This window comes from Rousettus aegyptiacus, unplaced genomic scaffold (genome assembly GCF_014176215.1).
Source record: "Rousettus aegyptiacus isolate mRouAeg1 unplaced genomic scaffold, mRouAeg1.p scaffold_m13_p_13, whole genome shotgun sequence".
NCBI lineage: Eukaryota > Metazoa > Chordata > Mammalia > Chiroptera > Pteropodidae > Rousettus > Rousettus aegyptiacus.
The window spans coordinates 39,909,327-40,035,616 of NW_023416288.1; the positions used below are offsets into that span (position 1 = coordinate 39,909,327).

At 44.7% G+C, this 126,290-nt stretch overlaps 1 protein-coding gene and 1 pseudogene across 2 annotated transcripts; both read left to right on the forward strand.

The window, feature by feature from the left end:
• Window positions 1-13,229: 13,229 nt before the first annotated feature.
• Window positions 13,230-110,129, forward strand: NPSR1 (neuropeptide S receptor 1). 2 transcript variants are annotated; one of them, XM_036230468.1, is made up of 9 exons: window positions 13,230-13,514; window positions 31,358-31,490; window positions 77,882-77,985; window positions 87,370-87,463; window positions 91,119-91,320; window positions 97,626-97,705; window positions 106,077-106,163; window positions 108,980-109,160; window positions 109,999-110,129. In XM_036230468.1, the coding sequence occupies exons 1-9, from the start codon at window positions 13,374-13,376 to the stop codon at window positions 110,087-110,089; spliced, it is 1,113 nt and encodes a 370-aa protein (XP_036086361.1). In that variant the 5' UTR covers window positions 13,230-13,373; the 3' UTR covers window positions 110,090-110,129. The 2 variants fall into 2 exon arrangements, with proteins under 2 accessions (XP_036086361.1, XP_036086362.1); XM_036230469.1 differs by lacking the exons at window positions 77,882-77,985; window positions 87,370-87,463 and having other exon boundaries at window positions 109,999-110,089.
• Window positions 110,130-117,406: 7,277 nt separating this feature from the next.
• On the forward strand, window positions 117,407-117,522 carry LOC118611246 (annotated as a pseudogene).
• The last annotated feature ends 8,768 nt before the right edge of the window (window positions 117,523-126,290 follow it).

Here is a 126,290-nt window from a genome sequence, read left to right on the forward strand (position 1 = left end):
AATGTTTGGACTCTTATCCCTCGACCTGTGAATATGTTACATACATGGTAAAATGGATTTTGCAAGTCTGGTTACGGTTATGGACCTTAACATAGGGAGATTACCCTGCATTACCCAGGTGGGCCTGTCTACTCACATGAGGCCTTAAAAGCAGAGAGAATTCTCCAGCTGGAGTCAGAAGATCATGGCGGAAGGGGAAGTAGAGATTTAAAGCCTGAGAGAGACTTAAAATGCCATTGCTGAAAGAGCCACATGGGAAATGGGAGAAGGGACTCAGGTAGCCTCTGGGAGTGAAGATCTGCCCCCAACTGCCAGTCGGTAAGGAAATGGTGACCTCAGTCCCACCGCCCCAAGGAAGCGAATTCGCCCAGCAGCCTGAGTGAGCTCAGATGCCAATTCATATCCAGAGACACCAGACAGAAACACAACTCCCCAGCTCGAGTCTTGAGAGACTCAGAGGTGAGGGCCCCGCTGAGCCACTCTGCACGATGGGGCAGTCCAGGCAGCCAGTTTTGAGGAGAAGTCAAACGCACGAGCCACCTTAGCATGGGGACTGGTGGGTCTGGGCACCTGTTCCAGTGTGCTCCCAGTGCCAGAGTAGGGAACAGTGACAGATAACTTCCATCCGCACCTGCACATGAGGGAAAGAGCCCAGGCAGGGAGGTGCTGTGTCACCTGGAAACGCTTCCCACTGGAACACCTTCCTGCACCTCGGAGGCAACACGACCTCTTGCCTCACAATCAAACATCACGAGCATTGCCTTCCCCCGCTGTCTGGGACAACATGTTTGAATAGGAACCTAAAACTCCCTCACCAAATCCGTGCTGGCCCTTAACACAGAAACGAAACAGATATAATATCTCTCCAGAAGAATGAGTAAATAGAGGAAAAAGCTGCAAATCAATGAAAACGGTCAATAGTTCCAGACAAAGAGGCCATTTTGAGAAATCAGAATAAAGGCTTTCACATTAAAGAGTAAGTTAAGGAAAAGTATATGTTAACAATTTCTGTTCATATTTTCAAAGATTCAAGAGAAATCGATATCTATAAGAAGTTAAAAATCTGGGATAAGAAATAATTATCTTCAAACGATCAACGTAATTTAGATGAAAATATAATAGAGACTATGGAAATGTATATTTTTAAACACTGAAATCAGTTAATTATATAAAAAACGTAAGAAATTTTCTCAGAGCTACGGAAAAAAGAATCGGGATGAATTGGTGAACATACTCGAGGCGGATATAATCTTTAGGACCAGGATATTTTACTCACCTGTAATAGGAATTGGAGAAGGAACACATAAAAGAGAACTAAAGAAATAATTTTTAAAATAATAGAAAAAAATTTCCTGAGATGTAGAGAGGCTTTGACTTTCAGCTGAAAAAGCTGCTGAGTACTTGGCATGGTGGCTCTGGAGACACTTTAGCCAAATGTAACTGAAATTCTGTTTGCAAAGGAGCCTGGGAAACGGGGCTTGCGAGATCACTTCCAGAGGTAAGGTAGTATAAGGGCAGGGAATAGGGTTTAGGGCAAAGGGACAAACTGGCACAATAATCGTGTACTATTTATTTCCTAAATAAAAGCGTAATTGAATATGAGCAAATCTCTTATGGCAATTCATCATATAAACAGATCAAAAAACATGTAACAATAACAAAAGATATGGAAATGGTCCTCGAAAAATAGCAATAAAAGGATCAAAACAACCATACTTGAGTTGAATACTAAAGACCGCTCTATGGAGATCAAGAATGGTAAAAGATATTTCGCTCTAGTTAAATTATTAAGTATTGTTCTGGGTATTTTGGCCAATGCAATAAGATCTTTGACTCTACTGAAAAGCAAGAAAAGGGGAAAAAAATCGAGAGCAATATAAATTAGAAAAGAGGAGACAAATTATCATTGTTTTAACATGTATCATGTTATACCTGTAAAACTTACAATAACCCAACTAAATAATTCTTAGAACTGATAAATGAATTTGGTAAAATTTGTAATTAAAAAGCACTGTACAGAATACTAGCAATAAGTAAATAAAATCCAATTTACACAGTACCTAAATGTATTAAATACCAAATAGGTAATTTAACAGAAACATAATGCAAAATACTCTAGGCGACCTTTCTGAAATACGTGATGAGAAAACATGACTATATGGCAGAAACAAGCCGTCCTGGGGTTGAAAGTCCCCATTTGCTAAAAACTTGATGTTTGCGGACCCTCCCCCCCCCCCCCCACGCCCTGCTCCAAGTCATATGCTGAAGCCTTAACCCCACATGGCTACATTTGGAGCCCTAACTTCATAGCATTAGTGTCCTTCTAAGAAGAGACACCAGAAAGTATTAGAATATGGATCTATAATGGATAATTCTGATGCCAACCTGAAATAGAAAAATGAGAACCTTTTATTTCTCCATCAATAACGAGTTATCCTTCCTCTAGGCTTGTCTCAGCCACTCGCAGTAAGGAGACAGTGATCACACCAGTTATTTTTACAGAAATAATTTAACACAAACTAAAGTTAATTAGATACTGCAGAATGGAAAATGCAAATAAGGGACACTGAGCTGTGACGGAGGCTGTAACCGCGAGAAGCAGCCGCTCTCCCTAGGGTGGGAGGCCGAAGAGAAGGAACTGGGGTGATTAAAATCCACACACTCGAGGAGGGCTCCCAAGGAGCTCGGATGGAGGCCTCCGAAGAGAGGACAATGCCTGACCAGTACTAGGGTGACACTTTGGGGGCTTGCAGGAGGCGCCTGTGATGCTGGCACTTAGGCCTCTGAGCAGAGGGTCTTGGAGGCCAGCGCTACTGTCCCTAAGGGGACACCATCAGGCTGGACATAACAACCAAGAGCAAGGAAATCAGGGAAGGGCAACATGTCCGCCAGGGCTCTGTCCTCATACCGTTCGCACAGGAACTTCTATGCCAGACAAAGCTGGGTCTGAATGCTGACTTTCCACTCACCACGTACACAAATTATTCAGTCTCGGTGGTCAACGGTTTCTTTCTACTATGTACCCCATAGAGTTATTATCAGGGTAAAAATAGTGTGTGAAAAGCCTTAGCAGTGTATCTGCTCTAAATAAAAAATTCACGGTTACCGCATGAGCACGTGTGTTTTTATATTTAAATATGTTTTGTGTGGTTCTCTGATTTCAGAGTCCCCCAAGTACGGGTCGCCTCCAATATCAATAGTATATCCAAATTATTTCAACAAAACAATACAGCCAACCTGCAGAGGAGGAAGCCTCGTTTTGTTTTAGACTTTTGTAACAATCAGTTTTCGGCCTTGGAGCACTCAGTAACTAAACTTGATAAGCCAATATTACCAGTATTTTGACATAAGGCAAAAAGTTCCTGAGAACAAGCCTCTCAACATTTATTTCTTAACCATCAATTATCAATTAGAATCCTGTCTTTAAATATGATGATAAAGAAAAGAAAGACTTCCCTCCAGTAGGTCAGGATGGCATCATACCATTTTAATGCTCGAAGAGCTCCAATGGTTACCTTTTTCTATAGAATTGAGTTAAGTAAGATTCCTTAGCCTGTAACTCAGAATCCTCCAAAATCTACCAACAGTTTAGTTTTAAGTCTCATCTTTCTCTACTTACAGCCGTAAGTCTCTACTTTTCTTCTAATATAATTTTCAAGTTCTTATCTTTGTAGTTTCCTCTAGTTCTCACTGCATCCATGTTCCTTCTCTGTGTTATCCCTATAATTCTCCAACATACATATGCAACAGGCGGCACTTCTGTGAGTCGCCCCTAACTTCCTCCGACTTCGAGGGGTCCCCCTTCTCAATTCCGGGAGCACTCCGAGTGCTCCAATGATCTGGTGTCAATTCTCACATAGATCGAGCACCTGTGATGTGTTGACAGGGGGTAATAAATCCATTTTACAATCAAATTAGATACAAATTGACCTGGAAAATATTGTGTCTGGACAAAACATGCATGTTATATTTCTCGAAAGACAATTACCATATTTAACTTTTCGATTGCATCAAAAATTCCATTGCCTACCAGTTAAACATTTTGCGACGAGATGGCTGGAGCAGAGTGGGAGAAAATGTATGCGAGCAGCTGTTCTCATTTTTCACATGGGAAACTCAGTAAATAATGTCTCGTTACCTGCGTCAACACATTAACAAACTTAGATTTAGTCAAATTATTTAAAGATACAACAATACATATTGTTAGAAAAAATACTTGCGTATCTTTCATATTACAGAAGAAAAAAGTTCAAGGAAATCTTTAAACAGAGAGCATAAAGAAAAATCTAAAGATAACCTAAAAACTAAAGAAAATATTTAAAATATTTGTAAAAAGCAAAAACGGAGGTAAGAATCAGGAAGTACATACAATGACTGATCATAAAATGTTTAATAGTAAATATAAATAGTTAAACCATTGTCTCATTAAAAGAAAGATCTTTAAAATTGAACAATAAATATAATCTACCTACCTAGAGCCAATGACTAAGAAAGAAAAAAGGTGAGAAAAAGATATACAAAGGATATTAATGGAAAAGAATAAAGACATATATGTCAGAGACTGATATCTGTCAATTCCAACATCCCTGCTTCAATGACTTACTTTAAAAAACCCTCATTTATGGGACATGGCAATATTCCCAACTTCCCTTGAAAACCGCAGAGGTCATATAACCAATGAAATGGTGATGGAAGGTGAGGGCTCTCGGAAAGGTTTTTTAAAAAGAGCCGAGCGCCCTTTGTACTTCCCCCGCTTCCAGTGGCCGGAATGCAAACACGGTACATCTTACAACCATTTGCTGACCTTAAGGGTGAAAGCCACTCACCAAAGATGCCAGAGCAGCAAGACACAGGAGCCAGGGTCACTGAGGACACCATGTATTGAACAAAAATAGCAGCATTTGGAAATGACTCACAAATACTTCTTTTGTCCAAGAAGACATCAAAATACACAACATGTATTATAGGACACGACGAAAATAAGAATAATAAGTATCAGAATCTAGATGACATTGCTAAAAGCATAATAGGAGGGAAATTCATTGCCTTAAACATGAAAATGAAAGTAAATGGCAAGTATTTCATTCAAAAGTTCAGTTGAGCAACAGCAAAATTAAGACAGAAAAACTAGATAAAGAAGCAGCAGCAGGAACAGTACCTCAAGAACATCTTCTGAGAAGATTATCAGACAAGTACTCAAAGACGATTGTTTAGCGCATGGCCTTTGAAAAATCAGACATAAATTTAGATCTCAATTAACATGGGGGCGACTGAATAAAATTGTGGCAACGTCACACATTAGCATTACAGAAAAGCACTAGAAATAACCATTACGTTTATCGATACAAAAGCCTACAATACGTGAATTTAGAAAGCAGAATGCAAAGGCAAGCGTAGAGGATGACCTCACCTGGGGACCGAGGGTACATTAACAGTAAATGTGACCTGTGCCGTTGCTAGTTCAGGTATTTAGAATAGGCAAGTATTACTATTAACATTACAAAAATGCAACCCTAAAAGCATGGACTGCTAAATCATATTTCTCCCTGTGTCCTCTTTAAAATGAAATATTGCAATCCATTTCTTGAGCAAATACCTCTCTTAAATCACTAACATGTGTAACCTCTTGTACCTATTAGAGCAAGCAATTACCAGGTATAATACTGCATTTATCTTTTTCTCCAGGATCCCAAGGATTTCTGCCCGCCTTCAAAGCAATTTTCTCTCAGAGGCTACTATTATTTCATACTAATGATTTAAAGCCCTCAGCACCACATCAAAATGCAAGGCAAAACTGGAAGGAAAAAAAAAAAAACACGGAAAGTTAACCAGCGTGAGGAGTCAATGATGGTTTCTGATTCCGTTTCTTTACTTGAAAAGCTCACCTTTACACCTTTAAAATGGGGGAACTTGCACCCTCTTGGAATTAATATTCTGGGAATTAAATGTTGTGACATCGATCAAGCCCCCAGCACGGTGATTAGGTGGAATTTCCCCCACATCCTTTCCTACTCCTACCTACTCCTAAAACTGCTCTCCCCCTCCACATTTATGCAGATTCTGAAAGAGGCTCTTAGAAACCACCCAAGTGCAGCAGGTGGGATACCTCTTCCCTAAGTAACAGGTGCAGTATCATGACCTTGGCAAGCTTAGGCTGCCGCTTATTCCTTGGAGAGGAAATTCCTGGGAGTAGAGTACCTCTTAGCACCTTAAAGTTAGAAGCTAGTTGCTGCAGGCAGTGGCAAATCCCGGCATCGGGGAAACAAAATCCGCCAGAGGAACTCAGTTTCCTCTGTCCTGAGCCCACACTTATTCACCGTTCTCTATGCTGGTAGAAAAAGAAAGGTCATATGCTTCACTTGAAGTAATCAAAAACACCGAAACCTACATTAGAACCTCAAAACTGTGATCTTTGCTTCCTCTGATCTCAGAATATTAATTCTCTTGACTGCCCACTTGGAGGTTAATCACTCTGCCTATATCACCTTCCTTCGGCTATTGTGTTAATTTCCTCGCCTGTCATTTTAACCCGGAGCGTTTCTGCCCTCTCCCACCGAACAATGAGCTCCCCACCAGCACCCGACATTGCATATTCCTTATACTACAATTGCTTAAATAGATTTTTTATGACCAATACCACTTTTCAATTCAGTACAACACGAGTCTTTGCACAGTTTAGAGGTGTCACAAATAGCTTGAGACTTCGGCAAGAAGAGACTTTGAAAGGATTGTTGCAAGAGGAGGAAAGGCCCCATTGCAGTGGGGAGAATGTTCCCACCAGGATCTCTGCCAGCATCTCCAGGGTTAGGCAGAAAGGGGGTTATGAGGCTGGACAAAAGCAGGTGTGGGGAAGAGGGACAGTCGGATCCTGGAGGGGAGAATGTTTGCCCGAGCGGCTGGCCTATTCCGGTGAAGACTGTAAACTGGCTCAAGCTGAGGGGACCAAAGTTCCGCCTGGGAGAATGATGGCATCTTATCCAAAGTGGGTTAAACTGATGTTTTGTTCTTATCGATCAGTGGGGACTATAGAGTTTAGCTAAACATTTATGAGGCAGAGAAAGGGAATTGGAGGGTCTGTGTCTGGTCTTGTAGGTGTGGACGACCCGCAAGGGGGCAGCCGTGAGTTGGATCTGAGTCAAATGGAGAACTATGGTTTCTGGAGCACAAAGAAATGGTTAACTTACCAGTTTTTCAGGACCACAGGGCTGAGGAATAAAGTTCAACATTGTTGGAAGATACAAAAAAAAGGGCGGGGGTGGGGGTTCGCAATTTCTGTGCTTCAGGAATGGGAGACTAAAGAACCCAGAAGAGTTTAGACATGTAAAAACAAGTAGTCATAATTATAAGGAGAAAGAAAAACGAAGACATTCACATCAGTAAAGAAGCATTAAATCATTTAATTCTCCAACACCCTCAAAGTGCAGGCACTATTACCATCCCGGTTAACAGGAAAGAGAGGTTTGGGGGTGTCCATGGACTCATAGAAAGAAGGTCACAGAGCCAACCTCAGGTCCACACTGACAGCCCAGGTCACAACTAGTACATGAACATTTCAAATATTAAATGGGTTCTGAGGAGAGCAGCAAATACCTTGGAGTTCTAGAACTCTCCATTTCACTTACATGGGACTAACGAGAAACCTTTGCACCTTCAGACTGCGATGAGGCAGAATGGCAATCCCCATTGAGATGGACCCCGATAGCCATTAAAAATATGTATACGAGAAATGAGTTTAAATATTGTGCCTACAAATTTTATCCCAAAGCTGATAGACTTTCCCCTTTTTGCATTACAGAAAGGCAATATATTTGTTCAAGGATATAAATATTGCAGCCAGGGCTCCCTTAATAAATGTTTGACACAGGAAGTGAGGGAGAATTCACGGAACCTGGAGCATCTTTCTTCCGAACCTCTCCATTATTCTGTTTGCTGAAGTCCAAATTCCTATCCCAGGGGCAAAACTTCCCATTCTAGGAAGGTTAAGACTTGGAAAATGAATGCCCCTTCCGGATAACTCCAAGGGGCAGGTGGCTGACATGAGACTGACTTCGAGCAAAGGTTTTCAGAGCAAAGATGAAGAAAGGGAGCCAGTAACCTGGGGGAGGCGACCTTCACCTAGAAAGGAGAGGCTGAGGGTAGAGGGCAAAGAATACAGAAAGGCCTCAAAATGAAACCAGGAAAATCCTGCTTCTTCATAATGATCAAAATATGTCAAGACAATATTTCGAAATAAAAGCGTGTATTCCCTTCTTTGAAATACTTATAAAACTCCATTAATTATAGGACAAGGGTGTCCCCTTTCCCCTGTCAAGCCTGAAGAGCTGGCTGGGCACTGGTCACTGCTATGGAGGAGAAGGGCCGTTGGGGGATGGGTCCTTCGTGAGCCACGGGCAGAAGGCCCCGGGGGAGCCAAGTCAGCTTCTAGCTGTCTTTCCATTGACCTCTGGTAATAGCCCACAGTCAGCCATGGCCGACAAGTTACCATGGATTTCTATCAGGTATAATGCTTGTCGGCGCCTGGGATTTTGGGAAACTCCCCATCTTTAACCCCCTCTGGCAATGAGAGGCCAGCTGGAAGCAGACTCAGCCTGATTCCGTGTGGTCCCTGATCCCAGCTACAGAGGGCATTTGTTTCAGCTGAGGCTTTAGAGTCTCCATCAGTGTGAGAACACTGCCCACATCTCCATGGCTACTAGAGATCGAAGAGCGACCAGGTAGTAAGGGAGGCTCACGGGCTGCCCCTGGCTGAACTGAGGAGCCTTTAACCCAGCTAAACACTTAGCTGGTATATCAGGAAGGGGCCGAAGCGTCCGAGCAGAGGAGCACTGGGCATGGCACAGGGACACAGGTGGAAACAAAGAAAAAAGGGGAAACTCCCAGACATCACCTCTTTCCAAAGCCCCACAGCCCGAGTGGGCCCCAGAAGCAGGAAGAGCACACGCTGCCTCATTAAGGACCTTCGTCGCAGTTGGCATGAATGTCTCTTTTGATATCTCCAGGCCTCAGTAAAGTCCAGGATCCCTTGCTCTCAGGTACAAGAACTAACCTGAAGGACCCACCTCCCCGAGTTCAAGAAAGCAGCATGAGCTCTAACAACCAAAAAAATGTAACAGGCGGAGTTGGACTTGTAATCCATACTCTCTTCCTTACCTGGGGATTCTTCTTTCAGACTCTAGTTGAATAGTCCTAGAAAGGCGATCCAATTGCTTGTCTGAGTGTCCCCAGAGGAGGTCAACTATGACTTTCTGTTGCAGAGGAAGAGAGAAGAAACCCTGGTGGTCTATAAATGGAGAAACGGAAAAGATCCCTCCCACTCTGCTGAGACTACGGGTGCCCGGTGACTCAAACTGGGTCTTGACAAAGTAGAGCCCAGGACAGATGCTGGGGTCACTGTGAGTCCCAGCAGTGCCAGAAGCAGCCCTCAGGGCCAGGCAAGGAGGACGGTGACCCCAGAATGATGGCTGCAGGCAGAAATCGCAAACTGGGAATGGGGAACTAGAGATCGCTGTTATCCTAGGACACAGTTTCTCTTCCTTGGAGGCACATTAGAATCACCTGGGGGACCATCAAAAAAAAAATCCCAGTGCCCAGGATGTGCTTCAGAACAATCGAATCAGAAGCTTTGGGGGTGACCCCCAAACTTTAATATTTTTGAAAGCACCCCAGGTTGATTCAGGGTGCACCTGGGGTTGAGAACCCATCCTGGCGGACGGTGAGCATGTAACACAGAGGGCTTTCAGACAGCCCCAAGTCCCTATAGGGAACTTAGAGTTTCGAGACCTTGAATAAAAAGGACATAACAAACGTGAAACAGGAGCAGAAGAGCAAAATCTAAACAAATACTAGTAAATTTAAGCCCATTCCAGTCACTATCCCTCTAAGGGTTTCTTACCTTTTACTTTATATACATAAAATCGGACAGCATGGATTCTTTTGTGCCTAACTCCACTATAATTCAAAATTGATGACTGTGAGATTTATGCATGTTGTTACCTGTAATGGTAGGTCGTTCTCTTTCATTAGTGTATGTTTTCCATTGTCTGAATATACCATGATTTCTTTATCTACTTTACTGTCGATGAGCGCTTAGGTAGCTGTCAGTTAGGGGCAATTACAAACCGAAGCACTCTATTTATCTTTACATTTTTTGGTTAACATAAGTACTCATTTGCGTTGGGTATTTTCTTAGCAGTGAATCTGATGGGTCATGGAATATACATATGTTCAGCTTTAGACAATACTGCCAAGAAAGTTCCCAAGGCGTGTGAACCGTACACCACAGCGGTGTGTTATAGTTCTATATCCCACACATTCTAACCGATACGCAGTATTTCCCATCTTTAGGATTTAAGCCTTCCTAGTGGGTGTCCCATGGTTTCACTCTAAGTCCTGTACTCTATTAATGCCCCCTCTGACTTTTGTGGAATCTTTAGGGACAAATTCAGGGGAGGAGCTAGAAACCATGTATTGGGGTTTTCCAGAGACAACATAACTAATAAGATGGATAGATGGATGGATGGATGGATGGATGGATGGATGGATGGATGGATGGATGAATGGATAGGTGGATAGGTGAGCTAGACAGACAGACAGACAGACAGACAGATAGACAGACAGATAAACAGGCAGATAGATAGATAGATGATAGATAGATAATTTATTATAAGAAAATGGTTCATGTGATCACAGAGGCTGAGAAATCTCAGCAAGCTAGAGAACCAGTAAAAGTGATGTATAGTTCTAATCCAAAAGCTGTCAGGCTTGAGACCCAGGAAGAGTTGATATTTTAGTTCAAGTTCAAAGGCCTGAAAAGACCAATATTCCAGCTCAAAGCAATCAGGCAGGAGGAGTTTCCTGTATTTGTGGGAAGATCAGGCTTTTTGATGCAGGCTTTCAACTGATGGGCTGACGGCCACCCACACTGGGGAGTCAATCTGCTTTACTCAGTCCAATTCAAAAGTTCGTCTCTTCCAAAGACATCTTCACGGACACACAGAGAATAATGTTTGACCAAATGTCTGGGCACTTTGCTGCCCAGTCAAATTGATAACATAAAATTTATCATCAAACCATGTTAGTTTGCCAACTTGTCTGGCACTATTTCTTTTAATTGCTGTATAGTATTCCACTGTAAATATATACGTACGTATATACATATATATATACACACACACACGCATAGTTATACATTACATAAATGAAAAACATGTATTATTTTGTTTAATATTATCTTTGAGTTTTATCCATGATGTTATATTTTCCTCAGATTACTCTTTCTCGTGGATGTATACTATTTTATTGTGTGACGACATGGAAATTTATTTATCCCATCTACTATTGATGGGCGTGTGGGTAGTTTCTTGTTTGCAGCTTCTCATTGATTTCTGTCACCATGAATATTTGACGTACTTCTGATTTGTTTCTAAACAATGTTGCAAAGGCGTCTTTCCGTAGTTCTCCTTGTACATAAATGTTTCTCTTGGGCAGCCTCGGTTCGAGAAATGACCCATCTAGACCATGAGTGGAGAGAAAGTGACACATCTAGAAAGATCTCTCTTCACCTCTTTCCTGTCCGTGGCGTCCACAATTTTCTCTCTCCGCCCTCACCACACTATGTCCATGTCCACCTGCTCCAGCATTTTCTCCTGGATTTTGTGTTATAAATTCGTATTGAAGTAAAACAGACCCATAAAAAAGTGCATATATTTTTAAGGGCGTGGTGCAATGCATTTTCCTAAATTGAACACAGACAAGTAACCCAGATAAAGAGATAGAAAATTAGCAGCATCAGGAAATGAAATTATGCGTTCTGGGACAGGTAATTTCATCTTTACTAGATCCTCCCAAATCGCTCTTCGGAGTGACCATTTCAACAAACTCACATATCAGAAGTGAAAAAGTACACTCACTCTTCCCTGTCAACCCTTGGGATAAGCACAACCTGGTTTTCACTACACTGATAGGTAGAAATTCTCTCCTGTTGTTTTAAGTTGCTTTCCCTTAATTCCCAATACGGTCGAGTATCTTTTCACGATCACGTGCCAGTCGGAATGTTTTTTGCTCGTTTGGGGCGCCCTCTTGTTCTGACCCTTTCTCGGAGAGCCCACGGCTTACACGTTTTTCTGTGCAAATCCCTCCTATTTGCTGCTCCATCATTACAGACCTGGTAGCGTCTCATCTCTAGCTCACTGTACGCTTCCCAGGCTGCAAGGACTATGCTCGAGCTTCCCCAGGAAACTGCACGGGCGGCAGTCTTTTATGATCGTCACGAAACCTCCGAGGCCAGGTGTCATTACCCAGCAGCTGTGCGTGCTAGGCCCACAGAGCATTTTCAGTGAAAGCAACCGGTACTGGGCTTGGTTTCAACGCAAGCAGCTCGGATCCTGTCGTTTTGCACCTGGCCTGCTGCCCCTCACTCACGCTAGCTTCATGCCTCGATCGGCGTTTGGGATTCGGTGCCAATCAGTGTGCGTTACAGCGTAAGTGCCGCTGTCCAGGCATTTCTGAAGACGGGTCATCACCTCGTTTCCACCGCCAGCTGTGGGATCTTGGACGAGTCACTCCGCCTCTCAGCAACCATCTTTTCTGCCGTATGAGAACACACAGACACACCCCCTGCCTACTCCACACAGTGATTACGGATATCAGATGAAAGAACATTGAGCCGTTAAGAGCAATTTACCAGGCACCATTCCCAGTCGTCGCAAGGGACCGTGGCCTATTGACAGACACAGACCCCAGAGGACTTTTCAGAGGACTGCCCTGTGCAAACCCGGGGTTAGAACCATGAGTGTGAAATGCAACTGTGCTATTTGCCCACGCTTACTGAAATACTTTGCACTCTACTAAGTAAACAGTTGGATGAGGGTTCTAACTCAGAAGGCGACCTGAGCTGAAACAAATGCATAATTATGACTGGATTTCTGAAGTGCAAACATGACTTGAATTAATCAACCTGCTGATTAGTCCAAATTCCTCTGTCATTGAAACTGGAGGGGAGGGGAGGTAGGAGGGGTCCACTCTGGAAGTTAGAGAAAGCTCAATTGGGCAGGGAAGGCTGTCCGGGGAGCCCCGTGGGTGACTGCAGTGGGGCTCTGACCTGCCCCGGGGGTGAGGCCGGGGCCCTGGGCGGGACTGTGGGGTGATGAGGCTGTTCCAGCTCCTGGATCATAGCTGCTGAGGAGAGAGCAGCACGTGGATTCTCCCTGTCGTCAGGCAGAGCTCTTCAGCGAGGTGGGCTTGGGAGGGCTCGCGCCTCTGCTCAGCCGAGCTCCAGCCGGAAGCCTTGGGAGGCAGAGGAGGTGCAGCTGCTGCCCGGCTCTCTGTCCTGGCTGTGGGCGCAGGGACAGGCCAGGCTCGGCCCCTCCTGAGCCATGCCGGCCAACCTCACAGAGGGCTTCCCCCCTTCCAACGGGACTGTGCAGACTCTGGATTCTCCCACAGCCATCTGCTTCCCCACAACTTTCCCGGAAGTGGAGGAAGAAAAATGGGGCTCCTTCTATTACTCCTTGAAGGTGAGTGTCCTGCCTTCCATCCTGAACACTAATTTTAGATAATGAGACAGGCGGATTTTAAGAGGCCAGTTAAAGTATGATAGCCGATACCGTAAATGGGTGAAGTTTATATTTTTTAATATAAAGAATTTTTTAAAAAACCAAACCGATAAGCTAAAGCACCTAGTTTTTCATACCATGCAAAGACCTCTGTTGTAGTTTCTTATAAATACAGGTCTTTTCCTTCTTTTCCTGCTGCTGTTGAAAACATGTAATTTATGCGTTACATTCATGAGTGGATCCTTCTTAAAAATTTTTCCTCCTGTCCTAGGGTGAAAGCACATTTAATTAATCCTACAGTCGTGAGTGAAATGTCTGCATCTCGAAGGGTTATTGCTGTGTGTTTTTTGCTAGGAACAGCAGAGTTGTGGCAAGCTCACATTCCCTAGGTCAGTGCCTGATGCCAGGAGAGATAAAGCACCAAGAAAGCAAGGAAGGACCACGCTTTCCTTGTTGATCCTTTGCTTTGAATATCAGTGAGAAATGGATTCTTAAACTGTGGTGCACGGTGCCACTATTTGCAACAAGTTGACTCCTAGAATGAATAAAGGAATCAGAGTTTGGTGAGTTTTTACCTTGAAGGTTTGCGAGGGCCACAGTGAGGCGAGGACCCTCGTTGAGCTGTGGCTGTTCCCTCTTCTGCAACAAGAGATGGTCGGGAACAAACCCGACATCTGGTAAACAACGGGTCCCTGCTTCTTGTGTGAGAATGCTTGGGACGGCAGGTTATTTCACATGCTGCCTTGTGGTGAATTCGGTCATTGTGATAATTCCCAGGTCTCAGACTGGTTCTTTATACCAAAAAGAAAAAACATTTCAAGAAAAATTCTAGCAATTTTTTTTAACCATCTTGGCGTTTTGAAAATAATTTGGCTTTTTACCCAAAAAGGTATCATTACTATAATATCCACCTCTCTACACACACTCTGCTTCCGTGCAAACACTCGGAATAAAACTTTCATCAGGGAGCTGTTCCTAGAGCCAGCCTCAAGCTCCTCAGGGACCAAGACACTCTACAACACAGCAGAGCCCCAGGGAGTCACTTGGGCTGGCTGCAGGGGACCCGGTCTCTCGGGTCCACCTCCTGCAGTGTGAGCACCTGCAGCCCAGATGCCCCGCCCCCCAACAGGAAATAGACGATGAAATTGGAGTTTGTTGCCATTTGCCATTGACTCAATAATCCCTTCTACCAAATCAGCCAGGGACTCTGCCTCAGAGAAACAGGCTTCGCGCACCCAGGAGGCACAGGGCTCCTGCCAGTGACTCTATCTCTGCGGCCTCTTTGATATTTATAGAACGTGACAGCAAACAGAACGAAGAGAGACTGGCCGTTTGAAAAGGGGTAATCATCAGCAGTAAGGCAGTTGTTCCGAGAGACCCAGGCGATAATTACTCCCAGCTGAAACCTCATGTGCCAGTTTTTGAATACAGCGCCTGAGAGGATGTTTTGAATATGTGGACCAAAAAAAAAAAAGTTCTGCTCGTTCCCTACTAGTGTTTGTACTCCGTCCTAGCAACATCGTCGCGAGGCAGGAAAGGGAATCACATCGCTTTTATCGCATTCCTATCGATTATGTTTGCCATCCAACAGCTGGCCCACTGGACGCCGAGAGAAGCTGAGAGGGGTTATATCTGGCCAGGAGCTTAGAATGTTCCGTTTCATTGTCTGAGAGACGCGAGCATTGACCGAAAACAGCGATCTTCAGTTACACTGCAGTCGGTGGGGGCGTTGGTGGGCACCTGACTTGGTGTAACTTTTTTCCCGCGGCCCCCTTCGAGCACAAGTGGTTTTGATGTGCTGCTGATACGGAAACAGCTCTTAAACACAAACAAACAAAAAAACCTGTTCACCGCGATGCTTTTATCCCATTTATTTCTCAGTAGGAAGGTCAGAATTGAGCTTCTTTACTATTTTCCAAGCATGCCCTTTAAAGCCCCGTGGCCTTTACCAAGAACAGTAAAAATATCATAAAAAGCAAAATGGTAACCGCAGTAAAAGCAACAGAGCTTTTAGCCACACATTCATTGGCCGCGGGCTTTCTCAGCGACAGGGATCTTTCTAAATGACTTCTGCGAAGTATCTCAGCTCATTCTCACAGCCCACGCTGTACCCTTCCACCTGGACTTGACTTCCATCTTCATCTGTGTTTGTCTAGAGTCTATTGCCTCTTTAAGACTCCTCTTGGACTGCTTCCTCCAGGAAGCCCTCCTGTGTCATCCTTCCTCCGAGCTGCAGGGTGGTCGTGGAATGCACCGCTCTCCTTGTCATGTAATCCAGCTCTGTCTTCAACCGTGATTTCCACACGTGTCAGGTCAATGGGTAACAGTCGTTCAGCTCCTTGTATGCAAGCGACGCCTGACGTTGTTTCAGGCTCTCTCCAGAAACCAGCAGCGCCCTGGACATACTCAACAAACGTTTCCTGCAGAAATGAGGCGTGGTGTTCTGTGCCTGTCAGTCGCCTCCATCCTGTCAGACGGGGCCACAGGAAGCCCCCTTTTCTCAGGGATGGAGGTGGGGGTCTTCCTTTCTCCTCCGCATGTCAGCCCCTGCCTTGCCCAGTCGCTACCGGCCATACTTGCCCAGGTCGTTCTCTGCAGGTGCGTTCATCCTGTTCTTAACTCATTCCTAAGCTGGGGTGACCGAGGTAAGTTATAGATTCCAGCGGGTGGGGCCTGGAACAAGTTGCGGCACTGTGGACTGGTACCACACACCTGGCTTAGCCCCGGGCAGCCTGCGGCCACCGCGTGGCAGCCTTACCGAGTCTCAGCCTCGGTCTCCATGCCGGGGCTGCCACCTTAGCTTCCCACTCTCCTCCGAACCCCAAAGCTCTCTTGGCCGATGAGACGATATCCCTGTCCAGATCTTACTGACTTTTCCTTCGTAGACTTAGAGCCTTTCTTCCTTCCCATCTCCATCCCCCAGGTGTTGCCCTGCTCCCCACTGCTCTAATGCACTCTGCCATTTTAAGCATGACCTTGGATAACAGCAAGGGACCGGGAATGAATTCATCACCTTCTTCCTCTATCACGAACCCCATGTGACTCACGCTGTGTGGTCCCGGGTTCAAGGTCCTCAGTTCAGCCCCTAACTTACTTCACAGGTTCTAATCTCAAGGTCCTGTCTAGCTTACCCCCTCAAGTCCTAAGCCCCAGCATTAAGGCATGATATGGCTGCGAGAATCTACCAGAAGCTTTCACGGAGGGCGGGATCTGGCTCACCGGAAAGGGGGGTGGGGGGCACCCTCATGTAAAGCTGTCCAAGTGGAAGACAAGGATGAAACAGTAGCCTCTGCAGAACAGCCTTTAACCCGGCCCGTGAATTCACTAGCAATGTTTCCTAACCTCCCATTTCTTAATGGTGAGGAAATTCATTTCAAGTAACTGGAAAGGAAACCTGTCTCAATTAGTAAATGGCCTAAATTATAAATGATGCAAATGAACTTCGTTTTATTTCTCTTAGGCGAGGGGAGAACCGTGAACCAAGACTGCTAAATATGACCTCATGACTATCTTGTATCGAATCTCCTTTATTGGGCAGTTACAAATGATATGCAATTAGTTAACTATTGTTTATGTGTAAATGGCAGCCTCTAAGTGCCCGAGGGTGACTGGACACAGATTGTTCCCCTCCTTTGCTCATTCTCACTGCCTGCCGTCTTACTGCTAATTTTCCTAACACACTCATCCTCCATTAATGCAACAAAAGCGAATTCCAGTTCAACCCAAGTCTCAATTATCTCACACTAGGCTTCAAGCAAGTCCTCAGCTTAAGCAGCTTAAGTTTACTGGACTTGTTTTCATTATATTTAGGTTGACAGTTTATTTGTAAGAACTCATCTCCCTACGGAGGGCCAGCATTTTCCGCTTCAGTGACTGCCACTCCGACTCCTCTCTGCCTGCTCGCCTGCCTCCCCAAACTCTCGTCTGGTGCCATCCTACCCCGTTGGGACTCGCTTGTCTCCCTTCCTGCCTTGGTTCCCAGCACGATGTCAGCCCTGCCTGTCCCCAACCTTTTAGTGTCTCTTTAGTGCAAGTCATAACGAGGGGTCTCGTGTTTACATCATGGACTTTTCGGTCTTCTGCTAATTAATTCTACCCCCCGTGTTCATTTTGAGTTTCTACAAGTTGAATGTGCAGCTGTTCATAAGAGATTACTACTAATTTTGTTCAGTGAAATGATTATTATAGGTCTCCTATTTACTGCCTGTTTCTGCTACACAGAACTGGCACTCCTCCTTCGAGTCCCCTGCCCTAGGTGAACTCGACCATGTCCAATTTCACTCTGCATCTTTGAGAAAGGCGCAGGTGTTGCTGGTTGGCTCCATGAGGACACCGTGCAGCTCCCACGCTGGGTAGACGTGAAAAGGAAAACATCATCTGAATTTCTCTTTGTATAAGTCATGCATCTTGTGGCAGGAAACACGATCTTAGTTAATCCAGAGTGAACTCAGGCATGACAGAGTTTTTCCAGCCCATGGAGGGTTTTCCCGTTCTGTGACTCAGGAAGGCATCGAAGCTCTAAGGGACGTGCTTCCGTAGTGTGCTCGCAGGCGCGGTAGGGGTGAGGGAGGGCGCCCGCCGAGGGAGGGGTGTGGGCAGGTGGCGGCAGCTGAGGCAGAGAGCCCGGTCTGACCTTCAGAATGGCCGTCCCGGGGCCAGAACCCTGCCGAGATTCCCATTCAGCCCAGGTCAGGACTGCGCTGCCTTCTACAACAGCATCCCTTTGTCACATTTTCTTCAGGGACACAAATGCTCACGGCTCCCTCTTTCCCGCTCCCAATCCTGGCTAAATCCCTATGTCCTCACCAGGAATGAGAAATTTCACTTCTTTACTCCCAGCTCTGGGCAGCAGAAGCAAAGTGGCCTTGTCTCTGGTCCTTTTCCTACTCATGGGGCCATCATAACTGTAGAGCTCCCGCCCCGTGATAGCTGGAGAAATTCCCAGAAGTTACCACTCCCTGGTTCCCATACAGGAAGTACCCTTCTAACCCTGGGTGCCCCGACTTAGCAGGTGTGGTCTCAGCCTCTCTCTTCTAGTGCTCACCTGTGCAGGCGGCAGTACAATATGTGCTCACCGGTCTCTAGCTCTCCGCACATCCTGTACCACTGCTGCGCCCTCTAACACGCCTGCATCTCTTAGCCTCCTTCCTCTGTCATGGGGAGCTGAGCCTACGCCAGGCTCTCCGCTCTGGACGCTCAGGAAACACATCTTCTCGCAGGGGAAAACGCCACTTCTCTTCATGCTGCTATGAGACCCTCCGTGAGGCATCTTGAAAGCCTGATGCTGACTTCTTCCCCTTTGTCTGCATTGATAAAGACTTCGCCCTGATGACAGACAGAGCTAAGCCCTCTGGCTGCCTGGCTGGGGCGGTTTTATCAAAGAAGAGGGAAAGAGCCCATCCATTAATGCTTCAAAATGTCATCCTGACATCCTTGAAGTAATTTCCTGTCGATGTCGTGGGTAAGAATGTTTCGAGCCATGAACTCAAGTGGACGAGAAACGTAATTTTATGTTTTGGCAATTGAACGTAGCTTCTCTCTGGACTTCTTGGTCTACCCGCTTGGAGAAAATGCAGCCTGGTCATTCCAGCTAAACTCAGGTTCTCAGCTCTTCATCCCTTCAGTGAGGCGCTAGCTCTAACGCCAGGCTGCTGGGGGCCGGTCCCGGAGCCACCGCTGACCACCTATGTGGCCTGGGCAGTTGCTTCTGCCTGTGCCTTGGTTTGTTCATTCAACAAATGATGCTGATGACTGAATGTCTTTCGGAGGTGGTCGTGAAAAGTTAAGTGACCGAACGCTTGTGAACCCCTTAGGAATGGGGAGTGGTCTGGGGTACAGAGTTCCACGAGTGTGAGCTATTATATCTCCAGGAATAGGTTGTTTCACTCTTTTCTCAAAGCTACTCGCTGAGAGGTGACGAGCTGCTGCGGACTCCACGAGAGCCCACTGCAGGCGGAAATGCCCCGGGAAGGCTTCGATGTACGTTAGGTCCTCAACACGGGTGGCAAATTGAGCTGTTTCTCTCTTTCAACTAGACCATGAAAAATGCAGAATAAGATGTTTAGAGAAGGTTCCATGTCTCATTTTGTCATCCTGGTATGATGTCTCATTTTTATCTAGACAAGCTTAATGGCCCACTCCATAAATGGAAATTATGCCCTAACCAGAGGGAGGAAGGAAGGAAGGAAGGAAGGAAGGAAGGAAGGAAGGAAGGAAGGAAGGAAGAAGGAAGGATGGAAGGAAGGGAAAAAAGGAACTTTTAAAATATGATCTTTTTGCTGATTTTAGTCAGGATAGGTTAGGCTCTGCAACAGGAAAAACTAACCCTGAGCCTCAATGTTTTAACGAATCGAAGATTTATTTTTTGTCACGTCATAAATGTAAGCAGGTCACTTGTTCTGGAACAAGTGGTTTCCAAGGGAGATGGCAAACCTTCTCGTATCTGCTTTGACCTGAAACGATGCAGGGCTTGGACTCCAATCCCACTGGCAAGAACGAGTTAGCCGATGGGTGTGGGAAACGCGGCCTCACTGAACGCCTTTGTGGGGGAATGCGGTGCACTGCTCTGAGCCCCGGCTGGACTGTCACCTCCTGCAGGCTAAAAGCCAAGCCCTTTGGCCCGGGCTCCTGGCCTTTCAAGTCTGACCGACTACCCTGCCCGCTCCCCGCCTCACACACTGCACCTCACTGCATTGAGTGTCTCACTATATTCTAAGGAAGTGCGATTCTGGTTACCTTTGGCAGAAACGGCTTTCCCACGCTGTTCCGTTCTGACATCGCATCTCAGCTCAATTTCCCGTCTTCTGCAAAGCCTTCAGGTTCCCTGTCACTTTCCTGAATCCCAAGGCACTTCAAATCTCTGAGCAACGTGCTCCATCTCTTGACCTGCATGATCCATCTCCACCTACACACACAGACACAAACACATACGCACAGACCCACCTGTGCACATGAACATAGAGCACACGTACGCACAGATACACACACGCACTGGATGCCAGTTCGTTAGGGGCAGCTCTAGACCCCACTGCTCCTAGTACAGTGTCTGATGCATAGTCGATTAAAGATCGGTAGATATTTTGTTAAACAAAAGAGCGCATCGAGAAGCGTTCTGTTTATTGCTGAAGTCTCCATAAATTCATGTAAACAGTTTAGACAGGATGGAACCTTACTCCTTGTTCTACAAGCCCCTGGGTTTGGGCTTTAAGGACAGCATGGCTTGGGGGAATGCCTGACGCCTCAGCAAGCCACATGGGAGGGGGCGCGCGTGGACTGATCTGGGACCAAAAGCAAACAGCATCCAAGGTCATCCTCTTCCCCTTCCCATGCCACCAGCTCTGGTTCCGCACGTGAGGCTTGGAGACCGTCACCTCTGAGCCCCAAGCCACCAGACATGTACTGGGGAAGGCACGTGCTAACACTCACACCCCGGATCTTCATTTATGCGTTTGGATGCCTGATTGTAGAAGCTCACTCCCACAGATTGGCGAGGTGCCCAGTGCAGAGGGCACCACCCATGGGCCACAGGGTCATCTTCAATGTGGTTAATGGATCCAGGACATCAATCAGGCAGTCACGCGTGACTCCTGTCTGCTGCCCCTGGACACATCAGGCAGAAACTGTTCCTCTCCCATGAACGGGGAGACCACAGATGCTTGCTCTGTACTGGGTACCAGGAGAGGGAGCCAGAGAGGACCTGTCACTGCCCTAAGGGGCTGGTACACAAACACGTTAAGTCTAACGAGTATTCTTACAATGATTTCAGCCTGCCAAACTCTTTTTTTTTTTTTAAGTATTGAATCCCCTCCCTGAGATCTTTTAAAATTATAGTTGACATACAAGATTGGATTAATTTAATTGTATAAAATAGTGATTCAACATGTATGTACCTTACAAAGTGATCACCACGATGTCTTGCAGCCACCTGTCACCATGCGTAGTTACTACGATATTAATGACTATATTGTCTAAGCTGTACGATAATCCCATGAGTTATCGTATAATGGGAAGTTCGCCCTTCTCGACGCCCTTCCCCTTTTCCACTCAGGCTCCTACCTCCTCCCCTCTGGCGACCGAAGGTTTGTTGCTTCTGTATCACCCGCATAGCTAGAAAAACAGTAAAATTATCAGACTGATTTTTGGATGAGTGAGGGCTTTCTAAGACTAAAAATAAAATCCAAAGGGAAAAAAAAAAACCTGAGCAAATTATTTGCGATGAAATAATACCAAGTATAATAATGCCAAGTATAACATGATTAAAATCTTTAACATATAGAGCTCAGAAAAAAAACATGTTTTATATAAATAAAAATACATATATTTCTAATAGAAAAAATGAGCAAAGGAAATTTAAAAATTTGGATTAAACTTGGAGTCAAAGGAACATATAGAAATGTTTGCCACAGTCTGAACAATACAAACTTAACAATGAAATAACACGAGACATATGAAATTGGTAAATATTAAAGAAAAATGTTACCTGAAGCATGTGACAATTCTGCAAAACTATTCGTGAAAGAGTAAATCAGGACAACTCACCCAACTTTTCCAGAGAGCAATCCGGTGATAATGCAGCAAGCTTTAGCAGTGCTTTTGGACTTCGACTTACTAATTCTACTTGCAGGATTGAACCGGAAGTATACTAAAGAAATATTCAAAGAAACAGGCACGGTCTCACGTGTTTGTTAGGTTGTTTTATTCAGTACCACCTGACAATCGAAGAGTAAAACTGTGACATAACCATGGGATGAACTATTAAGGAATATTATGTACCTATAATAATTGTTGCTCCTTGTTCAATGCTAAAAGTTTTGTTAAAGCACAATAAACTGTATACATGATATATTCCAAGTTTTATGCAATACGTAGATATATACCTAGAAAATATGGAAGAAAATATACCCAAATGAGAAAGTGAGAAATTCTGTCTGGAAGATGGGTTTTTATCTTTGTACACTTTTTACATTTCACTAAATTTTGACAGTGAGCACATATTACTGTTATTATTAGAAACAACAAAATAATCATGTAAAATGCACCACGCTGACTCTCGAATATAATGTGCCCATCATATTTCCATAAGAGCAAATGAAAGGACCAATTTCCTCGGCAGGAAACCTTAAGGGAGTTGCTTAAAGGCATCAGAAAGCAGGGGCCTTTGTGACAGCTGAGTTTGACAAATGGGGGGAGGGGAAGTTCCAGATAATGCACTGTTCCCCGAAGACCACATGTGCAAGGATCTCTGTTGCTGCCGGCGTCTCTGCAGCAAAGAACTGTGTGGGAGAGGAGTGTGATCTTTAAATAACTAAGGTGACACGCTTTCAGAGCCACCGCAGACTTCAAGGACTCAGCGGGGGTGATGTGGTGGATGGGTCTCCCATTTCATTTCACGCTCTCCTCTCTCTTACCAGCTTCCTTCCAATTTTTCTCCCACTCCCAGTTGAGATCTGGAGAGTGATTTCTGAATTAGGCTTGCAGCCTATGAATTATCTATTCCTTTGAAAATCCATTTTCCAATCTTGTGTCATTTTTCTATTATCATCCTGATGGGCTGAATCGCAAAGCATGCTTAGACTTCCATGTCAAGTGGGGGAAGAGTAGGAAGGTGGATTCGACAGAGGAAGGTGTCAGGCGGGAGGATCAACCTGGCCCAGGGCATTGGCCCCTGCTCAGGTAATCAGGCCCAAGGTGATGTGGCCAACCCCACCCAAATCAAAGGAGGGATGCTGGGAGCCAGGCAGGCAGGTGTATCTGTAGACTTCGGATAGACTCCCATAGAGTGACTGATGAGAGATGCAGGAACTAGAGTCCCATCCTGGGTAGGGGAAGCTAGCAGGATTCATCCAGCTTGCAGGGGACCTGGAAATGCAGGCAAGGGAACAATGGGACAAATGCAAACCAAGATAGATGACCAACTACATGAACTGGGTGCACACAAACTCTGCCGACCAACCACTCCATTTAGAAGCACGGATTATGAACAATTAAGAATAGTAATTCCAGGCATTCTGCCTGCAATCCTCATTCTCGGCCCCTCTCGTGCCCTTTTCCCTGCCTTTTCTCCTCTCCCAGATGTTCAGCTCCCACCCCGGCCTCACATCTGCTTCTGCTCTTCTGTTTGCCAGCTCCCCTGGGTTTCTTTTAGCACCTGTTTTGAGCCTCCTGGATGGACTGGAAACTATAGATTGAAAGTCTCAGCATCAGAGCTGAGCCGAGCTCAGCAGAAGGTCACACAGTCACTTTATTCTGTGTGTTAGCACCGCCACAACAACAACAAAACAAACAAACAAATTATCGCAGGCTGATTTTTTAATTATGTGGATCATCGGGAAGAAGAGTTTCTTGATATTTTTACTACATAGTAATGACTTTGGTTCCTATGGCCTTGTAGAAATTTGGACCTAATTTATCCAAACGTTAGTTTTCTATATTTCAAGGGTCTGAGAACTCAAAGAGCAATTTAGATATTAATCTCAGTTCTTGGTAGACAGCAGACGATGCTTCATTTATTTGTTCAACAAATATTAATTACTACCTGGACTCGGAGCCTGGTGGGTTTTCAGAAGAATTCCAACATCTTTGGTCTGGTCTGTTATTAGCATTCTGATGGAGTCCTAGAATTAAATTGCCTTGAAGCTTCCAGTACATCCAGGTCATTATTAACCTGGAGGTCCCCTTAGGATCCAAGAATGAATCACAAGAAGAGAGTCACGTTAGAATGAATGTGGGACACTGGCGTTTCTGCTTCTGGTGAAATCTGAAGATTCACTGGTAACCAGAAAGCCGAATCAGGCAGCTGAGCAGATGGAGTCCCACCAATGTACTCTGACTGAAATGAGAAAAAATAGGCAATGAGAAATTAACATCACTAATTAAACATGAACTAGACCCAAGGCAGGAATGCTGAAAGACTCCAGATGAAAGAGAAATGTAGTTATTTAATATGAAAATAGGAAATAAATGTTAGGCAGTGAATTACTTTCCAGTTCAGCCCCAGTATGAAGGCACTAAAGCTGTTTTATTGTCACGTGTGATGATGGTTTTGAGAAGCAGGGCAAAGTCCTGTCAGGCAGTGAAAGCAACTGGAGAAAATTCTAGACAGGGACAAAATCTCTTGGTAGCAAGTTCTCCGAACTCAGGACAAAGACCCAGGGTGGACCTTGCCCCATTTTTGAAATAGTTGGTCCAACTTTTCTTTATAAGCCTCTCTGTGCTCTGGGCCCACACCTAATGTTCATGGATGTCCCCTGTTTGTCCCCACTCACCTGAGAGTTTTCACACTCTGCTTTCATCTATACTTTCACCAGGGACCCTGTTTCTTTGCTTGGCTACTTTCACTCATTTCCTCAAACTCAATTTACATGTTAATTTCTCCAGGATGTACCTTTCGAGCAACTGTGGCCAGCCTCTCCTCAAGTTCTGCTACATAGCCTTCTTTGAGATTCCACAACGTCTCTATTACAAGAGGTCACACTGAAAATTTTTGTTTACATGTATGCCTTCACCATCAGACTATGAGTTCCTGTCTTAGTCTTCCTTATATCCCCATGGTATTTTGAAATTTGCTACTAGATTCTCAGTAAATGTTTGTCGAACTTGATTATACAGAATGCAAACCAGGATAATCGTGTTCACAGCAGTATGATTTCAAGGACAGTCTCCTACTTCTGGCCTGAGTATCATTTCTACGCCAAAATATATATCCCAAGGATCTCCCTCAAGGTAAATGCCTTTTCCCCCTAATACGCTATATGACAGTCCACAGTACTGGGAATCACCTTGGCCCACAGCCTTGCTGTCGATCTCGACAGACCCAGGAGGGACAGTATCTCTCCATCACATTCATGGTCTCTGCTTGTCACCCGGGAGGCTCGCTGTCAGTTTGTCCCACCAGCCTCCAGACAGAGACTGCAACCTCCTCCCCTGTCCTGGAAACCTATAATAATAGGAAAAGCTTTACAAAAATATAAAACAAATGAACATTCATACTTATACGTGGCTTTATATTATTGTTTTAGTTTTGTAATAGTAATTAATCAAAAAGTCTTATACATTTTTTATAACGGAATATGAGAAATAAGGACTATCCTGAGTAATTCAAAAAAGAATTCCCATAGCTCTAGGTAAAACAGTTAGAAAAGGTGACTGCAGATGGATCGTTGTGATGACAATAATTCAGTTGTATTTACCAGGGTGTCTCCCAGCTGCATTCCTAGAAGGGTGGTGAAAATGTAGATTTTCAAAAGGCTCATCATCAAAAGAGGGGTTTGTGTGGAGGAAGCCGAGATGGACCCTCCAGAGCAAACCCCGACCCACCGACATGCCTCCGGGTGACCGTTACTGGGGTGACCGTTACTGGTCATTAGCACCTGGCCGTGCTTCTGAAGCAGTAGTTGGGCCGAGACACCTGGGGAAGTTGGGACCAACCTCTGAATGAGAGGTTCCCAACTGTGCAGACGTGGTGACCGCTCAGGGGTCTCCAGAGCCTCTGACCGTATCTCATCCCCTGAGTCTAATTGAGGAACCCAGAGCTTTGCAGCCCGTCCCTACCTGTCTCGCTTTACATTGTGGGCTCCCGGTGCCGCGCTGTGATTCACCTTCGAAGCAATCAGACTTTTTCAGACTTCTGCTTTTGATGCTTCTCACCCGCCCACACAAACTAATGAGGCTCCAAGCGGTCTCAGAGCCTGGGGACTGTGAGGGGTAGGTGACACCCAGGTCTCGGTGACAGGAGAGGAGACTCTCTTTGCTCGCTGAGAGCTAGGGCTGAAATATAACCTGAGACTTCATTTCCTCTCTTGGGAGGGAGGATATGTTTGCCTGTTCCTGTGTTTGAGATATTCATCTTCACCATCGCAAGAAATAACAATAACCCTAAAATGAGCCATGGAAACGTCAGGGGTACAGAAATCTCTGTGATCTCCGGGCCAGACGGTGCAGCTGCATCTTCGGCGACATTTATGATTACTGTTGCGTGAAAGCCACACACTGCCCCAGTGTTCATCCATCCAATCGCATGTTAAGCATTGACCTTATGCCCAGTCCTGGAGGGGGAGAAGTGGCCATAAACCGATCCAGCTCTAGAAACCCAGCTTCAGACGTTTTGGGTCAGGACGAAAAATGAAGATCTGCTTCCCACTTGAAAATTGAAAGTAAATGTGGCAACTTCACCACCTCTGGCTCCAAATTAGAAGAGAAAACCATGACAGTAATCAGAGCATGAACCTTCCAGTCAAGCAAAGCTGTGCTCAGTACCCAGCTGCACCACTTCTGGGCAGTAACTTCTCTGACCTCCATTTCTTCCCTGGAAGATAGAGGACAGTGACATTCGATCGGCCAAGTTGTGATGATGAAGCAAGCAGAAGAAAAGTGTCTCAAATGATGCTCAGCACATCGCCATCACCTACAATACAGTACGAACAGTAAGTCGGGGGCTGGGTTAGTGTGAGTCGCTCAGATCACGTGAGTTCCCCTTCGCTCTACAAGTGTTAATGATCCTTTAGGCTTTTTTTATTCCGGTTTCTAGGACTGAACTGGAAAATCGGCTCATCGCTCCTTGGGGTTGGATAAATCACGTCCTCCTCTCCACGCAAGTCTGCCATCCAGTTTCATCTAGAGTCACCCCAGGAAATGTCCTGCGTTGCCTGAGATAATTCTCACTCCAAATAACCTTTTCCGTGATACTTATATGTGCCCTGGCACTTGTCGACAACTATATATCCATCTAACAGATATTTAGCACTTTCTACGAGGAGGACGGAATGCCAGCCAGGAGTGGCGACCCTGACCTAACGCCTGCCCACACGGCCATCCCGGGAATCACGTCCCCTGCAGTCAAGTCCCAGGCCTCAGCCCGGTGGCAGCACCGGCATCATCCGGGGAACACTGCAGTGCCACAATCCGCCCCTCGAAATCCCAGATCGGAATTTTCTAATCTGAACATTGCTAATGCCACTTCCTGGTCTCAACAACTTGAGGTTGAAAACCAATTAGCCATGAGCCTGCAACCATGTAACAGAGTTGAAAAGACTCTATAGATAGAGTCTTTAGTCATTGAGAATTTGCAAATTTCATGTCTTCTACTCAGTATTGAGCAGTTGGCTGCAATTTTGCCTCACATGACCACTAGGGGGCATTTAATCCCCGACTATATTCTGCAAACAATCTGAAAACGGTGTTGGGGTACCATCAGGATCTGGGTGGAGGGGGTGCAGGGGCAGTGCCTGTCTGGCACCTCCCAAAGCCTGCGAGGTAAGGTGAAAATAGGATAAACGGGGTGTATTCAAGCATCGTTCTTAAAAGGTTGTGGATTATTTATAAATCATTTCTCAAACCTTTAGGCAGTCCATGAAACTAAGGAAGGCGATAAAACCAATTTTTATTGCGTGTAATACCACGCTTCAGGCACTAAACTAGACATCTCCATTGTCATCATGATGTCTATTCATCACGAGTATCCTGAGGCAGATTTTATTTTTATCATCACTTTATAAATGGGAAAATAGGCTGGGAGAGGTTATCACTTACCAGTGCGATCGCACATCGAGCAGGCAGCAAAGAGTCTGATCCCGGGCCAGGCGGCTGTCCTAGTTCCTACCTGCCCACGTTTACGCTCACCGGAGTGTCGGGCTCACGTGCCTCCGAGCTGTTTGCCCAGTTCCCATCGCCATCACCCCCTGAGTCCTCACCTTGCTCTAAGATTCGTGCGTGTTTGCGTGGCGGTGCAGGTGTGGGTAAGAACGCTATGAATTCAAAATGCAGGTAAACGTTTTCATCCCCGGTGACCCCCACTTGACGAAATGGGATTTAAACGTGCACTCTGCATGTTTTATTCTCCCTTGTCGTGTCAATGTCTTTACTCTGAAGGCCATTAATTGACGTTGAATGAATTGATAAGCAAATAAATAAACCTAGGTTTTAGGAAGACTCCAGAAAAAAACAGTGGTGGCAGGAGGTGGGGGGGTGGGGACTTCCTCCATCTGGAAATTTCTGAAACCTATGAGGTAAGATGAGGTGGTCTTCCAACAGAAAACTCCAAAGCGAGGAGACAGGGCCGATTCCACAGGACTTGCTCAGCCTGCCCCGCGGGCACCATCCAGATGATGGAGATCTGGCTTCCTGATCTGGCAAAGAGACCTCGCAAACATGCTAACTTTTCCCTTCTTCTTCCCCTGATGCTGAAAGACTTCAACAGAGGTCGATTGGGTACCGGACAAGTATGAAGATGAGCCACTCCCCACCACCGCCCGGGCTGAGAAAATTCGCTGGACATGATACCGTGTTCTGTAATTAGAAAAAAATAAATTAATCGAAAGCGTTGAGATACTTCTCCTATGAAACAGAGGCACCGAAAGACACAGGAGAAAACCTCAGGAAATCCCTCATTCGCACGTTCAGCGGGGCTCGAAAGGACTTTGCCCTCCCACGCCCGCCGCATTCCCGGTCCCCTCATCTTTTCCCGAACTGTAAATACCCCCAGGACGCCGCCGTCTTCCCCGACGGCGCACGGCACAGGGACCGCGGTGGGGGCAGAGAGGCTGCGCCCCCTCCCTGGCCCTCGGCTTTGTCCCCTATCGGCACCATGGTGCCAGTGAGACCTCTACTAGCAGGGACGCCAAGGGCCACCTCATTTCTTACACTGGTCCCCGGGTTGCTCCTGGGTTTTAAAAGGTAGGTCATCCGAGTTCCAACCACTTATTTATATCCCGCCACATACACACCAGCTACCGAATGGCACGTCAAAAGCCTGCCCTGCCGTATCCGCGCCAGCCAGCACGGGCGCCCGTCTTTCTCAAAGGAGGGAATTCTCTGACGAAAACTCATCCCTTCGCTCCACGCCGAAGAGCGCTTTTCATGACAGTTAGCTTGCCCTCCTGATGCTTTCTCAATGCCGCCCACATCTAGCCTCCTAGAGAAATGAATCATCTGGAAGACAGTCATCCCGTGGGTCAGAAAAGGCCTAGAGAAAAGGCACATGGCCTGGCACTGAGCAAAGACTGCCCTCCAAATGGGAGGTGACGTGAGCAGGCTGGGGACGAGGTCTCTGCCACCTTTCAAAGTAGGAGAGGTCATTGACCTTGTGGTCGCACCCCTGTCCGGTGGTGCACCCACCCTGCCCCTGGCACCTCGCAACGCCCAGCCTCCCCGACTCCCAGCATGCTGCCGGCCAAGGCCAGGACCTCAGCAATCCACCTGGAAATCTGAAATGGAGAACTTAATAACAGCGCAACAAAGTACAGGACTCGTGGAGATGTCCGCTCCAGCCTGGACTTCTGGATGAGAAAAGGGCTGGAGGGGCAATTTCAAGACCTTCCCCCAGCTCTGGATCCTGGCAGAGCCGGCTACGCTTGAGAACTGGGGCCTAGGGGACCCGAGCTGACTCAGCGCGCACATGGGCCCCCTCGCCTCCCCCGGTCTTTATACTTCCCTGCGTCTTCAGTAAATTTAATGCATTTCTTTTCATCGATATATTTTACTCCATCGTATGAAAGTATCATCTCTTAATCAGCCATTCCTTCCTCCAACAGACTGAAAAAGCAAGTTGCACAATATGTAGAGCACAGTAAAAATTGAACTGATATCCTCACACAAAAAATACTATTTACTTGCTATGGGGCTGTGTGTGTGTGTGTGTGTGTGTGTGTGTGCATTCACATTTTAAAGAATTTGTTCACATGATTCTTGTGGCCGGCGAGTCTGAAATCCATAAAGGGAGCAGCAGGAAACAGGGAAGATTTCTATGTTCCTGGAGGAATTCTTGAGCAAGAATTCCATATTCTTTGAGACGCCTCAGCTTGGACGAGGCCCACCCATGCAATGGAAGGGAACCCGCTCTATTTAAAGTCAGGTGGTTGTAGATGTTAATCACATCCACAAAATGCCCTCACAGTAACATCTCACACAGGTGTGCGACAAACCGGGCACTACATCCTAGCCAGGCTGACGCAGAGCACGTCGCTGTCACGGGAGAATTTTTCCAGGTCCTCCTCCTCCTCCCCTCCAAGCAGGAGAAGCACTTCGGACTTTTCAGACTGGGTCTTAGCCTCGTGCGGTCTCGCCCGGGTGCTGCCCAATTCTGAAGGAATCGTAGAAAACGACGTGGCGTTTTTAAATGGGTAGCTTGTCCCACTTTTTTTTCTTTTTTTGTTTTCATTTTTACTAACTATATCTTATTCAGCGGAACGCTACCATTGTAAAATTCTATCAAAGGAAAAAGATTAAGATAACCCATAATCGCGCTACCCTAAAATAACCACTATTAACATTTTAGTATACTTCAGTCTTTTTCCTACAAGTATAATTTTAGAGTTGTCATCATATCCAATATATAATTTTATCATGTTTTTCTACCTATCATTATAAGCATTTTCAATGTTATTACATAATCTTTATGGCTGTCATTGTTAATAGCTACAAAATAGTTCACTGAATTGAAGTATTTTATTTACCTAACTCTCCTGTTATCTTTAAACTATTTCCAATTTCTTCGTACAGCAAGCACGCCATCTTTGCAATGATAGCGTTCTTTTTCACACCTTGAATTCTTTCACGTAGACTTAAAATTGCTTGGCCAAAGAATAGATATTCTTTTGGTCTCTTGACATATATTTCCAAAGAGAATTTTTTTTTTTTTAAGTTGCATCAAAATCCACTATCAGTGTCAATAAGGACCACGTGTCTTTGGTCTCTGGAGAGGAAAGCTGCGCCAGGCGGGGATATGGGACGGGAGAGCGACCTCCTGGCACTGAAGCCTGAGCCTCGATTCTGTGAGGTACAGCGGTTTTGTGTTGCTTTGTTTCCCACAGACCGAGCAGTTGATAACTCTGTGGGTCCTCTTCGTTGTCACCATTGTCGGAAACGCCATCGTGCTGTTCTCCACGTGGAGGAGGAAGAGGAAGTCGAGAATGACCTTCTTTGTGACTCAGCTGGCCGTCACAGGTGAGAAACCGTGCAGGAGGGGGAGGAATGAGCTGTGTGTAAAATTCCTCTGGCTCCTCACGTTCAATTACTTTACCCCTGGAAAAAGTAGACGATCAGTCCAAACGGCATCAGCGGAATTGCAAGCCATTTCTACAGGGATGTAAAACCCATATTTGAAAGTTTCTTCCATCAAATTTAACACATTTAAATACCCATAAGATTCCATTACAAAAATAACTCACTATACAGCAGACCTGAAAATACTAATCGGTGCCACCAAAGGGTTCTAGAGGGTTCCACTCTCCCTATACACCAGCTTCCATCGCTGACTAAGGTGATATTACCGTACAGTAGCATTTTATGAGCTTATAGAATAGATCCCAGAAAATGGACCAGAAATGTCTCTATTTAATAGCAAATGTGAAGTCTCCAGTACCTTGCCACTTTCGGTTTGTGGGCATTGCTCTTGAAATGTAAGTGACACGTGGGACCACCGCTGGGCACGCTATAAGGACGTGAGATAGCGACCGGGATCGGGATACTTAAACGTGGATTTGGGGAACGGCTAGTATAGTCAGAGTGTGAGCACATCACACCTAGCGGGGCATGGTGACACATTCTCATGTCAAACAATGATCTATGAAAGACAGACCCCCGGAGAGACGGGTCAAGTTCAGACTGGTAGGGCTCGCGTTCAAAAGCAAAACACAATCAAGGAGGGAGCCAGAGAACGGAGCGGGCAGGTGCGATTCCCAGAGGGTCTAGCCTGAGACAGGCTTGGAGTCCTGGGCTCTGGAAACACGCTATCTGTCATATGAGTTTAATTTGAATCAGACTGTAAAGCAAATGCAAAAAAAAAAAAAAAAATTTAAGCGTTAAGTGCTAACAAGGAGCAATGGTAGATGACTGTCAGAAAGTTGTTGGGTGCATTTCGACCTTGTCAGGTTGTACTTTGTTTCAGTAAGAGCATCGAAGAGTGCTTGAGAATTTAGTCTTGAGCCACAATTATATAAAAAAAAATACAACACTGTAACATACAAGGGAATCTTGGCCATGCATTGTTGATAACCTGAAATTTTCCACCCTTCTGTCTAACCAAGAGTAGCAACCACATCTGTTTGAGCGGGCTCCAGTGACCAGGGTGTAAAACAGGGCACTACTAAGAAATACAGAGATGATAAGAGGACCCCGAGTCACAAAGGAGAGACTCGTGATGGGAGAAAACTCCGTCAATCTTTCTTACAAACAGGAGCCCATTGTCCATTCCTGTGATTGTGGGAGTAAAGGGTAATTAGGAATATCCAACAAACACTGAGATGCAGATTCCCCAATGAGGATGCAGTAACTTCCTTTCATTATATCTCTTCATTTACCATATTATGACCAACACTCCACAGCGTCACTTGTGCTTTGAGAGTGTAAGAATTTAGAGACGGCAAGAATATCAGCTTGGAATTTAAAGAGCTGTCAGAATTAAACAATAAATGAATAAATGGAATTTCGCCATCTATTGTCAAAGAGAAAAGTTGTGTGTTCTATTCAAATCCGTAATCTGCTGCATTAACCTAGACTTAATTTCTCATGAATATTCTAAATAGTCTGTTTAATTGTTATTTCCCTCTTGGAAAAACCCAAATGGGTCAGATCAAGAGTATTTCAAGTGAGGAATTATTGGAGAGATAAGCTTTGCCAAGGGTCTAAAATCGAACTAACTTCTTATTTAAGATAAAATATTTCCTCCATTTCCATTTCCCTGTGATTTCAGATCTTTCAGTAGAGAATACATATCTGAGTCTTGAGTAAGTCTATGAAGTTTACTCGGGTATCTGTAAAGGAAACTATTCTTTGAGATTTACACAAATTTGATCTGAGTTTCCTATCCCATGCCATGGTCCTCCCCAAAACGTCTTCAGGTTTCTGGACAAATATTCTTCCTCATGATTTCTGGTTCTTAATGCCACCGAACTTGAGCGCTCTCTCTCTCTCTCTCTCTCTCTCTCTCTCATGGGCATCTCATCTTCCCTAGTTGGTTTTGTTTGTTTGTTTGTTTATTCTAGGCTGACTCTAACAAGGCACTCAGCTTCCTTTTTTTTTTCTTTAAAATCATCCACAGAACCATGACTTTTTATGTCTAAAAGACTCTACCAAATGTTTCAAGCAACAAACGTAGATTGTGTCATAGAAAAGCAAATACCTTAAAATCAAATATTATATATTATATATTTTCAAAATTTTTAGCTCCACCAAAAACTTCTCCATTTACCTTGCTCCAGCCTTGTGTCTTATCTTCACTTTTCTACTTTTTGCTCCTCTTTCAACGTCTACGTTATGACAAGTTTTGTCTTAGAATTTGCTTTGGGAGAAACACAAACGAAGACAGGCCTCTGGTGCTAGCAGTGTTCTATTTATGGACCCTGATCAGAGTTACATGGGTAATTTGCCAAAGTACATACTTATGATTTGGGCATTTTATGTCGTTTATTTCAATACAAACTTTATTTACGAAACACGTCACCTCCATATAGAGGAGGGGTTGTAATCTCAAATGCCTTTAGGCGAGCAGGTATCCAAGCGTGTGAAAGAGCCTGGCAAAGAGACAAGTAAAAATGCGGCCAGAATAGAGGAGGGTCACACCTTAAAGGCATTCAAACTCAATCTTTGTCACAGGCTGTGCTGATCAAACAAACTACAGGTGCAGGCCAGATTTGGCCTAAAGGCCACTGGTTTACAACTGTCAATATATGAAAAATTTTCAATAAATTTGATAATCTTGTACCATTATAAAATTATATCTCGCCCCTAAACTCCGAATCCCACCTTCAATAGGTGAGTGCAGCATTTTGAGTTGGGTTTGGAGAGAGGCAGGGCAGAGAGGTAGAGAGAGCTTCACACTGACAAAAGTTTAGAAAAATCACACGTCTGACACTTTCAAAATTCGTTTTCTTTAAAGAAGTTGCTATGTTAGGGCTGTTCCAGTTTCTTTTATTATATATGTGGTTTAAAATGAACAATATATGTGTCAGGAACAATAGTGATGAGAATTAACACATAAAGGAAATATTCTAGTGATATCGAGTCCAACCCATATAGCCCGAAGTCTTCATGATTTTCGAACGACGGCTTAGATTAAGGGAGAACGGCAAAATAAGCATATTATCACTAAACTTCCTCTGTCAGAGGACCGTATATTGGGCTTCTCTATGTGATGGGGGGAAACAACTGACAAGACACTGGTCCTATAAGGGTGACGCTAAAACAGGCTGTGGCTTCAACTCGGCACGGCAGAGTTGTTGTCACATAATGGTGTGGTTAGTATTACCGCGATGCCAATACATTTGCCTAAATATGACTGTAATTTTACAGGTCTTTTTCTCTCAGCATCAAGTAGGAGGTGTCTTAGTCTGCTTAGTCTGAAATCCCGGACACTGGGCAGCTTAGACAACAGGAATTTGTTTGCTCAGGGTCTGGAGGCTGGAAGTATGTGATCAGGGTGCCCTCAGGGTGGGCTCCAGTGTAGCTCTCAGGCTGGCCTGAGAGAGACGACCTTTTTGTTATGTCCTGGCATTCCTAGAACTCTCGCTCATTCATTTTTTACTTGCATTTCATTTGTCATCTCTAACTGAAGGAAAAGCTGTTTGTTTGTCTGTCTGTCTGTTTGTTTGTTTGTTTTTAACTTGGACTCACTGGCCAGAATAAAATGAGTTTTCTTGTCCTAAGGAACAATGAGAGGAAACAGGTAAGTATTGATCTCTGGCATAACGTGTCCTCCATGTTTTTACTTCCATCAAGAAAGAAGTTTAGACAATGAAGCTCTGTTTACATCCTTCCCCCCTCGAACTTTCGGTTATTATCAGCAAGTCTACGATGAATAGTCTCATAATTAAATCTTGTATTATTATTTAGGTTATACAAATGAACTTACTGCATCAAAAAAGGCCACTTTTATGGCTTTTAAATCGTCCAATGTTCTTTTGGGTAATCCAGGACTAAATGATGATGGGAAATGTTATGAGAAAAATGTTCTAGAAGCCATCAACAGAGATCCACACTGAGACTTGTTTTCAAACCTCCATGAAAACAAAAGCCTTATTGGCTTATGATAGTTATAAAATCATAACCATTTATTTCCTCGAGGGCAGGAATTCTCTCTGTTCATCCATTATGATGCTTACGCACATACTCAAGTATCATTTGCATAGTCTAAAAAGGAGCGTTTTCTTCCACTGTGGCCAGTGTATCAGAGAAGAATCCAAAACTAATCTGTCTTTCTTTACCCTACATCAATTATGGCAACACTCACGTACTCGTGAAGGCAGAAATCATACCACTTATCAGAACTTCTGAATGGAGGAACTGTTTCAATTTTGCACCTCTTCTAACTTACTTTCCTCTTCTCCACATCTCCGACCCATTCAAAAAAAAATCTCAACCAATTCTTCTCTGTATCCATTAGGAATTTTAGCTCTTGAGAATGGAAGGAAACCGAAAGATCTTCAAGCTGCTATTTGCGCACATTCTGTAATTTTTAGCACTTCGATTCTAACAATTTCCTGGATGAATTTAATGACTGTTTATATTTTATGAGCTAAAGTGCCAATTAAAATTTATTAGTCATTTATCATCTTCAAGAATGGCTTATCAGTTTTAGTCAAATGCAATAAAGAAAGAGAGTTAATGACAGTAACTCCCCTTGAGTGTTCAACAAAGACAAGTAGAAAACATATTTTTTTGGCACATATTCAGATAACTTTTCGCTTCTGAAAGGGCAAAATCTTCTCATATTAGTAAAAGAGAATAGCTTTTCTGGAGACTCTTTTATTAATGAACTAAGGAATTCTCCACCCTCAAAACATTCCTGTTGATAGATTGCCTGAAAACAGAAAATTGAGAGGTTTAGCAAGAGAGACGAAACCACGTGAGCACTGAGGTGTCCACGGCCATACGTGGATTTCAATACCACTTTCCCACACTGGTTTCATTCACCTTCTCTCCCCTAGATTTTTGAATTACATACTTACCTCTTTTCTTTATCTTAATTTTGATCGTTTTTAAATTTTTACACTTTATATTTTTTCACATTTATTGAGATAAAATGGACAAGCTTCAGGTGTCCAAAGCGATAAGTGTGTCTCCTGCTAAATGATTACCACAATGTAAGTCAGTATCCATCCCCCCACATGAGTTATGATTTACGTATGTGTGTTAATGAATTTTATAAACTTCTCTCTGGGCAACTTTCAAATATACAATACAATGTTCTTTACTCTAGTCACCGCGTTATGTATTATATCCCCAGAACTTATTCATCTCATAACTAGAAGTGTGTAGGCTGCGAACACCCCACTCTCTGGCACCACCAATTTGTTCTCTGTTTCTATGACATCAAATTTTTTTATTAGAATCCACATACAAGTGAAACCGTACAGTACGTCTTCCTCTGTCTGACCTACTTCCCTTCGTATATTGCACTCAAGATTTATCTATGTTGAATCTTCTTTCTATGACTGAATAATATTCCAGATTTTCTATATCCATTCATCCATTGATGGACGCTTAGGTTGTTTTCATGTCTTGGTTGTGGTATACAGTGTTGCCGTGAACATAAAGATGCAAATATCTCTTAAAGATGGAGATTTCATTTCCTTCAGTAGAATTGCTGGGTTATATGGTAGTTTTATTTTTAACTTTCTGATGGACTTTTATACTGTTTTCCATAGTGACTGCACCAATTTACACTGCCAACAACAATGTGTAAGACTTCCTCCTTCCTCCATATCCTTATAGATATTTATCATCTTGTCTTTTTGTTACTAGTCATTCGAACACATGTGAGCTGATAGCTCTTTGTGGTTTCGACGTGCATTTTCCTGATGATTAGTGATGTTGTACACCTTTTCATGTACCTGTAGGTCATCCAAATATTGCCTTTGGGAAAATTGTATTCGATTACAGTACACATAAGTTAAATAGATTATTTTCTGGCTATTGAGTTGTATACATTTTTATGTATTTTGCTATTAATCCCTTATCAAATAGATGGTTTGCAAATATTTTCTCCCATCCTGTAGTTTGCCTTTTTATTTTGTTGATCTTTTTTTTTTTGCTCTGCAGAAACTTTTAAGTTCGATATAGTCTCATTGGTTGAATTTCTTTTGGTTGCTTGTGCTTTGGGTGCCATGCCCATAAAATCATTACCAAGACCAACGTTAAAGAGATTTTCCACTACGTGTTCTTCTAGGAGTTTTATGGTTTCAGGTTTACATTTGTCTTTAATCTATTTGGAGCTAATTTTTGTGAGTATTGTAAGATAGGGGTCCAGTTTAATTCTTTTGCATGTGAATACTCAGTTCTCCCAGTACCATTTATTGAAGAGACTCTTCTTTCTCCATGGAGTGTTCTTGGCTATCTTGCCAAATGTTAGGGAAGCTGTCCATGATTAGCCAAGTCCTGGCTAGTTGGAGTCAATTCCTCTGGGTTATCAGTTGGCTTTCTAGGCTGGTTGCTGAAGGCTGTGGATCCGAGTTCTATTTTCACGTGTAGTCTGGCCATTACCCAGACGTGTATTCAGTCTCTCAAGGTATTCTTTGTACCTATCTTTTAAAATTTGTCCTTATTAATTATGGTCCTCGTATTTTCTCAGCTTTCATATATTTCTTGCCTATCTGATAAGCATGGGTAACTAAAAGCACTGTTAAGAACTTCCACACTTTCATTTTCTAATATTTTTGAACCAATATTCATTTTATTAATTTTAATATTTTATTATTTGGTTCTGCAAGGCTCCTGACTAGTATATTTTCAACATAGGTTTGTGTGGCTTGTATGCACATGTGCGTGCACACACACATACACACACACACACAGACCACACACAATCCTTTTAGTGTGATTTATTGACTTCGCTTTAAATTTTATTTATGTGATGTTAATATTAAGTTCATCCATTTTCTTTTTATTGCATTTGTTTGCCAAGTGCTGGACAAAGTATCTTAATAAAATCATATTTTAAAAATATATTTGTCATTTGTCTTCTGCTTGTGACTATGATTGCAATATTTACCAAGTATTTCTGTGTTCGAATGTTTCCGTTCTCACCAACAGTTGGCTTTCCCATCCTTGGTTCTATCTGTCTATTTTGATATAGATCTCAATTTTCTGGAGTACTTCAAACAGGTTTTTCCCTTTCAGGGTTGGTACCCAGATAGGAGTTTCAAGCACCTGGCATTAATGAAAAAGTCTTTGTCATATGCCCACAACAATGAAAATTTAAAGGTATAGAAATCTTGAATTCACAACTTAAATCTCATGGATGCTGCTGCACTGACTCCGAGCATTTCATATTACAAAGGCGGAGTCTTAAGTCAGCCTGAGACTTTCTTTATGAGTTATCAAATTTTGTCTTTTCTTCTAGATTTTTTTCATCGAGAATTATATTTTTACCTGGCTATTTCTATTTACTGGTCTGTGAGATCAATTGTGTTATTTGCCGAGGACGCTCTTTTGGTCTGCAGATTAAAGTGGTTTATTAGCTCATTTTATTTATATGTGATTATTATCTTCTATTTATTCTTATCTTAAGTTCTGGACCACTAACTAGTCATACATCTGTAACTATGGTCTTTCTCTATCATCATTTAAATATCTTGGTCCTATAGCTTGGTTCTTCCATTTGGAAGAATTATCTAAGCTTTTTCTAATCATCAATTTGATTTTGATTCCATTATCAGCAGTGTTAACTCTACATTTTATTGTTTCTAAAGTATCTTAAAAGTTATTTTTCCTACAATTATATCAAAACTTTTATTTTTTCATATTACCTTTTACCTTTTTAGTTCTGTCAACACCTCAGTATTTTCCTTTTCACAACTGTCTAATGCCTTATTATCTCATCTTTCACCTTTTATTCCATAAAATGTAAAAAGAATACAAAACACACTGCTTAAAATTTAAGTATGTTTCCTGTACTAAAGCTTTTTATGTGTATATTTTTAAGTGTATATTCTTTTTCTGACATTTCTGTGCTCTTTTTTACTTATTTAACGCTATGAAATCTCTCTACCATATGACTCTCTCATTCCGCCGAAGACTGTCTAATTGGCTAACATCTGAATTAATGTGACTGTTCTGACAGTGGCTGTACAATACCACCATTGTCCCCTACTCTGAGAAGAAATGGTACATGTTCACCAAAGAAAAGTTCATTGTTCTCGAGCAGGAAAGAAGGTATTGTCCTATCACTAAGAGAATAATTCAACTAATAAGAATGAACTATTCTCCCAGGAAAGCTTTTTCTTTTTTTAGAGAAATTGGGTTTCATTTTATTCTCTGGCTTTGCTTCGTGACCTGGGAAAGGCACTGACTTTCACTGTCGCTTGCTGCCTCGCTGGGCTTCCCAGGTCACCAAACAATGATTCCTTACCCGGCTTATTCCTTCTTTCCTTCCTTTAGTCATTCAACAGATATTATTGAGCACTACGGTAATGAGGCATGGTTCTCGTTACTAAGAGCACAGTCGTGTATTTGGTTGTAAGTTAGAGTTCAAACAATGAAACAATAAAGGAGACAATTTTGCTGTTGTCAACAAAGTTCAGGGGCAGAATAAGCCTGGGGCTTGACTTGCTTTGGTGATACAGAAGCACCGCCAAGGGCCCTGTCTCTGGCATGGCAGAAGGCATCCCCTGAAGCCTCGTCCTGCATCCTGGTCACAGGATGCTGTACTCGTTTGCTGGGGCTGCCATAACAAATAAGCTCTTTATGACTGGATGGCTTACAGGGCAGAAACTTATTCTGCACAGTGCTGGAGGCTGGAAGTTCAAGGTGAAATGTTGGCAAGTTTGGTTTCTTCTGAGGCCTCGCTCCTTGGCTTGTAATGGCCATCTTCGCCCTTTGTACTCCTATGATCTTTCCTCTGTGTATGTGAATGTCTGTGTCCTAATCTCTTCTTAGAAGGACACTAGTTATGTAGATTAGGTCTCACCCCATTCCACCTTATTTACTTTTTTAAAGGCCCTGTCTCTAAATACTATCACATTCTCAGGTGATAGGACTTTGGGAGTTAGAACTTCAACAAATAAATTTGGGTCAGGGGGACACAATTCAACCCATAACAGATGCCTACTAATGACTCCTGGGGAACTCTCTTGTCCTCATGCACAGGGAAAGACTGTGACTTCCGGAAGTTTTCTTAGAAGCGTAGAAAGGCATGCTTCCCAGCAGTGCTTGGCAAACCTTGACATGTACCTCACTGACCTGACTTGAGCTATGTGCTCAAAGGTGAACTCATCAGTGTGAACAAGATACACAGTTACACTGATGAGCTTAGACGGAAGCCAAATGCCCCACTCCGAGGGATTCGGCTTGCCCACAGCACAAGGGCTGAGCTGCTGGGATGGATACTTCGGTTAAAAGCTGGGGTGTTTACCCAAAGGTGCTTAGGTCTCCTGTAGTAGCTTTCTAGGCATTCAGGTGCTTTTCAATTTTTTGAAGCTTTGGTAGGGAAGCCAAAGCTTTCCTGAGCTGGCTTAAATCTCTAATTTCCTGCATCCGAAGCCCTTCCTACTTAGAGTACCCAGAAAGACTACTTTCTGACCAAACCCAGCAAGTTCAGTAGGTTTGTGGGAGAAGGTCTATTCCTAGTTCTTTTGGTCCTCTCCTCAAGATCCTCAGACTAATTACACAAACTGGCCTCCCATCAGAGAGAGGAGAGAAAGCAGAGGAATGAAGGGGACAAATCTAGTCTGTGAATCTCCTGTTTCTAGACTCCACTATTGGTGACTAAAGTGCCTTTGGTGCTTCCTACACTAAAGTGTCAAAGGCCACAGATAATCAGAACTTTTAGCCAATAAGATAAAGACCTTTCTATTTGGCCTGATACTAGATGGTCGAGATGCTCTCCTTGGTCTGTGAACTAATTCAATGGAAAAATACTAATTTGGGGTGTGCTGCACACAAGGCCCTCTGCGAGGCCCGGCAGGGAAGTGAAAGTAATGGGAAACAGTCTTTTGCTGGGGGCTCCCCAACAGCAGGGAGAAATCAAAGTTGTTCATTGAAATAACATTAGACAGAGGAAAACGTTGTGAGGAAAAAATTATAAAAGGAAGAGCTAAGAGGGTTTCAAAAACAGCATGATCATATTCTCATGAGAGAAATCAAGAAGGCAATTCCAGAGGAGATGGATTTTCAATAACAGGGAAGTCTCCCACAGAGGCAGACAGGGTGCCATCCTGGCCTAGAAAACAGGCTGCTGAGAGAGAAAAGGCATTTTCAGGGTGGCAAACACTTGCTTGGCTCACAAACGGGGACCCCATGAAGGAGCCTGGTTTATAAATATGAGACTAGAGGCACCTTATGAAGTCCAAGGCTACTGATTCTCGACTATCTGGAGATAAGAATCAATTGTAAGAGCAACTGAAATTTGGAAACAATAATAATAATAAATAAAAGACGGTCATGTCCAGGCACCACACCGAAGATCCTGATTTAGGTCTAGGGTCAGACGAAGACATCGGCTAGTTTTCCAAAATCCCCCAGATGAGCTGAATGTGTAGCCAGGGTTGAGCAACACTAAGGCAGGGCCCACGAAATGCCCAGCCCAGAGCCCGCTAAGAAATGCTAGCTCTGTCTGCTGTGGTTGTTTGGGAGATTGAGACTTGGGTCCAGGCTTCTTGGAATGTCCCTTCCTTTGTCCTACATCTGCGCAGAAACAGTGGGTAAGACAATACACACAGCACCCCGCTCAGCAGGGGCCGCCCCTTCCACTCATGAGGGGCTTCGCGAGAGCACCGAAGCCCTGTCGTACCCTGACCAATGACATCAGCATCTCTGGGACGGGCCGCAGGCGTCAGTATTTTCCCTGTTAATTTTTCCACAGAAATCCACCACATGATCTTATCTTTATTTCCCCATTATAAGTGATTTACAGGTCTCTGTGCCATTCCAATTTTTATAGTATGCCTTGTATTATAGCTACTTATTTATATTATCTCTCCCGCGGTACTGCGACCCACCAGAGAGCAAGGATTATGCTTCGTTTCATTTCGTTTCGATATCTTCCCTGTCCCTTGGCACTCAGCACCCAGCAGAGTTCTCCCATCTAGCGTATAATTAATAAATATTAATTTAATAAATCGTCTGAGGTCGCAGATGCCCGTCTGAAACTCTAACTTCTCCAATCCACTTTTTCACTTATATTCCTTGCCGTGTTTTCTTTTGTTGTTGTTGTGTTTTTATGTTCTTCCTTTACGTGGTGATCTTTTCAAAATTCCAATCCCATACCGAAGCCGAGTGGTGGCTATGATAGTGTATACACAATGACGTAATCGACATGCATGTTGATTACAGTGTTGGATCCGTTTTTTCGTGTGTGAGAAGGCATCCACAATCCATAAAGGTCCCAGTGATTCGGAAGTGCAGCCGAGGGTAAGAATAACTGTCCCGGGGGAAGGTCGAAGCCGGACTGAGGCGCCTCTGAGGACCAGGAGTTGGGGTACAGTAAAGTAGGGCACTGGGCCATCACTGGCCTCTTTAAGTGGAGGCGCGATTTAAAGCAGAGATGTGTAAAAGCAGTGTGTGGATCTAAGGAGCAGACTTAATTACTTCTGAGAGAGTCTTTTATTCATTTCTCAAAAGACTTAATCATCTTAGTTCTTTTTCCAGTTTCCTTCCTTCCCTAATTATTTTTTTCCTCCATTGGCTTGCCCTGATAACCTTATATTCATTTTAGTATCTGTCAAAGGGTCACATTTCAGTGTATTAATTCTCTTGCTGAATATTACAGCTTGAGTCCCCATCTGCTAGTTTTATTAAAATTTAAGTGGGGGGAAAAAAAAAAGCCTCCTCTACATTTCCTAGGAGATGCACACCAGCAGCCCGGGCCCGTTAGCTGCTGCCTTCACGGAGACGGATGACGAGTGGGCAGGCTCTTAAGGACGCAGCACTCTGGCTATTGTTAAAAAGAAACACAGACTGGGCAGGGAGGTGCCTGCATGGTCACTAGCTGCCCAGCCTAGTCCCCACAGCAACAGAACTCAAATCGTCAGCTCCATCTTAGTGGAACAATAGAAGACAACTGGGAATTGAATCTTCTGGGGCTTAAACGCATTCTTTTTCTGAATGAGTTTATGTCTTTTAAAAGAGTTAGCATTTCCATGGTTTTGCTAGCGGAGTCTCACGATGTAGGGAGCAAATACCCAAAAATATTCTAGAGAGAAACCAGGAAATTCCATTAAAACGTCAGATGGAGCCGCCTCTGGAATTCTTCCTTTGTATCTTAACCTTACCTCCACTCCAAATTAGAACTTCTAGAACAATATATATTTAAAATAATAATAATTAACGATGAGACCTCTGGCTGCCAGAAATCAAGAGTAAACGCTTAGGCAGGAAGACGGCGGGAGCAGGGGCCCTGCAGAACAAACAGGGGATTAAGCACAATATTTAAGGGCCTGTTTTCACTTCATGGTAGGGAGGACCAGGCTTCAGGACTAGAGCACAGAACTCTCTCCCCAGATAAAGACTGGAACTGGGGAGAAGCAAGCCATCTCTCTGGGCCTGGTCCTAAGTCCCTCCAGACACAGGGACCTGAAGAAGCAGGATCGCAAACTCACTGCGCACCACGTGCCAGGCGCCATGTCCACTGGACCGCTCCAGGGAATATTATTCACGTAAACAAGTGTCCCTTGTCTTGGTCATCGATTGCTATGTAACAATCCCAAATGCTAGTGGCTTAAAACATCAGCTGATGTCCCCTCATGTTTCTGAGGGTTAGAAAATCAATCAAGTACGATGAGACAGCTCATCATCGCTCTATGATGTCTGGGATTCAGCTGGGAATGGCTTGAATGTCACGGCTGGCACACTGATGCTGGCCGACTGCTGGGAGCTTGGCAAGGGCTTTCGGGCAGATTCCTCAGTCCCTCCTCACAGGGGGCCCACCAGAGCATCCTTGCAGGGTGTCAGCTGGGGTTCAAAAGCACCAGGTAGAAGCTGAAAGCACTCCTGTGTCCCAGGTTTAAAAGTTATGAAGAGTCACTTCTGCCATTTCCATTGGTGACGCGTGAGTTGCAGCCCAGAGAAAATTCAAGAGGAGAAGACCACACGAGGATGTGAATAACGTGGAACAGGGCTCGCGGGGGAAGAGGGCATTTTTGGAGACTAGTGGCCACTTGCCGTAATTGGACAGCATGCCACTACGTGGCTGTGGTTGTAGAAATCCCAGTATGAAAGACAAACAGAAACACGGGTTCGGAATGTGACAGCACAAAGGTGCCCGTAAGATGCAACCGTAAAACTGCCCCAGAGAAGGACCGCCATCTGTTTGAATGCCGATAAGACTCCCTCGGCACTCCCAAAGATGGCAGATCCCCTCAAATCAACTCAGAGAGAAGGTAGGTATCCACTTCGCAGAGCTGGGACGTGAGCGCCAAGGCTGACCAAGTTGGGGTCCCTGGTCTTGCCCAGCCAAGACCCCTTCAGCTACCCGTGACCAGCCTCAGAAGGGAGGCAGAGCTGGGTCAGGGCCGGAAGTGGACGTGTGCTGTCTGGCGACTTCAGCTACGCGTCAAGGAGTGCCACAGAGACCAGGAGCCAGGTGAATAAAGATCTGCTCTCGTTTTGAAGGACCACAGGCATGTCCATGAGAAATTGTACTAGGATCACAAACCCCCCATCTCGGCCCAGCATCAGTGATCTCTGAAACGAAGCCCCAGGGTCCGCTATTCACGGTGGAGATATGTGTGCCCAGATTAGCACAAATGACAAGTCCTATTGTGCTCCCAGTGTCTGGAGGAAGATTAATTGGGGACACCCGAGGTGAGGAAGAGAGCAAGAGAAGCCCGTCAGCCAGAGTGGACGTTTGTCCTTGCTGCCGAGTCCCCTCGGCTGATTGATGCTTCAGAATGGAGCAGAGATGTGATGGCCTCGCAATTGGGCTGCTTGAAAGGCAGTGAAGAAAGAATACCTAATTTAGTAAAATCAAAAAGCTCAAGCATAGAGAGGCAATGCTGTCCTAAGCCAGCATTGCACTTTGAATAAGTAAATGGGAATGTGACTCCAGAAGGTCCTTCTCGCAAAGAAATCCTCTTTTGACAGCCAATCGGGCCCCAGTGGATTATGAAGGAGCCCACACACTGAGACGTCCAAGAGTCAGAAAACTCTCAGAGCTCCGGTGCCTTTCCCAGGGAACTGTCAGTCAGCCTTACAGAACATTCTGTGTGGCCTTATCTTACATCTGTGGCAGAAGTAATGCCATATGTCCACTATTTTCCATTCCCTAGTCTTCCTTTCTGGACGGGGTCATGTAATTCGTTCCCGCCAATGAAATGTGAGAAGTAATTCACTTCCAGGATGAAGCCCTGGGAACCCCGGAGGCAGTCCCGGTCGAGGTAGAATTTGGTGCAGAGTTTCTTCTACTCCTGCTCTGAATCGGCCAGGCCCTCGAATGAGACATAATCCCAAAGGCACAGCAGGACCATCGGGGTCTCACCTTAGGAAAAGACTACTTTCAACTCCTGGGATTGCAGAGTGGATAATGTTAATCCGAGGACGCTCTTCGGCAGTGATCAAGCAGTGGCCAGTGCGCATGCCCAGCAGGTGTGGGTGTGGCCTCTGGAACCCAAAGCGTTTTATTTTCACTGGGACACGTCCTGCATAGGACATTTCGAGCACCATCAAGCATGTCCAATGCGTGCCCTTCCATTCACTTAAAGGATTTTCTAGGATCCTCTGGCCCTAGAAAAGTACCACTGTGGCCTTTTAGAGGAGTGAGCACAGGGATTAACCCGGTAGGTGAGTCCTCTGTCTTAACAAAGTACCAGTAGACACCAGGTGACACAGTTCTAATTTGAACGCTGGTTTGTTTGACCTCAAAGCTCATGCGTTTCCCAAGCCTGCTGGCTTGGTAAGGAGGCACCTAAGGTCAGCAGGAAACAGAGAGGATGGAGTTTGTTCTGAGGGTTTATCCAGAGCCCACGGCATGTTGTAACTATGCCAGGCGTGTGTGAGCTCAGGACCTCATAACTGCAAAGGGGGGTCTACGCAGTGAGCGGCTGGTTATCCAAGGGCTGGAGTTGGTGGTAAATGCCCTGAGGGCGCATGTGCCAAGCATGCAAACACCCCCTGCCCTCCCTGCTCCTCTCAGGAGAGGCAAGGGGAGACATTTTTTTCTGCTCTCACTTAGACGCACGACGATGGCTGGCATAATTCGCTGCAAAAGGGGGTTTTGCTCTTATGATGTCGTTGGGAGGGGAATCAGATGGCTAGCATGCCGGATCGTGTAGAGCTTTCGGAGCAGCAGGTGACCCAGAAAAGATCTGCCCTAAGAAAAAAATGATAGCACGTTGTCCCTGGATAATGATGACAGTCTGTGCACTGCAGAAGTTTCAGAAATGCTGTGTGAAACGAGCAAGAGGTTTTTCATACAGCTGGCACTTCGCGAAATAAACGCGTATTGCACACCTGATTCTCTAATGAGAATTTAAGATGTGTTCTCACGCTGCTGCCAACGTGTGTTCCTGAGTCACAGACTGTTTCCATTCTCTCATGCTAGAAATCTAGATGGGCCTCTGGTTCAGGACTGTGCCTGGCTCCCGGCCCTCAATGCAACCTGTTCCATTTTCTCACTTTAAAAATATGGAGGAAAAAAAATTAAAACTCTCGTTACTACCGAAAACCACCACTGATAGACAATCCAATGTCAGAATCGGAGAGGAATCGACCCTGCTTAGAAGGCGAATGGAGTTACACTGAGAAACGGGTCAAGGAGCCCTCGACGCCACACCTGGATTAGTTCCACGAGGCACAGATTGTCAACGAATACAAGACTGAGGTACTAGCTGTGGCCTGATCTGGTCCACTGGACAAGGAGGAGCTCGTCTTGGAGGCCACCGGGCAATGAGGCAGACAGAGGGGCACTCCTTACACCATGAACTACTTTCTGGAGCGGAATACAAGTCCCAAGGGAAAATGGGCAGGATTCAGAAGCAGGCTCAGGATGTAACGCGATGTGTAGTCCCCTAAGTAGAGAGCTGGCTGTGTGAGTTGAGAAAAGGCTTCTGGTAGTACGGGCGTGTGTGGTGTGAGTGTATGTACTTAACTACAATAATTAAGTGTCGTAAGGAATCAGGCAATTGAAGAAGAGAAAAGGCCTTCTTTGGATAAAGACCCGTCAGAAACTTGGAGCAGGCCTGGAGCTGTTTGTATATTAATCTGGCCTTCCAGTGTAATAAAGAGCATTTATTTTTGGTTCACAACATGCTGAACAGAGAACAGGCATAAGAGTAATCCGTTTGCCATATCTACTTCTAATCGTCAAATCCGAAAAGGAAATCTGGTTACTTTTTGGGGAAAAAAAAAAAGCCATCAAATAATTTGGAACTACAGAAGCATACTTTATACCAAGAAAAAAGGGAAACGGTATTTGGAAGGCTCCAAAGAAAAGGATATCTCTGAAAAAAAAATGTACCACAATGACCAGAAAAATACATTTCAAGAAAACGTTTTGGTGTCATCCAAAGATGTAAGAAGGCGTAAATAGGAACAGTGTCATGAGCGAAAAGACAGGGCAAGTAAAGGGACAGGAGGACACAAAGGGAGCGGTTGTGGGAAAGGAGAACAAAAACGAACAAACAAACAAAACAAAACAAAACAAGACGTGAAAAAAAACCGCTGAGGCGACAAACAACCAAAGAATAGTCCAATCCGTAATCAGCTCCTGGAAGGAACAGATCTGAGAGGCCAGGGAAGAACGGGGAGTCAAAATATAATAAGGGGAGACGGGAGTGGAAGACGGCAGAGTGTGCCCGGAAGAGAAGCTAGAATAAATAGAAGAAAAGCAGAATCGACCCTATAACAAAAGGAATCTTTCCTGAGCTTAAAAAAAAGAGGGACAGTGAGGCTTGTGTAGCGGATCCCGAGGGCTCACCACTTTGAGGCACGATGATTGAAAAGGTAACATGCCGCCTCCATCCTCCACTCACACCTTAACACGGCGTTTTTATTCATCCACTCAACGCACATTTGTTTGATGTGCTAGGCACTGCGATGACAAAGGTTAAGGCAAAAGTCCCCCAAAGTTTTAGGTAGAACAAAACTGCTTACTTATAACACCCACAGGGATGTTAGATTTCTTTGCAAACCCAAGTATCAGAACATTGTGCGAAGGCATCCGCAGTCTTAAGGGGATAGTTTGGGGCCCCGGGATTTTATAGGCTGCAAGTAACCTTTTGTGTGTGAAGGTAACAAAATGACATATGACATTAATATTGAATGTTTAAAAATATGCTTAAATATATTCTATAATCCATGGAGAGCTGGAGCAGAACTAAAGGGCTAAGGCTGAAGAGGACATGGTATGGAAGTCCTTGAATAATTACAAATAAAAAGTTAAAATACAGATGAGCCTGTAGAATTGGTACATGTGGGTATAAACTGAAAAAATAGACCGAATATTATACTAGAGAAAGAGCATACACAAATGTACATGCCTTTAACTCAACAATAGTAGTAGTAGAAAAATATCCTAAGGAATTATTTAAGGATGGATGTAATGGTGTCTAAACAAGGCTGTAATTTATAATGTTAGTTATAAAGTGAAAAAAATTAAAAAGAATAAAAGAGTGGTGGTGGTATTGGTTATATACAGTAATTTATACCTATAATGAAATATAATAGAACAATGTAGATAAAATCCTTTTATAGGGTAATAAGCTGTGATATGTTACCATGTAAAAAAGACAAGATAATATCCAATACTTACAGTATAATTTTACTCTGGGAATTTATATATATATATATATATATATATATATGCGCGCATACAAATAGAAAATAAAGTCTATGAATCTTTACAGTTAAGTCTTAATAGTCGTTATAGGTGGGTGGTAAGATGTTGCATGCTTCTTCTTTTCTGTTGTGTATGCTGGTTTGTTTTTTTGACTCATCTGGACTTACAAGTTTTTCTGCAAGTTACATGTAAGAGACTTAAACAAGACTGTGACATAATTAGATTTTTGAGGGTAGAGACAGGACTGCAGGGTCAGTATGAGAGACAATTGAAGCAAATCAGGGGAGGGACGATGGCAGCCAGAAGCTGGCCAGTGGCAGTGGGAATGGACGAAAGTGGACGTGTGATTCCAACGGCAAGGCACTGACGAGGCTGGAGATCTATCTGTTGGGTGTGTTATTGAGGCTGCAGGTAATTACTGCATTTTAAACTATGAGGAAGAGTCGGTCAGGCAAAGAGGAGAATTGGCAACGTTCGCCAGAAGTGTGCGTGTCACGGTCTTAGTAGCCTTTCCCAGCCAAGCTGCAAATACGGTCACCCAATTTCAATCATTATTTTCAATGGGAGAGTACAATACCATTCCCTCTGAAACCTCTGAGCATGTTAAGTCAGAGCAAGTCCATTCATCCTGGCTGCAGCAGCCCCCAGACAACACAGCCAAAGGCTGCTGTGCAAAAAGGGGTTATTCTCTGCTGAGCGCCTCATTTAGTCTTGAACAGAGAACTCCTGGGGATCCTGGGTCAGCCAAGCGCAGCACAGTTACTATTTCTGGGAAATTTTTATTCGACCCCAATGACTTACAATGGCAAAGCAATATCCCATTGCCCAGTAATAATCATTGTGACCTTCATTTGGAATGAAGTATTCTTTCCCCAAGGACCTGCTCCAAAATACCATCCAGCAGACTGAGCTCCTGTCAGAACATGGAGATTCATCATGCTGACAGGTTCTCCCCGAGGATTCCAAGCACCCGAGGATTTGAACAAAGCATCCTTTTATGTGAAGGATGAAGGGGCATATATTTCTCAATGGTGCAGAATAAGGTGGTCTGTAATTATCTATTTTTAGCAGACATTTGAAGTAGGAATAAGTCATTGGGATTGCTATTTTAAATTTTCATTGAAGTTCTTTATCAAAAGACTTCTTTTTCATTTCATCTATTTAACAGTTCCTACCAGTGATAGTTTATAGCAACAATAATGATAATCATGATAAAATAATACGAATGTTTGTTAGTTTACCAGAGTTTATTATGAACATATCTCATTTTATCTTTACAACAACCATATAAAGAACATAATCCAATTTCTACAGATGGCAGAGAAAAAACTTATCCATTTGGTTGAACTAAAACCTATCTACCTCTCACACTGAGGAGTTAGGCTTTTATTTTAAAGAATATGCTATTATCCAGAAAGAACCAATGTACTTTCACTTTGACCTTTGTCCTCAAAGTCATCCAAACCTGAATTACCAGTTGATTTCTCCAAGAGTGTGATTGGTTGGCTTTCTTTTCATTACCTCCTATATCTAGATCTGGAACAATGAAATGCCCAGCATAAAGGAAAACCTCTAAACAGTACAGCCATATTGCCACAGAAACAGATTCAGAAAAACAAACCTGAAAACTCTAGAGGAAGAAAGGATATAACATAAGCTTTTTTTCAACATTTTGGCAGCCTTTGTTCATAGTTCGGTTCTACCAAACTTCCTGACATCTCTTCTCTCCTCCCATGATCTAGAAGGTTTCTGTCTTCTGATAAAGTAGAACATGTTTGTGGGGATGAGGTATGTTCAGAAAGGGAGAGAAAGCAGACAGCCTGACTCAATAGGTCTGGAGTGGGACCCAGGAAGCTGGATATTTTTAACCACCCCTCAGTTATTCTTATGCAGGTGGTTTTGGAACAATGTTTTGAGACTCTCTGGAGCAGAGTGTCTGGTGGAGGTATTCCCAGAGTGGTTAGGAACATGGAGTAGTGGAGTCTAGGGTCAAATGCCATCCCTACATCTCACCGATTGGGTGACTGGAGCAAGTCAATTAACTATCTAAATTTCAATTTTCCCATTTATTAAATGAGGATGATAATATATGAAAATTAATGAGAATGTGTATATGCAAAGTGCTTAACACAGTATCTAAATTACAGTAGGTAATCAATAAGTGGGAGTCATTATTAATATAATTATTATTATATTGTATTGTATGAAAAAAACAATACAGACAGTGCTATAGTATGCAGCAAAGCTGTCATTTCATTCAACAGAAAAAATTGAACACGGATCCCCAAATGTCTGTTGCCCATGGGGTTAGATGAAAGAAAAGTCCAACAGTAATAACAAGTGTTACCAAGCTACCCAAATGGATGAGCCATTTAAATTTCACTTTAAAAATTAACAAAAAGAGAAGGGATCTCTAAAAACTTTCTCAGCATAAAGAACAGAGCCCTCAGAACAGTAGACTCCTGAGTGCCACAATGTGACTACAGATATGATTTTCATAACCATTCCTGAAATCACTCATATTCCAAAAAGAGAAAATACTTACAAGACTAAAAACTTAGAAATTAAGACACTAACACCAAAAAAGGACATTAAAATATCATGCCATAATAACACTTTTGGAGAGTTTATTATTTCCCATCAATTGCACCAAATCCTAATACGAGATTAGCTCATTCTATTCTGATGGCTACCCCAGGATAAGTACTGGTTTTACCTCTATCTGTGATTGAGGCTACTGAGGACAGAGAGATTAAGTAATTTAGCCAGGCTGTGTACCTTGTAGACAGTGGAACCAGATTATACCCAGGTTAACAGATCCTAGAGCCTGCGCTGATAATCAGAACCCTCACACAGAGCTGCTGCCCATGTATTTAAGAGCACAATCAGCTCCCAAGAATGTGGGCAAAACTCAGAGGAAAGGCTGTTTTCTGTATTTTACCAGCTAATTATTATCATTAGCTTGTTAATAGAAAGGAAGTGCATCAAGAGAATGAGAAGACAAACTACAGACTAGAAGAAAATATTTACAAAAGACACATCTGGTAAAGGACTGTTAATCAAAATATACAAAGAACTCTTTAACACTCAACAGTAAGAACACAACTCAACTTAAGAAAATGGGCAAAAGACCTTAACAGACATCTCACCAAAAAAAATACACAAATGACAAATAAGCACATGCAAAGATGCCCCATAGCATATGTTATCAGTGAAATTCAAATTAAAACAATGGTAACCACACATCTATTAGAATAGCCAAAATCCAGAACACCGATCACACCAAATGTTGACAAGGATGTGGAGCAACAGGAACTCTCGCCCATCATTGGTGGGCATGCGAAATGGTACAGCCACTTTCGACGGTTTGGTGGTTTCTTACAAAACTAAACATACTCTTACTACATAATCCAGCAATCAAACTCCTTGGTATTCACCGGACGGAATTGAAAATTCATGTCAACACAACAACCCGCACATGAATTTTTATAACAGCCTTATTCATAACTGCCAAAACTTGGAAGCAACCAAGATATCCTTCAGCAGGTGAATGGATAAATAAAGTGTGATACATCCGTGGGAGAGGAAAAACAATTTTTCTTTTACCACTCTGAAAAAGCAAATCAACACCGGTGAGATGCGTGCGCGCAGCTCCACGCCATTCTGTCACGCGCGTGGATTCCTGTGAGCACCACCGCACGTCTTGCTCGAGTGCTACGATGCTCAGTAACACTATTAAGTGACTCGGTCAGTGAACAAATAAGCAAATGGCTGAATAGGTGACAATGGATGACGTAAATGTGCAGCACACAGTTCTCCTTGAGTATAAGCTCGGTCGCTCTCACGAATCATTTATATTTTCATAAAGCCTTGACATGAGAGTTGTTGATAGGTGCGTGGATTGAGAGCACCCCAATATACCATTAAAGGACCCTGCCTACCATTTCAGGTTGGCTAACTGAGCCTACCTGAGTTTAATTGCCCTCCCCAAAAACATTTTGATTGAAATAATATAACATAAATGTAGGGGGAAAGATTTAAATAAAGTTTAATATAAATTTATGAAGATTTGAATACAAATATTAAACATTTAATATATATTTGTTACTAACATTAGGAAAGAATGCTATCCATGTGGTGATAGATAGATAGATAGATAGATAGATAGATAGATAGATAATAGATAGATAGATAGATAGATAGATAGATAGATAGATAGATAGATGATAGAAGGAAGGAAGGAAGGAAGGAAGGAAGGAAGGAAGGAAGGAAGGAAGGAAGGAAGGAAGGAAGGAAGGCTTTCTTACCTGATTCATGGCAGGTGAGATGAAAAGCCGGCACTTGGGAAGAAAAGCAAAAACTCGCCTTTGTAGTCAGTGGGAGGGATTCACATTAAGACTCCATTCTCAGTCCCAGAACTCAGAAAGCAACAGCTGGAAATAAAAGATTCTGAGTATCAGTTCTGGAAGAAATGCACCAGACCCAGGGGCAGAGCCTCGGATCACTGTGGTGTCCTCCAGTCTATACTGGGCTGAAGGAGGCATGCTGGAGGCGAGCTGGGCTCGGGGCGTGGGAGTGGGGTGCATGCTGGCAGAGACAGTTCTTAGGGGGGTGGGGATACTAAATAGAGAGATGCAGCAAGGCCTCAACCCTCCCCTCTACTCCCAAAGTGCCGAAGTTCCAGGTGGAGCTAGTGTTCTTGCCTTAGTCTCTGAAAATAACTGGACTCTGACCTGGCCAAGTGGGGTGGAGGTGTCCAAAGCCCTGGCACCTATGCTCAGCAAGAACCATCGCCATGTCCTCCCTCAGAGGTTCAGCTCCGAGTAAAACCCCTCCAAGCTCATCCTCTCCCAGGGAGCTTCGCCAGCCCCCAGGGTCCAGCTATGCAAAACTCCCGCCCTGCCTGAGGGCTGTGGCAGTGTCTGATCCCTGGAGACTGCTTGACCTTACACTTGAGGGTAATAAAGGAAGAGCAGACCACCTTGACTGGCCGCTCTTTGCCTCTTCGTGTCCTGAAATTTTCATCTCCTTGTGAATAAAAGAATCAAAGTATATTCAATCCCAGTGAAGGGTTGTAGCCCTGAATTTTGCAATACTTAAACATCTTGAAAAGATAGGCCAACTTCTGATAGAAAAATCAATGAGCGCAAAGATTTTGTAGTTCAAAAGATACTCTTTAAGGAATGTAAGTGCAATCCAACAAGAAAACAACATAATAAGTGATATATTAAAAAAAAAAAAACAGTGAGAGAAATTATCAGTTTGCAAAGAATGTGACTAAGAAGAAAAAATAAGATCGTTTGGAAAACCCATTGGGCCTAATAAGAGATTTAATTAAAGTAGCTGATTATAAAACCAATAAATGCAAAAAGTAATTAGCTTTTCTGCATACTAGTCATAACTTATTAAAAAAATATAAAACCTAAAGATCAAATTTTCAATAGCAACCAAAACACAAAATGCATATAAATATACTTTAAAATAAATGTAGTGATTAATATGTAGAAGAATTACAGAGGTTAACTGAGCGACATTTTTAAATTTAACAATTGCAAATCCATTCAATGTTTCTGGTCAGAATAAACATATTTATAATTGTTTGCTATATACACATCACCAAATTACAACTATTACCCATTGTGGTCTTCACCATATCGTAAAGATTCCAATTATCTCCAAATCAAAATTTTGATTTTACGTGACTTAGATGAAGACTCCAGCTGGATTTTTAGTTTTAAAACTAGCAGATATTATTTTAAAGCACATCTGGAAACATGGACGCTTGATATTTTCCAAGAAATTTGCAAAAAAGGAAAACAGTGAGTGTAATACAGCTGCTCGTCTTAAAACAAGGCTATGTTGCCTTAGGATTTAAAAGGAACAGAATGAAAGTCCAGAAACAAATCAAATATACATAAGACTTTAGGATATAAGAAACGGGGTTTGAAAGGAGTAGGGCAGGAAAAGGTGGTTGAATCAACGGCGCCAGGCCATGTGGTCCAGCAGACTGAGGTCCCCCGCGCTTGCACACGCTTAGCTCGGAGCTGCCTGCAGCTCCCCCTACCTGCTCTTCCCTCTACCTGAACGCTCTCCCCCTAAGCCGTGTCTGCTCTCTGTTCAATGTCCCCCTCCTCAGCGAAGTCTTCCTTGGCCTTCCTAACTAAAATAGCACCCTGTAGAGGATTTGAGGGGTTTCAGGGCTGATCATCGCGAACAGGTAAGACACAGAAAAAAGAAATGCAGTGCACCGGTGAACCTTATTTGTTAATGTTTAATGTTGCCACAAACAAAATACATGCACATAAAAGTAACGATGAGCACCAGGTTTGCCTATCGCAAGAATAACGTGGGTTTTGAGGCATTGGTGGCACATCAGGCCATTTTTAATTAGATGAAATCTGAAATGGTACAAACAAAATGTTAGGAAGTATTTATCTCTGGGTCATATTCTGCTTTTTGGCACTTTCTAATTTTTTACCAATATATATTCCTTACGTAATAAAAAAGTAACTATACGTAAAAATATAGAGAGAATTATGGTAAACCTCTCATTCCTAGGGTGAGCCAATTCTATAAAATAACGCTCCGGTACTGAGAACTGCCCAGGTATGTCACCTGCTTCTTTGTATAAGGGCCAGGGGCTGAGGGTTGACACTGTACAGATGGAGCTCAAAGTCCCAGCAGAGGTTTTCCAGATGGCCCAAGCAGAAAGAGATTGGGGTATGGTAGTGTCATAACAAAAACAAATGACACTTCGAATTCTTATTTTCCAGAATTGACAATGGACACGAAAAGTTTATCATGTAACTGGGCTCAGGCTGACGTTCACCTCGCTGGTTATGGGTAAAAGACAGAGAGTTCTTGAAGAAATTTGCAAAGCAAAGGGCAGTATAAAGAGCCCTTTTCTCTAATCTCTCACCTCCGGGAGGGCTGGGACAGGTTCCCTGGTTGCTCACCTTTCTTATTTATTAAGGAATAGGACAAGTTTACCAGGGGTAGGGGGGAAGGAAGTGGTAATGGCAAGAAAAGGACTTGGCAGTGTGGTTTACATATCAGTTGTTCACAGCCGTTGTTTAGGAAAGCCGGCTGTCACGTCAGCTTGAAACCAAAGGGAAGTGGAGCTCAGGTCCAGCTCCGCCTTCTGATATGGAAAAAACCATCGTCCCCACTGGCTCATCATCCAGGCAACTCCGCGAGGATTCCCAGGGTCGTTTTGGGATTCTTCCGTTTATCCATCACAGAATCCCAGGGCAGCTTGGAGACTCTTCTGGTATCTATACTAGAGGTGCATGACGTTTTAGTAATTCTAATTTTACCGAGGCCGGAGCTGACGCATCCACGCTTTCAGGGTAATGTGCAGTGTGTGTCACTCAGCTAGCGAGTGAGGCCAGTGGGCCGCCCAGCCGCCACATTTCTGCTGGACTTCTTCTTGTGTGTTTATTGGCGCGTACACATGCACACTGTTACCGTAAGGTGGTGATTTTGTGAAAAGCAGGCACAGAAAGGGAGCTGACTGCCAATGCTAGCAGTGGCTGTAAGAAGGAGAGATTGGTGGTTCTCGGAGAGAAAAGAGAAGTTCTGGATAAAGATGGCAGAGAAGAGAGATATTAACTCATCCAACTGTTCAAGTTTAAATGATAACAAGTCCAGCATTTGGAAAGCAATGGAGGCAATTCATGAATCTGTTTTAATGACGGCCTGAACCAACTCAAAAACTGCTTGTCTGGTAAGGATAAAATGAATGATTGGTGCGGTGGTGGTTAGCTTGGAGTGTCGGCAGGTGTTGGACTCCACAGGAACCCAAGCCCAGCAAAAGTACCCTTGAGACTTTGATGTCATGTGTTGAAAAATAAAAGTGAGTTGGAAATTTTAGGAAATAATTCTTTCTTTGCAGAATGTAGATTACAACCTAGATGGAGAAGGATGGTTGAGATACTGTCATCAAAAGAAAAAAAAAATACACTTGTAGGGTAAGCAAAAACAATAGGCGACCAGGAGGACTTCAGTGAGTCTCTGGGTTTCTGTTTCCTTGAGTCTCACCAGCGTAGTGTGAACCCAGGAATGATCCATGGACTACTGTGCTCCCTCCCCCATCCCCAAGCACAGCCACACATGGGGGCAGAGAGGGCCCCCATGAGGTGGCCCTGCAGGTTTACCCTGGAGGTAAAAGCTAAAGTACAGGCCAACTACTGCCGTTTGTAACAGGGCTCGCCCTCCTGTTTCTTATCCCACAGCTCTGTTCCTCCCTCCGATTTTCTGGTGTTAATGAATAACTAAATGAATGAATAAACCAATGAATAAATGAAAATATATTTGGGTCCGACACATATGTTCTCCACAGTTCCCATGCCAGCCTTCCTTCTTTTCTCAGAAATATAAATTGAGTGATTATCGGAATATAAGAGCTGAAAAAAGTGACAGCTCTTGAGTCAGGATCCAGAGAAAACAAAACACGCTTGTGAAAAGTAATGCTTAATGAGCTGATTTTCAAAAGCAGAAGACGGAGCTTTAAAAATATTCATTTCTTTGAAATAGTAGTTAAGGTTTTAATAACCTACCCTGAGGAAGTCATCTAAAACTGCTGATAAAGCTTTTTGCCAAGTGATTTTCATCACAGGGCTATTTATAACAGCAGAAAATTGTAAACAACTTAAATGCACAACTTCGAAAAAGCAGTTAAATAGCATATGCTACATCCCCTCAAAGAACATAATATTCCATTAAAATAACGTTAATAATAAATTTGTAATAATATTTTTTAAGTCTCATAAAATCAATGAAAAGCAAAATAGAAAATTATATGTGTACAAGAACTCCAGCTACATAAAGAAAAGTAAAGCTTTTCATAGAACAAGAATGTAAATAACTTGGTTTTGGTGCTGATAAAAACAAGCAATCCTCCTTCTCTCCCAATTTTCTACTTTTCTCTGGTTTCCATATTTTTGGTAAGCGTAACTGTTGTTCAGCTCTCAGTCATCTTGATTAACCGGTCAGCAGAACCTGACACAGTTGATTCTTCCCTCCTCGCTGAAAAACTTTCCAAACTCCCCTTCTAGAACACCATCCATTCCACACCACTGGTTCCTCCTGCCTCATTTTCTTTCCCTGATTTTCATCTTCTCCTTGACCGCTTAGCGTCTGGTATCCCAGAACTTGGTCCATAGTTCTTTACCCTTCTCTGGCCACGCCCACTTCCATGGTGATCTTGTCTGGCTACGTGACCTTACATATCACTTATGTGCTGATAATTCTCCCATTTGTATCTCCAGACTAGACCTCGCTCCTGAACTCTAGACTTGACTTAGCACCCCTACTAGACACCACCACACAGAGATATCTCAAACAATTCATGTCTGAAACTTAATTCCTGGTCCTCTCCCCTCAAATCTACTTTACTTGGACCCTTTCCCGTCTCTTTCAGTCCAGATTTGGTCAAGAAATCAGAGTTACTCTAATTATTTCAGGAGTAAAGGGAGAAAATAGAGATAATCCTGTTTTTCCCCCAATCAAGTTCAAGGATTTGTATGAGAACGGGGCCACAAAGATCACAAATCATGCTCTGACTTCCTGTTCTTCTGCCCTTCACTAGCTATGTGACCTTGGGCAAATTCATTTAACCACACTGTCTTCATTTCCTCATCCATAAAATAAAATGAATACGGGATCCGTGCTTAACACAGAAATAAAGCCTGAGAGGAACTTTAAAACTAAGCATTCTGTACAGATAATATTTTCATCTGATTTATTTAAGACCGATCTAGTACATACTGCAAGGCAGATACTGGTCTAAAGATTTAACTAATATTAACTCTTTAACACTCATGAGCTAGGTGATTCCTTATCTTAAAGATGAGGAAACTGAGGCACAGTTAATTTGAATGACTTGCACAAGGTCACACAGCTAGTAAGTACGAGAGTTGGAAGCAACCTAGACAGTTGGCTCCAGAGTCTGTTTATTTATTTTTATTTTTCATTTTTCAAATACAGCTCACATTCGATATTTTATTCATTTCAGAGGTAGAGCATAGGAGTTAGACATTGATATAACCTATTAAGTGATCACCTCCAATAAGTCTGGAAACCATCTAACACCATACACAGTTACAACGATATTACTGATTATATTCCTCGTGCTGGACTTCACATCCCCACGACTATTTGGTAACTGTCAATGTGTCCTTCTTAATCCTTTCCCCCTTTTCACCCAACCCCCAAAACCCTCTCCTATCTGGCAACTACCAGTTTGTTCTCCAGAGTCTGTTTAAATCACCGTGTCATGCCTGACGAATACTATGCCCACTCGCCGATACCCCGCATCCTTCCTCAAATAACATAATTCCTTAGAATCCTCATTTCCCAGCTAAGACAGGCATTTACCAGCCATCTCGTCCCTCCATCCATCCAGAATGTGTCTGCTCTTAGAAGGCTGACGCCTGGGCAGAACTTTTCATACCACCCCTTCTCCTACTTCTGCATCCAGAGAGTAACTGTCCAGCTCCCTGTGCAATGCCAGTCTACCTAATCATGCCCGTGATCATTTTCTTTTCACTTTAGAAAACCTCGTTTTTCAATACCTCCTTTCTTTAGAATCTGTAAATCCTCTCTCTCCCCCTGTGTGTGTGCGTGTGCGTGTGTCTGTGTGTGTGTCTGTGTGTGTTTACCGGTGCTTATCCATCAACCTAGAAGTGTGTGGAAGCCGTCATATTCTAGGGGAACAAAATATTCCCTTAACCACAAGTACCCCTCGAACTTCCACTTCAGGCTCTTTCTTCCCATCCAAACTTCTCAGAAGAATCCAGCCCACTCTGTCTTCGGGGCCCGCTCGCTCCTCCGTGCATGAAGGATGTGAACGAGCCTTTCTCTAGTTGCACGATGCCACGGCCATTTCCCAGCCCTCATCCGCCTCAGGCCATCACTTCCTCCTCCGTGAACCGCTCGACCTTGGTTTCGTGGTCTCCGCAGCCCTTCTTGCTCTCCTCACTCCTCTCTGCCTCTGTCTTTGCCCCCTCCTTCCCACCTGCCTCTGCACCGTCCGTGCGTTCGGGTCGCCCTAGAGCTTCCCATTGCCTCCTACTCTCTCAGGGAGAGTCGCACGCTTTGTCTCTAACCTGCGAGGTGACGAAACGCTCCCCTCCATCTCTGCTCGCCTGCCTTCCGTCTCCTCCTCCTCCCGTCCAATCCAGCTAACACATGATTGGAACGTACCATTTCCTACTGTAAACCCTCCAACACTCTAACTGCTTCTAAGTCGCCTGCCTTTATCTCTGCCGTTCCCCCTGCTTGAAATTTCCTGTCCTGACCCTCCCCAAACAAAACCTACTCGTCCTTTATGCTACAACCCAAAGGTCATTTTTCAATTTGTTTCCTGTTGAGAGCTCTTTTGTCTGCAATTAAATTTTTGACATCCAGCGGAGTAGGAGTTCACACTAGCAATTAATTTCAGTTTTAGAGGATGAAGAATATCATTTTTCTTGTACAACTACAAACAGAAGTGTAATGAATGCTTAGATTCCAGGATCCCTTAACGGGGTGACAGGTAGGACGTGAGGAGGGGCTGGAGGAAAGGAATCTGGGTACCGCTACCTCTCCGCTTTCTTTCAAACGAAGCTCATCATGGCTCCAGGCCTGGTTCCTGCCTGTTTCTGCTCAGCACAGCTCTCAGCCAGAGAGCATAACTGATGTGCCCACAGCCTGGGCTTTTGCCAGCTCATGGAGCAAGGCCCTCTAATTCAGAGAAAAAGGAATTGGGCCTCTGCCAGCTACGTACCTTTTATGCTTTCATATGGGCCTGTCAGAACCTGATTTCAGTCTGACAAATCAGGAAAAATAAAACTGTCAGTATCCAGGCGTGCTCTTTGCTGAGACTGTTAGCTTGGTAATGGAAGAGAATATCGCGGCTCTAAGCATCTGCATAATATCTATTGATCAAGCCTCCTGGCAGTGTGGGAGGACTGTTTGGGTCTCGCCTTGCAGCCTCTTCACACCGAGGCTGGGCCACAGTCACTAACACGGCTCCAGAAGGAGGCAGGAGGTCTCCCGTGGGACCAAATAAGAGGTGGCCTCAGGCTGGGCGACAGTGTGAGACTGGGTGTTGGGGCAGCCGGGTTTTAGTCGCAGCTCTGCCACCACCTTGCTGAGTGACCTTGGGCAAGCTGCCAGCCCATCCAGTTCCGCTTTGCCTTCTACACTGCCCGGAATCCCGCTATTACAGAGCCTCTCCTGGGCCAAGGCTTGATGCTCTCATTAAAATGAAAACGCTGTTGAGAGAATAAGTGGCTTTAGCCATTAGCCCTAAAGAATTGGGACTAATTTGCAGTCAGTTAAATTTGTTTACAGCCTGGAGCTCTTGGGTTCTGGAGGACTGCAGGAGAGGCGGGAGCAGCGGGGAGAGGGCAACCCGGCTGTCGGGAACCCTCTGCCTGGGCGTCGGGTGGGCGATGCAAGACATTATTATAGAATCGTGGTCATGAGCTTGGGTCACAGCATCCGTCTTCCCACAGTGCCTGAATCCCTGACAGATGGACAGAGGACCTTTGCATAATCGCCTCTAGGATGGATAATCAGGATAATTGCCTCCTCCTAAGGGAAGCCACCTGGAAGAGCCAAGACCTTACTGAGGGAAGACCCTGAGCCCAGTCCCATATTAGTCTCAAATCTAATACTTCTCCCAGGTGACGGCCCTTAAGGAAATGTATGACAGGCACATGTCGAGGTCAAGAGTGTGACCTTGAATCTTCTCTTCTTCCAGTTAAATATATCCTATCTTTTCTCGGCCACACGTGCAACCCCAACAGAGTTGAGCCCTCTTGTGGCCAGTCTCAGCCTGATATTATGCCCTAAATGAACATCCAACTTTTTCATTAGCCTTAATGAAATTTCTCATAAGCGATGGCATTTATCAGTGGTGATAAACTGCATGGAACACAGCAAATGTCTTAGAAATTCCTCTCTATCCATCCATTTACCTCTCCCAAAATCTCCAACAGCTGCTCAGAATCTCTTCAGTCTGTCTCCTAGGCTCTCTTCACCAAAATTTTCTTCCTAAACCTTTCAAGGAAAGAGGGAGGGGATAGAGAGAAAATTGAAAAGAAAGGAAGGAAAGCTTACAAGACGGAGAGCCTATTGTGTTCCAAACACTTAAATGACATTTGACTTTTACAAAGTAAGTATATTACCTCAATTTTATAAGGTACTATACTCAAGATGTTCAAGGAACTTGCCGAAGGTCACAGAGCAATCGAATGGCAAACAATGGATTCAGATCGTAACTATGTCACAGGCTCAATTACACTCAAAATAATTTGTGTCAGAGTACATTTGATGGCTGCCAGATAAGAGGTGGTTTTGGGGGGTTGGATGAAAACGGGGAAGGGATTAAGAGGTACAAACTGGTAGTAACAAAATAGTCCTGGAGATGTAAAATACAGCATAGGGGATACATCAATAATATTTTAGCAACTATGTATGGTATCAGTTAGGTTTATGGGGTGATCACTGCATGAGTTATATAAATGTCTAATCGCTATGTTATGCACTTGAAACTAATATAATATTGTATGACAACTATAATTGAAAAATAAAAAGTTATTAAAAATAAAACTTCGTATCCTCCTAAGAGCCTGAGCCAAGCCCTGAAGCCCTAGAGATACAGTGTTGAATAGGGCAGAAAAGGTGCTAATCACGGGTTGGCCTTAATTATAAGAACTTCTTCAATTTCATCTCCTTAGAAGGTTTCTTTTCTAATTAGATTCTGATGGGAAGTTCATATTCTAAAAACGAAGATCTGTTGAATATTTAAAATTCAGGCCCTTGGTTAAATCTTTTAAGAAGACTCTTAATCATTTGTTTTTATCTGATCCTAGTAGCCATAATTGTACTAGGTCTTTGGGGGTGTGGGGGGCTAGAGAAGCCTATGTTATGACTCTCATCCACAAGTCTCTCCCAGTCCAGATGGAAAGGCTAGTCAAGGACATATTAAACGACAAGTGACAACGTATGCTCCCTAGTTCCTTGCCTTTGCACGGACTCCCTTCTCCGTCCTCCTCTCGCTCTGGTCTGCCTCGCAAAGCCCTGCTTACTCTTCAAGACACACAGCTCGAGGGCACCGCTGCGAAGCCTGCCCTGTCCTCTTGGCTCCTGGTCTCACAGATTTGATCGGTCACCCCGTCACTTGCACGGATATTGTGCAATCCTGTGTTTAATTATTTAACATGAAAGTCTCTGACACTAGAGCGTGAGCAAGATGAGGACAAAAAAATGGAGTTTTCTTCCTTGTGTTACAAGCACATGACATAATAAGGCAGTGAAAATACTCCGTATGCTCCAGTAACGGTGGCTACATCGTATCATGCATTTGTCCACACCCGGAGGACGTAAACCACCAAAAGTGAACCAGAACGCAAAGTGTGTAGGTTCATCGGTCGTAACAAATGTGCCCCTCTGGCGGGGGTTGTGGGTAATGGGAGAGGCCGGGCATGTGTGGGGGAGGGGGAGGGTGGGAACTCACCCTACTTCTGCTTGATTTTGCTGTGACCTAAAACCACTCTAAAAAAAATAAATAAATATTTTATGAAATAAAACAAAAACTGGCTCTCAGGAAAGGAGAAGATACTTGCAAAACACCCCTGTGGACATGTTCTTCCCGCACTCAGTGGCTACCCCTGGGTATTCGGGTTTTTTGGTGACAGTAGCTGCTTCTAGAAGGGGACCGAGTGAGTGGGACTCGGGAGGAGGGGGAGGGTGGCTTCCTCAGTTTCAAATTTGAAATGAAAACGTGACGTCTAACCTTGCACACACCCACGCTCCAAGTACCAGCCGACGAATGTTCACAACCTCAACATACCTCTGTCACCAGCACCCACCTCGAGGAACAGGGCATACGGCCAGCTGTCCCCATGCCACCTTCAGCAGCCTCTAGCCATCACCCCTCACTTCCACTTCGGGCAACGCCCGGGGAAAAATGAGCTCCACCCGATTTTAGACTTTAGCTGGAATCTGAGGGTCTGTATGCTTTTCACGCCTGGCTTCTTTTACACAGCATCCCGATCGAGAGACAGGTTGACGTGGTCGCACGTAGTCGTAGGTCGCTCACTCTCCTCACGGCACGGTGTCCCAGTGCACGAATATTCCACAGGTGACTTCTCCATCCTGCTCACGCGCGGTGTTTGGGCACTTTCAGTCTAGAGCCTCGACGAGTCGCGCCACCTCGAACATTCCAGGACACATTGTTTTGTGACACATTTACTTTTATTACTTGTATTACTTGAAATTTGTGCTGCATGCTTGTAGCACTTTAAAAAAAAAAAAACTGTTTAAAAACACTTTCCAAGGCCTTTTAACTAGAATCCAAGATTTAGCTCCTTCCCCGCTGACAAGTAGGCAGAAATAATTGCGAACACTCGGTGAATGCTCACTCAGCCGACTCTTCACAAAACAAACAAAAACGCCTTTATGTATATTTTCTCACCTAATCCCACAAATGACTCAAGCTATAGATACTCTCGCGACTCTTATTTTAGATCTTGAAAACTGAGACCGGGAGAGGTTGAATAACTCGCCGAAGTCATGGAGTAGGCGCCTGACTCAGGCACTCGTGCGTTCGACCTCCAGGAACACAGCGTCCATTCGACGGGGCGGGCGTCCGGGGAGCCTGGCCGACGTGGGGAGGAGAAGCGGGAGCTACAGCAGCTCAAACTGCCAGCCCAGCCCGGCCCCCCCCCCGCAGCTGGGATTGCCCCCCTGGTCCCCTTCATGTCCTAGTTAGTCAAATCCCTTTGAACATGCAAGAGAGCAAGCTTGGATTTTTGTTCAGATGAAAGAAAGGAATCTGTTTCCGTCTGGTACCTTCAAACTCCCCAGGAAGCCAGAAGGGAGCACTTGAAGGCAATCCACATGCAAGTCACTAATTCCTTGAGAATGCCAGAAGTCACAAGCCATCCGGACCCACCCGGCCTTGGGGACTAAGATCAGGCTCTAAGGTCTAGAGCAGGAGTCAGTCGGCCAGGTTTTTCTGTAAAGGGCCAGCATTTAAACATTTTAGGCTTTTCAGTCCATGTGGCCCCTGTCTCAGCCACCCGACGCTGCCATTGTCACAGGAGAGCAGCCGCGGACAAAGTGTGAATGCGTGGGCGTGGCCGGGTTCCAATTAAACTTTATTCATGAATCCTAAAATTTTAATTTCATAGAATTTTCAAAATATTTTTCTTCTTTTGATTTTTTTTTTTCAGTCGTTAGAACATTTTAAAAACGATTCTTCATTTGAAAACTGTACCAAAGAAGCAGTGGAGTCCGGAGGCCTGGGTCGGAGTCTGGGCTCTCCTGTTTCTTACTTCCGTGGCTTTCGGCACTTACATTCCCCTGGCTTCATTTCTGTCTGGGGGCACCGAGCAGAGCGGGTGCCTGCCTTCAGGGCCTCCTGTGTGGCTGACACTGGGAAATGTGCTTATACGCTTTACTTCATTTGATCCTCTTAATCACATCGAGATGCAGAAATTGTATTATTGCCTTTCTTTGGGCAGTTATGGTGACGACGTACATAATTGTGCTTGCCGTGGCCTTCACTGTGTGAAGTCGACCATTGTCGCCTGCAGAAGCTTCTATGTTGGTTCAATAATAGTGTTCCTACTTCTAAGATGCCGTATTTTGTTTTGGAGTTTCTTTTCTTTTTTTTTTTTTTGGTACCTATAGTTGTACTTAGAGTGAATCGTTTCCTCTAGTTAGAATTATTCCTAGTCAATTAGAATTACATACAAGTCCACTTTGCACTCCAAAGTTCACCGAAAGGAAAGCTGAACACACACTCTGAGCGGTCGCTAATTCTATGTATGCGCGCAGTAGAGAGTTCGGCTCAGACTACATGCATGCAAAACCCTGCATGAGATAAGAGAATATATGTTAAACGACGCCTGGACCAAAGAAGGCATCAGCCGATGTCTGTCCCCATCGTCCTTAGCAACAAGGATTAGGCTCAGAGAGCTATTTCTTGGGAAAGGTGAGCGTCGTCTGGAAAGATGAGACCAAGGCCTTATAAGGCAGCTGAAACATGCAAGCCCTTTCCGAGGAAGGCACGCGGAGCGCCCTGTGTCCGAGCCTCGAGCCTCGGCTCCGAAGCCCGGCAGGCTCTCTTGTTCTCGGGCCGATTGACCCCTCAGCTTCTGCCTGAATCAGTCACCCACTGGGCTCGGCGTTGCTTCCTCTCCCTCTGTATCCTAGTGACCCGCCCTTGGCCGGTTCCCTCCTGCTCGCTCTGGTTCTGCTCCCCTCCCCTGCCTGCTTGCTTCTCCTACCTTCCCTGTTTCCTCTGAGCTTTGGCTCCATCTCCCACTCAACACAGACAACGCGCTGCTGGCCTACTATGTGATGTGGCAGCTCGGCATCTTCTTAATCACTCTGATTTTAGACATTTCAGCTTGCTTTCTAAAAAGACCTATTTCATTGCTCAGAGGCCCTTGCGAGGCAGGATGGGAGAGTGGTGAAGAGAGCCTGGACTCTGGACTTTGCCTGATTTTGAATTCTGGCACCTCTACACACTAACAGTTGAGCCAGTTACCTTGTCCGTGACTCAGTTTCTTCATCTGTAAAATGAGGGTTACAACAGCATCTATTTCACAGGATTGTGGTAAAGATTAAATTAGTTCTTATAGATAAGCACCATGTGTTAGCTGTTGTGATTGCTTGTTTGCTTTTTAATAGCATCTATATTTCTGGGACCTAGATTGCCCCAACATCAGGCAGTATGTGGTATCTCCTGGGCCTTAAGGAACAAGGATCAGCCCGACTGCAAATCTTTTTCTGAGCAAATAATTTACACACACATTGCACAGGAGTGCACCGAGAAGGACCACCCTGTTCCGAATGAGAAGAAACTTAGCAAACAATCATAAAACTCAAGCCCGAATATAACAGTAACCTTTGCCCAGCACGTTGCCCACATTTGCCAGGCTTCCCAGCTTCTGGGCCTGCAGGCTCTATCCCTGCGGGCTGAGCAACCAGAGTGTGTGTGCTCCCCACCAGGACACGTTGCATTGTTCATTTCTCTTTGGATATAATTTCAGGATTATTGAAAATCTTCAAGAAGATTACAAAGTATCCACATATACCCTACACTCACAGTTCTCAAATGTTAACATTTTTCACATTTACTTTCTATCTATCTATATCAATTTGTCTATCCATTCACTCATCCATCCATTCATCCACCTGTGTAAATATGTACTACTATGTAACCTACACACCTGCTTTAAATTTCGCCAATTGTCCCAAGAACATTTTTCGCAGTAAAAGATAACCCTGGATCATCTATTGTATTCAGCTGTCAAGTGTCTTTATTTAGACCAGTTCCTCAGTCTTTCTTTGCGTTTTATGACATCGATAAAAATAGCACAGGTTAGTTAAAGAGCACCGGTGTTTGAGGATGTCCCTCAGTTTGGATTTGTGTGATGTTTCCTCCTGATTAGATTTATGTCATGCACTTTCCAGATGCAGACCACAGAGATGACGCTGTGTTCCTCTTGACATATAATCTCAGAAGGCACAGCATAGCTTTTTGTCTTATTCCTGGCGATATTATTGTCAGATTTCTCCAGTGTAAAAATACTACTTTCCCCTTTGCAATTAACAAGTATTTTAAAATTGTGTAACTTATCCTGTTATGCCTCAAATGTTCACTTAACAACTCTTAAGTCCAGGGTAGCTTCTCGCCTGAATCAATCGTGAAGGTTTCAAACAATGATTTTTTTCTAATTCAATCATTGCTTCACATTTATTAGCTGGCTTTCTACAGCAAGGAAGAGCTAGCTTTCTCTTCCCCCATTTAGTTACTTATATCAGTATGAGACCATGGATTCTTATTTTATTCAACGGATTACAATTTGTTAGTCTCATTATTTATTTTGATGCTGAGATTGCCAATTTAGTTATGGAGAGCCCTACGATGTGGCTCTTGTTCTTTTGGAAATGTTTCTCAACATTCTTTGGGGGCTTCTTTACTGCCTGGAACAACCAGATGTTCCAGGCTCATCTTGTGCTTTTCAAGGCCTGGACTCAACCATCTCTAAGGAGCCGCAGAGACCAGGACACTTTCAAGTGAAAGGGCCAGAGGCATAATCTCGACAAGGTGTAAACTAGAACTGTTTCAATAAGAACGCAAGATTATATTCTAAATCTAACCCCAAATGTCCTCATGTACTTCAGTGATCCTCAGCTGGAGTCGGTCCTGGGGCATTTGGAGTTATCACCCGGTCAGACTTCACGCTGGGTTGCCGGGCTGCCGAATTCCCTGCAATGCACAGGGCAGTCTAGGCGACCAACGATTGCCTCACAAACAGCATCCCTGCCAACAAATAGTGGTCCAGTCCCTGAACCATTCATCACAACTGGTCTTTCTCATGCTCTGTCCTTTCGAGCATTGTCTTCTTCTATTTACCTTGTCAGTGGATCAGTTTATTTAACCACCACTATATACTTAGTGGATGTCGAACATGTTAAATTAACTAGCCTCCATTACAGCAAATAGAATAGCCAGTCTTTAGCATAGCTCTAGTTTAAACAAAGCCTCGACCTCTTATTTACCCATCTGTCTTTTTTCTGGAAAGCTATCTTCCAGCGAATTGACTAGGAGCTCAGGACTTGTGGTGAGACTCACACGCTCTCTCCCAGTGCGTGCGGCTCTGCCCAGTCGTTCCACACTTCTCATTGCACCAGCACCAAGGAGATGCACGAGGGGTCACGTGCATGTTCCTGAGAACTTTGCACACGTCACCTCATTTAACCTTCACGATAGTCCTATAAAGCAGGTACTCTAACCATTAGGTTTTTACAAAGAACTTGACATTCAGTGTGGTCAGCAGCACACCCAAGATTACACAGTTATCATGTGGCAGAGCCAGCATTGAAAACACCGTAGTCAGACTCCAGGACCCATGCTTCGTCCACTGCCTGTACGTGTAAGAGCACACCTCTCAAAATAAAAAATACAAAATAGGAAGGTCATAGAATATGTTAACTTATAACTACAGAAACAAACAAACAAAAAAGGCTTTGAGGTACTACAGAGTTACTGCAGCTGAGCATATTTCATTCTGTCTTTCCTAATGGCCAAAACTGAGAGCAAACTCATCAAACATGATTCATTCTAGCCTTGAGAAAAACACACAAGCCAAAATGGTTCCTGATCAGGAACACTGATTCTGTGGAGGTTTATATACAGAACTTTAATCATATATCAATAAAATACCCTCGACAACACCCCTACAATGATTGAATCAGAGAGCATCTTAGGCTTCGATAGGAGCCAAAATCATGACGCCTAAGCACGGGCCTGTAGGCTGCAGGACAGATGAGCTCGGAGCACAGCAATCCTTATCCATAGTAGTTTCTAGATCCTGGGAGCTTTCACAGTGGCTTTAGTTCTGAACAAATAGGACTTTCGCTAGGATCTTAGATTAGTCAAAGAGGCAGCTGTTAAAACCATCCATAGACAGTGAATGATCTTGCATTCCCTTCTGCCTTACCTCCTGACAAACAGTTGGGTTTTTTTTGGGGCGGGGGGGCAAGTCAAAACGGAATTAACTATGCACAGGTTTGAAGGGAAGTAACACCTATGAAAAGAAAAGGGAAGAAGCAGGAGAGGAAGACTCACCAGAGCATAACGACAACCCAACGGGCTCTGCCGGCTCATGAAAGGGTTCTCAGGTAGGGTAGATCCTTCTCCCTGTACCGCGCTCAGACACGGGCAGAGCCTGCCCTCATCATTGCATGATCTCGCTGAGAAAGCTGAGGCAAGCCCCGAGGACTCTCACGGCCGAGGGATGCCAGTGAACCACGCTCCTCACGGCTGCTCAGTGAGTTTTTCTTGCATAGGTATCTGAGCAGCGTATCTCCCTGTCTCTGCCTCACCCCTCTAAGTGCCTGGTTACCACAGGGGAAGATGAGAACCAAATATTTCTTGTTACCACTTCCATCTTAACATGCTGCAACTTAGGACAACTCAGCTATCCTTGAGCAAGAACTGCAAAAAAAAAAAGAAAAATGTATATATATATATTCATATATATGAATATATATATATATTCAGAGAATTCATCTCTTGTATAACAGTGAATGAGGCTCTCGCCCCCTCCATTTGGATTTCTAACCATCCCAGACCACTGACGTCAAGGCCTCTTACCAGAAAAACAAAATCCCGTTAAAGGAGGAAACAAGTTGTCCATGTCTTGTGTTGACACCCAGAGGACGCTTCGAGCCACGTGTCATGCAATGTTGGGTGTGTGCCACCACGCCGCAAGGAACTAAAAATGGAGTGCGGAGAAGAAACAGTAATAACTCAATGGCTGATTTTCCCTCATTTCGAGGAAGCGTTTGCCCCGGCCGAGCCTGTTGTTTGCACCCATGAGTGTAAAGGACTTTACCACGCAGCGATGACCAGCAAGCGGCCCGGGCCAGCCGGTTGGCTTCATGCCATGAGATTCTTGGTGTTTGCACACAACAAATGGATGCAAAGAGCGAAGGCTGTAGGAGGGACTTGGGCCTCTTTAATGAGACACATGAGTTTTATTCATTTGGTGGACCAGTGGAGGAGAGGCGCAAATGGCATTTATGACTTGTTAAGACTAATTGAAAATCTCAGAAACAAAACTTTCCGTGAAGAGACTGCTCTAATGAGAATGGATGTGATGATTATTTACCTAATTGAGCAGTAATGACTGAGGCATCAGCTACTTCTCCAGGATTAATAAAGGGCTGAAGCAATGACGGCTTGGGCCATTAAGCTCAGCCAGTACTGAGTCCTGGCGAAGGGCACGGTGCCAAGATTATATAAAATGAGACTCGAACTTAGAGACGTAAGAACTTAGTTTTTGGAGAAACAATTTTAATTGGCACTTAAGGACCTGCCATTAGGTTGAGCAATGCAATTTCTATCATTAAACAAACATTCGCAAAAGTTCTTCAAATCTTATTCCATTTAGAGTGTTCTCGAGCATATGGTGTTAAAAGAAGAAAAGTGGGGGAGAGAGGGGCCCTTAGCAATATCCAAAACAGTTTCCTGTGCAACTGTAAGTAAACGGGCTAGTAGCACCTCCCTCGCTTTCAAAACAAAACAAACACTGGAGACATTGAGCTGAGCCGGAAGCACTGTGCACCCTGGGGAGTCGAAGGTGCTATCCACAGCGCCCTCCCCGCAAAAGCGGAGCGCTTCTCGTCCTTACGCTACCCTCGGAGCTAAAAGAATCCTAACGTTATCCGAAATGTCAGAGTCACCATACAAATTGTGCTTGTATTCAACAGCCCCCTTTCCACTTGCCGGGAAGAAGTTCCTCAGCTTGCGAAGCGTTCATTATCCCCGTAGCTCTGCTCTGCACGGCAAGGGGGTGGGGGGGGGGGGTTCAAACATCAGCTGAGAGCACGTGGGAACTAAGAAATGGCACTTCAACTTGTTCTCATGCAGGGTGGATCCTACACTAGGGCTTTGCATTTTCAGGCAGTTCACAAATCTGTTCAACAGGCCAACATTTCCCAACATTTCCTCCTTTAGCTAGTGAGCGCTGAGTGTCTCACAAGACACCAGGAAAAGGGATGAGACCATCAACATGACTAAGGCAAGGCTAGGTCACTGCCAATCAGGAGCTCACAGCCTAGCGGAGGCCTTGGGCTCCAGAAAGCTCTTTTAGAAATCTGCTTGGGAACCGAAGTGCCCAACTGCGCTCCTCCTTCCCACATCCTGATTCCGTAATCATCATCTCAGTCTCTGCTGAAGAAGGTGACCACGTGGCTCAGTCTGCTCTGTGAAGCCACCTCTGCGGCAGCCAGCCGAGCAAGCCACAGCAGCAATAATGTCGCCATTCACTTAATGAAAAGTTCAATGAATGCTCTTACTAATGTCATAACACAACGGATATTAGGGTCCGGAGACATGAAGGTGAATAAAAAACAATCTCTATCCTCCCATGCTAATAGCGGAAGTAGAGAGAAAATAGAATGGGTTGGTGTGTGCAAGGAGAAAATAGAATGGGTTGGTGTGTGCAAGGTACTTTGACAGTACAGTAGAGAGACCTAGAGGAGGGAATCAGGCAAACTCAGTGGTCAGAAAAGGCTCCACAAAAGAAATAACCTTGAACTAAACCAGAAGAGTTGGGAGACATCCTTCCTGAAGAGGTGCATACAAAACCTCCCAAGTCAAGGGAACGGCATAAAGGAAGGGGCTGGTGGAGCAAACAGCCGGGGGCGGCCCAGCAGCAGCAAGGGGCTCCCAGTAGAAGCTCTCTCAGCTCTCTCTTCTGAAGTGCTTCCCTGGATGAACCCACACTCCACTCTATCTGCAAAACACCCTGACCAGGGATGCCCATGGCTAGCAGAATAGTCCCTGGTGAGCCCACCCTTCCTGCTCCCACCCCCTGGGTTCTAGGAATCAGAGGTATTTGTTCCCAAACCAGTTTATGCCAGGTCTGATCATTATTCGAATCATGTAATTAACAAACAACATTGAACAGTTTTTGCTTCCATAAAAAATAAGTTCAATACTTTGGAAGACTCGAGTTTTTTTTCCTCCCTGAGTCACTAAAAGAAGATCAATAGAGTTGAGCTCAGGGAGCGCAGCTATAAAAGAATGAAGAGGGTTATAAAAATTCCTACGATAAGATTCTGCCTCGAATTGCTTTGCCGATATCTCAAGTTCTCACTCCAATTTAAAGAAACCAAAACTGGAAATTAAAAAATAAAATGTAATATTGGAGTATTTTAGGCCCCCTAAAAGGATGATGTATAAAATCAAAGAAAAGGCTTGGTCCCGCCTGAAAGAAATGACAACTAAATGTACATTAATGTTTTATATTCTGATGTTTGAATGGGAGTTCGTGTGCTTCTTTTCTTTATCCAATGTTTTGATTGACTGACCAGCCGCCAGTATTAATGTGCTAGTTGAAAGGGTTTCTCTTATAGTATGATTTTTGGGATAGGATCAGAAAAGAGCAGACTGAAGAGGGAGGCAGGAGGGCTCTCACAGTCATGATGTTGCATTTGGAGTTTATCCTGCAGACCAGGAGTTGGCAAACTATAGCCCATAGGCCAAGTCCAGCCTGAAGCCCACTTTTATAAATAAAGTTTTATTGGGACACAGCTATGCCCATTCAGCTACAGGATTGTCTATGACTGCTTCCTGGAATGGCATAGTTGGGAAATTGCTACAGAGATACAGGAAGGTTTGGGCCATGCCTGCAGAAAAGGCATGAAATTTTGCCCCCTGCCCAGTCGCTTCTCTCAGCAGAAAACCTTAGGCCACTGAAGGACCAGATACCATTGCCCTGGAGCAGAGGGAAAGGCACCAAAACAAATAAAAATCTCTCAACTCTGGAGGATGAAGGTATAAAATGACTGGCTCAGGATACTACACCAATTCTATGAGCAGTCTCCTGCCACTAAGGGGAGGGCATGAAACTCTCTCCCACGCAAGACCTACCACAGACACAAGGCAAGAGTCTGATTGCCACAGTGGGGAGGAATTGGAACATGGAGAATGCTCACCCCACCCCCCAGACCCCAGCACACAGGTGTATGTAAGACCGAGGCTGAGCCTGAACCAAAGAGACCCTACAACCACCAGCTAAGTAATGTTTGAGCACCAAGCAACAGCAGCGTTACAGAAATACAAATGCAACTGAAAGCTGAGAGCAGAGCATTAAAACCCTCCAGCACCCCAGCTCCCATCCTAATAGAGTGTCCGAGGAAGAACTGAAGCCCGTAGGGGCTGAGGACGACCATAGCAACGACGACACCCAAGCTCAGCTAAGTTCCTGAGTGGAACGAGTCAACTCGAACTCTAGCAGCCTGAGAGAGGTGTGCCCAGGTCCAGCATAAGTGCTAGTAACCTCACTCTCTTATGGCCTTTGCCACACGATGTCTGCCATTCAATCAACACGTATCTCACACCCACACGTGCATGTGCGCGTGCGCACACACACACACACACACACACACACACACACCATTGTCAAGAGCCAAAGCAACTGAAAGAACCAGACAGATGATTCGGTTGTTGGAACGTGAGATAGAAACTTTAAAGTAATTATTATAAATGAGAAAAGACTTAAAAAAACACTTCATGAGAGAGAAACGTGGATCCAGATAAGTACGTGTCGGACATCGTTAGTCATTAGGGAAATGCGAATTAAAGTCATGGTGAGAGGCCACTACGCTCCCAGGAGAATGGCTAAAAGGAAGCATACTGACAATACAGTAGACCCCCCTTATCCACAGTTTCCCTTCCCATAGTTTTAGTTACCTGTGGTCAAATAAAAAGTTCCAGAAATAAACAAGTCATGCATTTTAAATTGCACACCATTCTGAGCAGCAGAATGACATCTCGTGTCATCCCGCCTGGGACGTGAATCGTCCCTTAGTCCAGTGTCTCCAAACTCTATGATGCCCTTTAGTCACTTACAGAATCAGTCATCAGATTGACTGTCACAGCCCCATGGTGCTTGTGTTTAACCTTTATCTTACTCGATAATGACCCCAAAGCCATTCACATAACTGTCATTGCAGTATATTGTTATAATTGTTCTATTTGATTATGAGTTCCTACTGTTATTTTATTACTGTGCCTAATTTATAAATTAAACTTTATCGCAGGTGTGTGTGCATTGGGAAAACATAGTACATATAGGGTTTGGTACTATCTGTAGTTTTAGGCATCCACTGGGGGTCTTCGAACATATCCCCTGCAGACGGGGGCACTACTCTACCAAATGCTGGCAAGGCCGAAGAACCACTCTCTCTCTCTCATATTTTTTTGTAGGAATGCATACACAGCAGCTCTGGAAAACGGTTGGGTAGTTTCCTATGAAGTTAAGCACATACTTACCCTGTGGCCCAACAACCTCACTCCTAGGTATCTATCTTTTGGAAATAAAACTTATGTTTACACAAAATCCTACACATGAATATTCATATCAGCTTGATTTAGAATAGCCAAAAACTGAAAACAACCCAAATATAATGAGCTTATCTTCGTGTGTCCTCGGGTAGCACCAGCATCCACAGGGACACCCAAGCCAGGACCCCAGAACACGTGGTGGACTTGCTCTACCTCACGTTCAAAATATCTAATCCTTAGTCACCAATTCCTCCTCGTTTTACCTTAGAAAGTATATCTCAAATCTGCATCCTTCTCTATATTCTTATTCCTATTTGACATACACTAAGTACTAATTATCTCTTTCTTGAATGTCTGCGTAGTTTCCTAACAAGTATAATGGTAGTTGCCATATTGGAGCTATCAGATTGATCCCCCTGCAACAGTAACTAAAGAAATCTATTGAAAACATGTGTTTGGATACATAAAAATTCAATAGCTCTCACAGTATAGAGGAAAAATGCAAGCTCCTTTAATTGGCACATGAGACCCTAAAAGGTCTGGATTCTTGTCTCTCCAGCCCCTGTTCTTGCCAATTCCAGCTCCTAGTTTAGGCTTCGGCCACAAGGAACTGATGTTGTTTCATGAACACAAGCGATGTCATTTCTCATCTCACTTTTTCTCACCTCCGTAACTTTGTGCTGTCTTCTGTGCCTAGAATCAATGTCCTTCACACCCTTTTCCCCTGACCTATCCTTACTGACCTTTTAGGGTATCCTTTCATTCATCACTTCTCCCCACTCCACCCATATACTTGCTCCAGCTAAAAACCCACACTCACATTTATAAGAAATTGCATCAAGGGAATAATAAAGACTGTTGTAAGCCTATTTTGGCTTCTCTGAATATTACAGTTTCCTAGGATCTTTCACTGAATAAATTTTAAGAAGCAGGAATAATAACATAAAAGTGATTAAGCCTTTAAAGTGTACCCTTTGTTCCCAAGGTCCTATTAATTACTATTTAGGAAAGCCTTATTTGCAAGGTGCTCAATTACTTAGGCAACTGAATAGCTCTTTACTGATCAGATAGAGCAGCATTTGCTTAATAGCAGATAACGAATGCTGTGGTACAGTTTTATTTAGAGTCTGCTGCCAGATATGGACTTATTTAAGGTTGAGCTCCAGAAAAAAAAAAAAAGAGGTTTTAGTGGAGTCTAAATAATTTTTCATAGCCACTTAGAGCGAGAGAAATATAAGTTTAGGGTTTTTTGCCCACTATTTTTAAATTAAGGAATAAGTAAACCCAAAAAGAAATTAGGGAAAATGGTAGAGTAGGTAAATGCTGTGTTTGCCTCCTCTCACAACCACAATGAAATTACAACTAAACTACAGAACAATCTCAAAGATGACTGAGAATCCCTTGAAGTCTAGCTCAACAGAAGTCTTATAACTACAGACATACAGAAGAAGCCACCTTGAGACTATTAGGAGGGGCAGAGATGTAGATTGGGTTGGACTCACACCTACGTGTGGCAGTTAAAAATCAGGAGGGATATCTCTCCTGCAGAGGTCCCTCCAGAGAAGCAAGGAGTCCCAGCTGCAGTCCAGGCTTCCTGGCCCAGGGTTCCAGTGCTGAGGAAAGGTTTCCACAACTTCTGACTGTGAAAACCAGCAGAGATTATGAGAAGAAGGGCAGCTGGAGTCCCAGGCATTCTCTTAAAGGGCCACACATGGACTTACTTGCTGATGGATGGATGCACTCGCTCTGAGCTTCAGCTCTAGGTCAGCAACTTGAAAGGTACCAGGGACGTACAGCGAGGAACTGAATTGTCTGGCTTCAGGGCAATGGCTGGAAGGGCAGCTTTCTTTTAGACAAAAGTGCTGGCAAAATCAATTGTTGCTTTATTGAGCCCTCCTCTGCTGGGCATGCAGATGCAGGCGGCTGCCATGTCTGAATCTCCAACAACCTAGCTTGCCCCACCCTCATGGTTTCCTGAGGCTCCGCCCCACCCAACTTGTGGGCATACTAAGCTGCTTCACTTCCGGTGGCTTTTCCATACAAATGGCCTGTATTGGCTCATGCTGCAGACTTTCCTAAAATCTCTCAAAGGTTCACAAAACCCAAACAAGCAGCGTCTGGCCTCAGCATGTTCCATACCTCTACTTGCGTAGCCCCAAGTCGGACACTATTGGCAGGAAATCTCACTTTGCAGTTTAGCCTCTCCAGGCACCCTCAAGTCCGGCACAGGTGGTGGCCATCCGTAGATTGCTTGGTAGCTCTTGCTAGGTTGCCCCAAGCAAGGCACAGGCTGTAGCTGTACTTGCCCTATGGTGGGGCCCCTCCCAGGAGGCCCTGGGGCTCACACACCCAGTGGGCAGCTTCAGACCAAGCCGGAGCACCACCTGGGGCCTCATCCTAGAACAACATATCCTAACGGAAAACTGAACAGGCCTTTTATTGATCCTTACACAGTCTTTGTTTTAGTACAGGTCTAATCTCAACCCCCCTTTAAAACTCCTCTTCTGTGACTTACAAGGTCAACTCTATGATTAGTACTATTCCCTTTCAGACATTACCAAAATTGTTACTAAATGGCTACCTCTAAGTAGTAGCAAGCTCCAATTATAAAAGTCAAGGAATCCCTATCTTGCCTTAATGTTCCTCAGAAGCCTCCTGATAAATCAGAAAGACAGAAAAAAAAACAACTCCAAGGATTTCATTTCTACTGTGACCCGGCTGCAAATTTGAAAGAGACTGAAATTAAATTGTGTGTTTTGTTAGACTCTTTCACAGGGCTGGTTAACATCTTGACAGATATCATTTGGCGATTCACCGGAGACTTCCTGGCACCTGATCTGGTTTGCCGAGTGGTCCGCTACTTGCAGGTAGGTAGCACCTTCCACGTGTGATGAGACAAACTGACATCAAAATTAGCTCTTGCATTCTTCATAAGGAAAAAATATAAAACCCTGCAATGATGTCCAACACAGTGCTCACTTCCTCCTAGTTAAAAGGACAAGCAAAATTTGTGAGATTTTTAAATGTATTTCTTTTGCTAAAAGCTTATGTGGAGAAAGCATAAATAAGCAATAATAAAAACATAAGCATTCAGATTTCAAGCATTAAGTAAAATTTCTGGGTCAGTGTTAAGGCTTTTGATATAGTCTGGCTGTCTCAGTCCATTCAGGCTGTTAAAACAAAAATACTACAGAGCGGGGGCTTATAAACAACACAGTTCTGGAGGCTAGAAGTCCAAGATCAGGGTGCGAACAAGGCCAGTGAGAACCTTCCTTCAGGTGCAGACTTCTCACTTTACCCTCAAGAGGCAGAGGCACCCTGGGGCCTCTTTTATAAGCCACTGATCCCCTTCATGAGGTCTCTGCCCTCATGACCTAATCACCTCTCAAAGGCCCCGCCACCTAATGCCAGGACTTGGGCTTCAGCATTTGTGGGGACACCAGCTTTCAGACCACATGTTGCACTAGCTAAGCGATCTCCAGGAAACATTTCAATTTCTTCTTGTATTTTCTCCCTTCACGTGAACCGAATGCTGGCTACTGTTGTTTTGGAAAAAACTTTAGCAGTTTGTTAGAAAATGGGTATTATCTCTAGTTGTTTTAACTTGCATCTCTTATAGATTGGACTTTTTAAAGTATCTATTGCCATTTGAATTTCTTCTTCTCTAAATTGCCTATTCTTTTTCATTTCTTTTATAACCGGCATACTTATTTTCTCAGTTATTGCTAATATCTATTTTTTAGATTAAAGACATTTATATTTTGCCTGTCAAATGTGCTTCACTGTAAAAAAGTATAATTGTAAAAAAATACATATTCAGTGTAAAATATCACGTATGTACCATATGCATATATTGTGTTATTAATAATATCGTATGTGTACATAACAGATATTAAGGTGCTTCAACTCAGTATGGAAAGAATGGACTATTTCATAACTGGTATTAAGATGGATGTCTTCTATTTCTAAGTCCTTAAAATTATTTTCCATTAATATATTGCACTTCTGATGCCAGCACTTCAGGTCTAAATTATTGTAGCTTTAGAGAAATATAATGCATTTCTACAGAAGCTTATTTTGCCGAATTCCTTTTTATAGTAGGATTTTAAAAAAATCTTTGCATCTATATTCATAAGCGAGATTATAATTTTCACTAGTTCTATTATTTTCAGGCCTTGGTAATAGAGTTATTTTCCATCTTCAGAAAATGACAGAGAATAGTTACAATTAAAAATCTTCTTTTGTGCTCTGTGCATAATCTTGAAACTGTACCAGATGTGACAGAGCCCTTAATCCTATCTGGAGCTGATATTTTGTCAGGTGAATATTTAAATATTTTTAAAAATATTTTAATTTCTTCTTGAGGCTTTTAACTTCCTTGTAGGTAAATGTTTTCAATTGTTTACTGTATCAATTGCAAAAACAAAAAACAAAAACAAATTACGCCAGCACTTAGTGGCTTAAAACGATAAACAGTTATTATCTCCGCTTGTATTAGTCAAGAATTCAGGGACAGCTTGGCTTGGCAGATCTTGCTAAAGGCTCATCATAAGGTTCATCAGATGGTGACTGGGACAATAGGCATTGGAAGGTTTGGCCAGGAATACACAATTTGCTTTGAAGAAGGCCGACTCACGTAGCCCGCAAGTGAGTGCTAACGTTAGGTAGAATATTCACTTCTTCTTCAGATGGGCCTCTCCACAAATATTCCTCAGTGTCTTCACTATACAGCAACCGACTTTCCCAAGAATAAGTTACCCACCCCTGTAGAAGTGGCGACATGTTTTATGAACTAGTCTCAGGACGCGTACACCAGCACATCCACATTATTCTGTTGGCCGCACGGGTCGGCCCCTATTCGATACGGAGAAAAAAGAGCCACAAGGGAAGGGAAACGAGAAGGCAGGATCATCGGGAGCATTCAGAGGCTGGTTGCCATACTTACTTTTGCATTTTTCAAAAACACATTATAACCTGATTTTGCTAATTGTTAACTTAAAAACGTCTCTTCGATCCAGAATTATTCATGTCGGTAATACTCCTTCCAACAGTACTTACAATGAATATCCAGATAATACTATACATAAAATATATTTTGGTGACAGAGCAAAAATGACAGAATAAGAAACTGATCATTTTTTCCTCCGTGAAGGCAACAAGAAAACTGTTAAAAAATTGTCGGCATCAGATTTTTAACCACTCTGGAAATTAATGAAAGGTTTTTAATAATCCGGGGAGCATTCATTCAAAAAAAAAAAATAGCTGCGTTTCAGTAAGAAAAATGGTATTTGTGGTGTTTTAACTTGCACCAGGCTCATCTCCAGTCTCCAGATTTGTGATGGTCTTGCAAATTAACAGCTCATATTTATAATGAAAACAAGTCATCTGGCAGCCACTCAAGAGAGCAGAAGAGGGCCAGAGCTCTTTAGAAAGCCTCATTCCTAGGAAATTGTCATTGTTCGATGTGTCTGGCGGTTCTCTAGAAGACCCCACTTGCAAGGCTGCATTTTTATTTGGTTCAGAACTCAGCCACAGGGAAAAGCTTTTTTCCTGAAGGCATTTGTCGAAAACAATTACAGGTGATTGATTAACTTCACACAGGCCTAAGGTATTGGATAACAGTTGGAGAAAACAGTAGACTAACCTGAAGCTTAAAAACCAGCTGGGTAATGAGGTGTTCACAGGGGTTTGAACATCTCTGACTAGTCTCAGCATCCTGAGAATCTGGCAGACCAAGGGCATGCTCAGGACTGCCTTGGTGCTCAGGCAAAAACAAAGAAGGCCCTGAGCACTCGCCTTTGGCTGACCTTGAAGCTCAGGAGGCAAAGCAGAGTCAGTCCTCAGTTGCCTAGCTGAGTGTCAAAACCATGCCCCATCGTTCACACAGAGCCCCTCTGCAGGGACCGGAAGATGTATTGGTTCCAGGCGTATGTTCAGTAGTTGTGACAAATGTACCACTCCTATGTGGGAATTGGATGTCCAGAGAGGCTGTGCTATGTGAGGGGTGTGGGCCAACGTGAAAACTCTGTACTTTCCTTCCATTCGGTTGTGCTGTGAAATTAAAACTTCTCCTAAAAATAATGTCTATTAAAAAATGGAATAAAGGATCCAAGAACTGCGGGTCAATTATAAAACACGTAAATAAAATCAGTTCATGTAATCCATCACATCAAAAATGTCAAGAAGAAAATTTATATGATCATATCAGTAGAAACAGAAAAGCATTTAACAAAATTCAACGCCTATTTATGATTTAAAAAAAAAAAAAAAGCAAACTACACATAGTGGGAAACTTCCTCAACTTAATAAAGAACATCTACAACAAACCTACAGAGAACCTCATACGTAATGGTGAGCAACCACAAGCTTTCCTCCAGAGACTGGGAATGAGGAAAGATGTCCCCTCTCATCACTCCAGCATTGCCCTGGAAGGTCCAACAAGTTCAACAAGACAAGAAAAGGAAATCAAAGGTATACAGATTGAAAAAGAGAAAATAAAAATAATTTTGTTTACAGATGACAAGGTTGCCTATGTAAACAATACAAAAGAATAACAAAACAAAACAAAAAAACCTATAGAACTATTACGTGAGAATAGCAAGGTTGCAGAATATAAGGTTAGTATATAAAAATCAATTGTTCTTCAAACACCAGCAATGAACAATTTGAATTTAAAATTAAAAATACAATACTATTTATGTTAGCACCAAAAATATGAACTGCTAAGGCACAAACCTAACCAGATATGTGCAAGATAAATATTTAAAAAGCTATAAAATTCTGATGAAAGAAATTAAAGAATATCTAAATAAATGGATAGATATTCCATATTCATAGATAGGAAGGCTCATTGTTGTTAAGATGTCAATTCTGCCCAGTGTGATTTCTAAATTTAATGTAATCTCAATCAAAATCCTGCAAAGTTATTTTATACAGAAAACTAAAGTTCACACAAACAGGCTAGACACAGAAAAGCCAATGCAATGTTGAAGAGGTAGAACGAGGTTGAAAGACTGACACTATCTAATTTCAAGACTTACTATAAAGCTACAATCATCAAGACGGTATGAAATTGGTGAAAGAATCGACAAACAAACCAATGGAACAGAATAGGAAGCCAAGAAACAGATGCACAAGAACAGAGTCAACTGATGTTTGACAGAGGAATAAAGGCGATTCAATGGAGAAAGGATAGAACAGTCTGTTCGAGAAATGCTGCTGGAGTCATTGGACAGATGCGTGCAAGAAGGAGGAGGGGAGAGGAGGAGGAGGAGGAAAAGGAGATTCCAACCACTGACCTATACGTTTCACAAAAGTAAACTCAGTGTAGGTCATAGACCTGAAATGTGCAATACTATACAGTCACTGGAAGATGACATAGGAGAATATCTAAGGGAGTTTGGGTTTCCCAATGGCTTTTTAGCTACAACATCAAACACAATCTATGAAAGAGAACATTGAAAAGTTGGATTTTATGAAAATTTTAAACTTCTTCTCTGTGAAAGACACCATGAGAGAATGGAAGGACAAGGCATAGGATAAGAAAACAAAAGTTTGCAAAACACATTATTGACAAAGGAGTTGTATCCAAAATATACAACAAACTCTTAAGGTTCAACAGTAAGAAAATGAACAACCCATTTAAAAATGAGCAAAATATCTGAACAGACACTTTGCTAAAGAAGGTATACAGATGACAAATGAGCATACGGAAAGAAGCTCAACATTATATGGCATCAGGGAATTGCACATTAAACCAAGATACCACCTACTAGAATAGCCCCCAAAAAACAAAAAACAAAAAACAAAAACAATAACAACAACAAAAAAAAAACCAAAAATGATGATATGAAATGCTAGTGGGAATGTGTAGCAACAAAAATTCTGATTCTTTGTGGGAATTCAAATGGTACAGCCATTTTGGAAGACAGTTTGTCAGTTTCTTTTAAAATTAAACCCACTCTCACCATAAGATCTAGCAATCATGCTTCTAGGTATTTACTCAATTGAGTTGACAACGTACGTTCACACAAAAGCCTACATGAGAATCTTTATAGCAGTTTTATTCATAATTGCCCAAATCTGGAAGCAAGATGTTCCTCAAAAGCCAAATGGATAAATAAACTTCGGCACATTAATATGGTAAAATATTATTCAGCACCAAAACAAAATGAGCTATCAAGTAACAAAAAGACATAAACCATGGTATATCCATATAATGGAATATTATTCAGCAATAAAAAAATGAGCTATCGAGACATGAAAAGTCAAGGCGGAATCTGAAATGCACATTGCTAAGTGAAAAAAGCCAATCTGAAAAGGCAACATACGGTGTGATTATGATTATGTGAGATTCTGGAAAAGGCAAAACTGTGGAGACAGTAAAAAACGATCAGAGGTTGCCAGGGATTTAGAGGGATCGAATAAGTAAGGCATGAGGCACTTTTAGGGCAGTGACACTTCCCTGTATAATACTGTAATGGCGAGTAGATGACATTATGCATTTGTCAAACCCCATAGAACTGTACGACACAGAGTGAACTTTAATATAAACCACAGACTTTATATTAATGTATTGATATGGCTCCATCAAGTTTAACAAATGGACCACACTAGCGTGAGACATTAATAGTAAGGGAAAGTGTGTGTGTGTGTGTGTGGGGTGAGGGGCAGCGTTAGTATGGGAACTGTCTTGCGCTACCTGCTCAGTATTTTCCGTAAATCTAAAATTGTTCTAAAAATGAAGTTCATTAAATTTTTTTAAGTCCGCCCAGGACTTGTCCTTTAAAGGAATCCAAACTGGCACTTTTTAAAAATAAAATATCTCCCTTTCCTCCATGTAAGTCTCACTTCTCTGCAGAATTTTCTTTGGCTCCATTATTCCTAGGTCATTTTTGTCAGAACTGCAGGGCGGGGTAGTGAGAACTCAGACATATGTCCTCGGGCTCCCATCTGCTCTCCGAATGGTGCCCCATGTGTTGTTGATGTGTAGAATTTTCATTGTTGACATTTACGAATTGACTATAATTGTACTTCGATTTCCTTCTTGACTCAAGTTAATTATAAGGGTGTTTAAATTTCCAAGTGGTATTAAAAACAACTCATGATACTAATTTCAGTTTTTATTGCTTGTTGTTTTAAATATACGAATTGCAAAAGTTCCAGTTTTGGGAATCTACCGAGGGTTTTTCTTTCCCTTGGTAGTTTAGTTTATAACCAATTTCTGAAATATTACCTGGATATTTTACAATAATGTATATTATTCATAAAATTTGTTTAATTTTTCTATGTATGTATTACTGTGTTTTTCCTCTGTACAGCTGAACATTTTAGTAGTATATATTTAGTGTTCTATTATTTGTTTCATATAAGTTTATTAATATTCGCTTACCATTATGTATTGTATCACTTATAAATATAAATAATTCTTTATCCCACGTAGTGCTATTTGTTCTGAATTTAATTATTCTGACGGTGCAATTGTAATGAATGCCTTCTTTTGGTTTTCAGTTGCTTGATACACCTTTAGCCATTTTTCTATCACTCTATTTTTACACTTTGATAATCATTTCATCATATAGATTTCTCTTCTAAACAGTCAAATTTGAGAAACGTTTTGTAAATAGTCTTTGTTTTAGTAAAGGAGCTTAAGTCATTTGTATTTGTGGTGACAAATAGTGCTTAGTCAATATTTGTTTCAGTCACCTCATTCTAATATTTCTGCGTCAAATTTTTTCCTCGTTACTTGTTTTTTCTTATTTGATTGTTAATTATGGTAGTTTGAAAAATAGCCCCCAAAGACATTCAAATCCTAATCTCTGAAACTTATGTATATTACCTTATATGGAAAAAAATAAAAAGACTTTGCAGATGCAGTTAACATAAGGATCTTGAAATAAAGAGATTATGCTGTCCAAATACAATCATATGTATCCTTATAAGGGGAGGCAGAGTGAGATTTGATGTAGAGACAGAAGAGGCATTGTAACCACAGACACAGAGATGGGATTGGTGTGGCCGCAGATCAAGGAATGCTGGCAGCCACCTGAAGCTGTTAAGGTCAAGGTCCTGACTGTCCTTTAGAGTCTCTGGAGGAAGAGTGCTCCTGCTAACACCTTGACTTTAACCTGTGTAACTGATTTTGGACTTCTGGTCTCCGGGACTGTGAGAGAATATGTTTATGTTGGTTTAGCCACAAAGTTTGTGATGATGTCTTACAAGTAGGCATAGAAAATTAATATTGTTTCTCCAATTTTATTCCACTCTATTATAGCTTATCTTTAATCTTAAATTTTATATGTCTCTGTCAAAGTAAAAAATATATATATGTAAAATGTCTACATAAAAATTTAACATGATTTCTTTCCTTCTACCCTCTCCTCTCACTCAACGCCCCAGATTTTTTCCCGAGATGTTTCCTAACTATATTTATACTTATTTTGGAAACATTTTGTATTTTTCTGACTAACTGCTTACCATAGCTGCTATTATTCAATCATATTCCCTCTTCTTGAGTTCTTAACTTTGAAACAATTCTCAAACAGCAGAAATATTTTCTCCAGGAAAATTTTTCATGAAGACTATGTGATGTTATGTTTTCTTCCTTCTTACATATCTAAGAAAATTATTCTGTGCCGAGGCATGGTAATGATATTCACGAAATTCTTGGATCATAATTTTTCTTTCAAAACTCTGAACATGTTTTTATACTGTTTTCTGGCATTTATTTTTGTGGAGAAAAGCGTGACAATTTGAGATTCATTTCTTTTACGCAAACTTTAATATATATATTTTTTACCCTGCCTAGATGTTTAAAGACTCCTGAAATTACTCTTCTTGGCTGTATCTCAAAACGGATCTCTTTCCATTAACATTGCTCGCTCCTCTAGGCACTCTTTACTGGGACCGTCTTCCTACCCCGGATTTTGGAGCTCTGTCAGCCCCCTCACTCAATATAGCCACAGGTGGCCAAGATTCTTATGACATTCCACCCCCACAGGGTGCACCCTTGGGAGCTCTCTTGCCCGTCCTTCTCTGTTACCATCTCCTCAGCTGAATTCATGGTTAACACGTGGAAAACCCAGTTTTCTCTCTGGGGACAGTTGTCTGATTTGGGGGTTAAATTTGGCCGTTGTTTTTCTTTCTGTCGGTATATCGCCTTTTTAGCAAGAGGAAAATGTCTCCTGATATTGTTCATGGGGCCTTCGGGGTTCTCGGTCAGTCCTCAGATCCCTCTTCCTGCAGCAACTTTCTCAACATTAGTTCTGGGATACATTTGTGATGGTGTTACAGAAACAAAAATAACAAAGAACAACGTCAAAAAAAAAACTACGGATTCAGACAAAGGTCATTCCCAAAGTCATGTTATCTCCATTTCATTTTAGAAGAAATTCAGATACTCGCCCTTAGACTTCAGACTTCACATTTCTCTTCTACACGCTCTAGATTGACCCAAAGTTTATGAAGCACAGAGATAGCTAGACTCAGGAGAAATGAGGCTCAAAGTTAGCAGAAAGTTTTCCACCTTGATCACCCTTTCAAAGATATTTCATCTAATTACATTTTGAGTATGCTCTTCACATAAGAGATATTAACCTCTTATATCCTAATTTCCTTCCCTGCAAAGCATGCAAATAACACTACACTCAGGATAATTAAAGGGCATGGGTGAGGTTAATGAAAGAAAGAGCGGGAAGGAATTGGAGGAGACCTGAGGCTGACCCTAGAGAACAGCTCCGCTGGCGAGGTGGACGAGAAAGGGGTGGGCCGACAGCTCGGATGATGATAAATGATTCAGACCAGCTCCCTGAAACCAAAACCTTTTTAGCATCATCTCTCAACATCTCTCACTGATAAAAGGCAAACGAACATTTGTTTCTAATTACTCTGGAATGTCAACTGTGGCAGGGAAAATTAGTTTAGCTTTAAAAGTCAATCACAAACAAATGTACCATGCAAATGTCAAAAGAGGGACGGACTGATTCTGCAATGTGGAGTCTCCAAGACACCCAGGGAATGAGTGAGCAGAGGAGAGCTGGAAGCCTTCTCAACTGTCACCACTTGCCATGCAAATTCCAGCACCAAGAACAGCAATCTGCTTCCTGGAGCAGGAAGTGTCCCTAACTCAACCCTCAGCCCTCCCCTTGATTCAGTGCCCAGGTTTCTAAAACAGCACAAAACACTCGTCTCTCCGTGATATGCCTTCCCTACCCTCTGCGAAGTCACACCTCTTCTCTCACTTCCATCTCCAGGTCGTGCTGCTCTACGCCTCTACCTACGTCTTGGTGTCCCTCAGCATCGACAGATACCATGCCATCGTCTATCCCATGAATTTCCTGCAAGGAGGTGAGCTGGCTCAACCGGGTGCTGTTTCATAAGGGATCATCCTTCGTGGCGGGTGGGATTGATTTCATTGTTATACTCTTAACAATGGTTCTCTTCTTCCCCTTTCTTCTCTTCTTCTTCCTCCTTCTCTCCTTCATGGATTGTCCCAAAAAATGTAGACAAGAAAGTTTGGGTTCCTGGGAAAATGCTGATGGTTCCTTGGATGGCCAGGAGCCCCTGACTACTGGGGAAGGTGGACTGCTGACCATTCATTCACCTCGAGGCTAATGCCTCCAGATTTTACTTCACGGCAGTGTTGACACACATACCTGTCCTAAGAAATGAACGCTCCGACCTCTGCTTGTTCCTTTTTCAGGAATGAGCACCTTGCCCTCTTTACTCCCGAACCATAGTAATAATTGGAAAGATGTTCTTAACTGTCAATCATACCAGAAACAAGGAAAGCCTTCCTCCATCCAGAGATAGTGAGGGGTTCCTGAAAGAAAGAAGCAGAAAGGTCAGAGGAAAGGCTGCAACCACACAGCAGATGATGCTGCAGCCTGGAGGGACAAGTGTTGAGAGCGCTTCCTGAATGGGTCATGCAAATGCCCAGGGCATGGAGGAGGGTTAATCACAGCATGGCTCCCTGCCCACTACACTCCCCTCTCCCCAAGGGATGGAAGGCTCTGCCTCCAGCGAGTGGGGGTGCTAGGTTAGAGGTGGCATCCTGGGAAGCAATGTGTCCTGGAGATACGGTGGGGACCTCATCTATTACTCTGCCCACTCTCCTCCAGGACCCTGGAAAGCAAGTAAGAACCCAGCGTATAGTGACCCGTCCTACTCTTCCAAACAGGCTTTGCAAACTGATAAAATGAAGAATTTGATGTGAAATCTTGACGACAAAGGTGTAATCAAATATCATAACAAACATGACAAAGCCAAACTGTGAGGAGAACCTCAGGACACTTGCTGGAGGCTCAGGGTTTGGGATCCAGAGCCAAGAAGCAGACGTGGTCAGTTACCCATCTCACCATATTTATTAGGTGAAAAAAAACATCAACTGTTTAGTTTCAGGGGAAATACGGCAAGTTCTAGGAGACATTTTGCAATAATCTGAACAGCGCCCTAAATTACAGGAAAAGCAGCAGTGAAGATTAGAATGTTCTCTTAAAGATGTGAAGCAATTTATTTCCTCACTACAAAATTAATAGAGGTCCCATGCAGGGCACTTGGAAAATAATCGTTTCCAAGCGCTTCGGGGAAAGATGCAAGCTCGGAAACAGACATCAGCCATTTCCCTTCCTCCGCCCGATCCCAAGTGACATCTTGGAGGAAACCTACAAGTAATAGGGGGCGACCTGCAGCTGGGATGGGAGCCAAGGAAAGAAGCCAGAAACTTCAGGGCGTTCCCAGCCATGGGGAGCAGACTTGACAGGGATGCCAAGCCACCGAGGAGAGCTGCGTGGCCTTATGCAGCACGCGACAAAGGTCCTCATAGTTAGAGGATGAGACAATAATAGGTGAGAGCTGGGCATGCGAGGGGCCAGGGAACCCTGCGCTGGCTTCACCACGATGCTACACTCACTGGACCTAAGGGCAGCTGCGAGGGGCAGAGGCAGGGGTGTAGGCACTGAGCTGCGAGGGGCAGAGGCAGGGGTGTAGGCACTGAGCTGAGAGAAGCGGGGAGAAGAGACTCCCCATGGAGCACACGGCCTTTCCGTGCGGAATGGGGCAGGTGGAAGCCGGCAGGACCCGCACATGGCCGAGCGGGCACAAGGCAAGGGCACCCGACGGCGGAAGGAGAGGGGGCGGGGAGGCTGCATTGTACTCATCTTTTTATGGCTTTTTACTAAAGTGGTGGTTTCCTTAGCCAGCAGCTCCAGAGACGTGGATGACTTAAAGGCTCTTTAGGAAAAATAAATATGAAAATAATTAGAAAAATACCTACTAATAATGAAGAGAGATATGCAGTGCTAGATATAAAAAATATGATACTTTGATAACTAGAACAATATGACGGTGGAAATGAGGATATGCTACGTAAAGCATATGGAATATCAGATCAGTAAGAAAAGACCGAATTAGTCAACACATGGTGTTGGAATAGCTGTCTAACCATTTCTTTTGAAGCATTAGATCACCACCTGCCATAGCTAATTACAAAGTAAATTCTAGCTGGATTGAAAACCAAAAATCTTACACATGAAAGGTTATGGTTTATGGGTAAAACTTCTATAATTATGGTTTATGGGCAAAACACCAAAAGCACCAACGATAAGGAAAATATCATTTTTAATGTATCAAAATTTTTCATGTTATACAAATAATACACATTGGAAACATACTTAAAAAGCAAAACGATGAATAAAAATATGTGTATACAACAGGCAAAGGGGTGGTAGCCTCGTAAAGAACATTGGCAAAGAAATGAGAACCTACCGATTTAAAAAGTAGACAAAGAACATGAAGAAAAATGTTAAGAGACGAGGAACACAACTGAAACAGAAGATGTATAGAAACGCTCCTGTGACTACTAACTGAAGAACTTCGAGACTAAATATTTGGATAGGAAATCTTACAGACTAGGTAAAAATATTAAGAGAAAGAACCGTCTCAGTGTTGAGAAAGTATAAGGAAATGGGAACTTCTGTATATACTTCCGGTGGGAGCTGTAACTGGTAGACTTATGAGGAAAAATTTGGCAGTTTTTGCCGAAGTCCTCTGTTTCTAAGATTTCATTCTAAGGAAATCATTAGAACAGTGCAGAGAGATACCTGTAAATTATTTATAATAAAAATAATCAGAAATTATTTAAATACTTAATAATAAGCTATGGATAAAATTGGAGTTTGGTGTAACCATAGAAAAATGTTATTTTATCAGGGCTTTTCAGACTGCACTGGCCCCCGAGGGCTCATTCCGTGGAACTGGGATCAGGACAGGGCTGGAAGGTTCCGACTGTCACCCAGCTTCAACCCAAACGACCTGGGCTTCCTGCTCCGAGCTTGAGATAAAATTATATTTCAAGAAAAGCTCTTATTGACTGAACATATCTGAATGCCACCTGGGTAGACACAGACTTCCTGACAGGAAAAGATGGTCATAATATGTTTTCAGAGGAAAAAAAAATAGATTATAAAGCAGCATATGTGTTATGACCTCATTTTTATGTATGTAACCCATATATTATGTATGACTACATCATCAAAATTTAAACTGGCCATTTCCGGGTGATGTCCCTATGGTAAATGGAAGGACGCCAGACAGGCCGAAGGCTCCAGGCCTGCCTTGGAGGCTCGGCAAGGTGACCAGACACGCATTGGCACAGCAAAGTATCAAATGCATGTGGAACAACTGAGCTCTCCAGGACTGTCCGAATGGGTGCATTCATTTCCAAGCTGGGTGGGTAAATCGGGAAAGGAGGAGGGAAGTAGAAAGTAGGGAGCCCAGACCTCACGCCAAGTATTGTGCCAGCTTCCGTGCAAGCATCTCTCTTTAATCCTTGCGTCGGCCCTGGATGCAGGTCCTACAATCCCCATTTTACAGACGAGAAAACTGAGGCTCTGAGAGGCCCAGAGTTCCCATCACACGGTGATGCTTTTCTACCTTAGACTCCAAGTATGTGCCCAAGGAATGTTTCCAGATGCCCAGTCCTGTCTCTCTTTTCTCTGAGCAGAAAAGCAAGCCAAGATCCTCACCGTGGCCGCCTGGAGCCTCTCCTTCCTGTTCTCCATCCCCACCCTGATCATATTTGGGAAGAGGAAACTCTCTAACGGCGAAGTGCAGTGCTGGGCCCTGTGGCCTGACGACTCCTACTGGACTCCGTACATGACCATCGTGGCCTTCCTGGTGTACTTCATCCCGCTGGCCATCATCAGGTAAGAGGCCAGCAGGCCGGACTCGTGCAGAGGCTTTCCTGCTCGCCTCCCCGAAAGCTCACTCATTGTTCCTAGTGTTTGTGGGGACACTGGCCAGGCCACAATGTTAAAGCTTCTGCTAAGCCCAACTCCTCCAAAGGAGAATAAGGAGCAGGGAACTGATATCATCTGGGTCTGTAGTATGGGACAGGTATTGTGCTAAGTAGCTAACAAGTACCCCGTTAACCATACTAAAACTCTATGAAATAACTACCACTGTCCCCATCTTATAAGTGATGAAACTCAAGCTCGGAGTGGTTAAGTAAGTCACCCAACATCACGCAGGATTTAAACAAAGTTTGATCTGATTTCATACCCTGTTCTTTTTGAATCATGCAGCCTTTCGAATAGGACATAGTATCAGTTACAGAAATCTTATGTAATGGAAATGACAGACCTACTTGAAACAAAACTGAACAAAAACCACGATAAGACAAAACTATGCTAGAGTATGCACGCAGCGCAATCAGGTCATGGCAGGGGACACTTCCTAGAAGCCACTGCTGAAGGAGGGAAGGAGTCTGATAGACGGGGAAGGAGAGGAAGCAGGTTCCTTGGCAGCTGGAGCTCCGAGTGAGTGTGATGACAAGGAAGGACATGCAGGCAGTGTTAGTGGGTGAGCCATTGACCATAAGCTCTTTCTGGGTGGGGCAAGGCTTAATTATGACAGGACTTAGCAACCAAGCCATAAGATGCCCCCTTTGTCCTGTAGTCAAGGGTGGGCCAAAGCTGGTCTTTCAGCGGAGACCACCACCAGCACCTGAGGAAGGCAGGGTCTCCCACGGCCATGTTGCAGAGTCGTTTCTGAAAGGGCCTGCGTGGGTGGGCGAGATATTTAGTGTGTATTCGAGTCACACTGATCCTGAGATCCTGCTGCACTTTCTGAGTGGCCCCAAACCTGCCATGATGTGCCACGTAATTTGTCCCAGACAAAGAAAGATCAGCCTTTGGCTTTTGACAGTATAAATAATGCTGTAATAAAAATACTTACATTTAAAATTATTCATGAGCCTCTGATTATTTCCTCAGCACTCATTCTAGTGGAATTGCTAGATCAAAGGTGATGCTCATTTTAAGACTTCGATGGATGTTCATAAACTGCCCTCTGGGAAGGATGTGTTCCCGCCAACAACAATCACAAGCTCCGATTTTCCTTTCTCCCACTCAGTGGAAGGTGGTGCCGTTGTTTTATTAAATCTCAGCCAACGGCAGAGGTTACAAAGTGGCTCGTTGATTCAAGGTGCATTTCTTTGATCATTAAGTGGCTAGGTATTATTTCTCAAGTGTTTTCTGATATTACAGAAATCACTTGTTCTTGCTCTTTGCTCATCGCTAGTCTCAGAAAATACTAAAGCTGGAGAAATGTTATCCGTCACATAGCTCAGCCCCTGAATTTTTCACAAGAACAGACTTAGGGCTAAAAGAAGCGAAGTAATTCGCGGCTCTGCATCAGAGGGCGAGCTGGCCGGGAGCAGAAGCATCCCCTCGGCTGGCCCAGCAGCCTTGCTGAGATTAACGCGTGTCCAGTCATCTCTCTGAATTGACAAATTGACATCTATATTTTATTTCGACTTACTGCTCTCCCGCAAGTTGAATTTGGAAGGAATCTTGAAGGGAAGTTGAAGGTTACTTAGACAGCCCATCGAAGGTAAGTCAGAGCAGCCCTAGAGAGGGCGTGCGGACGAGGAGAGAGGCTCGTCCCAGCCAGAAGAAGCATTTGGAAGGCAGCGGCTCCGGCTGTCACAGGCAACTGACTCATCGATTTCCGTGGCGGTGCATGTCCTGGCTTCTCTCCATATTGATTTCCCATCAGCTCCTGAAATCAGCCAAAACCCTTGCTCAGCAGGGCAGATACCAGCGCGAACCACGTAGCTCGCTCTGTGCCGTCTGGCCAGATGTGTCAGGCGGGTCTCTCCCTGTCTGAAATTTCTCCCGGTTAAGTTGAGCTTCTTCCTCCCATCAGGCCTTCTCCTCAAATTTGCCTGCAGCCCAACTTGTGTGTAGTTTTGTACTGTCCTTGCAAAAAGCGAAGTATAATTTGATCATTAAAGGAGATGATTTCAAAAGTGGGTCTCACTTAGCCCTCATCAAACTAAGATGCTCCTTAAATCCTGCTCCTTGCTTCCAGCCCAGGTGTCACCAGGAATATTCGGTGACCTCCCTCCCTCTGCCCTTGAGCATCTCTGGAGCACGTCCTACCTGCTCAGTCAGGATCTTCCCTCTTTCGTGGTTAGGCTCCCTGTGTTGTAGAAAGCTTCTCTCTGGGGGACATGGCACCCCCACCTCAATCGGCTCCTCCTCCCTTCTTGAAACAAGACCAGGCCCAGAGGGAATTTTGCAACTAATTCCCACATTAAGTTGCTACAATTTCATATCTCTCAGAGCTGAGAGTAAGGTAAAGACCTTGGGTTAAATTCTTAACTCTAAGCCTAGGTAGATTTAAGAAAAAACTCAGATAAGATGGCCACTCACTTTATTAATCAAGTCTTGTGCTTCATTATCCCTCATGCATTTAGATAGATAGATAGATAGATAGACAGACAGACACATACGTGTATATATATAACACATACGTGATACATATATTTCTCCTCACCAAATTTATAGGCAAAATATATCTATATATAGTTGTTTATTTATTTTTTATAGTTGTTTTAATTTGTATTTCTTTCATTATGACGAGACCGAATACATTTTGTTTATCATTTGTTTTTTAAATAAATTATCTAGTCATATTCTTTTACCCATTTTTCTCTATTTTACTTTATTTTCCCTATTAGATCTCTAGAGAAATTTTTTACAGAATAAACTTCTCCTATTTTTATATGTTGAGGACATTTTCCTAGTTTGTCATTAGCCTTTTTATATTGAATAGGGTTTTATTTCATTTTGCTTTTAGTTAATAAGACTGATATAATTAAGAAAACAAGAGAATGTGTGAATAATTGTAATTAGAAATGAGAAAGTCAAAGAACTAGTTTTAAAAACTTAAAAGAATCATAAGAAAGGATTTTGCAAAACTTTATATGAATACAAATGAAAATATGAGTGAGTTGGGTATGTACAGCTTTTGTGAAATATAGACATTTTACATTTTAGTATATTCACATCTATTCATGCTTCTCTTTACATTTTATCATTTCATTTAAAAATCATCCCTCCCACATACTTATCTATACTTTGATTTAACTTTGATTTACATTAATCATTTGAAAATAATTTCATTGTTGAGAGCATATTAAAAATATCATTTTAAAAATATATATTTTATTCGATTTGCCAATTGTCCCAATACCATTTACTTTTGATGTTCGATATGAATTAGAAATCTAAGTTAAATTTGTTTTTTTAATGCTCTCAAAACTGAAGCTGTCCCATGTAGAAAATGAGAATAATGCTAGCACCAACCATATAATGTTGCTGGAGAGATTAAATAAGGTAATTTCCATAAAGGGCTTGGCACAATTCTCGGTTGATTGGTATGGTGAGCAAATCACCATTCTTGTCATCACAACATCGTATCAGAGCTTCGGTGGCCAGCAGACCTCGATTTGAATCTGTCCTCTGACATTTGCTAGTCATGGGACCTCAGCCTCGTCATCCATAAAATGGGGACAATATACTCTATTTCCCATTGTTCACATATGAAGTCATAAGATAAGAACTCATAGGAAGCGAAAACCACGATCGACATGGGTTAAGCATTTGCCATACGGTGCCCAATGGTATTGATGAGACAGGGATGCAAAGCGCTGTACAGAGGAGCAGGCGCGGAGCAGGACTCAACACTGACGGCTCCCCTCCTGAATGCGCTCAATGCCGTGCTCCCCTCCTGAATGCGCTCAATGCCGCACGACTGCACACTTAAAATGGTTAAAATGGTAAGTTTTCTGTTATGTGTATTTTACCACAGTAAAAAAAAAAAATCATCAACATATAAAGGGAGAGCAGGAATGGAGGGGAAGCTACAGATTACAGAGACATTTTAAAGGGACAATTTATAGAACTTTCTGAGTCAATAGAGGAAAAGCATGAGGAAGAAAGAGGAGACGAATGCGATCTGGAGGTCTCTCCGACGCGTGACCGTCGCGCGCCGAGAAGTGGCCTGATTTGGTTAGTAAATTAAGGGGGTGCCCTGCTTATCAGGCGTTTCCTGGCTGCGAGTGAAGCTGGTACCGGCTCCGCACGCGCCCGGCTGGTCCTCCGGTGATGAGGAGGGATGGCTTGGGCCCAGACCCCCAACGCGTAAGGCGTTCCCTCATTTCCCACTGCATATATGGTTGGTGGTCAACAAATATTTGAATTATTGATCAGCGAAGCACTGGGGTTCCAATTATAACACACAGCACGTCACAGTTACCTTTCTTTGTTTTTCATTTACCTGGGGAAAAAGTTGCCCTGCTCCAGCAAGTACGCTGCTTAGAGTAAAGGATAGACTCACCAGTAATTTTTTTTTCATTTCTCTTTTTTTTTTTTTAATGTAGACTTACATATTCCAGAAAAGTCCCTGGGCAGGTATATGAGAAGAGGGATCTGGTGATCCCCCAAAGCCCCGGGATTTCCTGGAACACCCAGGGAGAGGGGGTAACGGGACAGGAATGGGAAAAGCAGTAAGAAGCAGAGGGTTTTAACCCAGCCATTAATTAAGTTACAGTCTAAAGATCATTAAAAGAAATTAGTGCTTTGTCAGCAGCTGCAAATTAGAGGTCCTATTTTTTTTTTTAACCAGTGATTCTCAAGAGGGAAGTTGATGCTATTTTAAAATAAAGCAGTTCTTTCTTCCAAAGTTTCAGTTGAGATAGTTAATATATTAGAAATGTCAAATAAAATAAAAGAAGAGTATTTTTGTATTTATCAAAGGAGACACAAGATACGAAATTTGCTGATGCTTCTGAGTCATTAACACGTTAATTTCCTGTGAGGCGTAGATTCTATCCTACAAGTATAGGCATGATATTATGTGGAAAATGGGGAAGGAAGACGGGACGGAAAATGACATTTATTGTGTCTCTGCTCATTTTCAAGCACTGGGCTGGACACTAGAAACGTTGTCATATTTGAGCCCTAAAAAATTCTTAAGAAGTTTATATTATTAACTCCGTTTATAATATTAACTCTCAACCGAGGCTCCCTGTCTTAGTGTGTTCAGGCCGCTATAATGAAGCATCACAGGCCGGGTGGCTTATAAACAACAGAAACTTGTTTCTCACGGTTCTGGAGGCTGGAAGTCTGAGATTGGGGTGCCAGCAGGGGCAAGTGGGGGCCCTCTTCCAGGCTGCAGACTTCTCTCTGTATCCTTGCATGGCGGAAGGGGTGAGGGAGCTCTGTAGGGTCTCTTCTCATCGGGCCGCTAATCCCATTCATAAGGCCTCCACCCTATGACCTGATCACCTCTCAAAGACCCCGCCTCCAAATACCATCACATTGAGCATTAGAATTTCAACGAATGGGTGTGGGGGTGGAGGAGGAGGGGCACAAACATTCAGCCTGTGTTACTCGGCGCATTCTTTATCTATTGCTGGCTAACAAGTGATCGTGAACCTGGTGACTTAAAACGACAGACTTTATTGTCTCACTGTTCCTGTGGGTCGAGGGTCTGTACATGGCAAATAAGGCATCTGCCAGGGCTGGGGTGCCCATCAAAGGCTCCAGCTCCTACGGGCGCTTGGCAGAATTAATTTCCTGGGTCTGTGGGACTCGTGATTCAACAGTCCCGGGTAATTAATAGGTTCTTCAGAGCCAGCGATGGAGAGGCACATTAGATAGACAGGCGCTACACCCTTATGTAATCACGAATATCTCGTCGCCTTCATCCCAAGGCACTGATCAGAAGCAAGTCACAAGTCCCGCCACGCTCAAGGGGGAAGGATCGCACAAAGGCACGCACACGGGAGACAGGAACCACGCGGCCACAGGAAAGACGGTCTCAAGTCAAGGTCACACAAGCAGCAAGGAGTAGAGCCGGGCACGAATTAAATCTTTCTGACCCCAAACGCTGTGTTTCGATCCTAATCTCAGCTATACTTCTAACCCCCAGGGTTCTCCTAGAAAAGATTAACTCCACCAGTTCTGGCCTCCTCCCTTAAAAATGAAGTGGCCGCATCCCGCCGATCCTCCTGGTGGCTTTTGGCTTCGAGCTGCTCGGATTCTGGAATCAGCAAACGTAGAGGGAGGGTGTGGTCGAGGGACCCCCGCGGTCCTCTCTCCCTGTCCTCGCAGGAGGGACTCACCAGCCACGTTAACATTACCTTTGCTCCTTTCCACAGTGTCATCTATGCCATTGTGATTCGGACCATTTGGATGAAAAGCAAAGACCACGATGAGTCGGTGATTTCCAACTGCTCAGGTAAGACCAACGCGTGTGCCGCCCAACTCTTGGCGAATTCCGGAATTCCGCCTCTGCAGAGGTTTTCCACAAGCCTGCCCTGTCAATCAGGGCCCCGAGGCACGGCATGCCCCTCAAAGGCTGTCCCCGGCAGGCTCTGCCTTCTCCACCTGGCCTCCCCGAACACTGGGATAAGGAAGCGGGGACTTTGGGCCATGCCAGGCAGTGCCGGCAGAGTCTCTGTGAGCAGCCTTTGAGTCAAGATCCCAGGTGGCCCCAGCCTCTCAGGCCTGGCAGAGAAGCACCCTGGAGAGGCCTGTCTGAGGACACCGTACACTCAGCAAAACGCCAGGGTAGACACTTCTGTTGGGCTTGAGTTCACACAGAGAAAACTGCCATCTCTCCACAGAACGATCCTGGGCCCTAAGCCAGTCAAAGCGCGGCCCATGCTTCCCCCACTGTCCCAAACAGACGCTCCCACCAGTCCAAGCCTGAGGTCGCCACTGGAACCTTCCCCAGTTTCATCTCAGTAAACCTGAACACGGCAGACCTTCTTCTACATGGCAGGCACTAGGACCCGGAGGCCTGCCCTGCGTCCCAGGCAAACACTGCTGCGCTTGACAGAGGTCAGCCTGGAGAGAACACAGCAAACCAGAGAGACAGAAGAAAGGGCCCCTGGCTCTCTGTATCTTATAACGCAACTCGTTCTGGAGGAGCCCGGCTCTGCTCAGGGTCGTGCTTTCCCCCATTCCTTGTACACACGTGCACGCAGAACACGGACCCACATGCACAGAAGCACACATTCACACACCCAGTCTCTCTCACAGATACGTACTTATATGCTTACATGCACACGCGCATATGCATCCTCTCCCACAAGCACTTACATAGGGCAGCAAGGCGTGACGCAGACACCTGGGATGAGAAGAGCCGTTCCCTGTGCCAGGTGTGCCACTAAGCTGTGCCACTTTGCAAAATCGCTTAACCTCTCTGGGCTCCAAGAGATTAAAATGAGGGGACGGACTCCATTCTCTCTAAGTCCTCCTCTTTTCAGACTTTGAGACGACACGTTTGCCGGACCAACACCAGGCTCGTTTTCCTCCTTCCGAAATCGATTTCTTCCAGCAGGACTGTGAGAATGTCAAGAGGACTCACGTGCATGACTGCACACTAATAATCTGCATCCCTTTCTCTAGATCTAGCAGAGTTGCGCGTCTTAGTTTCTTTATCCCAATTCAGTTTAGTTCTGCCATGTTCCACCACATGTCAGCAGTGGTACAAAGGACCGGGAGGGACAAATGAGTAAAGAGCACGGCTCCTGGCAGCAGGAAGCCTGTAGTCACATCCACCGGGTCTCAGCTTTGGTAACACCAGAGCATCATGGGGGAGCTCTTCAAGTGCACCGATACCGGACCCCACCGCCTGAGGGGCCCTGATTCTCTGCTTCTGCTGTGGGGTCTGGGCATGTGGCGCTCTCACGTTGGTCTAGTCTCAGTGCCTGGTTTTTCTAGACGAGCAAGAGCAATGAGAGAGGATGAACACAAACGCATTCACTTTATTCACCGTGAGTGGCTCCGGCCCAAGGTCAGAATAATTGTCTGAAAAAGAAAGGTGACGAGCGTGCCCTTTCTCTATCAGAGATCAGATAAATAAGGCGGCAGGACCCAGACCTTTTTCAGGTAGGCAGGCTGGCGACTTCCTGTGCTTTCAGATTCAAATCAGGTTGGTTTAAACCCCTGCCCTGTGCTAGTTCCGGGAGGCTGGTGCGTCCCTCCCTGCCTGTCCCTCTGAGCCCTCGCCCTCGCCCTCCCGCCTCCTACAGCTCCTCTCTTCCCTCCGCTCCTGGTCCCATGGGCCACGGAGTCCGCCTCATCGTCCTCGAGGTCATCACTCACAGAAGCAAACAGAGAGACGTCACCGGCAGTCTGAGGCGTTCAGATCTCCACGTTCTGTGAGCTGCCCCGCCAACCGAGGTATCTCCCACCACCCCTTTCTCGGATGACTGCCTCTCTCCTGTGCCCCCCATATCTCCTCTTACTGGATTTCCCAGTCCCTCTTCTCCCGGGTCCCCCATCCTCCGGTCTCTGAAATATTACAGAGCCACACAGAGAGCTGTTTTCCCCACAGACGTACGACACGCCTTGAGCCCTCCCCGAAGGTGGACGTGGCTACCATCGGTTTTCGTTCTTTAATGCAAGCATATGTCTCCGTCACTCCTATTTTTCCATTGTCTGTATCTTGATGTCACCGTTAGTGACCCCCTTCTGCGACAGGGAGCAGAAGGCAGTCTCAGAAGCCGTCTACTCTCTGGATCTTACTCACAAACGGAGCTCCCTTGATGGCCCAGCAGCTCTGGAGTTGGCGGGTGAATAGGGTCTCCGGTGGCGGCAGCACGCCAGGGTCATTGCTCACCAACGAGGGGACGTCGGCAATGACAAGTGCGAACAGCAGCGCACTTCGTAAACACAGGCCGCAAAATTCAAGTCGCCTTTAGTGTAACAACCACCCTTCTCACTGGCAAATGTGTCTCGTTTCTCCCCGTCAAAGGCTGACAGAAAGAGAAAGAAAAGAACTATTTCATAAATGAGATAAAGACTTTACAAAAAAGTCTGGAGGGCAAGAGGTAGAGATGAGATCTTCAAACTTTTGCATTGTCATCTTTCATAAACAAGCACGCTCTCGAAGCTCAGGGGTATCTACCTATTTCTATAAAACAGAAGATTTACTTTATGGGGGCAGGAGATGGGGTAGGCACGCCCGCAAAACAGAAAAAGTATAAGATATATGGATACGACTCCAAATGAGCATCGTGACTTGAAAGACGTGATGCGATTCATACCATATCCAAACTGCATGCTTCAAACTAAATGGGGTAGAATGAGGAGGAACAAAAAGCTTTGGATTAGGGACTGGGCTTGAGTCCTACTGACTTTTAACTGCATGAACTTAAAAGACATAAAGAACTTGACGAAAAATATAACGACATACAGAAATGTGGCTTATAACATGCTCATGGATAATAAGACTCAGCAGCAGAAAGATGTCAGTATTCCCCAAATGACCCACAGTTCCAATCAAACCTGAACGGGACATTTTACTGAGCTTAACAAGCCAATGTTAAGATATACATGGAAATTTTAAGAGCCAAAAACAGCTAAGACACCCCTGGAGAAGTAGAACGAAATAGGGGAAGTTTGCTGTGCTAAATATTAAGATTCATCATAAAGTCGGAGTGATTGCTAGGGTATGATGTTGACACGATACAGCAGACAAATAGAAAATCAAACAGCCCTAAAACAGATCGACACATATGGAAGAACGTGGTTTACGTCAGAAGATCATAGGGAAAGAAATGAAATTTGATCTTCATCTCAATTCCTAGGCAAAAGCAAATTCCAGGTGAATTAGAGACTTAAGTGTAAAATGTACGACTTTTAAAATTTTTAAGAGAAAGTGGAGAGTGATATCTTTATGACATTGAGGTAAGGAAGGATTTCTTAAACAAGGTACAAGATATGTTAAATCATTAAAAAAAAACGGATCGATTTGACTGTTCATACGTAAAATGTCAAAGTACATCGTGGAAGAGACTACATGCACAGCGCCTAGGAAAAGATTAGTATCCATAATATGTGAAGTCCTAAAAATCAATTAAAAAAAATTTTTTTAAGATAAATCAGAAAAAGAAATGAGCAAGACACAGGTATTTTGCAGAAGGGAAAAGTGTAATGGCCAAAAATAAATTATCATCCTCACCGATAGTCAGGAAAGTACACATTTAAATCTCAGATACAATTTTCTACTCGCAGGATTAATAAAAAGTTTAAAGTCTGATAAAGCTCGCAGTTTACTTGGCAATATTATTCCTCAGAAACTTTCTAGGCTTCTGATATATTTGCTTCCAGTCAGTCTCATGTGTCAGCAGCCATATCCGGAAAGTCTTAGTATAGTTCTCAGGTCTGACTTGTTCTTTGCTTCTTCACTGAATTAAATCCTTGTCTCTCAACTTAATGGAAGCTAGCTTGAGGCCATCGTAAATAGTAGATGGGAGGCCACGTCTTTAGCCTGATCTTTGCCCCAGGTATGATTCGTAATGGGTCTTTGCTGGTTAAAACGTCTCAATGTTACAGCTTGATTTGGGGACCAGGGCCAGCCTCATTGTCTCTCTCTATAATTTCCTACTGGTTTTGTTTCTCTGGAGAGCCCTGACTGCTACACCGACTTTGTCCTTTGGGCTTTGGGCTCAGCAGGCACATGGTCTGCCTTCCCAGGCATCATCTGTGACCCTCTTCCAACCGGATCTCCAGTGCCCCAGCTTCCAGCATCAGTTTTCTTGCCACCTGCTGCTCGCCCGCTAGACCGATGCTACGCGTTTTAGCTTTGGTTACGACAGCACTTCGTGTGAAATACCAATTTCTGCTTTAGTTAAGGAAATAGTAGCAGCTACAACAGAGAAACCCCCCGAAATACAGTAACCTTAACAACATAGAAGTTTGTTTCTTGCTCAGTTAAAGTCCAATCGATAGTAAAGGTTGAAGGGAAGGGCCGTGCTCCACAGAAGCTCAAGCAGATGGAGCTCCTGTCATGCAGAACAGGTGACTCCTAAGGGGTCCCTTGGCATCAGCATCCAGCAGGCGGGGGAGGGAGGTGAGGGTACGGAGGTGACTCAGGTGGCTTCCCGGAGCCGGGCCTGGCACTGGTATAGGTGCGCTCTCTCCCCAAGTTCCTACAGAAGGAACTTAGGCACATGGCAATGCCCTGCACACAGGAGGGTGGGAAGTGAAGTCTAGCTGTGTGCCCCAGGGGAAAAGAACAGGATCTGGTGCACAGCTGACCTGTTCCTGCCACGGTCACTCCAGGCCTGTCCGGGTCCCTGGTTCTGCCAGAGCTGAGGAGCTGAGGCCCAGAAAAGGCTGTGAGTTAGGAGACGTACGTCAACCTCCTCAGATCTAGCTATGACCTCTCATTCACTGGAGGCTCAAAAAAATGGAGAGGGGGAGGAATGGCCATCGTCCCCCAGGCAAGCAGATGAGATGCATGTGCTAAGAAGCATATTTAACATTCAGGTTGTATTTGTAGCTTAGAAGGCCATCGACGACCAGAAATCAAAAATGAACTGCCAGTTTTAAAATTTTTAGAAATTCGGCATAACTTCTAAACCAATGTCTAATATTTTTTTTCTACCAATTTGACATACATAACATTCCCAAGATATATAAAAAAAATTTATTTTAAAATATTACTAAGTAGACGTCCCTGTTAACGGCAAAATCACTCGCACTTATTATAAGTCCACAGATGGCTCCCCTGACCCGCCAGGAATAAGCTCGGCCTCTTTTTAAAGTCTCAGGATAACAACTGCTCCCCATCGGGTGCTCAGAAGAAAGATGCATTCCCAGTGCCTCCTCAGGGGGCATCAAGTGGGGGGGAAGGCGAGGGGCAGAAACTGGCCCCTTGGAGACCAACTGCCAGTGTGGCCCCTCTAGGGATGTGTCCTTGAACTAAAACAGCCTGAGGCGGGCTCCTTACGGTCCCCAGTCTAAAGGACCTGCTGCTCCCCGGTTCCCCCAGCGTTAATGCACAGTGACGGCTGAATTTAACTGCTTTTCACTCCAGCTCAGCGCCAAGGCCTGGGTAGAAATAATCCTTTTATCTCCCAATAAAGGAGAATTACCAGCATTTGGTAGCTTGGCTGTCTTTGAAGAGCCATCTTTAGAAGCTGGAGGCTTTGCATTTTCTAGAGTGGTCAGATTAAAGCCGCTTTTCATGGCTCTCGCTGGGAGATTTAAAGGGCAGGTAGCTGATCGTATTGTCACCCAATAGCCCTGTGGAAATTACTGCAAGTTTCCATTTTAAGCAGATTTCAGACCTTTCACAAATGTCATTTCTGAAAAGCCAGCTACGTCTTCAGAGCCACACCGTTTTGCAGCGAGCCGATGGGTGCACTTTTGAAGGACAGAATTCGGTCTGCTGTCTGTTTTACTTGCCTCCCATGGGTATAAGAAATCCTGCCCAAATAATTTTTGGATGTAGACAATTTCTCTACACAGATAACAATATTGTGGAATAAACTGTTTAAATGTAGTTCCGCCCTCTGCTCACGTCTACAAAGGCAGCTCATATCCCCCCTGAAATAGCGTTAGAATCTCGTTCATCCCAGCTAATGAGGGAATTGACATTCCGAGCGTGGGCGGGGCATCTCGAATACCTTATTCTGTTTTAGTTCTCGAAATAAGTGTGAAGTTGGAGTTTTACGTCTCATTCTTTACACTGGGAAACTGAGGCAGCTAGTAATTGCTACGACTGGGGGAAGTGTTCAGGTGTGACCCTGAAACTTGTATCCTCCCCAAGATACCCTCGGATATCGATCCTTCAATCCGGCCGCGACCCGTGTTGTAGACTGGGCCATTCTTTGCTGTGGGGGTGTCACAGAACAGCACCGAAGGGTGTGTGGCAGCATTCCGAGTGTCTGCCTCTAGATGCCAGCAGCACACACGCACACACACTCACACTCACACGCACACAAACACACTCACACACACAAACGCACACACACGCGCACCCTCACACATGCACACACAGGCACACGCGCACACACACTCTCACACACACGTACTCACACACACTCACACTCACACGCACACACACTCACACTCACACACACATGCACAATTCAACAACCAAAAATGTGTCCAGACATCGCCAAATTCACCCAGGATCGGGGAGCCGTATTGCTGTAAATGTTTCTGAAGTGCTTGGTTCCCTACACCAGGAAAGTTTCGTGGTTCTGTGAAATGCACGGAATAAATGAAAGGCCCTAACAATGCCTAGGAGTCATCTTACAGGATACACAGTGAGAAACGTAAAATTAATTATAATTACCATTTCAGTTCGTTGCCCCGAAAGAGCGCTCATTCCTGTTATCCCCGATGAGGGGTCGTCATCTCCAACGAGCATGTAGATGTCCACGCTGTGAACACGCTCAGAGGCTTCCATAGCTCGTGTGGCCCAGCCTCCTCTGGAAGACATTCAAGGTCTCCCCACTCTGGCCTCAGTTCTCGTCCCCACCCTGAACCCCAGTGTGCTCTCGGGCTCCAGCCAAGTGGGGAGACTCACTGCAGCCCGAGCACACCTTACGCCTTCCTGGTTCCGTGTCTTGACTGAGGACGCTCCCCCTGCTGCTCACACGTCCCCATTCCTCGCCGGCGGCCCCAGCTCCTCTGCCCGTGGAACTGGCCACAAGGCATCCCCAGGTGGGGGGGGGGGGGCGACAGTTCTCATCTCTCATCTCATCCAGCCTTGTGGGGAGAGTGTGATCTTTCACGCTGAACTGAAAGTTCCTACGGAACAGAAACTCCGTTTTAGCCCGTTTTGTTCAGGTCTGATCTCTTGGCAGCTGTGCCGGCTTGTTGGACTGGGCTGGACCAGTTTGGAGAGGGGTAGACTGACTAGTGCAGAGGTAAACTTCAGACCAGTTTCTAGGCGGCTTAAAATGAATTTTAGACATGAAATCCGAACACTGTAGAGAGAACACGTGTACAGCTGCCCTGCCCATATGACTCGGGCGCCCTGGGTCGCCTCTGACCGGAGCCTGAATCCGTGGCACCCAGCTGGAGGCGCTTGGGGCTGGCGGAAGCCCTGACAGCCAGGATTCTCCCGCAGCATCAAGGGACCCTGTGCCCAACATCTCCACCCCCAAAACCGGCCGTCTCTCTTCTCCTTTTACCATGAGCTATTGAGCTGAATTCTGACCATTCTAATCAATGTTTATTTTACCACTTCTTGACTAGAGTGAGGTTTGTATTAATTCATTCAACAAATATTAATCACTCATTAAGTTTAGAGGATAAAGGAGTGAATAAAAAATTCTTGTGTCCATTAAGCTGATATTCTAATGGATTTTTATGTTTACCTCTCACATGAATACCATCTAATGACAGCCCACGTAGGATTAAAGTTATGTCCAGGCTCCTCTTTGGGATGGGATTTTTTGTTTGTTTTTGTTTTTAAATATTCGCAGTTTGAGTTTTGTTGAGAGTGGAGTTTCTGAGTTGGATGAATGAGTTAGTCTGCGGTAACCGACCTAAGAAAATGGCTTTGCTCTAAGTTGCCGACGCGACCAGATGGGAGTCTCAGCATGGCCGCTGTGGTCACATGGCTAATTCCAGCTTCAACTGATTCAGGGCAAACAGCCAAGCCTCTTTGAGAGAGTCTGGATGCCCCAATATATCTGCATTTTATATTAAGCTGCAAACCGAGCAGTTTCCAACATCCAGCCCAGAGCTGTCTTTACTCCGACAATGACCGAGGGGGCCCTCCTGGGCACAGAGAAGCAGAGGTAAGCGGTCCCGAAACAACACTTCATTTTAGCATTCTCTCTTTGTATCTGCAGATGGGAAGCTGTGCACCAGTTACAACCGAGGGCTCATCTCGAAGGCCAAAATCAAGGCCATCAAGTACAGCATGGTCATCATTCTCGGTAAGCCATGTGCCTCTCTATGTCCCTCCCATCCAGAATGTTTGCTGGAGCCTGATTCCCATCCCCTTCTGCCGACTCAAGAGTTTCGCCCCTCCGGTTACCTGTCTCCGTCACAGACTTGCCCCTCGATGGGATCGGACGCACGCGCACCGCGGACGCTGTGGAAAGCTCCCTCACGAGCCCTTCGGCAGCGGGCCTGCCCCGCCGCCTCCTTTTCTAGCACATCCACGACTTTCCACCTCCCGTTCTCTGGACCCTGTTTCTATCAGCTTCCCGTCCTATGACTCCAACAAAACCACCCCTATCGAAACCGCCACAACCTCCAAAATCCCAAATGTCAATTCTCAGTCTTCGTCTCACCCGACCGACGAGCAACATTGGATTAGTTCCTCCTTTGAACACACCCTTTGCTTAGAAATTATATCTGCGATTCTACCTCAGATCTCTATTTGTATATCTCATAAGCTTATCATACTTGACATGTAAGACCAGAAGTCTTCGTATGCTCTCTCGCCCCCTGCGAAGGAACTCTTCGCCCTGCGGCTCCAGTAAAGGACACTGGCATTCACCCAGTGTCCGCCCTAAAAACCTAAGGGTCACCTGTCCATCATTATTCTGTTCCTTTCACACCCCACATAACTAGTCCACCAGCAAGGCCTGGAGGCTCTACCTAGTGAGCAGATCTCAAGTCCAACCATTCTCATTATCTATAAACCACCACCACGGTCAAAGCTCCCATCAACTTCTGCCCGGAACACGGCCGCTGTCTTCTCTTATTCCTTCTCCGCAAAATAGCCAACGCGATCACTTAAAAATGTCAGTCAGACCCTATCGGGACCCCGCAAACCCACCTATGGCTTCCCGTTGCATTGGAATGTGACCCCGCCTTTTCCCTGTGTCTTATAAGGCCTCTGCGATCTGTCCCCCAGCCGCGTCTCCAGCCTCATTCCCACCCCTCTTCTCCTTCCACAGTGGCGCTGGTCTTGTCCATATTTCTTCAAAATGTCACCTTGTTCTCACCTTGGGGACCTTGAACTGTCCCTCTGCCAAAAATGCTCTGCCTTCGGATGGTGGCATGGTTTACCCGCTCACATCACCTCGTCTCCTAGCAAAGCCACTTCCTCGGAAAGGCCTCTTGACAAGTCTTAAATAGCCGTCTTGTAGCCTTTACCCTGCCTTATTTTTCTTCATCTTCCTACTTCTACCTGACATTACGAGATAAATATTGATCTTCTTATTGTCTGTCTCTCCTGATGGAGTAATAATTCCATGAGAGCAATAACTTTTACTTTTGTGTTCCTTACAATATTACCACCGAAGCCTTAATAGGGCTCCCCACACATCGGCTGCTTACTTAATATTTGTCAAATGAATGAATGAATGAGGACATGCAAGAAGGAAGGGGATTTGTGTTATTTCTTTTTTATGTAGCTCAAAGACTCCCCCTCCCTACCCCTCGTGTGACCCTTGGGCACTCTGAGAAAGCATAGCCCTCATGTAAGCTGCATGTCAAGTCACCGAAATGGTCGATCTCACCTTTCGATAATATAATACAACAGCGAAATGTCAAACAGACCACATGTGGCGGGACTGAGCCAGCAGAATAGAGACACAAAACAACACTGCAGGCAGACCTGGGGCCAAAGCAGGTACAGCCCACCAGGCCTCGAAACCCTTCCCCAGAAGATGCTGGAGTAAACCAGAAACTCCCTGCCTTCCCAGTCAGAAGCGTGGATGCCCGCTGCCCAGCTGCTCCGCCAGGAGAGTTCACACATGTGTTCCAGGGCCAGCTCAGCCCCTCGTAATCAATGACCACATGCCCAGCCTGGGTCCTTTTCATCAGAGTGTAGGGAGGCCCGGCAAGGAGGTCTGCCAATGTCGACAGCCCGATCCGACCCAAACGACCCTTTCTATAACACATATTTTGCAATGCTCCATTATCAACCTGACATAGAATGTATACGCAGTACTATTGACCTAACATGATTTTTAAACAATCAACATATAACAATATAATGGAAGAATAGAAAAAAATAATTATAATGAAATAATACAAATTTCAATAAGTAAATACTTGAGCAAGGCTACACAGGAAGAAGAATTAACTAGTCAGCCAGACATAGTAACAGCTTCAGATGAAAACCAATACAGGTGTATTTTCATGGAGACATAAAAAATAAAGCAGATTGCTGTCAGTGGGTTGATTTTCTGAGCAGGTGAACACACCCTGCTACAGTTCCAAATTAAACAAAATGATCTTTCCTCATTCACGAGGGAATTACATTTCTGAAAATTTAGTATTTATTAAAAATATTTGTGTTCTTATATAAAAGTTAGGTGTCTAGAGTGTGGTAACTATAAACAGGGTCTTCTGCTACATAAATGTCCCGTTGGGCATTCAAAGGGTGTAGGGGGCAGGGGCAGGACTGCCCTGCTGCAGAGGGAGGGCTGGCATCCCGGAGAAACCACGCCCCCAACACGCGCCTGGGGGGCAGAAATGCACACCTCTTCCAGGCTCCACAAGGCAACTTGCCCTTCCTTCCGAGGCGTTCCCACGCTTCTGATAGAGTCTCACCTTCCCTTGCAAACGGAAAAGCTCCAGGAAACGTGCTGTTTTGGAAATGCATCCGTGGGGTGTTTACGTGTGCGTGTCTTCAGGTGGTCACGACATGAACATTCGCGCACACAACCGTTGTAAAGATTTCTGCGAGGTCCCAGGTGCTCAGGGACATCCTAGCTGAACCTCCCGCCAAGGCGACGCAGAGAGCACCTGGGGCCGCGGGCCACTGTGGCGCTCACGGCTCTCTTCTCCGCAGCCTTCATCTGCTGTTGGAGTCCGTACTTCCTCTTCGACATGCTGGACAATTTCGGCCTCCTTCCAGACACCAAGGAGCGCTTCTACGCCTCCGTGATCATTCAGAACCTGCCAGCCTTGAATAGCGCCATCAACCCGCTCATCTACTGCGCCTTCGGCAGCTCGGTCTGCTTCCCCTGCAGGTAAGGGATGCCCCTGCTGGACCAGACACTGCCACCCACGGAGCTTGGATGCCCATGTGTGTGTCTTCCTCATTCCAGAGCTTCCCAGCAGGTTATAGATGAGACAGTTCAGGGCCAGAAAGGTCCCACGAGTTTGACAAAGTCTAAGCCCTGGCCCAGGCCACAGCCCATGCTCTTTCTCCTGCACCCCAGAGCCTTCTGGTCACCTAGAGAAGACATTTCTTTAGTTCAAAGCATCTCCGCGTGGATCGCCTCAATACAATGCAGTGGTGACAGCAAGTCATGGGGCATCATTATCACTTTACAGAAACACAAATTAAGGTTCACAAGGTTAAGTGACATCAGTGAGGGTATAGGAATAATTAGTAACAGAGCCGACATGAGATCCCTGACACTTTTGCTGTTTTTCAGCTATTTTCCTGCAAAAGCCTCAGGAAGTAGATGGAGAAAGCTGTAGGAGAAAGAATAATAAAACGGTTTAAGGCTTGGGTTTGATCCCAGTGGCCGAGGTTCAAATCCTGCCATTGATGATTTATAGCTCCCTATGACCTTGGGCAAGTTATTTAACTTCATAACTTCAATTTGCTCACCTGCAAAATGGGGTTAGTCGTAGTGCCTACCTCTTGGCCAGTGCTGTGTATTCACTGGACTCTGGTGCTGGCCAGCGGGAAGGAGGCCTGTGGCTGGTGGGGAAGGAAGGCCAGGGGTATTACATGGACAGCGCTAGGCACAGCGTCTGCTCCTTAACGCGTCCTTCATAACTCTGATCTCTTCATGTTCCTACTTCCGCTTTCGCTAAGCCAAATGATTTTCCCTCCCTGTTGTATTCTTTCTCTAGTGAGCGAAGAGCACGGGATTCCAGGATGGCAGGCCGAGAGAGAACCGAGAGGCACGAGATGCAGGTTCTGTCCAAGCCCGAATTCATCTAGACCCTGGGGCAGTGGCAGTGCTGCGCCGAGCCCCATCGGCTCTACCGCGTCCCCGTCACCACCTTGGGCATGCGCATGGAGCCTGAGCCAACCCTGTCACCCCGTCCTTTCATCGCTTGGAGGATGCACAAAGCAAATGAGTGTGTGTCACCTGCATTGGCAAATATAATTGGCCAATTGAACTCTCCAACCATTCATGCCAGCCAAGAAAGGTGCCCCCCGCTTCTCACTGGTCAGCCCCAGAACTCGCTGGATAGAGACATTGCTGGCTGGGCATCCAGATCTGGGCCAAGCAGAGGGGACTAGAAGACGCACAGTTGTACACAAGTGTTCTAATTCCAATTTAAGAAGCAAATAAAAGACTTGCTGAGGCCTCGATCCTCCCGCCCTCCAGTTTTGGATTGGAGGTTCGGTAGTCGTAGCCAAGAAGATGTTTGTCCTTAAAATGCCAACGAATCCATTTCCAGGCATTGGCACCTAGTGCCTCTTCTGCAGATGGCCTTGGTTTGCACATGGGCGTGTTGGCAGCAGCCAACCTCACAGTCCCGTTGTGTCCACAGACGCATTGTGCGAAGCGCACAACTGCTGGCCCTTTGGAGCGAGACCGGAACTGAGGGGGACGCGTTCTCTGACAGGAAAAGAAACGGCGCGAAAACGTCCTGGGCCACAGACCTGCTGTCTCAGTCAGTGCTGGGGCCTGGGTCTCGCGTGTCCTCGAGGGTCTCTGAAGGCTCTCCGCTTTGCATCCAACAGTTAGGCCACGCTGGGCCCATCGCACTTCAGGGACACTCTCCCCTTGGATGTCCCTGAACCCTCTCTTCGGTGGGAGCGGAATTCCTGTGGCTTTTCCAGGCACGACATATCCATAAGCTCCTTATTGCTTTTGCATATTTGCATATTGCTACCCGGCCCCGTTATTGTCTCCTCAGCCGGGAAGCGCTGGTGAGGTTTATTTTGACAAGTCTGGAGTTTGGTATTTATAAGCGTAATCCGAGTGGAATATGACTAAATGTTTTCTAGTCACTTTTTACCAACAGATTTTTCCATAAGTGGAAATGGAAGAATTTAATTTGATTATATATACATCCTCACACGTAGCTCTGGGATGCGCGTGAGCTGCTTATTTTTAGCTTCACATACATTCTTGACATTCAAATCTCCTTGGCAAAATCCTCCTTCCAGAATTATTCTGAGCTCAACGTGGTTTTTTTTTTTTTGGCCTACCGCTAGTGGAGTCACTAAAATATGCAGCATAATTTAATAGATTTAATAGTACTCCATTCCTCATTATGGCATGAACCTCGAGACTGCACCTCTAAGGTCACAGTGGCATTTCCCCCATAAACCCCCTTTCCATTTCCATGTGGCCTTAGGGGAAGTACCTCTTCAGAAAGAGATCAAACGCCTCAGTCACTATCTTTCTGAGAATTATTTTCTGAATCTGAGGAGCCTGAATGGATCTAGTTTTACGTCTACACGACAGTTTTGAAGGCTGCCTCCTTCTCTGTCCAGTCTCCTAAACACGAGCTCCCCTAGAAGCCTGGAGTGGCTGAGAACGGCTTTCCGACATTTCACTTGAAATCAAGACACACAGCAGAAGACTCAAGGAATCGTGGCTAAAAGAACCGGCTGCACAGGAGCCAATTAACAGAGAAAAATCTGGCGGGTGTCAGGACGGCCAGACAGGAGGCCTGGGTTCGCCTGACAGAAGCTCTCAGTTTCTGTCAAGTTCTGGTCTGCAAAAGACATCACACGCCCACCTCATCGATCCACAGATTCTGAAAGGGAAGAAGAGCGTTGAGCGAGGGGCTTTGCGCTCTTTAAACACTGCGAAGGAGCTTTTGTAGTTGTAATGCTGCGTCTCCCATTTTCCTGAGAAGACTGGCGATCGGTGAAGATCTCCGGGTTGCTGCAGGGTAAGCGCCCACGGAAATGAGACTTGCTGTGCATTGGAGTGGATTCTGAAATCCTCACGTCCATGTATTTGCCGAGCTTGGCAAAGCATAATTTAAGCCTTAGGAAAGGACACTGGTAATTACTAGTCATATGACTTTAGACGAATCATTTAACGTTTCTGGGCATCAACTGTCTCATCTGTAAGGTGGAAACAAGATAAGGCTGGAGCGGAGGGTCATGTGGTTTCTTTACATGCATAGGTCCTGAGATTGAAATGGCTTCTGTTATATTCAAAGAGTCTGAGCTTCTGGGATTCTTTCCCCAGGGGACCAACGACTCAGTGACTCCACACTGAGTCATTTGCTCTTTAGAAGTTGTAACTTGCCCCATTGGCCACTATGAAGTCAGAGAAATATCATATCCCAATCAAGAAATACAGAGTGAGCTCTCGAAGAAAACAAGACGCTTAGGACTGTGATGTCACTGTTTGTAGCCTTGGATCCCGAGTGGGTTCAGAGAGTCCACGGGATGCCACGTAAAATAAAGATGCTTACTTCCCCACACCAAGATGTCAAAGATGCCTCTGGTTACATTATCACATAGCTTCAGGCACAGGTGGAAATTTAGGATAACAAAAGTAGATGTGTTTAGTATATTTAGCCACGCTACAGAAAAGAAGTGTTTCCACTTTACTGAACTAAATCCAATCCGAATGATAAAAAACTTCTCTGCTTCCCAGGCTTGTGTGAAACATAATTTAATTGAAGTTTAATTTCACTAACCAACATATCCCACCTCCCCCCCCCAGAAAGTGATAAGACCTTTTTAATCGTTTTAATCTGTGATTAATCATGTGAAAAATAGTACCCCTTTTAAACCAAACAAACGTGCAGTTTAAATTTTCTTTTCCACTTCATTTGAACAACTCTGTATACACATACATAGAAATGACGTTGACTCTTCCTTCCACACCCACAGTGAAAGGGGCCACACGCTTGGGTCTGCTGAAGAGACAGAAAAACAAAAATACAGACTTTTAGCAGGAAATAAAGTGATTCTGCTCCAGCGCAATCATCTTAGGTGAGCCTCAGGCCTGAGGGCAACTACAGTTCCTTTATCGTCTTCTGAATGTACCTCATTTTATATGCGGATCTATTAGCTTTCCCTGAAGCTCTCAATTGCATTTGGCTGAAAGGAGATGGTCCTGACCACTCGGTCGCCAACCTCCCCGCATTTGGAAACACGAAAAACCCATGCCTCACTTCTCTGCGATTGTCTTCGATGAGCGCATTATCCACAAGGGGGCTAGTCCAGTGAATGCTTTTAAACTGCAGTCCCATGCTTATAGAATATTAAAGTGGAGGAAAGCTTGGGTCACCCAGTCTCGCGGCTTCCAGACTGCTCCGAGACTCCCCAAGAGGTTGCGAGGTGACTCAGTATTAATGTTCACTCATACAAAAAAACAGCATATGCGTCTAGAATAAACCAAATGTTAATTGTTTAAAGGTCCTCGACTTACCTGGAATGAGGATAGAATATAAATTACCATTAAACATCGATACACCAAGAACGCGTTGTTAAAATGACTCACGTAATAGAAATAAAGACGTCTATAACCTCCAAACTAAAAGAGGAGGAACACCGGACAGTTCACACCGCTCGAGCAGCCCGACAGGAGGCGAGGCAGGGGAATGCAGGGCACAAGGACTTGGGACGAGGCGGAATGCACACAGGAAGACGGTGCGCTTTTTTATACAAATATATCGGTGACCGTAATAAACGTAAGCAGATTAAATCCTCCTGTTAATAACGAGAAATCGTCCATCTACGGCCATGCTACCCTGAGCAAGCCCTATCCTGTCTGATCTCAAAGCTAAGCAGGGTTAATACTTGGATGGGAGACCACCTAAGGGATTGGAAACTGACAAGGTCCTTGCAATCTGTGAGGTCAACCAAAGGTTGCCTCGCCGAAAAAATGAAAAATAAACAAATAAATAAATAACGAAAAATTGTCAGGCTGGATTTTTTTTAAAAAAATACCGATCTGTTGTTTATAAAAAAAAAAAAAAAACCACGCCCAAAACACAAGGATGCAGAAAGTTTGAAAATAAAACAATGTGCCGAGGCATTCCACGGAAACGGCACCTACAGAAAGCTGGAGAGACAAGAATAACAACCAAACAAACTTTAAGGCAAAAAGCCTGAAATGAGTTAAACTCGCTTATCCAATGATAAACGTTTCAGTTCAATATGATAACATAATAATTCTCAATTTCTATGCATTTAATAATGTGGCCTCAAAATACACATTTTAAAATGTCAAAACTATAAAACAAGTAGACAAATCCACAGACATAGGAGGGAATTTTATCACACTTAATTCTAGTAATTGAAGCAGATAAAAATTAAGAATGAGTTAGGTAACTTAAACAAAATGAAAAACATAGATAAAGCACTTTATCCTATTACCCCAGAATAAAAAGTATTTTCAAGCACACATGAAGCAGTTATAAAAGTTGACCATATGCCAGGCCATAAAACCAGCTTCAAAACTTGAGTGAATAGTTAATACAACCATTCTGGAAAATTATGTGCCTTTAACTAGTAAAGTTAAGGATGTATATACCCTGTGACCTTGAAATTCCATTCCGAGTACACAGACTACAGAAAATAATTATATACACCATGATATATATGAAAGGATATTCATCATGGCATTGATTATAAGAACCCCAACTAGAAGGAAAACAAACACCCACCAACAATAGAACAGATAGATTGTGGTACATTTCAAACAATGGAATACTTCACAAAAACAAAAATGAAAAAAATTAAAAAAAAAAACATAGCTGCTTGCCACAACATGAAAACTATCTTTTAAAAATTATATGAAAGTAAAAAAGATAGATATCAAGAAATACTACATGATTTCATTTATGTAAAATTTAAAATTTAAAACCAGGGAAAATTAAACTACTGTGTTTGGGGATGCACACATAGGTGACAATATTCTAAAGCAAAGCAAGGAAATTATTTTTTAGCAAATCTAAGACTGGGACCCTTTTGTGGGGAAGGAGAGGGCTGCGTTTGGAAGGAGGCATGCCGAAGAGGGACCGGCAGGATTCTACTTCTTGCTCTAGGTGACAGTTACCAGAGTCACTTTCTAATTACTCGTTAAGCTATACGTACTTACGTTTTGTGCGTTTCATGAGTGTCTGTTCTATTTCACAATAAAAAGTTTCTAAACGTTTTTAAAAAGCCTTTGAGATGATTATTCTGGAGGCAGTGCAGAGGGGGGGACCGGACTGGCAATGGGAAGGTCATCGGTTGGGTCTCGTTCACATGCCTGAGACAGCACAGGTGACTGAAGGGTCGTCTGGGTTCCTCCTCTGCCTTCAGAGCCAGCACATGTCATTAGCATCCGGTAACAGGGATACTGATGCCAACATTTTTCAAAATCTGCAGCCACATCTTGGCTCCTCCACAGAGCCGCGGGAGTCGGTTCAGCAGAAATCAATGTCTGTCTTCCGTTCTCTTCTTGCCTGAGGGGCCTGGAATCCTCAAGCTTTTGCTATTGGCCTCCCACTTCCATATCCTTCCAGAAAGTTTCCTCCTCCTTGTTCCCATCCTCTCTGGTAGAGCAAGTTTATAAGCCACTTGCTAAAACGTCGCTCCCAGAGCTAGCTGAATGTAGTATTCAAATAGATAACACTAAAGATGATGTCACCTTAATCCCCAAAAGCTAAGTACCAAAGGTAGGTACTTTGGACCTGTGGTAGGTGGTTGGGACAAATATTTGGAACCAAAAGCATGTAACTCACATGTCTCCATTACTAACTGACAGATTTTTAAGGAGGCTAATCAAACAGTCCCAAACCTGGCTGAACTGCAGAATCAACCAAGAAGTTAAAAATATACATATACAGATTTCTAGATCCCTAGTCCAAGAGACTGACTTGTTGGGTTCTGGACAGGGCCCGGAAACCTGTACGAATATAAGCCTAGGTCGCCTGCACCTGGGTCACCCTGGTGTTGGGCATCTGGCACAGCTCTTCAAAGGGCCCGTATCAAGAGCCAGTGACCCAAAACATGCTGGGTAGTTAGCGGCCAATTTCCTCCTGGCCAGAAAGTGTGCAGGCTCCCTTTGCTTCTCTTTAAGCAGCCGTCCAGTTGCCCTGGGTCCAACCTGAGGACACATGTGGTCACCTAAGAGATCAACTTGATTACCTTGCCACTCTCTAGATACCTGTTGTACCAACCCAGGACATCTCTAATTTCTTTTTCTTTCCCCTCTGGATTAAATGCATTTTTTTCCCTCCATTAAGATAGACCTTAATCTAAAGTAGTTCTGCATGCCTATGGATACCCGAGAGTCAAGTGGCAAAGCACGGCCAAGCGTTCAGGTGATGTCTGGGGACAAGGAAGGACGACTCGGAAGAGGTGATTGAGGCTGTAACAGCACGGGAACGTGAGAGCATATCGAAGCCTCCAGAGCTGCCTTCTTAAACATTTTGGTCTCAGGAACCCTTTACATTTGTTTATGCGGATTATACCCACTGATAATCACTACATTAAAACTAAAACTGAAAAAATGTTTAATGTTTACTTATGAATTTATTTATAAATAATAAAAAGCTTATTATGTATATTAACATAAATCCCATCTATATGGAAAGTACCTGTATTTTCCCCCCAAAAAACAAGCTTAGCAAGGAGAGAGGCTGTTTTAACATCTTTGGAAATCTCTTTTAAGTTTGGCTTAACAGACAGCTGGATTTTCATATCTTCTGCATTCAGTCTATTGCAATATGTTGTTTTGATGGAAATATATAAAGAAAATCAGGCTTCGCACAAATATATAGTTAGAAAAAAAAGGAGTATTTTAATCTGCTTCTTCAGTCAATCTGTTGTGCTATTATATGCCATGTAACCTCTGGAAAATTCTACCATACACAGGAGAAAATGAAAAGGAAAGAGGCAAATGACATCCTAGGGCTGCTATGAAAGTGGTTTTGACCTCACAGACGCCCCCTGGAAGGTTCCCGAAAACATGACCCTCCACCCACACCGAGGACCGAGGACCGCTGCCTTTAAAGTAAAACAGTGCTCGTTTGTTTGCCAACAGCATTAGCCACTGCCCTCATACTGCGCCCCCCCCCCATGCGAAGCTGAGGCGGGGTGAGGTGGGCGGACCAGCCACCTGCATCTGTTTGCAAAGCTGCTTAAAGCACTAATTACAGGCAATTCTGACTGAGGCATTGCTCCAAGACACCTCAGGAGGATGAACCTGCCTCTGCTGAGGGCCAGAGCCCGAAGTCCTACTCATGCGAGCCACTCAGCACATGTTCAGGACTGAGGACAAAAGCCTGCTTGGACCGAGGAACAGAATGATCGATATTCACCTCAAAAGCTATGGCATTCGTATATGGTCATGCCACCCTGAACGAGCCCAATCCCGTCTGATCTCAGAAGCTAAGCGTCGGGCCTGATTAGTACTTGGATGGGAGACCACCTAGGAAGACCAGGTGCTGTAGGCGTAAAAAATAAGGGATTGTAAGCCGACAAGATCTTTGCAGTCTGTGAGATCAACCAAGGGTCACCTCACCAAAAGAAAAAAAAAGCTATGGCATTTGTTACAGTTCTAAGTGTGAGTGACAAACGACGCTCCTCACTGGCTCAAATGCACTTGCCGAGTGAGGCTACCAGATCACGTCGCTTAGCCCTTCGACCGCCAATCGAGCAGTCCTGCTCTCCTCACCATTTTCTTTTCCGTGCACTGGCATTTATCCTCTTTCAATATGTTATATCACTTATCGGTTGTGATCACTTCATAAATTATATACATGTCTAACCGTTGTGTTGTCCACCTAAAAGCTAATATAAAAATTTTTTAAAAAGACCTCTCCGCTCCCCGCTCACCAGGCCGGCTGCTGTGTCTTGGCCCCTTGATGTCTCTACTGTTTCTCTGCTTCGAGCCCGCTCTCAACACTGGGGCTGGGACTCTGCAAACTGTACGTCCCAGTCTCCCCCGACAGTTAGCCCCTGTTGGGTGGGGTCTTCCGAAAGGAACCGGGCACGATGGAAAGGAGAAACACAATTGGAGGAGCGGGGAGGGTGGTGGGGGATGCTCCTTCCTGTCCTCCAAGCACCGGCTGTACCGTGTCCTCAGAGTTACTAGCAATGTCCGGCCCCATCACTCTTCAGCTGTGTGAAGCTCGCCCCCCGGGTCACAGCGTCCGCCCTCTGAATTCCGAGGACGACTCCACCTGCTTCCTTTGGTTCCCTGAGCCTTAGCAATGGTAGCCACTTCCTGCAGTTACTGATCTGTATGTCACTCTTCCTTTTTGCTCTTTTAGCTCTCCGACACCTGTGTACCCAGCTCCCTGCATTGAGTCCCCTCTGTCTGTCTGTCTGTCTTACTTACTGTGGTTCTTCTTTCCCTAACTGGATGTCCCCTGATTGGTACAGCTCCTTTATGGGTCCTCCTGGGACCACTGGTGGACAAGCTGGAATTGATCACCAGAGGGCTCTTATATGTGTAAGCAAATCCTCATTAATTAAATCTACTCCATTCATTGCTGGAAATTCATTCCCTACTCCATTTCTCTTTCTTAATTCTGTCCTTCCACGTTTTCCAATATAGCTAAAGTGACTATACATCCCAATTCATCTGAAATAGTCCAGGTTTATGTCTGTTGTCCCAGCATAATTATTAATAGAGCCTCCTTTTTCTCTCAATTATCTTAGTTTGGGTGATAAATTACATGGTTACTCTAAATATAGACCATTATATGTTCTACAATGAAATTAAATGATGTTAAGACACTCCGGCAATAAAATACCAATTACAGAATGTTCCAAATTTGAATATCAACCTCTTCTCACCACGAACTTTCTGGGAAGAAATTAAAGTTCAATGATCAAAGGCAATGCTTAAGTCAAAGTCCAAAGATATTAAAGTCCAAGAGATTTAAAGTCCAAAATCAGATTCTCTTCCCCCTGTGATTTAAGGTTCAAAGAAAATTAGAGTCCCAGTCTCCTCCCCTTTCTTATTCCATTTCTGTGTTTTATTTCCCAGCGTTCCAAGGCCACGCACCAATTGAAGGGTCCAAAAATAGCCCCTCTCTCCCTCATGAGAACCTCGAACGGATTGTAAAATAAAACGAAGGTTGACAGAAGGGAGATTGGAACGGCGCCTTTGTCCCGAATGGAGGTGGTTCGTACCCACGGGCAAGGAAGGGGCACAAGCCACCAACGAGGAACACTAGAATGAGGCTCTCGCGGCGGCACGTACGGCCGCTGCTCGCCACTGTTCACCCCTCCCCTGGACGGCGCTGCGCTATGAAGTTCAGCTCCCCTTACAGCTAACTCTGGCCTCACGAATTTTAGTCAATGGATTGTGAGAAAGATTCTGCACGCGGAGCTCACAGGATCCACAAAAACTCCCCGCGAGTGTTCGCTCGCTTCCCATCCCCCGGCCCAGCTGCCCTCTGTGTGGACAGCCCAAGCCCTAGGGGAGGAAGATGGGCTGAGCTGAGTGAGCTCATAACAGTCTTCCCACCCGCAATCCAGTCAAGTGAAGCCCCACCTGGTAGAAGGGAGGGCGCCCGTTTCCAGAGGCCAAGGTAACTACACCTCCACGTGCAAGAGAATGTCTCCCCGCCAAAATGAGTTTGCTTTCTCTGTTCCTCTTGCTTTGATCTCTTACAGTCTTTCCTTTGTTTCCCATCCAGATTCTATCAGCTCTTTAACAAAACACGCCCCCCTCCTAGCTTCTTTGATCGGTGTCAGAGAGGGAGGGACGGCCTTTGCTTCTCCCCGTGACTAGTCCGATAGTCCCCTTTGAGCAAAGGTAGACAGAAGTTAAAGGAGAAATGAACAACTCTCTTTGACCTTCTTCCCTACCCACTCAGCCTCCAAAGTCCACAAAGGGTCATTCTCAGCAGATATAACAGGGGATTCTTGGCATGGTGTTGCTTTTAAAGGAAGGGTGGCCTTTCCTTACTAATAGCCAGGCTGTTTCTGGGGGACGTTTGTGCCCTCAGCAAATCCCAGCGTCTGCCCGCCCTGCAGACCACCTTCTTTCCCCTGCCCTTGCCTAAAGTGGAGAGAGAAAAGCTCAGACCCACAATAGAACAAAAATAATGCTGCGGCGAGCCTGCCTTAGTGTGCTTGCCATGACCACATCCCTTCTGAGTGACACTGTCCTGCACGGTCCTTAATCCTTTGGCCGAGGTTGAGTCTCCCATAGCCTAGCACCTCCTGGCCAATGCAGATGAAACCAAAGTGGACCCCCAATCCATGGGGGTTCACCATACGCACTGGTCTGCAAACTACAAAGATACTACAGTGGGAATCGAAACCCGAAGTTCATAATACTCGATGTAACCAGGAGAGGTCGTGATGAACCATGTTAAGCCCATGAGAGGGCAGGACCCATGAAAAAGCAGAGGAAGTTGACAAACAGAGGACAATGGTGCCATTCTACAGAGAAACGCACGTGGATAGAGGAGGGACGTGTGAGAGAACTCAGCCCGAGCCATGCCCCGGGGGAGACGGCGGAGTGGAGGAGGCAGGACTGGGGGACGTGGATGCCCACGTTAGACGGCCGGCCCTGGCACTTGATGACTCGCAGCGCACCTCCTGTCCTCGTTTTCTGGAAGGACCTGAGGCGCTTTGGGGCCAGAAGACAGAAGCCGGAGGGAACAGGCAGTGGCCCTGGTGTGGTAGACCAGCTAGCTCGTCAGCCCATGGAATGCAGGTCCACGGGCAACACCTGCTCGCTGGCAAGGTCTCACTCAGGTCCTCCGGGAAAAACACATCCAAGTCCCTGTAACTCGCACCTGTCATGGGAGCATCACTTTTCTTCCTGAAGTTTCCCCGTATCGCTCAAGGAGCAACAACGATGATTGAGTTTGATCTGGAAATAAGAAAAGGGTCCCTGGGGATATTAATAAAACTTCTTCAAGAAGCAATATCGCTTAGGAAATAATAAAGCAAGTGAGTCCTCCTGCTTGATGACTTCCTCGTGGCATAGTGTCCCCAGCCCGCATTCCAGGATAAGTCCAGAAGAATCTCACATTCGATAAGGAAGTTCACTTATGAAAAGGAAACACTCTGAAATCTGTGGGAGGAAGAAAATAATGAGGCACATCTACCCCAGGTGGAGAAAGCCCCAGTCAGTTTTATTAAAACCTTCCAATCTCTGAACTTCGCCCTCTGGAAGTTTCAATATATTGAATGATCTCAATCTCCTCCCCCAAAGGAAAGAAGTTAGTGAGGAAATCAAATGAGATGAAGCTGAGGCTGACAGTTTAACTACCAAATAGCCAAATAACTCGGTGCACATAGTAGATCGTTATTAAATAAACCCCTGGTGAATTTCCTTTATTAAAGAGCAAGGAGTCAGCAGGAGAAAGGCGGGTTTCAGACGCGAAGGGGTATGCCGGAAGTGAACGGGAAGAGTCTGGACACCTTATCGCCCTCCACTAGAAACCTGGGGAGGGACCAAGCAACAGCACCCCTCAGCACCCCACAGTGCTCCCTGTGCCAGTCTGGTTGTCAGTCCCTGTCTCTCCCTCAGCCTAACCTAAGTGACTCTGGCCTACATGGGGAGAAAATTGAGACCGGGATTTTGAGCATCCTGGTCAGTGAGACCTGAGGGTCCCTCGGCAGAGAGTAATCCCCAAAGTCAAGGGAAGGGAATGAGATCTAAACACACAATTTCACTCGACACCCAGCATAAACAACAGCAGAGCGCAGCCTTCGGACACCGCGGTACCCACGCTTGTCCACGGATGGGTGGGTGTGAGCCTGCTCTTGGTGGGAGAGAGAGAACTTGCATGAATGGAAAGATCTAGGTGCATGAGTGAGGCCCGGTAAGGCAAGCCTTGTTCTTCAGAGGAGAGGGGCGACTTCCCGTGGTATCAGGCACTGGGTTGGACCCCTGAGCTGTCTCCATGGCCACCAGTTATACCCATCGGGGCTGCTTTGTCCCTCTGTGTAGAAATATAATACTGATGGAGAAAGAGGCGCTACTGGTCGTCAAATCACCACAGGCCTGAATGGGGGGGGGGGGAGCAGGAAAAGGAGGGATCCCGCCTCCTGCCGGCCATGCTTGGAAGACATAGAAGCTCCAGGTGGGGTTGAGACCACCCTCTTCCGAGGGACTAGAACAAGGTGACAGGGACAGCTCGCTCTGCTTAGTGTTTAGGGGCAGGTTTCTGAGGAAGTGAGTCCCATTACAACCACGGGAGGAAGACGGCCCAGCCCGCCACCCTGCAGGACGGAGCTGGCCCAGCAGGGTGGCGGGCGGTCCTGCTCCCGAGCGATACTCTCGGGAAACTTCCGGGGAGACAAAGCATCCTTCATGGTCAGGTGAAGGCAAAAGCCAGTGAAACAGGGGCCGGACGAGGAAACGATTCAAGTGCGACAGTGACATAACTCAAGGGGAGGGAGCTCAGGCCCAGCCGTTCACGGCGCTCGGCGGCGATTATCCTGAAATGAGGACTCGGTGCCGGCGGACCCTGCGTAGACTCTCCGCGTTCCTCCACGCCCACACGCCCTGCCCTGGCTCGCACCGCAGCTGGCCCCCCTGGGGGTCACCGCAGTGGTCTCCCGCCTGCCACCAGTCTAACCCTGCCCGTACCCCTGACCGTGTTTGGGGAGCACGCCCCAAACCCTTCTTCGGGGTGGCACTGGCGGGGCCTGGAGCGCAGGTGTACAAGTGGACAGGTAACAGAAAGGGCGTCCGTCTGAGCTAGAGGTCATAATTTTCGTGCCAAATGCTCTGCTAGGTACCTCCTCGTGAGCCAGTCCCTTTAATTCCATTGCCGCGTCCCCTCTTGGCAGTGTCTGCATCTTGCAGGTGAGGAAGGTGAGGCTCAGGAAGGGTCCGCAAAACGCCGGCGCCGCCCAGTGGTAAGTGGGGCGTGCGTTCCGAATTTGGCCTTTCCGACATCCTGCCTCACTGCGGGGCCACTGCTAGCATCTCCCACCCCTCAAAGCCTCAGCACGACGTCTCTTGATCCCATTACCAACGTCTCATCCCTGGTCCGCCGTGGTCTCTGACCCGAGCAACCCTCACTGTGACCTTCCGTCCCATCTGTCCGTTGCCTCTTCGCCTCCCTGCCCCCACCAGCCCTCCCAGAGTCTGGCCTAGCCTCGCCCCCTTTGCTTGGGAAGAGACGCATGGACCCGGGCACGTCCGACGCCCACGGTATCTCTGAGGAAGGTGGCTGGGCCCAGGCGGGGGCTGTGTGACCCGTGGCTGTTACAGTAGGGCTGTCGGGGCTGAGTGTGGCGCACACAGAGCCCTGCGCTTTGTCTCTTAATCGGCCCCTGGCTGCTTCCTGCCATCAAAATCCTGTAACATCTGCTGAACAAAGGGCCATTGTGCTTCCTTCCCGAACTGAACTGACCTTGCCATTGCACATACAGATGGAGGCCTCGGCCTTTGGGTCAGTGTTTGCAGTGCCACCGTCCCCGTGGTAACAATGGCTACCAGCTGCTGCTGAGAGGAGGAGGCGGCATGGCTGGCGGCCACCGTGAAACACTGGGCTCGATGCCCTCTTGGCGAATGGCTGGATTTCTTACCTTGACCTTGAGGCTCTCCAGGGCAGTCTGGGACGAAGGATGGGCTGGCAATGGAGCTGCGGGGCCAGGTCCCCTGCACCCCAGTGGCTTGCCAGCACGTGCGGCCTCTGACCTCTCCCCCTGAACCTGGCCCTTGGGCGCAGGGCAGCGGAAGCAGCTCTGCTCTTCAGACATCACCTCTCAGAACAGAGTTTTCAAGCTTCAGTGTGTAGAGCAACCACCAGGATCTTGCGAAAACATACATTTGGATTAAACCGAAGACTCCGCATTTCTGGCAAGTTGCAGAGTGAGACCGAGGTTGCCAGCCTGGGACCACATTTTTACGAACGGGCGCTCAGAGACCAGCTCCGCCCGAGCGGCGGAATGCGAGCTGACATCCCGAGGGGCGTATGTGGCATCCTGTGAGGAAGCCACTCACCTGAGCTGGCCAGGAGGCCGGCGGCGCCTCACGGCGGACACCCAGACATAGCAGCCAAGTCCAGCCCTCGGGAAAGAGTTACAAGGGGTGAAGGAAATGATCAGAGACGCCTACAGGGGAACGACAATGACAGAAAGGGCGTCCGTGATGGTCGTTAGAAAGTGAAAAGCAGGGGTGGGAGGCAGACGATGTGTCAAACGAGAAGTTATCAAAATGAAGACTCCCGCAGGAAGACCCAGGTCCTTATCCATTTCAATCCGTCTCTCTTTTTTCCCAGAGTCCTCTCTTCCACGTCAACCCAGCAGGGCGACTGAGAGAAAGCAAGAAAGAAACTCAGCCCGTGGGCCCTCCGGCCTCCCCAACATGCTGTGCCCGCCCTGGAGGATCCTGTATATATATACATTACAGTCGTGCTACTGCCTTAATGTCACTTCACTGCTACCTTTACTGCTGCAGCTGGCAGCTCGCCAACCTCTGCCAGGCAGAACGCCGGGGGGCGTTCACGTCACCTCATCGCCCTCAGAGCGAGTCCACGCTCACGTCCCAGTGGGCGAGCCACCTCAGCGTCTCGTGGACCTGTCGCTGCCACCCACTGCAGGCCGTGCTGTGCTGCTGCTGAAGCCCAGTAGATGCTTAACAGGCCGTCATGCTCCACCTGACCAGGGCCTTCTGCACGCTCCACTCCGCAAAGTCACCAAGCAAGCACGCGCCACGCGAGGCTGGGCCCCTGACTTGCTCAGAGCCACTCAGAGACCTTCTGTCACTACCAGGTTAAAAGCTGAGCCCCTTGGCATTACATATGCGTCCAGGGAGAGGTGAGTACTCACGTGTGCCTGAGCATTAGGGGCAGTGGGAGCCAGGAGCGTGGGACAGGGTCCAACCTACGAAGAGCTTTGATGACGCGCTGAGGAGGTGGGCTGCCTTGTAGCGGCAGCACTGAGCTAGCGAAGGTCCGAAGCAGAGGAAAACTGTATGGTCTTAGGTTTTGTGAATCTCGACACTCTGCTTGCTTCCATCAGAGCATGTTGTCACAGGCTGTATTTCGTTAACTTGTTCACTTTTTCCATATCTCCCATTAAATGTTAAAGTATGAGAGGAATGGAATTATGTGTTTTGTTCGCATTTACTTCTCTGCTCCCCCGTTAAGTGCCTAGAACATACCAGATATTCAGTAAAAAGTTGCCGAATAGGTGAGTAAATGAATGGCGACTGCAGGAGCGGATGAGCAGAATCGGCACGAAATTAACTACGGATTCCATTCAACTCATACCTCGCCAGCCCTGTTTACGTCCAAGATCCTTCGCAAACACGTCGAGGTAAAGTGAGTGTTACGGTGAAGCTTTTCTAATGCGGGATGCGGCAGCGGTGACCAGAAACCGATGATGTGCATTTTATTAAATGAAGTAGAATACAGAGCAGCAACTAATAAGTAATCGGAGGAATAAGACCTTCACAAGTACATGCATGCCATAATTAATTGAAAGATTTGGTATTCGACTTGGTCTGTAGGCCTGAAAGATCAAGAGAATTAGCAAGTCTTTATTCAGGTAGGCCTCTTTTAAATCATATTAACCACATTCTTTAACAATTCAGACATACAATGAATTGTTGTCAGGGGTTTTCTTTGGGCAGTGAGATTTTCTCAATTTTCTAAACTTTCAGGCATAAGCATGCATTACTTAATCAGAAAAACCTTATGAAATAGTTTAAGAAGGGAATCAATTGATTGTGTGTTGTCTGAAGCCCTGTAATGGATATTTTTCAGATCCTTTTGATACCATTTTGGTCCTTAAAGTAACGAATTTTTAGAGTAGGCGGAAATCTTACAAGATCATCTCTTATAGCTCCGTCATATTTCACGGGTAAACTTTTGAGTATACAGTGTCCCGCCCCCCTGCCCCGAGTGTGATTTTAGTAAACTGTCAGTCATGGGGATGGGTACGGGGGCTGGGGGGAGGGCAGAGTGTGGAAAGGCTGAAGACCATGCTCTAAACTAAACAGAAAGAGTAATTAATGTGTTCACACTGTTTGCATGTCTCAAATGGCCGTTCAGATCACTTCTGCTGGGGAGGGGATTATTCTCTATGTGTTGATCCCTATGTTAAGGGGAGATGTGTGTTTGGAGTGGCCGCTCACCCTTTGAGTCACAGATGTTCTGGCCCACCTCCTTAGACTTCCCGGAACAGTGTTAAGCCAATAAATAACACTTTTTGATGAAGGTTGAAATTTACTTTCTGTCACATACCGCAGAAATGATTCCTGATAAATAACCACCCGTAGGTAATACTACGT

Bases quoted from the DNA above. Each gene is read 5' to 3' on its own strand.
- NPSR1 (XM_036230468.1), top strand. From the start codon at position 13,374: ATGCCGGCCAACCTCACAGAGGGCTTCCCCCCTTCCAACGGGACTGTG. The intron at 31,491-77,881 runs GTGAGAAACCGT...GTGTTTTGTTAG, and splicing joins GACTCAGCTGGCCGTCACAG to ACTCTTTCACAGGGCTGGTT. The intron at 106,164-108,979 runs GTAAGCCATGTG...TCTTCTCCGCAG, and splicing joins CAGCATGGTCATCATTCTCG to CCTTCATCTGCTGTTGGAGT.